Raw genomic sequence first — 122,610 nt, 5'->3', positions numbered from 1 at the left:
TGGGTAAATTTGGAAGTGCTTTTAACTTGTTAAACATTTTGGTTATGAAGATACGGTGCCAGAAAAGAGTCGAGATATCTAACACAACACCAGCGTTTCATAGGCAACGACACAGGCCCAGCTGGTGGGAGTAACTAGAGTAGGATCACCTAGGAACCCATCCAGGACCAGAACCCACATCTTTTGTTAACTCATTAGCTTGGCTAGAGTTGGTAAAGACCACATACCAGCCAAAGTCTGTATAAGGAAAAAATTAATGAGAATATTCATAAATGAGGGTTTCTTTTACACCGCTGTTGTAAAGGATGATTGTTGGCTAATTTAAAGACAGTATTGTGTTGGAGAATGGTAGCAGCACTAGGCCTGCGGCAGTATCGCCCTGATTCCCAACCCTGGCAGCACTTTAAAAATTACCTGGGGAGCTTTAAAGAGAAATACCCAGGCCAACCCCTAGATACTCTGATTCTTTGCATCAAGATCAAAAGTTTTCCAGCTTATTCTAGTATACAGGCAAGGTTAAAGACCATTGCAGGGCTTCCCTGGTGGCGCAGTGGTTGAGAATCTGCCTGCCAATGCAGGGGACATGGGTTCAAGCCCTGGTCTGGGAAGATCCCACATGCCACGGAGCAACTAGCCCCGTGAGCCACAAATACTGAGCCTGCGCGTCTGGAGCCTGTGCTCCGCAACGAGAGGCCGCGATAGTGAGAGGCCCGCGCACCGCGATGAGGAGTGGCCCCCACTTGCCGCAACTAGAGAAAGCCCTCACACAGAAACGAAGAGCCAACACAGCCATAAATAAATGAATAAATAAATAAATAAAAAAAAATTAAAAAAAAAAAAAACAACTCATCACTTGACTCTCATACTTGTTCTGAACCTCAATACAGATGTTTAAGTCTTTAAAAAAAAAAAAAAAAAAAAAAAAAAAAGACCATTGCAGTATAACCTGTACCTCCAAAACATGAAATGCAGGATTTGTTCAGATGTGTCACGTTATTAATATTCTTTTGTGTGATGTTAGTGATGGGCTATTGGTTCTTAGCTTGGTAAGTTTATCTTTAAAGATGTACAGTCAATTTCTGTTATTCCTTGCCTCCTTGCTCACTCTTAGATCTACGTTGTGAAGTCACTAAAATTTAATACTGAAATTTTAGGATTTTTCATATTTTAATACTTTTGAAATCTGGATGAGTCTTAAAATTGATGCCAGTGAAGTGAGGCAGCCATCAGGTAAGTAGTAAATTGTGACATGTAGGAATATATCCCTTTGTAGAAAACATCTACTTGCATTGCTAAAACTGTCAATTTTTGAATTAGAGCTTTAATTGCTGCTTACAACGTCTTCAAATAAAACTGTAATGCATCGTTGAAATAGTTCATGTTTTCCCAGGCAATTTATTGTGAGCATGGATTCATTATCCTTTCAAATAAGTGCCAGGCGGCATGCTAGTGATTGTAGCACTTTGAAAGTTAGGAAAGGTCACAGGACAGGTCATAGAATCTTCTAAGCTGAGAGAAATCAGTGTGATAAACTCATATGTCATGAAGCACTATCATTCAAGGGCCAATATAGAAACTTCCAATTGACTTTCAAAAGAACTTACGTAACTTCTAACTATTCATAACTCAGGAAAAACAAAACTATAAGTAGAATCAAATGGAATGCAGGCAAAATCCTGGTGTTATTTTGTATGTCTTAAAATTTTTGAAGGTTCTAAAGAGATTAGGAAAATAAATGTGATACTGTTATCGTCATTGGGTCAGAGTGATTCAGAATTCTTTAGACTCCTAATGAATAAAAGAGGGCTTAGGAAATTTAGAGGTTTTCATTTTATGTCAAGGCAGATGAAGTAATTTTTCTCCTCTGTTAGCTAGCAAAATCAGTATTAGTAAAATCAGTCAGCAATTTTAGAGTTTGTGCTAGAAAAGAAGTTCTGATGGTGATATTGAGAAATGTTTAGTTGGTTTAACTTACAGGTTTTGTAAATTTATAAATTAGGTAATTTTTTTTGTATGTCGTATGTGTAGAATTCACCTTCATAATCGATTATACCGAAATCTGTTAAAGGGTTACCACCTTAGCTTCCTTACCTGATTGAATTATGGTCACATTTGTGAGCCTAATCTCACTAATTTAAAATGTCTTTACAAGGATGAGAGGACTTTTAGAAAGTTGAGACAAGAAAGCTGAAACCCCTTTCTAGCTCTTAACGTGACACTGAAAGATTAAAAATCACAGGACATTGAATATGCTCTTATAATGCTCTTGGCACTTTTTTTCCAAGGTATTTAGGGAACTTCAGTTAGAGGAGTTTATTACTTGGTTCTGGCATCGTTTGCCACTAGATTGTTTGATATCTTAGGGAAAGTATTTTCTCTGCATTATCATATATGTGGGAGATCTGATGTTTTCTTTAAATGATTGTTTCCAGTGCTTTGGAAAACTTACAGTCCTTAAATCCAAAGGATATTGGGAAGATGAATGCAAAGGGTTTGGGGTTTTAAACAGAATAATACATGATCTGCCTCTGCTAAAAAGTAACAGTATAATTCATCTTATTTTTATTTTGTAAGAGTCTATGTCTTAAAATTTTTTCTATTTAGTATAAACTTTTTCAGTTTTCTAATACAGACAAAAAGGTAACATTTTCATATGTTTTAAAAGGGCTGATGCTTCCTAACCAACTACTGATCAAGGAACCCGGCTAAGGGTTTTGAGACATGAATATAAGCAGTCCATTAAATACTAATTTTGAGAGGCAAATGCTGGCCACATTTCCTGGATCAATTCTTCCTGCCTTGGGGAGGTACTCCACAAATCTGGTAATGGTACATATCGTGTTTGTTTTTATAAATTACTTAGGCCAATACTGGGTCCAAGTTGTCCTTATAAATGAAAATTGTAAATACTTTATGTACTTTCAGTTACATCACTGTTCCATTTAATACATGTTTGCAGACACTCGGCTTTATCTCTGAGACACTCTTTATTTGTAAAATTTTTATTAATATATAAATACTTTAATTCCAGCTTAGCACAGATTTTGCCTATATAGACAAATCTCTACAAACACATGTAACACATTTTATTTAGAAACAAACATTTATTTAAAAGTAGATATCAAATTTAAAAGGAATACTTGCTCAAAATCATAAAAAATAGTAAAGTTCCTTTTAAACAGGTAATATTTTCCCTACGATTTGCTTTCACTGAAATATATTATCTTTTTTAACATACTAGGTAGAAGCAATTTAACAACACAGAATAGTTAGCTACAATTTGTTCAAAATATTGAGAAATGCAGATTTATAGATGTGACCATCAATTTTATTTTGTTATGTTTTTTAAATACTTACTGGTCCAGCTGCAGCATACACTAACTGACTTGGTTTTACATTTTAGGGCTAAAACCCTGAGGAACCTGCAGAGTAACTGTTTAGCACTGAGCAGAGTTCAGTTTGCATGTGCTCCCAGAGTTAAAAACTCGACCAAACCAATCAAAAAACAAAAATCCCAGTATCTTTTAATTTTTGAGTATTTACTTGTAATCACAGGCTTTCCCAAATTATTAGAATGCCTTATACCTTGGCTATTTTACTAGAATAATGATTTAGGCTATTAAGTGTAGTCATTTTGTTCAGAATTTAGTATAAACAGATCTTTTTTGCTTTTCAGAAATTACTAAGCTCTGTTGGTGCCACAGCTGATCCCTCTTCAGTTCCAGAGGCTTCTTCTGGTGTCTGTAGCTCTTGACAGTGGTACTTCACCTTCAGTGGTTTGCCGGGGTACCAGACCAAGTGAATATGACAGGGAATCATTTCCTGGGAAATAAGAGTTCTAAAATATTATGATCTGCAAAAACTTCTGGTTTAAACAGTTCTATATACCGTTTTGTTTTACCTGTGTTGAGAATTCATGGAGTAGAACAGTATAATCAAAATCAATTGCATCTTCATTTGTTTTCTAGAAGAAGAAAGAAAGAGTTAGTGTGATAGATAGTGTGGGTTTATATTAGCTTAGAATTTGGAAGGCTCGTCTTGTATCACCTGCCTTGAATGGGTGGATGGGTGCCTTGAATCACCTGCCGCCTCTTTGATTCTAGCCTCATCTCCTTTGGTGGTATCCTGTATTAAGATGTGGAAGTTGTTGATTCTTACTGTTTTGCCACTGTCATGATAATCTAGTAAGGTCCTTCTGTCACTTTTTCTCTCTAATATTTGTGGGTTTTGATGGAGATTAAGGTTTATGAGAATAGGCAGAATCTTTTGACAACCTAAGGAATCTAGATACCGTATATGCACCTCAAGCTGATTTATAGCCCGGATATGCCAGGCAATAAGACAAGGGGCAGGGCAGGGCAATCAGGATTTCTAGAAGGACACCATGGGCCAGGTTCTCTGCTAGGCACTTTATACATGTTCTCATGGAATTCTCCTGTCTTGCAAGAGTATGTATTATGAGCCTTCTTTTACAGGGAAGGCAACTTGAGGTTACAGCTAATAGGTGACAAGTGGGGATTCAAACCCAGATCTACTGACTCCACCACCCACATCCTTCATGCTGTACCACACTGCTTCTAAAACCAACACATTTTATAGGTAAGCAGGCAGTCTCCCTCAGCTCTTTTATTCTCTTGATTTCTATAAATTTTAAGAGTGACTAAACTGATTTCCTGCTTTCTATTTGACAGTAGCTGTTTTGAGGGGAAAAGGTCGGGGCACAAAAGTGCTTATCCCTTTACTAGTAAAAATGGAAGAGAAGGAATAAAAAAATTAATTTGGATTATGATTTTAATCTACCAGGCTTTTCATTGAGACTAAGAATATGCAAAACCAAAAAGGACTTGATAATTAAGTTTTGTCTTCCCTTTGCTTACATTGATGAAGTACTTTTACAAGCCATGAAATTTCCATCAGGTGGAGGGGGTACTAGAGGGATATGATACAAGAGAGAGCCTGGATCAATCAGAAATTGACTGCTTTTCTGTGGTGCTTTGCATCATTGGGTAGGTTTCTCTTCTGCCTCGCAGTGAACCCATGAATGGTCAAAGCAAATATCCAAAACACAGGCTGCAAAGTCAGAATTCATGAGAGAAAATGTAGCATTTTTTATCTAAAGGAACAGTTTCTGGAGGCTCCAGTTATCAGTTGGGCATTGCTGGGTTTGGGGGTCGATTTAGCCTTGTCTGACTCTCATTTGGTGACGATGTTGACCTTGGACTATATTGACACAGCTGGCTGCTGTGCTGTGTAATTTTTGTCTCGGACTTTTGTGCTGCCTGCACTTTTTCTCAAGGTCTGTTTACCATGCATTTCTACAGTTAAAAAATTGGTCTTATAAAGTGTTTTTTCAGGACAGTGCCTCTTTCTGTTTCTGAAAATAGCATTTCTTAAGGATATCACGGCAATCTCCAGATTTTAGGCAAAAAGGAAGAAAGGCTTGAAACAAATGATGGCGTTCCAAGTCCATTTGACAAACTTCTGCTCAATACAAAGTGTTACCCATTTTTTAATAATCCAAACAAAAATTTGGATTATTATAATGCTTGGGCACCCTCTACATTTAATTAAGACCTTCCTCAGTAAGGCTACTGAGACACACCTCATGTTTCTGTTCATAGATTCTTCCTCCTTCAGGGGGAAGCGCCCTAAGACCAAACCAAACCAGGCCTTATTAAAGAGCTGCAGCCCAGACATGGAGCAGCCCAGACATGGCGCAGCCCAGCCTGGCAAAGTACCCAGGGGGCACTGCCCACACCAAGCAAGGCTCTGCCAGGAAGTCATCATTTTTAATAATCAGAAATAATCTCCTTGGTTTTGTTCAAATCATCACATATGTCAAATCCTTATAGTCCAAATTGATGATTTACTGTCACATTTTTCTGATAACTTAGCACTTTAATCTTCCTAGAGACAGAATGAAGTATTTGGTTCCCTTATACTTACTCGTGACCTACCCCACCCCTACTGCTCCCCTCCCCACTAAAAAAAAAGAAGGAATGATCCCTAGCAGAACCAGTGTGGTTTTAGTAGAGAATAAGTAAGCTTAGGTTATTAATATTAATATACGCTATAAAAAGTTGATTTTTTTTAAATTGAAGTTTAGTTGATTTACAGTGGTGTTAGTTTCTGGTATACAGCTAAGTGATTCAGTTATACATATTCTTTTCAATATTTTTTCCATTATGGTTTATTACAGGATATTGAATCTAGTTCCCTGTGATATACAGTAGGTCCTTGTTGGTTATTTTATTTATTTTTTAAATAAATTTATTTATTTTTGACTGTGTTGGGTCTTCGTTGTTGCGCTCAGGCTTTCTCCACTTGCGGCGAGCGGGGGCTACTCTCCGTTGCAGTGTGCGGGCTTCTCATTACAGTGGCTTCTCTTGTCGCAAAGCACGGGTTTTAGGCGCGCGGGCTTCCGTAGTTGTGGCACGCAGGCTCGATAGTTGTGGCGCACAGACTTAGTTGCTCCATGGCACGTGGGATCTTCCCGGACCAGGGCTCCAACCCATGTCCCCTGCATTGGCAGGCAGGTTCTTAACCACGGCACCACCAGGGAAGTCCATATCTATTTTATATATTGTATCTGTTAATCCCAAACTCCTAATTTATCCCTCCCCTACCCCCTTTCCCCTTTGGTAACCGTTAAGTGTGTTTTCTACATCTGTGAGTCTACTTCTGTTTCGTAAATAAGTTCATTTGTGCCATATTTTAGATTCCACATATAAGTAATAGCATATGGTATTTGTCTTTCTCTTTCTGACTTATTTCACTTAGTATGAGAATCTCTCGGTCCATCTATGAAGCTGCAAATGGCAAAATTTCATTCTCTTTTATGGTTGAGTAGTGTTCTGTTGTGTGCCTATACCACATCTTCTTTATCCATTCATCTGTCGATGGACACTTAGGTTGCGTCCAAGTCTTGGCTATTGTGAATAGTGCTGCTGTGAACGTTGGGGTGCATGTATCTTTTCGAGCTATAGTTTTCTCTGGATGTATGCCCAGGAGTGGGATTGCTGGATCATATGGTAACTATTTTTAGTTTTTTAAGGAACCTCCATACTGTTCTCCATAGTGGCTGTACCAATTTACATTCCCACCAGCAGTTGTAGGAGGGTTCCTTTTGCTCCACACCCTCTCCAGTATTTGTTATTTGTAGATGTTTTAATGATGCCCATTCTGACCAGTGTGAGGTAGTACCTCATGGTAGTTTTGATTTGCATTTCTCTAATAATTAGCAATGTTGACCATCTTTTCCTGTTGGCCATCTGTATGTCTTCCTTGGAGAAATGTCTGTTTAGATCTTCTGCCCATTTTTTGATTGGGTTGTTTTTTTGATATTGAATTGTAGGAGCTGTTTGTACATTTTGGAAATTAAGCCCTTGTTGGTCACATCGTTTGCAAATATTTTCTCCCATTCTGTAGGTTGTCTTTTCATTTTGTTTATGGTTTCCTTTGTTCTGCAAAAGCTTATAAGTTTGATTAGGTCCCAGTTGTTTATTTTTGCTTTTATTTCTACTGCCTTGGGAGACTGACCTAAGAAAACATTGCTACAATTTATGTCAATTTATGTCAGAGGATGTTTTGCCTATGTTCTTTTCAAGGAGTTTTATGGTGTCAAGTCAAAAGTAGATTTCTTAGCAGAATAAGGTAAATACGATGGTTTCTATAATGTACTATTGGCCGATGGAGGCCTCTAGTTAGGGGGAAGACTTGGGCTGGCTGCCAGTGATGTGCTGCCGGTTCGATAGTCTGGGATGCTGACAGTATCTGATACTGATAAGATTTGGAACAATGCTGGAAAAGTAACAGTTTTACTTTTCTCAGTTCACATTAAAGAAAGGCTAAAGCGTGTCAGGAAAGTCCTTATCCGTTTTTTTTTCCCCTAGCCATCAGATATCTCCCCTGCCCTCGGCTTAGTCCTCGTGGTTTGGGAAAGACATCTGTTCTTCAGTCCTAAGGCAATAACTGCCAGTTATAAGATGGGTCTTATATTTGTATTTCAGCTATTTCTTAGCCCACTCTTCTCTCAGGCTGTGTTCATTTGGGGCTGTGAAGTTTATAAGGCTGCACTGCCTTACACAACTGGATTAAAAGGTGAGTTTATCCCTGAGTGCAGAGATAGTAATTCCCACCCAGAAAGCTTTTGGAAAAAACTATAATCCCTATAGATTCCTGAGCTACCTTGGGCCACGGGCACCTCCAGCCACTCCCTGCTTCTCTGTCTTTGCTTTGTCAGCCCTACTGTCCTGCTTCTAGTCTCCAGGGACAGTCCCTAGACTTTCTGATCGTAATGACTTTTTTAGAAATTGTTGCTTGTTTTGCTTGTTGTTATGTTGCTTATTTTTCTGAAAGATCACAAGAATCTTTAGTAGCCACCAAATAGCAGAATTTGAAAATCTATGTGGGTATGTGCATGCTTTTATTTAAGGGAACTCTAATCTTGGAAGCTAAGCAGGGTTGGTCCTGGTTAGTAACTTGGATGGGAGGCCGCCTGGGAATACTGGGTGCTGTAGGCTTTTTTAAAAAAAAAACTCTAATCTGAAATGCATATCAACCTTAATCCAAATTTCCCAATTGCTTCAGTATTTTAGATTTATGTTAGTTTCGAGGGCTTCATTCAGTAAGCTTGTTGACCCTCATTTCATAGCCCTAAGAGAAGAAGTGATTTGCCTTAGGTGACCCAACCAAGTCAGCTGCATCTTCAATAACTATTTATCTAAAACACAGACACCACAGGGTAAAAAAAATCTAAAAGTCCTGTTCCCCCTGCATTTTTGTTTTCTTAGCTCTACAATTACATTTGTCCCCACTTTCCCAATTGCAGGGATATTAATGGACAGATGATGGACATCAAAGAAAGACTGGCTAGAATGAGCGAGAAACGGGGCTGCTGTTTTCAAACCATAGTACGTCCTGGTGTTTACTTAGGTGATGTGTCATTTATAAATGCAAAAGAATGGAAAACAATGCCATTAAAAGATCCTAATTTTTTCTCTTGTGTCCCTGTTGCTCTGTTCCTATTGAGTTTTTCTCTGACATTCATTAAAATTAGTTCTATTATCTTGATGCCATTTTCTACACTAAACAAAAAATTTCCCCTAACTTCTCAGTTAAAGGAAAAGCCTTCTGTTGAGGACGTGATTGTCTTGGTAGACGAGAGAAACTTTTTACCTGCAGCCAAAGAATCGGTGCTGTGCCCTAACTCCTGGTGTAACAGCAGTCAATTACACGGCCGTTTCTATCAAAGCCACTCCATAGGGGAAAGAAACGTTCATTTTGGTAAGGAATGAAACTACATTTCAAACAGTTGTCTGCTTTACAAGTGGCCTTTGAAAGGTACACCAAGCTATTACTGGCATGAATAATGCTGACTGGACGCCAGGCAAGTCCTTGTACTCGGAAGATACTCACTGCTGTCCATCCATGGTGAATGTACTGCTTCAGCCACCCGTGAAGAAAACGACTTTTAGAAATTTGTACTTATGGTTGGCTCAGCCTGCCTCTGAGTAGTTGATACTGTTTAGTCTGGAAATGCCCCTCCCTCTCCACATGACATGTGCCTGACAAAAACCCCCACTCAGCCACCTCCTTGTCTGCACCCAACCAGTTGAGTGACTGGCCCTTCTCTAAATTCGTGACCGCAGACCTTCAGAGGCCTGCAGTGCTGCGTGATGCTCGAACCCACGCACTCCCACCCCCTCTCACCTCCTGTTCCATCCTCACGCTCAGCTGGTGACTTTGCCTCATTTTTCACTGAGAAGACAGAAGCAGTCAGGATAGAACTTCCACAGGCTGCCACGTGATACCCACCCTCCTAACCAGCATCTGTGCCACACTTGAAAGCCTTCCTCCAGGTGCACTCTGTGCCCTTGTCCACAGTCATCTCCTGGATCGATCATATCCTCTCTTTATCTCCTCAAAGATATTAACTCCAACAAGTCTTCCTTCTCTTCCCTACAAGTCCTACTTTGCCCCTCTCTACTGGATTTTTCTCAACATATAAATATGCCGTTAAATCGCCCAATCTAAAAATACAACGGAAAACCCTCCTTCAACCCTGTGCTTACGCATCCTCCAGCTCTAGCCCCCTCCCTCCCTTTTACTCCCCTTTATAGCTAAATTCCTTGAAAGACATGGAGCGTGCACTTCCTCTCCCATTCTTTCCTGAACCTATTCTAATCAGGACTTTGCCCACACTGTGCCGGTGAGACAGCTTTTGATAAGCTCTCCATCTACTTCCAGCTTGCCTAAATCTAATGGTCAATTCTCGGTCCTCATCTTTCTTGACTTTCCAGCAGCTTTTGATAGTTAGTCAATTCTCATCCTTGAAACACTTTTTTTTCCTCATATCTCTAAACCCTCTAAAGTTGGAAGTGTTCCAGGACTCAATCCCTACATAACCTTTCTCTGTTTACACTCATTCTCTCATCCACTCTTGAGGCTTTAAAAACCATCTATGTGGTGATGACTCCAGCCTAGGCATCTCCCCTAAACTTCAGACTCTTATGTCCAGATGACGATACAAATTCTCTACTTGGTTATGGAATTTAGAATGCTCCAACTCAAGCTAATTTCCACCCAAATCTGTTCCTCTGTAGTCTTCCCCAATCAGGAAATGAAAACTCTATCCTTCCAGTTACTCGGGCCAAAATCATAAATCATCCTTGACTTTTCTTATTCTTGGATATATCCATATCTAACCCATCAACAAATACTGTTGGTCTACCTTCAAAATGCAAACACTTCTCACCACATCCACCGCTGCCACCCTGGCCTTGCCTAGGCTACACATTACTGCTCTCCTTGCTTCCACCCTTGTCTGGCTACGGTCTGTTCTCAACACAGCAGCCAGAATGATCCTGCTGTAAGTCAGATCGTGTCACTTCTCTGCTAAAAACCCTGTAATGAGTAAAAGACAGGGTCCTTCTAATGGCCTTCCATGAACTGACCCCCTCCATCCAATCTCATCTCCTGGCACGCTCCCCTTGCTCAATCTCTTGCAGCCATACCAGCCTCACTGCTGTTTCTCCAACCCATCAGCCACAATGCCTCCTCCGTCCCCTCTGTCTGAAATGCCTTCCCTTCTGGAGGCGTGGCTTGCTCTCACTTCCCTTACGCCTCTGCTCAAATGAGAGGGGCCTTGCTTTAGACTAAAGCTTAATTCTGTCAATACCCTGCATTCCCTTTTCCCTGCTTTATTTTTCTCCATAGCACCTACCACCATTTGATACATACTTACTTGTTTATCGGTTCACTGTCTCTTCTCTCGCTAGAATTAGTCTCAATAAGGGCAGCTACACTGAGTGTTTTCTTTAGCGCTATATCCTCAGTCCCCACAACCATGCCTGGCATTCACATATGTACTGAGTTAATGAAATGCAATTAAAACTCTTGCCACAAAGCTAGAAGTTCACATTAATTTAGTCTAAGAACATGGCATTGGTTGTATCTCCTGTGGAACAAGTTAATTGTCAGTTTTTCTTACCCACTGCTTCACACTGCTGAGCTGTGCCATGTAGTAGTGTAAAAACTGTGTTGTCTTTTCCCACATCACGTAAGAGCTGCCCAGAAAAGCTAAATCCCAGATGGGTCTCAGAGAGGGATCAATATGTCCATGACTATCTGGGGGCACAAAAAAAGTACACTCATATTAAGACATTTTCAGGACAAAATATTACAAGTTTCAGTAGTAAAGTGGGACTCGTATCTGTTTCTGCATTGTATGGAATCTTACATGCTTCAACTTGCCCTGCTAAGTAAAGCTACTATAAAACAGTTTAAGGGCTATTTGCTGTACAATATAAATGCAAACTAAGAGCTATAATGATACTCAAAGTTAATCTAAAACCTTTCATCTAAAATCTTTTAATTAGATGGAAACATCTATCAGTCATCTTCTCCACATTACCTTCTGGTTTGGATCCACAGTCGACGTGCTGGTCTTTGTCCTTCTCTGATCCTTGGCATTAAAGCTAATCTGTGTATTGGCAGCATCTGTCACTTTTTTGACTACATGAACAAATCAAGTGGGTTTTTCCTGTGGCATCGTTTTTGGAACTGCAATCTTTCTAATTCAGCAAACATTTATTAAAAATCTACTTAATATCAGATACTGCTATAGGTAGGGATACAATGACTAATAAATTACCTCTTGTGACTTTTAGGAACTCAAATTTTAGTAAGTAATTTATGAGCTATTCATGGACCATCATTTATGCAGTTTGAAGGAGATAGTGTATATTAAAGCCCAATAATAGTATAATATGTGAGGAGTACAAACAGCTTATTAGGAAATGAATCCTTCTTAGTAAAATAATCTTTCACATAAATTCTGCTCTGTATTGATAGAACTAGACTTGGCTGGTTTATAGTGGTAGTCGATTCAAAAGGCATTCATTGATTGCTTGGGTGCCGTGAGAGATGCAAAGAGAGGCCCTACCCTCCACTTGACAGCGTGGAAATGCAGCTGACACCTTCCTTAAGAAAAAGGGAGGATCAGAGAGCTGAGGGGACACAGGGAAGGGGGAGGTTTCTTTGGGCTGAAGAGGTTGGGGACAGCTTCACAGAGATGAGATTTGAGCTGAGCCTTGAATTCCTGTCGTGTGTATGGAAGCGAGAGAGTGACAGACTTCCTTCCTAGTGCCACCAGGAGTTTAACTTGTGAGATCAAAACGAATTACCATAGAAGAAAAATTAGTTATACAAAATACCGTGAATAATGAGGACAACTGAAATTTGTAAATGCCAGTAGCACTGCTACAGAGTCACTTAGGACGTTGGTTATTCCCAGGTCCCCAGTCTTGTCTTTTGTATGTCATATACTTGGGCTCATCTATAGGAAGTTTATGAATTCATTAGAAGAGGAGAAATTTTTACTCTTCATAAAAGCCAGACAACTACTATTTAAGGGGAAAAACAGTGCAGAGCAAGGATATCCTAAAATGGATTAGATCTTCTCACTTAGCAGTCGTAGAGAAAACTGCTCAACAGTCAAACACCCTGGACTGATTAAATACTGAATGGGATCTGCTGAGATCTGAACTGGCTGCTCCAACATAGATTTTGATTCAACTTATCTAAAACCAAACCTTTTCAGTTTTAAGTAGATAATTTTAGATATACAGGCTACAAGCACCATTAAACATCTCTGCTGAATTTAAAGTGACAAGAGAACTTGTAGATTTTGTTGATGAAAACGTGCCCTATATTAAGCAAAAACTTTTCCGAAGCTTCATAGCAGCCACATTAAGTTAGACTCTTATAGAATGATCCTTGTGGGCATATAGGACTTAACCGAACATGATCCAGTTAACCTGCATTATTAAAAATTGTCCAAAATCTAGAGATCCTGTGGCAAAAGGACTGAGACCCTTTCAAAGAAAGGGTCCAATACGATTTCTAAAATTTGTGTTTTAAGAAGAATATATAAAACCCTATTTCCCCAACTAATGCTAATGAGGGGACCAATCCCTAAATAACCATAGATTTTAAGTATTAGTCATTGGCCCATTTATTTCAGACAGTTAAATATAAACAAATGCTACTACAATGCAAGATTCTGAATCTTCTTCATAATTCTTTGGAACAGGATTTAATCCAAGTTGTCAAAGCACTGTAATGCAAATAAACTCTCAAATTCAAGCTTCAGAATTTGAGAAACGCAGGGAGCAGTATCCCACCTCTGGGTTTTTCAGAACACTTAAGTCTCAGTAATGGATGGGACATAGATGCAGCCAGAAATGGAGACCACAGGTCCTCCACGCTGACACGGGTCTGTCACAGTCTCCGGGCAAATGAGTGAACTGAGAGAGATACAGTGGGATAGGGAGTGCTGTGGTGGTCATGTCAAGCTTAATAGCCCAGTGCAAGTCCAGAGATGACTTCTGTGGTTTTGGAGATTGGATTTGCCAGTAAGCGCCGAGTGTCAGCTGCTGTCCACATACCCTGCTGAGTGCCAGCGCAAATGGGCTCTGCTTTATTTCAGCTGAGTCACTTCAGAGGCAGGGCTCATTTCTTATAAGAGACGGCACCACTGCCCATTAGCTCTGGACCTAAAATGAGATCAGCTTGACTCCACTGCAGCCTCCCAGCAAGGCCCCAAGACAGCTCGCCCGGCCCTGGTGCAGAAGGCCATGATGCACACGACAGAGGCCCTGGATGGGGTCCCGCCACCTAAAGTTTCCAAAGCCACCACCAGAAACCTCTAGAATTTTTCTCCTCAGCTTCTGGACTCAACCCTGAAAACTGCACACCTACGTGTGGGTCCTGTTGCAAAGACCTCCACCTCTTCTCCCTGGAGTCCGGCTCTTGCCCTGCCCTGCGTCTGTGATGAGAAGTGGGCAGATTAAAGGGGCACAGATAGTTTTCAATGGAGTCACTATATTGTGCTCGAGGGGGAAAATAGGAAAAGGATACTTCTGAATTTTGTTCAAATAATCAGGTGTACCACATTCTGTAGTTGAATTAAAGTGCCATTTGGGGGATAAAATTTTAGATGATTTTTTTTAAATAGATACTTTCTGCAGTATAACTGCTTCACGATACTGTGTTAGTTTCTGTTGTACAACAGAGTGAATCAGCCATATGCATACATATATCCCCATATCCCCTCCCTCCCACCCTCCCTATCCCACCTCTCTAGGTGGTCACAAAGCACTGAGCTGATCTCCCTGTGCTATGCGGCTGCTTCCCACTAGCTATCTACTTTACATTTGGTAGTGTATATATGCCCATGCCACTCTCTCACTTCGTCCCAGCTTACCCTTCCCCCTCCCCGTGTCCTCAGGTCCGTTCTCTAGTAGGTCTGCATCTTTATTCCTGTCCTGCCCTTAGGTTCTTCATACCATTTTTTTTTTAGATTCCATACATATGTGTTAGCATACAGTTTGTTTTTCTCTTTCTGACTTATTTTACTCTGTATGACAGACTCTAGGTCCATCCACCTCACTACAAATAACTCAATTTCATTTCGTTTTATGGCTGAGTAATATTCCATTGTATATATGTGCCACATCTTATCTATTCATCTGTCGATGGACATTTAGGTTGCTTCCACGATCATTCTTTTTAAGATGTAGTAATGACATGCATTCCTGAATATAGAAATTCCAGATATTGGTTCATACCAGGTATGCTGACTACATCCAAGAGGTTTTTAAGTTGCTTCATGTACTTGTAGAGCCGATAATCTTCTTCTTGTCTTGTATTCTTCTCAATGAGCCGAGTACACGTTATATTAATGGCCGGTCTGGGTTTCTCGTTCCTGAAAAACACTCGAGCAGAACATTTCCCCAGACGTTCCTTACCTTCCTGAAATAAAGATTTTGGAATTAGAATGGTTTCTTATCACTTCCCACCCACTCCAATGAAAAACACACACAAGACTGGGGAGTTCCTTGTACATGGCAGGTATGCACTGGCATCCATATGTAGTATTCTTTGCTTTGTAGAAAATGATTTTTGTGCTCACAGCCAAACACAACAATCTTCAGTCTTTGCTGTCATTTAAAAAACTCCTGCTTTCTGATGGTGCCCTTATGAAAGAATGCTGGGCCTCTTCCAAAGAAATACCACTGACACCTGTGGGTGCTACTCGGCTCAAACCTCTAGCTAGGATAGAGGTACTTTCCTTTCTACTGTGGACCAACCAACATAATGTTTACTTTGGCCCTCAAGCTGGCCAACTTGAACCAAAAGGAAGCTGATTCCCATCAACACAAATGACAGTGTCTTCATGCTGCCTGATGAATTCAGTCCTCTTACTCCAATTTTACAGTTTAAGACTGAAGTTTAAAGAGGAACCTACTCCATGTCTCACAGCTAGTAAGTGGTAAGCCAGGACCTGAGCTGTGTCTGTGTGATGCCAGGGCCCCAGCTCTGTGAGAACTCCATCTCTCTACCCCGAGGTCTAATCTGGAAGAAGTGGAGGGACAGCTCACCCACATGGGGCTGATCCAACTACCTGAGTGACCGAGGGAAGCCTGCTCGCACTCAGATTTAAAGGTAGACACGCTGAGTGTTCTGGGATCTCCCTCACTTACTTTCCAATCCAGAGACACGTGGAGCTGGGTAGCTGGATGCTTTAAGTAGACATCAAGGGTACAACTCATTTCTGGGACGGTGCTTCTCCACTCTTTTAGGTCACTGATTCCTTAACCCGACCATAAAAGCCAGGGAACCGCTTCCCAGAAAAATGCACATTCACTCATACCATCCTCTGGGCCTAGAATCTGAGGAAGTTCATGGCGGCACTCAAAACCCATCCATGGGCCGCTAGTTAAGAACTCCTGTTACAACACGGTTGGTTGAGCAATCGAGTTCTTTTCACGTTTACAGTCATTTAAACTGGGTGGAGTCCCAGTTAAAACAACCAAAAAGAAAAAGCCCACAATGAAACAAACCATACTTAAAATTGGATCTGCTAAATAAGCCCCCTCTTTGAACTAATGCAAAAAATGGAAATAGGCGTTCCAATGGGCAACGTCTTCTCCCGTGAGTGCTAGTTTACAGGAGAGGAAATTTAAGTGGTACATTAAAATCCTAATTATCGGTGCAATACAGAAAAACGGTGAAGGGAGCGATGGGGAAGAGGCTTATGAAAGGCAGAAGATAGGGCTGGTACGTGGGCTCTTTTGATGTCAAAACCGTTTCCAGGGAAGAGAAAAGGCAATAGGTATTGTCCCCTTTTGTTTTTCTTTCCCTTTCCCCCGAAACAGCTCCACAGAATCAAAACAGTTGCCAGAAGATGAAAGAACTCTCCCTACCTCCCGAAAGGAAGCATTTCAATTAGCTAGCCCTCCAGAGAAACACAGTTGGTCAAAGTAATCTAGTAATTGTTTTCCTTTTAGCTTTAATCTAACACTTCCGTTTGCAACACAGAAACCAAAAGCACCTTCCTTATGCTTTAAGAAAACGTTAATTCTTAGGTTAATTAGCAAAGTTGGCGTAGTGTTTTCTTGTCAGAACTTGTTTGTGAATACTGGTAAGCTTTCTTCCAGAAGCATCAGCCGGAGGGGTTATGCCTTCTCCGAAGCTCCGCCTTCCTGAGACACAGTAATGCCGATGCTGCCTGCTCATCCCCCCCGCTCTGACTCCGCGCCACACAAAGGCGTTTGGGCTGGCCGCTCCACCCCGGTTCCGGGTGCTGCCTCCCAGCCTGGCCCAGCCCCGGGAAGTCCATCTGGCTCTCATTTCTGTCTGAGTCCTCTGTTTCCTCTCTTCTTGGGAAGGGGGAGGTGGTGGGGAAAGGAAACTTGGCGACTGTGGCCCTCTGGGTCAGAAGGAGAGGCTGAAAATGCCTGCGGCGCACATGGGCTGCTCTGAGTTGCGGAATGCCTGTGTGCACGGAAGCTCCTGGGGGTGGCCTCGTGCTATGCCGGCCCGCTAACGAGAAATGCCACCAGCTGACAGGAGGAGAGCAGGTTGGCATTTGAGAGTGAGTCATTCTGGGGATTCGGAGGTGCTAGGGAGGGGCACCGGGTCCAAAGGGGGTGTGAAATGCCCTTCCAGCGGCAGAGGAAGGATGGGACGAGGGCTGTGTGGACGCGGTAAAAGGAACCCTGTCTGAGACCATGAAGTGGTCCTGCCTAGCGCTGTCTTCAATTCTTGAGAACAAATAGAAAACAAAGCAGGAAAGAAAAAAAAAAGGCAAACCTCCAGGTCACTATATATTAAAATTCTCACTTAAAAAAAAAATCATACAAGTTGTTAATAGGACACTTCACAAACCATGGCAGCTTACCTCTGGGTTGTAGAGCTCCGTGGTAAACACCAGGTCAACTTTATATTCCTTCTTTTGATTAATCTGAAACACAGAGGTAGAACTTTAGCCTCGTGGAAGCTCTGTTAACACCTTCATATCCAAGAACCGCTTGCTGTCTAGGAATAACATGACATGCAAATGGCGGCTCTAGCATTCGTACCTGAATAAAATCGGTGATTTTTTACAAAGAGAAAAGATCCCAAATTTTGGGCTGATCATGACACTCTGCTGGCTGATTTGACAGCTACTCACAAGGAGGGAGGCTGAGAGGAGGAAACAGTGGTCCTGAAGCTACAAGTTGGCTTTGTGGAAGCAGCTAGATGAGAAACAGCCATTAGCACACAGGGCTGAGAGGCGGGGTCCTTCCTGCCTTCCCCAGCCGTGGAGTGCCCCTCCACGCCCTGTGCGGGGCGCTGGGCCCCATCAGCGCCCACCCTCCTGCCACTCACAGCTGAACACAGGATCCAGCGACAAAGGTGTACCCAGTAATAAATAATGGGTTTTCAGATGGTGATGAGTGAAGAGAGAGTGGTGGGGCAGAGTGGCTACTTTTCTTAAGGTGGTCAAGGAAGGCATCTGGGAGGAGGAGACCTCAGATGAGGCCGAAGGGACAGTATGGAAGCAGCCACACCCAGACCCGGGGCAGGCGGGGGGCACCCACACGTGAGGCCAGAGGTGGGCTCTGTGAAGGGCCCGAATCTGGGGCGGTGTGAGTTAGCCACACAGAGGAAGTCCTCAAATGTTATGGTCTCCCCTTTCTTTGCAGCTTTCACAGGCTGGCATACTTCTAAACTTGGGGAGTGCATGTTTAACCTTTTTAAACCTTTGAACTGACTCCAATGCATAGTTTTAGAGTATATATACCCATATCATTGAAGCATATTAGACTGTTTAGAAGAACTTTATGTTATTGGCCAACAATTTTTTTTTTTTTTAAACACCACAGTGACCATTCAGTAAAAGGAGTGTTTTCTAGAGAAGAAAGGAAACTTCTGCTGCCTGGAGCTGAAGTTATCTCACATAGTGTTGATTAAGTTAGACTCTGGAAACAACAATTTCCCTTGAATCAGGAATACAACAACCAAACAGGGTTAATTTATTTTAAGTAGACCAGATATCATCTATTCCCATCACAGATTTTTTTTAAAATTCTGGGAAACCAGAGAATGGAGGGCGAGGATTCTGTGGCAATTATTTATGTAAAGAATATTTAAACGTGGATATATGGATATTGCTGGGAGACGGGGCGGGGTGCACCCAGAGCACATGTACGAGGGCAGTTTGCTTAGGGATCATTTTCAATCTCAAAACAAGCCCTGGTGTAAGCTGAAACATTGATTTCAATTACAAATTCATACAAATTACAGGATTCATACAAACAAGTCTGTCTTCTCATTCACTTTTTGCCACCTATTATGCCAGGCACCAGAGATATACAAGGAAACAGAACATCCAGTCCAGCTTGACCAGAAACCTACTTCCTGTGTAGAAACAGATATATCAACGGCTACACAGTGCAGCTCATCTATGTGGCCAAAACTGCACGTGTGCCGGGCACTCAGTTTAGGGGGGCTTATCTAGAGCAAGGGGCCCAGGCGAAGATGTGGGAATGGGGTGCAGGGGCTGGCGTTCCAGGGAAGGCAGTGAAGCTAGAAAAAAGGCTGTCTGGGGAGGCTGGCGCAAGGTCACGAAAGCCTCTTTTTCTATAAAAAAGTTTGGGATCAACTTGGAACTTGATCCCAAAGTCTGTGGGAGCCCCAGTTAACACAATGCAGTACTTAGGCTGTTGTGGAGACTAAGACATGGCACAAATAGAGCTTCGACTGTGCCTGGATCGGGGAAAAAGTCCAATGTATGCTCACTCTTTTTATCATTATTAAAACCTATTCAAGCCCACAGCTAACATCATTCTCAATGGTGAAAAGCTGAAAGCATTTCCTCTAAGATCAGGAACAAGACAAGGATGTCCACTCTCACCACTTTTATTCAACATAGTTTTAGAAGTCCTAGCCATGCAATCAAAGAAGAAAAAGAAATAAAAGGAATCCAAATTGGAAAAGAAGTAAAACTGTCACTGTGTGCAGATGACATGACACTATACATAGAGAATCCTAAAGATGTCACCAGAAAATTACTAGACCTCATCAACGAATTCAGTAAAGTTGCAGGATACGTGGGAATTCTGGCGGTCCGGTGGTTAGCACTCGGCACTTTCACTGAAGAGGGCCTGGGTTCAATCCCTGGCCGGGGAACTAAGATCCCACAAGCTGCACAGCAGCAGCCAAAACATAAAACTATAATGAGTTATCACCTTACACTGGTCAGAATGGCCATCATCAGAAAGTCTACAAACAATAACTGCTAGAGAAGGTGTGGAGAAAAGGGAACCCTCCTACACTGTTGGTGGGAATGTAAATTGGTACAACCACTATGGAGAACAGTATGGAGGTTCCTTAAAAAACTAAAAATAGAACTACCATATGACCCAGCAATCCCACTCCTGGGCGTACGTCCAGAGAAAACTGTAATTCAAAAAGATGCATGCACCCCAATGTTCATTGCATCACTGTTTACAATAGCCAAGACATGGAAGCAACCTAAATGTCCATCAACAGAGGAATGGATAAAGAAGATGTGGTACCTAAAAACAATGGAATATTACTAAGCCATAAAAAAGAATGAAATAATGCCATCTACAGCAACATGGCTGGACCTAGAGATTATCATACTAATGAAGACAGAGAAAGACAAGTATTATACATCACTTATATGTGGACTCTAAAAAGATGAAACAAATGAACTTATTTACAAAACAGAAACAGACTCTCAGACTTCAGAAACAAACTTATGGTTACCAAAGGGGAAAGGTGGGGAGGAGGGATAAGTTAGGAGTTTGGGAGTAACATATACACACTACTATATATAAAATAGACATCAACAAGGACCTACTGCATAGCACAGGGAACTCTACTCAATATTCTGTAATGACCTATACAGGAAAAGAATCTGAGAAAGAATGGATATGTGTATGTGTATAACTAACACTTTGCTGTACACCTGCAACTAACACAACATTGTAAATCAACTATACCCCAATATGAAATAAAAATTAAATTAAAAAAATAAAATGCAAAAACAAAGAAAACAAAACGTATTCACATCAGGGAGGGAAAGAACTGTGCTGGAAAGCAGGTTCTGGCCCAAGGATGAGGCTAGGGAAGGCTGAGATACAGACTCCATCTAGCTTGTTTTTACATTGGTTTTCTCCTGCCTAGAGCTCGCAGTGAATCATTAAAGGGTGTAAATAGAGCCTGCACAAAAGTGGCTGCACAAGGCGCCCCATACATCTGTCTCCAAGTCTCCTAAAGTTCAGTGTCCTCGTCGCCCCACCCGAGTTAGAGGGACACATGGAACACTCACCCGAGCCACGCGGGCACCAACAGCTGAGACTCAAAGGAGGCAACACTTCCGCCCGCCGGCAGGTCTAAAGCTTAAACTGCTTGCTGCGCCAGTCCTAGGGCCCTCTGGCCTGCTGCATGCACGACCTAGGAGTCTGCCCTTCCCGTCCACTTAGGGGCCTAAGCGCAGCCTCCTACACAGGAGTCAGGAGGCCCCTCAGGCTGCTAGCTGGGGGTGAGTGGGGTGGGTGGTGAGGCCATTCATGAGAAGAGGAGGGGCGGCAGGGTTGGTGCTACGTTCTTTGTGCTCAGGGACGTGGAATACGGCCAGGGGGCAGCTGCATGTCATAAACATACACTCAGTAGAGGTGGTGGTTGAAGCCACGGAATTGGCTGCAAGCCCCCCAGGGAAGGTGTGTTCACTGAGAAGAATCTTGAGGACCACCAGTCTTCCCATCGGTAATAAACTGGGCACGCTTATTTGCTACCCACAAGGATTCACAAAAATCTGCCTTATTCTTGATATAACTGTGCATATTTTAAACAAAGTACTTAAAATATTATTTGACTCAACATTTTTTTGAAAACACCTGGAGGCAAAGTGATGTACCGGTACCTATTCTTTGCAGGGAAAGAAACAAGTGGATTAACCAAACCAAGGCTGTGAGCTGAATGGAGCTGTCTGTTCTTTTTGGCCGCACTGTACAGCAGCTTGTGGGATCTTAGTTCCCCTGACCAGGGATCGAACCCACGCCCCCTGCGGTGGAAGCATGGAGTCCTCACCACTGGACCGCCAGGGAATTTCCCCGAGCTGTCCTTTTGAAGAGTAATTTTTCCTTCCCGATTTGATCCCCTTCTTTTGTTTTAATTAGGCACTCTTAAAGGCATCTACATTCTGTCCAAAATAAGATTTTTATATTTTTGGTTGTACTTTATCCTTTATCAAGACACAGCCCTCTTTTCTCCCACAAAGGCCTCTCCCAGCTCCCTTCCTCTGAGTCACAAGTTCCCCTGAGGCAGCTTTGCTGGTTCTCCTGAGATAAGGTGGCAGCCTCAGGCCCTGGGCAAAGCAGCAGCAGCCAGGGCCTCCTTGTCTGGGACAAAGTGTCTCACGCTCCTCAGGACATTTTAGGGCTGTGAGTTCCCTTCGGCTGCCTTTGATTAAACTATCCTGTGATAAAGAGGTCTCTGTAGTTCAGCACCTACCCCAGGAGTTTTGAACCTGAGCACAGGGCTAGGTGAGGACAGGGAACAGACTGTCACAGCCGCCCTCAGGGCAGTCAGGTGACAGGAGGAGAACTTCAAATAGATGGCTGTAGAGTTGATTATTTGATCATGGATGACTTAAGAGCTATGAAAGGATAACTGGAGAAGTGATCTAGTCTGGGGATCAGCAACGTCACATTTGACCTGAACTCTGAACATTAAGAAGGAATTGACTTTGGGGTGTCAGGGTGAAGGTGGGGGGCTGGCACACATTCCACATGGAAGGAAGATGGGGCTGAAGGCGCTGGGGAGCAGCTGGGGGGCAGAGGGCAGAAAGACGGGAGCCAGGATCCGGAAGAGCCCTGGCCGGGTGGTCGGGGGCCGTCCCCTGCCGGCTGCAGTAAGAGTTTCTTCCTAAGAGAAACGGGAAGCCGCGAACAGGAAGGAGAGGTTTTTGAAGATCCCTGTAGCGCACATATGGAGAACTGGTGGTGCTGGAGTGAGGAGGGGTCCAGAGAGAATGCAGAGACTGCAGGGGGCTCGTTGACGGGGTGGATGAACCAGGGTGGGGATAGCGGAAATGGAGGGGAGTTTATGGTGGACACATGTGGATGTGAGTCCTAACTAGCGGGTCAACATGACCAGTCACATCACTCAAGATCAGAAATAATCACTAGAATGCATGTTTTGTACTAGGACAACATTATTACGTCCACCATCATTTAAAGGATGCTTGTATTTATAGAACAACAACAGACACCCTCTAGGGCCTGTGCTGGGTGTGGTTGTAAGCACATCACATGTTTTACCTGGGCTAACAGAGCTCTGAAGGCCTGCGCACAAGTGAATAATCGGGAGATGCCAGCTAAAGAAGCAGTGAGGGACCACCGTATAACTGTTAGATTGGCAATAAACGAGAAAATGCATAGGGCCAACCCATTGGCCGGGTTTGGGGGGTTCATGGCTGATAGGGGAACCAATGACTGAAACCACCCACTCTGGCCAGGCACCACAGAAACCATTTGCATGAGTTATCTTGCGACAGGAGGTCCTGGTAAGGAATGCAGAGCTAACAAGTCACCACCAACAGGAAGAATTCGAGAAAGGTCAAAAGGAGCGAGGAGATGCCAGTCCACATGTCCTACCAACCTCCCAGAATCCTTCTTGCTGGAATCCATCTCGGCTGAGCAATGCGCGTGCCACCAGGAAGGACCCTGAGTCAGAACGATTGGCCAGACACAACCCGGAAACTAACCCCATCACCATAAAACCTGAGACTGCGAGCCACGTGGCAGAGCAGTTCTCCTGGGCTCCCTCACCCTGCTGCTCTCTTCCCGGGTTCCCCTTCCCAATAAAGTCTCTTGCTTCGTCAGCACGGGTGTCTCCTCGGACAGTTCGTTTCCGAGTGTTGAACAAGAGCCGACTGCCCTGGAAGGGGTCCCCTTCCTGCCACATGGCTGGGGGGAGGTAGCCTGGTGCAGCCTAGCTGGAAAGCAGTCTGGCTGACTTGGTCAAATCAAGGCTGCACACACCTTATGATCCAACAACCTACTGCTGGGTACGTATCCCAGAGAAACTGTGATGCTGTTACAGGGACTTGTGGGAGAATGTTTCTTGAAGCATCATCTGTGTGGTGGGAAGTGGGAGGCAATCTGGTGTGCATCCCTTGGGGGTGGGCAGGTAAAATGGGCTTGCTGTGCAGCAGGGAGAGGTAGCCAACTAGCCATACATACAGCAACAAAGAGAGATCCTCGGGCTTCCCTGGTGGCGCAGTGGTTGCGAGTCCGTCTGCCGATGCAGGGGATGCGGGTTCGTGCCCCGGTTCGGGAGGATCCCACGTGCCTCACAGCGGCTGGGCCCGTGAGCCATGGCCGCTGAGCCTGTGTGTCTGGAGCCTGTGCTCCGCAGCGGGAGAGGCCACAAATGGGGAGAGGTCACAACGGTGAGAGGCCCGCGTACCGCAAAAAAAAAAAAAAAAAAAAAAAACACCTTTTCTGATATGGTCATGAGGCGAGATGACATGTAAAAATCCTTGCAAAAAATAAACAATCAAGAAACATTGTTTAAAAAAAAAAAAAAGAGAGAGATCCTCAAGGCTGGGAGTGCAAACAGAAGCAACAAAACGCATGGCAAAATACTACTTACAAAAATGTTTTAAATAAAAATTTGCACACACACCAACAATATATTTTATAAGAGCACTGTTTTTTGTTTTGTTTTGTTTTTGTTTTTTTTGCTGTACACGGGCCTCTCACTGTTGCGGCCTCTCCCGTTGTGGAGCACAGGCTCCGGATGTGCAGGCTCAGCAGCCATGTCTCACGGGCCCAGCCGCTCCGCGGCATGTGGGATCTTCCCAGACAGGGGCACGAACCCGTGTCCCCTGCATCGACAGGCGGACTCTCAACCACTGCGCCACCAGGGAAGCCCCTATAAGAGCACTTACAGACAGAAGAATATACATCAGCCCTTTTCAAAGTGGCTGCCCATGGGAGGGCAATGGAATGAAGGTGTGGACAAAGAATGTCACCTGCCATTTCAGTAAACACCGGATACTGCAGCCATAAAGCCCCTACAGTGCAACCCTGAGGGGAATTCAGGATGAGAAAAACAGGATACTGGCCCTAGATAGTTAAGATGCTTATCAAAGGAATAATTTCAGTGAGCCCAGACTCCTGCATCTTCCCCTACATAGAAAAGCACGAAACTCATTAACTTGAATACAGACTGAAAGTGAGGGGTTTGAAAAAAGAATATTCCAGGCAAATGGAAATCAAAAGAAAGCTGGATGGATAAAGAAGATGTGGCACATATATACAGTGGAATATTACCTAGCCATAAAAAGAAACGAAATTGAGTTATTTGTAGTGAGGTGGATAGACCTAGAGTCTGTCATACAGAGTGAAGTAAGTCAGAAACAGAAAGACAAATACCGTATGCTAACACGTATATATGAAATCTAAGAGAAAAAAAATGTCATGAAGAACCTAGGGGTAAGACGGGAATAAAGACACAGACCTACTAGAAAATGGACTTGAGGATATGGGGAGTGGGAAGGGTAAGCTGGGACAAAGTGAGAGAGTGGCATGGACATATATACACTACCAAATGTAAAATAGCTAGCTAGTGGGAAGCAGCCGCATAGCACAGGGAGATCAGCTCAGTGCTTTATGACCACCTAGAGGGGTGGGGTAGGGAGGGTGGGAGGGAGGGAGATTCAAGAGGGAAGAGATATGGGAACATATGTGTATGTATAACTGATTCACTTTGTTATAAAGCAGAAACTAACACACCACTGTAAAGCAATTATACTCCAGTAAAAATGTTAAAAATAAATAAATAAATAAATAAAAGCTGGAGTAACAACACTCATCAGATAAAATAGACTTTAAAATAAGGACTATTACAAGAGATAAGGGAGGACATAATGATCAAGGGATCAATCCAAGAAGATACAGCAATTGTAAACATTTATGCACCCAATGTAAGAGAACCTCAATACATAAGGCAAATGTTAACAGCCATAAAAAGGGAAATTGATAGTAACACAGAAATAGTGGGAGACTTTAACACTCCACTTACACCAATGGACAAATCATCCAGACAGAAAATCAATAAGGAAACACAAGCCTTAAATGACACATTAGACCAGACTTAATTGACTTAATTGATATTTATAGCACATACCATCCAAAAACAACAGAATACACTTTCTTCTCAAGTGCACACGGAACATTCTCCAGGACAGATCACATGTTGGGGCACAAATCAAGCCTTGGTAAATTTAACAAAACTGAAATCATATCAAGCATCTTTTCTGAACACAACGCTATGAGATTAGAAGTCAATTACAGGGAAAAAAACTGTAAAAAACACAAACACATGAAGGCTAAACAGTATGATACTAAATAACCAAAGGATCACTGAAGAAATCAAAGAGGAAATCAAAAAATACCTAGAAACAAATGACAACGAAAACCTATGACCCAAAACCTATGGGCTGCAGTAAAAGCAGTTCTAAGAGGGAAGTTTATAGCAATAAAATAGCACCTGAAGAAACAAGAAAAATCTCAAATAAACAACCTAACCTTACACCTAAAGCAACTAGAGAAAGAACAAACAAAACCCAAAATTAGTAGAAGGAAAGACATCATAAAGGTCACAGCAGAAATAAGTGAAATAGAAACGAAGAAAACAACAGCACAGATCAATGAAACTAAAAGCTGGTTCTTTGAGAAGATAAACAATATTGATAAACCTTTAGCCAGACTCAAAGAAAAAAAGGGAGAGGACTCAAATCAATAAAATTAGAAATGAAGAAGGAGAAGTTATAACTGACACCGCAGAAACACAAAGGATCATAAGAGACTACAAGCAACTATATGCCAAAAAATGGACAACCTGGAAGAAATGGACAAATTCTTAGAACAGTACAACCTTCCAAGACTGAACCAGGAAGAAACAGAAACTATGAACAGACCAATCACAAGTAATGAAATTGAAAGTGTGATTAAAAATCTTCCAACAAACAAAAGTCCAGGACCAGATGGCTTCACAGGCGAATTCTATCAAACATTTAGAGAAGAGCTAACACCTATCCTTCTCAAACTCTTCAAAAAACTGTAGAGGGAGGAACACTCCCAAGCTCTTTCTACAAGGCCACCATCACCCTGATACCAAAACCAGACAAAGATATCACAAAAAAAGAAAATTACAGACCAATATCACTGATGAACATAGATGCAAAAATCCTCAACAAAATACTAGCAAACAGAATCCAACAGCACATTAAAAGGATCATACACCATGATCAAGTGGGGTTTATTCCAGGGATGCAAGGATTCTTCAATATACACAAATCAGTGTGGTACACCATATTAACAAACTGAAGAATAAAAACCATATGATCATCTCAATAAATGCAGAAAAAAGCTTTTGACAAAATTCAACACCCATTTATGATAAAAACTCTCCAAAAAGTGGGCATAGAGGGAAACTACCTCAACATAATAAAGGTCATATATGACAAACCCACAGCAAACATCATTCTCAATGGTGAAAAACTGAAAGCATTTCCTCTAAGATCAGGAAAAAGACAAGGATGTCCACTCTCACCACTTTTATTTAACATAGTTTTGGAAGTCCTAGCCATGGCAATCAGAGAAGAAAAAGAAATAAAAGGAATACAAATTGGAAAAGAAGAATTAAAACTGTCACTGTTTGCAGATGACATGATACTATACATAGAAAATCCTAAAGATGCCATCAGAAAACTACTAGAGCTAATCAATGAATTTGGTAAAGTTACAGGATACAAAACTAATACACAGAAATCTCTTGCGATCAGAAAGAAATAAAGGAAACAATCCCATTTACCATTATAACAAAAAGAATAAAATACCTAGGAACAAACCTACCTAAGGAGGCAAAACACCTGTATGCAGAAAACTAAGATACTGATGAAAGAAATCAAAGATGACACAAACAGATGGAGAGATATACCATGTTCTTGGATTGGAAGAGTCAATATTGTGAAAATGACTATGCTACCCAAAGTAATCTACAGATTCGATGCAATCCCTATCAAATTACCAAGGCCATTTTTCACAGAATTAGAACAAAAAGTTTTACAATTTGTATGGAAACACAAAGGACCCCAAATAGCCAAAGCAATCTTGAGAAAGAAAAATGGAACTGGAGGAATCAGGCTCCCTGACTTCAGACTATACTACAAACTCCAGTAATCAAGACAGTATGGTACTGGCACAAAAAGAGAAATATAGATCAATGGAACAGAATAGAAAACCCAGAGATACACCCACACACCTATGGTCACCTAATCTATGACAAAGGAGGCAAAAATACACAATGGAGAAAAGACAGCCTCTTCAATAAGTGGTGCTTGAAAAACTGGACAGCTACATGTAAAAAAATGAAATTAGAACACTCCCTAACACCATACAGAAAAATAAACTCAAAATGTATTAAAGACCTAAATGTAAAGCCAGACACTCTAAAACTCTTAGAGGAAAACATAGGCAGAACAATCTTTGACATAAATTACAGCAAGATCTTTTTGGACCCACCTCCTAGGGTAATGAAAATAAAAACAAAAATAAAAAAATGGGACCTAATTAATCCGAAAAGCTTTTGCACACCAAAGGAAACCATAAACAAAATGAAAAGACAACCCTCAGTATGGGAGAAAATATTTGCAAATGTAGCCACTGACAAGGGATTAATCTCCAAAATATACAAACAGCTCATGCAGCTCAATATCAAAAAAAAACCCAATCAAAAAATGGGGGGAAGACCTAAATACACATTTCTCCAAAGAAGACATACAGATGGCCAACTAACACATGAAAAGAGCTCAACATCAGTAATTATTAGAGAAATTCAAACCAAAACTACAATGAAGTATCACCTTACACTGGTCAGCATGGCATCATCAAAAAATCTACAAACAACAAATGCTGGAGAGGGTGTGGAGAAAAGGGAACCCTCTTGCACTGTTGGTGGGAATGTAAATTGATACAGCCACTATGGAGCACAGTATGGAGGTTCCTTAGAAAACTAAAAATAGAACTACCATATGACCGGAAAGTACACATATGGTACACATCTGGCAGTCAGTGGAATAAGCTGGGATTCTGAGAAGTCATTTTGTCTGGCTGTACCAACTCTCAGGGGCTTGTCATCTTAACCTGTGCAACAAAGGTCTTTACCTGCTTTGACTATTTTGGGGAGTAAAGTTTTCTTGTTTTTTTGGCTGCACTTCACAGCTTGCGGCATCTTAGTTCCCTGACCAGGAATTGAACCCGGGCCGCTGCAGTGAAAGAGCCAAGTCCCAACCACTGGACTGCCAGGGGATTCCCATGAGTAAACTCTCTATATCTTTCTATATCTATATCTTGTGTAGGCTTTGCACTCTCTTGTGGGGATGCCTCTTTCATCTTCCTAGTTTGAGTCACTATTAAGATATATCTTGTTGGGCCTCCCTGGTGGCGCAGTGGTTAAGAGTCCGCCTGCCGATGCAGGGGATACGGGTTCGTGCCCCGGTCTGGGAGGATCCCATATGCCGCGGAGCGGCTGGGCCCGTGAGCCATGGCCGCTGAGCCTGTGCGTCCGGAGCCTGTGCTCCGCAACGGGAGAGGCCACAACAGTGAGAGGCCCGCGTACAGCAAAAAAAAAAAAAAAAAAAAAAAAAGATATATCTTGTTAATGGCCAGATGATGGATCATTTAAATTGGAGAAACTTCAAAATTGGTAAATTTTTAGAGAGCTCTTATTATATAGTTGTTTACTGGCATCTATAAAAAAAACAAATCAGAAGGTGGAGATATATAGGTATATGTATACATAAAATGGCTAATCAAAAGAACCCCTTTAGTTTAATTTTATTTAATTTTTTTTAAATTTTTGGCTGCATTGGGTCTTCATTGCTGCACGTGGGCTTTCTCTAGTTGTGGTGAGCGGGGGCTCCTCTTCATTGAGGTGTGCAGGCTACTTATTGCAGTGCCTTCTGTTGTTGCAGAGCACGGGCTGTAGGTATGCGGGCTTCAGTAGTTGCAGCATGCAGGCTTCAGTAGTTGTGGCACGTGGGCTCAGCAGTTGTGGCTTGCAGGCTCAGTAGTTGTGGTGCGCAGGTTCTAGAGCACAGGCTCAGTAGTTGTGGCACACGGGCTTAGTTGTTCCGTGGCATGTGGGATCTTCCTGGACCAGGGATCGAACCCTGTCTCCTGCATTGGCAGGCAGATTCTTAACCACTGTGCCACCAGGGAAGTCCCACTCCCTTAGTTTAAAACAAACAAAAAACCAGCTTGGGAAGTCTTATTTTTGGCCTTTGCTTCCCCTCAGTGGCTGGTTGTCTCTGGGTGGAAAAATAAGGGACAAACAAAAATGGATATAGAAAGTGTGAAAGGCTTGTAGAAAGACAGCTCTGAAAAGTTGTTCCATGCATGGTCAGGCTGGGTTTGGATTGAATTTAATTAGGTAAGTGAATTTTGTTGTTCAGGGTGGGCTGGTGCAGGACTGGAGTTTGGTTTTCTCTCTCTGTTAAGAGAACAGAGTTTTCTTGGAATGTTGAACTAAATACTTTTGGTAACAGATTGTGAGTTTCTTTGCCTTCTAAATGATCTGTTATTTGCCTTAAAAATCTTTTACTGTCACTTTGGTTGAGTGAATAACTACTGCTTCACAGTGACCTATGATCCTATTTGACCAAGTGTTTTAAAAACTTGACTTTTTTTTTTTAATAACAAACTTCCCAAATATCAAATTCTAATTAAGATTCTTTTGACTTTCCAGCTAACTTTGGGATGCTTCAAAGGACCCCTGAAACATCCCAATGAGAGATATTAAACTAATTAGGTTTATCTGGCATGTTAAATTATATGGGAAACATTGTCAAATAAGTGTGATAAAACCTTCTTATTTTATGGGTAAATGTCATTAATATAGATATTCCAAAACTTATATGGAATTCCTAAAAATCTGATATGTCCTGATATAATGTTATCAGTTATAATCCTAGTTGTTATCTTAAAATGTCATATGATACAGAAATAACCAAGTTTCTTGTCAGTTACACTGTAAACAGATCTTTAACCATGCCATTTTAAGTCTTTTGCCATTTATAGACAATCACTATTTTACTCTGATGCTTTTATAAAATGAAGATTCTCAAGAGGATTCGTAAAAAAGACTTGACAAATTTGTTTCTGGTAAATTTTAGATCATACCACTAAACTCAGTAAGAAGTTACAAAACCCTACCTGATGACTTCATCCAGATCAACTGGAATTAATTACATGAGACTGAATGAATTGATAAATATGATTTATAATTTTATGACTTTTTTCTGAAATATACTGGCTTTTAATCATTTTTTCCAGAAAATCTTTCCCTTTACGCTAATTTTGATCTACAACAAGCTGATAAAGTGTACCTTTGTAAACAAAGATGAAACATTTACCTTTTTCTCTCTACATGATCCTTCCAGAATTTGGCTTATCCAGCTGGCTCCCCTGTGGGTTTGATGGCTTACTGAGACCAGATTACAACTAGTTATACTAATCATTGTTTTAATTTGTTCTCTTGTTGTTTTCAAATTATTTATGGCTTGTGGCTTTCTCTGCTGTACTTTATTAACATTACAGGTGTATTACTCACATCCCGTCTATTTTATGAGATTATTGTCTCTTGCATTACTCAATGTGTAACCAGGCCTCCAACAAAACTAATGATGGCTAAATGTCTTGAGGCAATCAATCACATATATAACTCTATGTAGAATAACTGTAAGAGTGCAACTGTAGCTATGGGAAGAAGAAACAAGAGAAAACATTTCCTGGATCCCAACAGACTAGTAGAACAGGCAATCCAGAGAATTTTAGATTATCAGCAGGGCCTAATCCAAAAAACTTAGCACATTGAGTGGCCTATCAACAGAATCCTCACCTGATCTAGGAATGAGCTTTCCTAGAGCCATGGGACAAAATTGGTCATGAAATGCCTCCCAAATGTTGGTCAAATTTATGACCAAGAAGAGGCACTGTGGACAAAGAATGTTGCCCTGCCATTTCAGTAAACAAAGGATGTTGCAGGCTTAAAACCCCGAAAGTGCGCCCTGAGGGGAATTCAGGATGGAGAAACACAGGATACTGGCCCTATATATTTAAGATGCTTATCAAAGGAATGATTTACATAAGCCCAGACTCTTGCATCTTCCCATAAATAGAAAAGCACTAAAATCACTAACTTGAGATATTTTTGTGATTAGCAGTAATCTTTTGATGTTGAACTACATGTTGTTTTGTTTTGTTTTTGTTTGTTTTCCAACAAAAACTCCTACATATCCTGGCACCTCCCTTACCTCTTTGGAGTAGTTCCTCAGAGCTATCTGAGAGGCTGTATCCTGGGCTATAGTCCTTAGTAAGTTCATCGAATAAAACATAATTCTCAACTTTTAGGTTGTGCATTTTTTTTTTCAGTTGACAATGGGAAAGGGGATAAAAGAGAATAAACAGCCATCAGAGAGGGGTCTCCACGAAGCAAAGGTAATGAGGATGTTATTCCCTCAGCTTTGTACCTGGAACCAAGTGCATGAATGGGCTTTTAACAAGATAGAAAGTCATTTAAAAAATGTTAAGTCCGAAGTAACTCAGTATGGATATCCCCACCCCATATCTTAAACTTGTGTTTTTGCCCCTCATGCCGTTAGTGTGATCAGATTTGCAGAGTGAGGTAAACTGCTCACTATAGTGGTGTTGAATCTAGAAGCTCCGTACCTGGGACAGCGCCAAAGCCAAACTCTCAAGGTCAGGTGGTCCTCCTCTGTGCTTACAACACGTGTTGTGAGGGCTAGATGGTGCAAAGCCAATCCATTCACTTAAAGACATTTTTTGAAAAGCTAAACAGACATTTTTTAAAGAGCCAAGGCTGCCGCAGGGAAGGTGACAGGCAGGTCTGGCTTTCCTGACGTGAGGAGTGTTCCCAGGAGCGGATCGTGGGGCTCTGCTGCTCCCATCCTCACGCTGCCAAAACAGCCCACATGCCAAACAGATTAGGAAGTTCACATCCCTCTCCAAGCGCAGCCAGGGGCACAGCACCTTGCTCTAATCTTTTCCAGAATAAAGCTTTTTATGTAAAGAAAAAGTTGGCAAACAAAGCAAATTACTATATGGCTGTATAACCTGAAGGAATGAATTAGTAGCTCTTTGCTACAGATTTCTTTTTAATTACGTGTAAAAGAGGACTTATGTACTGTAGCCTAGAACTAAATGCTTTACAGTCACGGAACACCAATGATGTGGTTTATGTTCTAGCCTGTTTTTTTGTGTGTTTGGTGTAGGTTCCTTGGTTTTTGTCCCCAAAGGCCATGAGGAATTTGTCCCCAAAGGCCATGAGGAAGGGTAGCCCCAGGCAGCCACCCTACCTCAGGACAGGCTCTTTAGGAGAGTGACCAGCACTTTGATTTGGGGCTTCCCTGCAATCAGTTGGGAGGGAAACAGGCCACTTTTAAAGTCCTGTTTAAGAAAGTGTACCACAGAATGCCTTCATAGGACAAACTCATCTCACTAGATTTTTTTAGGGGGGGGTAAAAAAAATGTTCCTCAAATCCCTATCTAATCAATGTCAAGCATTTATTCAGCACTTGTATATAAAGCATTCTGCTAGCCACTGGGTAGAATCATGATAAAAACTATAATATATGTTATATATATATATATTGAGCTCTCACTACATGCTTCATGTGGTTTAACACAGTGCCCAGGAACTACTTATCACAGCACAAGAGTCCTCTGAGGTAAATACTGATCTTATCCCCATTTTAAAGATGAAGAAACTGAGGCACTTGCCCAAAGTTAAGGAATTGTCCAAAGTCACAGAGGCAGTAAGTAGTGAAGCCTGGCTCCAGACCCCTGCTCTCCCCTTATACAGCACAGAGGTCATACAAAGAGACCCAGTCAATCCCTTTAAGAGAGGGCGGAAAGAAAGCTGCCTGGTGTGTGTGTGGGAAGTGTGAGTGTGTGTGCGGGCGTGAAGTGTGAGAGAGGGAGGGGGAGAGAGAGAGGAATTGAGAGAGTTGGACTGTGCTTAAAACCACAGTTCCTGTAGACAAGACCACGCAGACCTTCTGGAAGGGAGACAGCCAGGCAGGGAGTGGAGTGTGTATCCATTTCCTAGGGTGGCCATAACAAAGTACCGTAAACTGGGTACCTTAACACAACAGAAATCGATTCTTTCACAGTTCTGAAGGCCAAAATTAAGGTGTTGTCATGGCTGGCCTCCCTCTGAGGCTCTGGATAGAATCCCTCCTTTCCTCTTCCGAGCTTCTGGTGGCAGCCGTCAATCCTTGCCTTCCTTGGCTTGGAGCTGTATCACTCCAGTCTCTGCCTCTGTCTTTAAATGGCATTCATCTCTCTGTATCTTCACATGACCTTCTTATAAGGACATCAGTCATTGGATTTAGGGTGCATGCTAACCCAGTATAGCCTTATCTTAACTTGATTACATTTGCAAAGGCTCTATTTCCAAGTAAGGTCATAATCACAGGTACAGGGGGTTAAAACTTCAATGTATCTTTTTTTTTTCTTTCTTTTTTTTTGCGGTATGCGGGCCTCTCACTGTTGTGGCTTCTCTCGTTGCGGAGCACAGGGTCCAGACACGCAGGCTCAGCGGCCATGGCTCACGGGCCCAGCCGCTCCGTGGCATGTGGGATCCCCCCGGACCGGGGCACGAACCCGTGTCCCCTGCCTCGGCAGGCGGACTCTCAACCACTGCGCCACCAGGGAAGCCCAATGTATCTTTTTTGAGGACACAACAATCCACAACAGTATGGAAGTGACGATCATCTGAGACTCTGAAAGGAGTCCCTGGATGCACTCCTTCAGGCAGGGTTTAAGTGGGAGCTTGAGCCAGTGCAGCGCAGGAGGGGGAATCTCCAGGAGAACTAGGCTGGAGACAACTGGGGAGAGAGAGGGCAAGGACACTCAGGAAGACAGGTGAGCAGCCAGGCTGGGGAGATTAGCAAGTTAATAGTGGGCATACTTGGAGTGGAGGTTACCATGGTGGATGGGGCCAGATTAAAGAAGGTCTCTTAAGGGACTTTATTCCAGAGCCATGGGTCTCAAACTTGAGCTGGAACAGAATCTCCTGGAGGGCTTGCTAAATAAGACACAGTGTGATGGCTCCACCCCAAGTTTTGATTCAGTAAACCTGGGCTGGGGCCTGAGACCCTGCATTTTCACAAGTTCTAGGGGATGCTGATGCTGCTACTGCTCGTCCTGGGACCACACTTTGAGAACTTCTCTCTAGACACTGAGTGGAACCACTGAAGTTCGGGGGGGGGACAGGAAGTAACAAGTAGCTCCAGTGACTGTCACTAGAAGACAGATGAGGAGATTAAGGACATGACAATTAATTCTCTCCAAAGGTTTGAGGGTATCATGAAACTAAATGAAACGGAGGAATGTTATCTCAAAGTTTGGTCCACCTGGAGTCTTTGGCAAATCAGGTCACGATGATTTAGGAAGTTCATGGGACAGATCGACCTTCTGCTTCAGGGGGTGCAGCTGATAAAACCCCGTGGCAACATGGCACGTGCTGTTTTTCAAGCAGGAACATGTGGAGAAGGCAGTCTGGCTTTAAATCATTTTTGAAGAAAATTCACTCCTTCCTTCCTGCTACATGGATAACGACTTGGCCATGTAATGCCATTTATATCCAGGAAGTTAAAAATTACATGTTCTAATAGCAACTCTACTAAGCCATGTCTCATTTTCAGTAAAAAGCTATTTTCTGTAAAACACAAAGCTTTTGTTTTCACGTCAGTAGATCAGAGATGTCTCCTCTAGCACGTGTCCGACTATCTTCATATTAGATACTATACAACACTTGCTTGTTTAAAGTCAAGTCATTGAAATACTGGGTGTGAGTACTGGACATAAAACTGAGGAACTTGATAAGGGATGGAGAATAGGTATTTATTATTCTAAGAGCACATTTTAAAAACCTAACACCCCCTTTAAACTCACTCAAAAAACACAACAAAAACCTAGGGCAAATGTAAGAGCAGGGACGGTACCCAGAGAAATCTTGCTGTCGGATGCCCCAGGGGTCACGAAAACACCGCGACTCTGGGAATTTCCAAAGATAAGACTCTGCCCAAAGCTCATCTACAGAAAGAAAACCTTTGGGAATTCCCTGGCAGTCCAGTGGACTCTGTGCTTCCACTGCAAGGGGTGTGGGTTTGACCCCTGGTTGGGGAACTAAGATCCCACATGCCCTGCAGTGCAAAAAAAAAAAAGAAAAAGAAAAAGAAAGTCCTATGCTTTGGGGGGAGCCTGTCTCTTGCTTTTTCTCTCTGCCACTGGTTCCTAGGCATGGTTCCTTCATGTGACCTTAGAGCCGGTGGTGACAGCCTTAAACTTCATGTTTCCACATTGAGGGGGTGGGCAGTGGGGACAGACCAGCTGTCAAGAGCTCGAATGGTGATGCTAATCTCCCCTCGGGCACACAGTGGGCCTCACTGGCCTAACAGACTCAGCTTGTAAATGTCCCCTCCAGCCTTCACATTTGGTAAGAAAACATAAATGTCATGCCATTCCAGGAAAAGCAAACTTCTTCATTTTATAAGGTTAGCTTTATGAGTCAGGCTTAGCTGGAGACAAGTAAACAACTCATCTGTGGACAAAAATTGCTATGCTGCTCTTATGTTCTGGACAGAGAGAACATCAGCATATTACATTAGACCCTGGAATTATCTCATTGCATTTTCCTTCTCTCGGGCAATGCCAGATAAGGCGATTGCAGTTTACGGAACAAAAGTCAATGACCTCCAGATCAGGCCCCATCCTGTGGGGTCCAAGGAGATCTTTGCACTGGACACTTCATTAGGCTAAGGAGTAGTGGAGAGAAAGAGACAGAATACTGCGTGTTAATCTGTTTGGCCAACTCTGAGTACGAGTTCTTGACCCTTCTTCCAAAGGAGCCAGGGTAGAAGTGGCCAGAGGCAGTGTTCCCCTCCGCTTCCCTTCTAGCTCAAGGTGAGGCTCAGAAAATTAGAAAAGGCTGGTTGTAAGAGATTTGAGGTATTCGATCTCCCTCCTTCTGTAGGAGGGCTGGGAATGGGTCGGGGCCTGGCCCAGCCTCCTGTTCCTGATGCCCAGTGGTCCCAGCACCCTTCCAGCTACCTTTGTTTTCATCTAATATTTAATATTTGTCTTTAGCAGGTCCCTATGCTAGGACAGTGGAGATAAAGAGAAGGGAGGCCTTCCATCCTGTGGAAGCAGACACACAGGCAGGGCAAGAGAACAAAGCAGCCTACAGTCAAGTACCAACACGGGGTGTGGAGGGTGAGCGTGTCTGGGGGTAAGGAGGTTACCAAGGCTGCAGAGATCAGCCAGGGCTGCCATCTCTTGGGTAGAGTCACATGTTCGGCAGTGTGGTAAATACTTGCATGAGCTCACAGCCCCCCGGAAGCTGAGTGTGGTAGGCTGAGTAATAGCCCCCAGAGATGTCCACATCCTAATCTCTGGAATCTGTGAACATGTTTACAAGGCAAAGGGGATTTGGCCAATATGATCGGGTTAAGGATCTTGAGTTGCACAGAGTATCCTGGATTATCCAGGTGGGCCCAGTGTACTTACATGGGTCCTTATAAGGGAGAGTAACGTTATATTCAGGAGATGCTACCTGCTGGCTGTGAAGATGGAAGAAGAGCACAAGCCAAGGAGTGCGGACGGCCTTTAGAAGCTGGAAAAGGCAAGGAAATGGATTCTCCCCTAGAATCTTCTGAAAGAATGCAGCCCTTTCAACACCTTAATCTTAGCCCAGTGAGACCTATTTCAGACTCCTGGCCTCCGGAATTGTAAGAGAATAAATTTGTGGGAGTTCTTTTTTTTTTTTTTCTACAAAGTCTGTGGTCATTTGTTACAGCAGTGACACTAATACAGATACAAAATGACCTGTGATCCTCCACATAGTGTCCTGTGTTGGCGCCTCCTCTTGGGGCCATTGTGGATTCATACACATCTCGTACACAGCTATGGTACGAGACTCTTTCATAACTCGACTTTACTGGCTAGAGGCATCTTGGGCGATCCTAAGAAGTAACCCAGAGTGGGGAACTGCTTTGGCTACTGTGGGACCAGCTCTGTGCAAACCTCTTCAACTGAGGAGCCGTCACAAAGGCAAATAAATACCACGGCTACGAAAGTGTGAATAAGTCTCTAGGGTGATTCATGCTGATGAATTGAGATCAAGGGTCAGGTTGGATCTGGGAGACTGTGTGTGTGCATGTGTGTGTGTACCTGTGTGTGGATTTAACATTCCTTGTCTCATTAAGATTAGTCATTTTAGGGCTATTGACATTCCGTTTGCAGCAGAACCACTGAGGCCGTTCAAGGAGGAGTGTGCAGCCAAGCCACACTCCTGATGGTTAAATTCACAACCCACCAACGGTGGCCTTTATTTGGGATCACTACTAAGGTTCCATGATCACACGCACCCTTGGCTATGACTCCCCGTGTGGCAAGACAAGTGGAAATCCTGTGGGCTGGTAAAAAAAAAAAAAAAAAAAAAAAAGTTTGCGGTTCAAAAACAACTTCTTACAAGCTGGTTAAAAGCGTTAGCTCATCCACGTGCAGCTGGCTTGAGCGACTGCGGGACACGCGCCAGGAAGGCCAAGGCCTAAGTTTACCCTCAGGGCCAGTAGCCTTTCCCACCCTATGCTGGACCCAGACTCTGCAATCAGAGCCTGCAGACCAGGTGGGCGCCGCGGTGGGAGGTGGGCGGAGCCATTGGGGGCACCTGTGCCATTTCGGGCACCTGTGCCATTTCAGCAGTGGCAGGGCGGGCGTGGGCCTCGATTCTGTGCTTTCAGGATTGTTACGTTTCATCCTGACGGCAGAGGGCGCTGAGGAGCGCCACCTGCATCCTGCCGATAGCCACCCCCAACTGTTCTTTCATGAGGGCTGTAAAAGCACTTAGGAGCCTTGCTAGCGTGAAAGCAGAGATTCTTTCACTTAAGGGTTTTATTATTTATCTTTCCCCTCCATATTCATTGCGGCCTTCTTCGGTCTCCAGTTTTCATTTCTATGGTCTGCTTGATGTATTGCTTTCCTATTGTGAACCATCACCTCTAAATTACTGACATTAATGGAGAGAAGTCTTCAAGGAGAGCAGTAATTAGATGAATTGTGCTGCATTAAAGTGCTTCATAGATTGAAAAGGGATAAAAGAAGAAGCTTTTTCTTAGTTGACTAGGCGCTCTCCCAGCTGCCTTGTGGCTCAGCAGACCGGCTCTGTTCAGCCTTCAGACACACCTGAGAGCGCGGTGGTGGGGAACAGCAGCCCAGCCCACCGGCGCTGGGACGGCCGGATGCTCACCAGAAGTCAGCTGTTTTGCTCCCAAACTTACCCATGCCAGGTGTACTCGTTAACTAGCTGCATAATTAAATGTTCTGGTGAAGAGGAGGCACAAAAAAAGATGTCATGTCCACAAAATCCAAGTTAAATGCACTAGAAAGGATTGATGAAATCAAGTCTCTAAAACTCTTGCTGGTAAATTGGTTATGGGTGAGTCATAGTTAGGCAAGAAAAGTCAGAAAAAGTAAAAGGAGAGGATCGTGAACCGTTTTCTTTGCAAATGCTCCCTCCACCGTAAGTAAACAAAAATGGAAATCACAGATGCCCATTATGGGTGTGTCTTCTTGCTAGAAAGACTGCAAGGAGTGCCAAATAACGGCCTTCGCCCTACACAGAAAGACAGATGATAGTTTTATATTTACTGATTTTAATTTAAATTGAAGCAGTTAAGGTTTGGGCATAACTCCCTCCTGCCCCACCTTTGGTCAATTGTTTCAATTATTGATGTTTCCAACTACTGCTCCTGTCCTGGTCCTTGTGAGCAATCCCCAAGCAACGGCTGATTTCAAATGGGTTGCCTTTCTCCTGAAGTCTGTGCACACAAAGATCTCGCCAGTCTCTCTAAATACCAGGGAAGGGCTGGCCTCTCACCGGCTGCTCGGGGCAGGGGCCAGTTGTCGTAGGACTTACGATTGATCAGAGGATACTTGCCTCAGTGTAAGAGACAGTCCCAGATCGTCGGGAGCAGGGCTGATCTAGGATACCCTGGGTAGCATAGGAGCTCTCAACACCACCCCTCCACGCTCTGGGTCCTAAGGCATCAGAAAAATAGGAGCCTCCTGGTCGTGGAAGGGTAGTGTATGGTCAGGAAAGAGATGTCATCAGACAAGGGCAATGAGGGAACACAAGTCATGGTCTGTGATCTCTCCTTACAATTAGTAAACAAAACAAAACAAAACAATGCTCGCAAGCTCACTAGCTAGCTCTGATTTCTTCTCAATATTTCCTTTCATTTACTACCACAGCTATTACTGCGTTTTACCACTAGATGGCAACAGTGTTCCTAAAATGAGGGTTTGTTGAAGAACCGAAAATCACTTAGAATCAAGGAATTTCAGAGCTGGAAGAGGTCTTAAGAATCATTTGGTTCACTGGCTTTCAAAATGTTTTCAGCTGAAAGACATAGCAAGAACTGCATGCTTCATAATGACCCAGTTCATACATATATGTTTGCAACATTTTGAGGCACTACTTACCCTGTTCTTCTGCAATGCACTCTAAACAGTTTGTATTCCAAACTATTTAAAACAAAACAAACAAACAAAAAACTGCAACCACTAAATAGATTTCATAACCCAATAGTGTGCCATTAGTTTGAAAAACCCTGACTCGGTCCCGGCCTCTCATCTGTAATACAAAGGGATGCACTGACCCCGAGGATGGAGAAGGATGCTGTCAGCTACACTTCTCTTGCCCACCCAGCCACCTGCTAACTCCGGGTCAGTCCTAGAGGAATGACAGATATTGTCCAGCAACTCAGTGCTCACTCTAATAATGCACTGATTGGATAAAGAGTTTTGAGGGTCTATCATTTTCCACCTCTTGTCAATGCTACCACTGCTCTTGTAATTGAAGCAGAAATTCCTTGCATTGAAGGCTCCTTGCAGGTGGTGTCTGTTCTCCTCATTCAAGCAGTTTCAATCAATCAAGCAATTTCACTGAATTCCAAGAAGAAACTGAAACCACTTTAGTCTCTAGAGTCTTGGCCCTGAAAATCACTAAGTTCTCTTCCTTGCCTCCTTGATGTTAAAATATTTATAATCACTTTGGGAGGAAATGTAAAGGTAAACCAGATGATCGAGGAAGGTACCTTTTCTTAGGGTCAATGTCCTGAATTCTTCTACTTCTTAACTCCTCATCCCTCTCAGGCATACCTGCCTCTAATTTATTGATTATCCCCCCCAGCTTTTTTGGGCCAAAAAAGATCCCTTTAAAATTCAGGATTATATTATTACAGACAAAAATAGTAACTGAGCTCTCTGTGGATAGGACAGGAAGTTTTTCTTAACTCACTTGGATTTAGTTTATTTTATGAAAGATGCCAAGTATTTTATTTTTTCAATAAGGGGTTAACTAAATGCATGAAAATGCAAATTATTTTATCATTTAATTCTTTTTATGGTCTTAGAAGGAAGAAAAAAAAATTCCTGGGACCTGAAAAATTCCTGGTGCACTTTAGAAATCTGAGCTTGGAATCCTTCCCACTGATAACCAGGGAGGAAATATGCAGGGGGGCCCCTCTTTGGGCTCTGGGAGGTGGCGACTCCCTTACTTTGATAGAAAGTTCTCAAGCTCTTTTCCCTCACTTCTCTGTTGGGGTGGTAAACTGAACTTTTTCCTCCCTGACACAGCAAGATCTGTTAGAACAGGTGACAAGCACAGGTTGCCTTTTTTTAGGAAAAATTTTTTTTTTTTTTTGGTGTATGTGGGCCTCTCACTGTTGTGGCCTCTCCCGTTGCGGAGCACAGGCTCCGGACGCGCAGGCTCAGCGGCCATGGCTCACGGGCCCAGCCGCTCCGCGGCATGTGGGATCTTCCCGGACTGGGGCACGAACCCGTGTCCCCTGCATCGGCAGGCGGACTCTCAACCACTGCGCCACCAGGGAAGCCCTAGGAAAAATTTTATTTCACCATTCAATACATCTAGACAAGCTGGGTGTAGGGTTAAGTCTTTGAAGAACCAAGGCCGAACTTCCAAATGGCTTTCTCACACCCTTAACACCACGTCTAGAACAGTCTTAAAGAAAAATCCTACAGCCACTCTTTAAAATTCTATTTACACTCTTTACTAAACTCTAGATTCCTTAAGGCTGAATCTACAGGCTTCGTGGAATATTGGAGGATTACTGGAAAAAACATCATCACTTTTGGGACAGACTAAGTGTAGTTCTGTAACTTTCTTAATCTTCTACTTGATGAAGAAAGCAACGTAGCTTCACAGACACAAAATGGTACCTACAGCCTGTGCCTTGAAATCAGCAACCAAACGAGCTCCCACGTTCTTATTCACTCCGTTCACAAAGAAAACAGCCCTGGTTCACTCACTCCCATTAGATTAAAGCAGACGCCAGGATTACGAAGGTTCTTGCCCAGGCCAACGCGTAAATTGCAATATTATCCCGAAGCCCTTGCAAGATGCCCTGCAATTAACCAGGGAACGTCAGCGGTTCGGCCTGGGAACTGGCTTAGATTTTGGAAATCCCGCCCAGAACTAATGCTCGGTGACCACCCCATAGCAACCAACTCTGGGTAGTCGCAGAAAAGATCAAGCCTTGCCTTTTGGGCCTGTTCCTCAGTTTCCCCATGTACCTCTTTCCCAAGTATGGGAGCTGCCCTGTAAAAAATCTTTATGGCCTCATAAATGCCAGAAAGAACGAGCCAGCTTTCTGCGGACTCCGCGCACTGACGGGCCTTTCCACGCCTAAACAGTTCCCGGCGCCGAGGAGCGAGCCGGGATCCCCGCAGGCGCCTGGCGCATCAGTCTCCCTAGCGGATCCGCCGCCGGGCGCACAGGCGCGCGTACCCAGGCGTCACCACCCACGCGGCTCGCGGCCGGTCCCCGCGCGCACCCACTGTGTCGCTCTGGTACTCACCCACGCGCGGCCCTCCTGAACCTCAGCCAGCACTCGAAGGACGCTGGGCGAGCCCGCGCGGAAGTTGAAGAAGTGCAGCGCCGCGCGCGCCGCCTGCGACAGGAGCCCGCGTGGGAGCTCCGCGTCCTGACGCCACCCGGAGTGCTCGGGCTCCCCGGACCCCGCGGGCGCCGCCGCCGCCCCCTGGAGGGCGAGCAGCAGGAGCAGCGCGAGCAGCGGGGCGGCGGGGTACCGGTCCCCCGGTCGGGGCGCGGGAAGCGGTTGCCGGCGGAGCTGCATGGGCGTGGGCTGGCGCGACGCTCGACGGGTTGGGGCTTCGAGCGGGCTGCGCCGGCGCTCGAGTCAATAAAGCCGCGCGGGCCCCTCCCCTCCGCCCCCGGGGCGGCCGGCTGGAAGGAGTCCGGGCCCCGCTCGGCCGCACCCTCTCGGCGCTTCCCGCAGCCCATGGGCCCCTCCGCCCCGCCCCACTCCGCTTGGGCTCCCGCTGCCCCGGCTCCGCACGCGGCGGCGCCTCCGCGGCGCGGGGCCCTGCTATCTGGCTGGGGCCGCGCGGGCAGGGGGACGAGGGGAGCAGTGGAGACTCCTCCCCCAAGGGAGAGTGGCCGGGTTGGCGCCACCCCGCGCCCCCAACCCAGCTTGGGGACCTGGTTTCTCTCCCCGGAGGCTGCTGTGATTTCGAAGCCCTTAGGGTTTCAGAGCAAACCTGCTTCAGTTCTCCAAGGCTTGGAGCTCATTTCCCAGAAGATGAAATTGGAAACAGGTGGAGAAGGGGGCGGGACGCAGCCGGCATTGTTGGGGGTCCTTATAGCACAATGACCTTGGAAGTGGGACAGGTCGCCAGAGAACTGGGGCTGGAGAGGAGGCTGCCGTGGTCAGCAGGGCAGAGCCAGATAAGGCCCCAGAGGCCCCAGTGGACTTAGAAACATTGATAACCCTGGTGCGGCACAGATGGGCGTGGAAGCCAGATTCCAGGGAAGTGAGGCATGGATTGGGCGGTAGGGCAGTGGAAGCAGTGAGGGTTGACGACTCTTTTTAGACACGTGGCAGTGAAGGGGTGAGATGGCCATTGTTTTTAGGCCACAGAGAGAAAACCCAGGAGAACCAAGAAGTAGATGCACTCCCCTCATCCTTTTTCCCACCTCTCTTTATTTTGTTCAGGGGTCCACCTCTCCCCAACACCCGCTGACCCCAGCCCCACTGTGGAGCTAAAGGAAGTCCCTTCTCCTTGCCAGTGACTGGTTGAGGCCCCGCATGTGCGATTCTGGATGAGATATGCCGGGGGAAACCTGGGTAGGGGGGTGATGCGATGGGGTCACCATCTCTGAAAACATCCTCCCTCCCCCACTTCTTCCTCTGGATATTGTCCATCTCTTGTCTGTCTTTTCTTCTACAGAAATTTATGGAACACATACTCTGCTAGGCCCTGGGGGAGGTGAAGAGAGGGTAATCAGATAAGCATCTCCGTACTCCTGGAGCACACCTTCTGGGCAAGGGGAGCCCAGACAATCAGAGAGGCAAAGGAATGAACCCTCTGTTGGTTGCAGTTACATGCTGGAGAAAACTTAAGCCTGAAAGGGGATGGGGAGTTGGTTGTAATTTTACATAGTGTGAACAAGGCAGGCCTCACTGGGAAGGTGATACTTAGGACCTGAAGGAGATGAGGGAGCCAGATGGACATGTATGGGAAGAGCACTGTAGGTGGAGGGAACAGCAAGTGCAGAGGCCCTGAGGCAGGAGTCCACCGGCATGTTTGAAGAAGAGCAAGCAAGTGCAGCTGGAGGGAGAGGACAAGGAGGAAAGTATCAGGATGCGAAGTCTGAGGGATAATGGAGAGGGAGACGAGCACGCAGGACTTGGTAGGCCCTTGTTGTGTCTGGGTGTGCCGTGTGGAAGTATACCCCCTTTTTTTTTTTTTTTTTTTGCGGTACGTGGGCCTCTCACTGCTGTGGCCTCTCCCATTGCGGAGCACAGGCTCCAGACGCGCAGGCTCAGCGGCCATGGCTCACGGGCCCAGCCGCTCCGCGGCATGTGGGATCCTCCTGGACCGGGGCACGAACCCGTGTCCCCTGCATCGGCAGGTGGACTCCGTATGCTCCTATCTTGCTAACAGCCTGGGGATGAAGCCCATCTGAAGAATGGCTGAGCAGAGAGAGGGGAGGAGACCGGGTTCCTGATGACATTGTTGAGCACCCAAATCAGCTGATCCTGGAGCTTATTTATTATGTTCCTTGAAGCTGGAGGTTCTGTTTCTTGCCTTCAGAGGCAGTCTAATGCAGATAATTATCTTCCCAGACCTCAGTCATCTTCCCCTCCAAGGGGTAATAGTAGTAGGTTTCTTGAGAATTATCACCTCTAGGTCTTATAAAGACTAAGTATTCCTTACTTTATTTCAGTGTTTCAGCCCCAGTGGGTGTTGGGCTGCTTTCAGCTGCAAACAACAGGAAAACTGATTAACGTTGTGGACTCTGCAGTGGTGTGGAGTGGGAGGTCTCGGGGATGGTTTGAAGGGTTCAGGCTCTCTCCGTCCTTCTACACAGCTCTCCTCAGCTGTTTGGCTTTTTGTCCATAGACTGACCAGTAGTTCCATAATTATAGAATGGCTGTCACAGCTCCAGACACCACATCGTCACATGCTGCAACCAAAGGCAGGTAGCACAGAGTAGGCTGCCAGGGTAGCAAGAGAGCTCTACATCGTGCACCTGTTTTGGTTTTTGTTTTGTTTTTTCATCAGAGAAGAAAAATTTTTTTTCTGGAACCTCTTCCCCCCACCTTTCTCCTCACCCGACCTTCCGATACATCTCGTTGGCCAGAACTGGGTCACACTAGCAAACCCTAGCTGCAAGGGAGGCTGGAAAAGCAAGCATCTGCCTTTTTTCAGCCTGTATCATAGTGGTCTGGTCTATAAGTTAGGATTTAGGCTTGGCCACATAGGACGAAGAAAACAAATGACATTGGCTTAAACAGGAGAGAAACTTCTCTCTCACATAAAAGAAGTTGTAGGCAATCTGTGGTTAGTTTTGGCAGGTCCATGACATTGTTAGGGGCCCAGGGTTTTTCCAGATCTTTGCTCCCACATCTGAGGGTGTGCCCCCATCCTCAGAGTACAGGACAAGCTCTAGCCATCAGCAAGAGTGCCCTTTTACAGGCTTCTGAGAAGTCCTATAGGGCACTTCTGCTTATATCTCATTGGCAAGAACTCAGTCATAGCCTTAGTTGAAAAGGAGGCTGGGAAATGTAGCCTTGTTTTGGAGAAGTTGCATGCCAGAATAAAAAAAAAAGAAAAATCAGGATTTTGTTAACTAAGGAAGAAGACTTTGTTTTACATTGCCTTTAGAGCCTGCTCCTGGGGCACCCAAGGATTATGTGAGAGTGGTTTATGAAGGAAACACTCCCAGGAGAAAGCAGTAAGGACCTAGAAAAAGGGTAGCAAGCAAGGATCTCAGACAAAGTTACAAGAAGGGTAACTTCACCTGGTCAGCAGAGGAGCTCCGGAATATGAATTCCTCCCCCCGCAGGGGATCTGGGCTTCCATATCTATGCCTGTGGGTTATTGGCTAAGGGCCACTCTGGTTAACATAATCCAGGCACTCAGGTCCTCTATGTGGGTACAAAGGGGCAGCTGTACAGGACAGCCCTCCTGAGAAGTGTCGCGGGTACCTCAGATTGGAAGCAAAACCACACTCAGTGGTAGGGGAAGAATCAGGGAAAGGGATGCCGGGGATCTGGGCAGAGCCCCAGCCGGGTCCCTGCAGGGAGAGTGGATAGAAGCAGGCAAGTAGGAATCTGTCACCGAGGCCGGGAGGGGAGCGTGGGAATGGCTGATGGCAGTGTCAGTGCTTATGAGATGGTGAGTCACGGAGAGTCACATGGAAGACACAAGAAGAAAGACACAGAAAGGGCCAGGGGAACAAGTGTGGCTGCCTGAGTGCAGAGGACCCTTACGAGGCCAGCTGTTTTTAATAGTGGTAATGACTACACTTGGGGCAGATTGATGTTGATCAGAAACACACATTTTAAAAGCTTTTAATTAACAGCATTCATTTTATTAACAGATTTTCTGGAACACAGGAGAACACTTCCTTCCTTGAGAACTGTGTTTGTCCTTTGTCCATTTATCTGTGGGGTTGTTGGATTTCTAACTGATTTGTAGAAGTTCTTTAAATACTAAGGAAATCAGGCCTAGGTCATAGGTATCACTAATCTTTTTTTTCTCAGTTCCTACACAGTGTGTGTGTGTGTGTGTGTGTGTGTGTGTGTATTGTTCCTCCTTGTCAGATAGCGTGTGCACGGGCGATGCTGTTAACTGCACACCATGTTCTCCAAAGGGCCTGTCCTCTTGGGTCACATGTACCACCTCCCACCCCCCTCTTTCCTTCTTGGCATTGCAGGAGGACTGCCCTACAGGCAGGGCGGAAAGTCTTAGTCAGCAGGGTCTTGCCGCCCCCGCCAAGAGTGTCCCATATGCCATTTCCTAGTTCCTTAGCCATTGCTCAAGTGATTGTGAGCATTTTTTTTTTTTTGCGGTACGCGGGCCTCTCACTGCTGTGGCCTCTCCCGTTGCGGAGCACAGGCTCCGGACGCGCAGGCTCAGCGGCCATGGCTCACGGGCCCAGCCACTCCGCGGCATGTGGGATCCCCCCGGACCGGGGCACGACCCTGTGTCCCCTGCATCGGCAGGCGGACTCTCAACCACTGCGCCACCAGGGAAGCCCGATTGTGAGCATTTTTATATGGAGAATTTAAGAAATATAAAAAAATATAGTGACTTTTAATCACATGAAAAGATTCAGAACAGAGAGTGAGAGGAAATTGATACAACATTTTCTCAGGCTATTTGCAATATCTATCAAAATTAGCAATGCATATACCTTTTGACTCAGCAATTCTACCTCTATAGTTTATAGAAATGATACATTCACACATGTACACAGATGCATGAGAATGTTCCTCTCTGTATGTGGATTGTAAATTCCTCAAATATCTCATTTTCTGCTCTCCATCCCTAGAACAGTGCCTGGCACATCTTGGGCATCAATACAAACTTTAGGAAAGAATGAAGAGTAAGAGGCTGGAAAAAAATCTAAGTCCCACGGCTGAATAATTACGGTACTTCCTCTAGCGGGATACTGTACAGCTATTAAGGAGTGAGATCCAGGCGTGCAGATACTGAACTATCTCTAAGGTATAATGTTAACAGACAGCAAGGTGTAGAGTAGGGCAAATTGTGCACTACTGTTTAAAAAGAAACAAATGACATACACATGTGAGTACATAGATAAATGTGGAAACATGCAAAGATGTCTGAAAAGGTTCATAAGAAATTAGCAATTATAAGACGGGGGACAGGGGTGTGAGAAACTTTACTATATATCCTTTTGCAGTATTTCTTTTTCTAACGTGCATTACCCATTCTAAATAACTACATAAATGAAAGGCTGTGTATGAATGCACTTCGTATCAGTTTCTTCGTCACCATTTCTACAGGGACGTTACAATTCTATCACTCAGCATAGTCAGAGCAAGCCTGGCCTCACCTTATACACACAGTTCAGGCTTGTCTTCCTGCCTCTGCACCTCACCCTTCCAACACCCTTCTTTTGCCTCAGGCCCAGTCATGTTTCCCCACATTAGAACGTGCAAGAGAGGAGCTGAAGAGCTATTTCATACTGTGGTAAACGGCTGCCATGGCTCACTGCCTTGCTTCTCTTAGGAGTATTGCCATTTTAATAGGGTCAAAGTCTTGAGCCCAAGAGACCTGAGCTCTGATTGAACAGACTGCAGGCACTGGCAGCTATTCAGTGTGCGAAGCAGAGGCATTCAGCAGCCCTGAGCATCCGCACCTGCCCCTTCCTGAGTAATAACAGGCCAGAGAGCTGAATGGGAGGGTTTCGAGAGGCACTGACTGTTGGTTCCCCTCCTCCAGGAAGGAGGGGCTGGGATGCGTCTTCCCTGGAGGTGGCTAAACACAGGCTTGCGGAAGTACCCTCACCAGCGGCCTGACGGGACTCGGTCATGATGTGCAGAGAAAGAGGCATGGTGACACGGCTGTCATGGCTATTCCCAGCCCTGCTGGCTTTTAGAGAGGATGGATGAGGACTCAGGGGCCAGTTCCATGACCTGTAGGCCCCATGTTCCTTATCCAAGCCCTGAGAATACACCTGAGAACAGGTGGAGTCAAGTGGGCATTCGGCTCATCTGAGGTTACAGAAGTTGGAAGAGCTGAAAAGTTTATTTCTGCACAGATCCAGCCCAGAGCACTGTCCAGGTTCTCCACCCTGGGACCCCTTTGGACAACTCGGGGGGGTCTTGTAAATTAATTTTTGATGAAAGTTTCAGTTTAAGGTTTTTGACCAGCAGTCTCTTGCGGACATATTTGTAAATACTATCATGTTTCTGTGAAAATGCGTTATCAAATAAAATGGGAGGAAAACACCTTTTCTAGCAAAGAAAAGCAAAAGAGCAAAAAAAAAAAAAAAAAAAAAAAAAGCTGGGGCCTCCCAGCAGTGTCCCTCCTTTCTCTGGGTGATGCTGCTCTGATTTTCATCACTGCCTGCCCCTCTCCAATGCTGCTGAATACACCTCACTTCAGGGGCCCTGACTGGGCTCCCCCTCCACCCTTACACCCCTGGTCGTTGTAGGGGGCTCAGGCATAGGCTCGGGACCTATTTGGGCAAGTGTTGGGCTGCACCCAACAGGCCAGCAAGCCTTGGAGTTCCCCAGTCATGAGACGGAAGAAAGAACCCAGATACAGCAACAGAGACATCAACAGTTTCATCAGATAGGGGAAACTTACAAGTCTGAAGCAAAAGGTCCTGGAGTGACACCCCACTGTGTACAGTAGGCAAGACACCGCTGCAATCTTCACTGCTCTGGGGAGAAGGAGGCTACCATTTACAAGGGGAATTAACATCAAGTTGGCTCATCAGTAACCAGGGAAACCAGTGTCTGGGACAGGAGGCAAGCATGTAGGCAGTTCCTGATTAAGCCCTATAATTAAGAGGACTGGTTGGTGATGTGAGTGAAGCAGGGAAGTACAAGCTGGTCGAGCAGGGGAAGTACAGAGAGCACGAGAACAGCCATCTTGAATGGCCTGACGGTACAGCAAGTGAGTCACGAGGAGCTGTTGGTGGTGTCTTGGAGAGAAGCTCTCACGCTCTTCTGAGACAGCATGTTCTTCCCTCCCTTGCTGGGACTCTGAGAGGAAGCCGTGGCCCCAGAAGTTGCTGGTGCCATCTTGCCATCCTCGGGAGAGTGAGCCTCAGGATGAAGGCAGAGATGAGGCACAGAAAGAAGCCAGGTCCTTGAGGATACTACTGACCTGCTGGCTCACGACCTACCTGAAGCCTGCCCTATCCAGACCTTTCCATTATAGGAACCAATATGCCAACTTTATTGTTTAAGCCAACTGAAGCATGCTTTTGCTGCCCCAGTTGAAAAATTCCTAACGGATTGCTGAGGCAGGTACTACTGCAGGAACCAAAGAGCTATAAGGCTGCCCATGGGGGTCTGCTCATGCCAGGGACAGGGAACACCTCCGCTGCCTCTAACCTGAGAAGACCATATTGGCAGCTTCCACCAGCGTCAGGCTGAACCAGGTGGTGAAGGGACACCCTTCCCCCAATGACTCCCAGCCTGGCTGTGGACCTTCTCCAGCCACAGGGGCCAAGCCAGGCCGTGAGCCCAGATGAGAAGTGACCTGCCCAGGCTGGACAGCTGTCAGCTGCACTCGCTCAGGCTCTACTCTAAGAAGAGCAGATTCAGGAGGAGTGTGAGGGAGAAAAGACCCTGCTAGAGGAGAAGGAATCCCTAAGATAGAGACTGGAACCCGGGCCATGGCTCAGAGGAGGATCCAGGGTAGGTAGCACCACTGGGGTGGATGGGATCTCGCAAAGGCCCGAGTACCCTTATTGGCAACATTTTCTCTCCCCGTGGAGGCTTGGAGAGCAAAGTCTATGTCAGTAACTAGAAAAAAATGAAGACGTCCCCTATTTGTACGTGAGTTTATGTGCCATTACACGTGATGTAATACCACAACTTCTCCTTTCTGGATACTGACGTTGGCACAGAACATCTCTAAGGACAGTCAGGAGCTGCTAACAGTGGAAGGGAGCTGGGGGCAGGAGGGGCTAACTCAAACTGTAACTCTTTTGGTTCCTTTCTGTTTTCCTTTGCAGATGGCACAGCGGCTCAGAGCTCAGACCTGGAGCCAGGCTGCCTTGTTTGAAGCGCAGCTGCACCAGTGTGAGCTGAGGCCAGCTGCTTCACCCCCGCCCCATGCCTTGGGGGTATATCCTCCCTCACAGAGTCGTTGGTGAGGCTCACGTGCCCTAATATCTACACATAAGTAAAGCACTTCACAGTAATGGCTATGATTGCGATTATTGTTATTAACTTTAAAAATTTAGGTGTAATTTTTTTTTAATGCATTTATTTGGCTGTGCCAGGTCTTAGTTGCGGTGTGCCGGATTTCAGTTGCAGCATGTGGGCTCTTGGTGGCTGCATGCGGACCTAGTTCCCTGACCAGGGATCGAACCTGGGCCCCCTGAATTGGGAGCACAGGGTCTTAACCACTGGACTGCCAGGGAAGTCCCTGGATGTTATCTTGAAAAGAATTCAATCAGCTGTGGATTTCTTTTCACAAATGATGAGAAGAGATAGTAGGGACTAAAAACTGCTGGGTCGTTATATAAAATCTTAGCTATTACTTTTAGCCTTCTTTTTTTTTTTTTCCTTTTTTTTGCGGTACACGGGCCTCTCACTGTTGTGGCCTCACCCGTTGTGGAGCACAGGCTCCGGACGCGCAGGCTTAGCGGCCATGGCTCACGGGCCCAGCTGCTCCGCGGCATGTGGGATCCTCCCAGACCGGGGCACGAACCCGTATCCCCTGCATCGGCAGGCGGACTCTCAACCACTGCGCCACCAGGGAAGCCCCACTTTTAGCCTTCTTAATCTCATCTTTTATTGGAGCTATTGGCAAGTCAGAAAATGTGACTCTATTGCTTTTTTATTCTTCACCGACCTAGGTGAAGGTTGGTGGAATTGGGAGACTATGGATAATCAATCCTTGACTATTGAAAGCTGCTTAACCGTAGCTCAGGTGTGACGGAGGTGATCCTTATCTCCAAGCCGTGGAACTAGAAATGCTTGTGGAGAAAAGCGTTGTGCAGCTCACCTGGTTCTTTGGGTTTGCACCTAGCATGCTCGAAGTGACCTCTTGCCTTTCGTTTTGGTTCACCCTGCAAACCTGCACATTTTCCATGCTGTATCCATGGCCCACAACGTCTCTCCTGAAACCCCTGGAGGGAGACATTTGACTGGTGATGGAAGAACAGAAGCCCTGCTCACTCCGTCTGCTGTCCTGACACTTGGCTTCTTTACCTCTCCTTTGAGGGTGCGTGGGACTCATGGGGGAATTCCCCGTGTCCTCAACGCAGGGCCCATAAGCTCCCTGAGGCTCACACTGGCTGCAGCAAGTCCCCAAAGATGGCCTTTTGCTTTGGGAACAAGACCAGTGGAGCTTTCAGTGTCATGCCCACACCCCGCCAGACCCTCAAGGGCAAGGCAGAGGCTTCAGTGCCAAGGGCACTAGATGTAGGTCTAGGTTGCAGTGGGACAGCTGACAATTGTTTTCTGAATCTGTGAGGGCAAGGAGAGAGCATTTCTAGCTGAACCTAGTGAGACTTACACAACTAGAGACAAGGTTCTTTCTAAAAGAGATGTGAGGGACTTCCCTGGCAGTCCAGTGGTTAAGACCTCACTTCCAATGCAGGGGGTGCGGGTTTGATTCCTGGTCAGGGAGTTAAGATGCCACATGCCTCACAGCCAAAAAACCAAAACATAAAACAGAAGCAGGGGACTTCCTTGGTGGCGCAGTGGTTAAGGATCCGCCTGCCAATGCAGGGGACACAGGTTCGAGACCTGGTCCGGGAAGATCCCACATGCCGCGGAGCAACTAAGCCCGTGCGCCACAACTACTGCGCCCACGCACCTAGAGCCCGTGCTCCGCAACAAAGAGAAGCCACCGCAATGAGAAGCCTGTGCAGCTCAACGAAGAGTAGCCCCCGCTCGCCGCAACTAGAGAAAGCCCGCACGCAACAGACCCAACGCAGCCAAAAAAAAAAAAATTAAAAAAACACAAAAAACAGAAGCAGTATTGTAACAAATTCAATAAAGACTTCAAACATTGTCCACATCAAAAAAAATTTTTTAAAAAAGAGATGTGATAGGAAACAAAGTGGTTGCATTTATTCCTTTTAACCGAGGGAAGATTTCACATGACACAGTTTAGGTAGAGAATGACATGGATGTGTTTGGAAGCCTTGAAATCCAAGTGAATACGGTAACCAGCACAATCCAATAGAACTTTCTGACGAAAATGTTCTACATCCACACAGTCCAATATGGTAGCCACTAGCTACAAGTGACTACTTAATGCTTGAAATCTGGTTAGTGCAAAGAACTGAATCTTAAATCATATTTAATCTTAATTGATTTAAATATACATAGCCACTTGTGGCTGGTGATGATCACAGTAGACACATAGTTATAGACAACTGACTTTCACTACAATAATGATCTGGGGAAAGAAAGAGAAAGTAGTATTTTTGGGAGCTGTGTTTCAGACACAATGCTGGATACTTTCTGTAACAGAATTATCTCATTTAATCCCCACAATTTAGAGGGGTAAACTGGGGGCCAAAGAGAGGTAAGTGACTTGCCGAAGGTTGCATCCCTAGAGGGGTCACGGAAGGGGTTCACACTTAGGTCTGGCCCATTCTTTCTCCAAGCACCATTTTGTATGTGCCACAACCAGAGAGACTCAGGATGGATTGGAGGGGTTTAGGTTACAGCAACGAAGCTAATTAAGGCCGGAAAATATGACCTTGTTGTTAGGGAAGTTGGGATTATCTTATTTCAAGATAAGAATACTGAAGGAAGCACTCAATCTTTAGTACTAAATTGAAAGATTTAATTCTTGGAAGAGAGTGGCCGGCTGCCTCTGGCACCACTAGTGAAAGTGGCACTTAGTTCTGGTTAACGTGGGGGCCATGGGAGGATGTAACAAAGTCTTAGTTGTATTGTGGGGGGCACTCTCTCCACATCTCAATAAGCCTGAGTGGACTTAGGTCCCCGTGGGCCAACTCTGGTGCAGGAGGAACTCGACAGCCTTAGGACACTGTGTGAGTAGCATTTAGGCTAACCAGAAACTGGTGGCTTCTAAAGCAGAAGCCTGTACTCAAATTACATGTAGATCTCAACACTGGTGTTAGCAAAAGCACACAGTGTGGACAGCCTCTCTGCTGGACCACTCTTGAGGCGGAGTTATTGCCAAGCTTGAGCAGATGAAGAGAACTGTTATGCAGTTCTCTGCTCCACTTACCTGTGGGCATGAAACAATTCTTTAAAAATCCACCATGTTTCACGTTTGAAACTAAAAGTAATTTAGATTGTGTAGCTTTGAGGAAAAAAACCCACAAAACTCCTTCTCTTGCAAAGACTTGACAAGCCCATTTTGACGCACAATTGCCAACAGATAGTTTTATAAAATGTAATGAAGTGAACACAGTCAGTATTGCATGTATAGGATTTTGCAGTTTTCCAAAGTAAGCCCTCATTTTTGGCATGTCACGCTAGTTAAGAACACAACATCACTGTAGACCAGTTATACATATTCTGGTGAACTTGGCATGGGCTTTTGTTTTTCCATCACTCCCTTAAGACAGGATGTTTGCCATTCTGAGAATGAATTAACATTCTATTCGATGATCTGTAAACTGTGATGTGAAATAAATTACAAATTGGGACTGTTTTAATTTCCCAAGCAAAAAATATTTAAACTTGAAATTATAAAGTTTACTCCTTCCTATTTGAGAATATGCATTACAGAGTGAAATAAAGGAATTTAAAGTGTTTTTTTCCTGGCAATAATCTTAGAATTTTACAGTCTTCCAAGAAAAATCTCCAGTAGTTGTTAGTATTTGTACACCATAAACTTCCTGGAGCAACTGACTTATGAAACTGTTTATGACACTACTGTTCACCAATCAAACTTGCATAGAGTATGTTATCAGGGAAACCAAAACCAACTTCACACGCCACAGAGGAAGGCATCTGCCCACGTATGGCAGCCTAGATAACACAACAATATGTTAGAACACCCACATTCCATTCTGCTTTTCTTTCCCTCCTTACCATTCTTTCCACAGGTACATCACAGGGCATGCATCTAATAGTGAGAACAAAATGCTGATAAGTAAATCATCTGAGTAATACATAGATAACACAGTTGCCTAGACAATTTATATACATACAGAGGTCAGTTGTGTTTCTTAGAATGTAATGATGCAGTGGGTGGATCTTCAAGGCAGGAAACTATTCAAGACAGGCTGGATTTGTGGTGGGTTTAGAAGAGACAGCAAGTTGGGAGAACATCAAGGGACAGGCCGTTCCAGGCAGAAGGGGTTTCTGAGCAAGCAAACCTGGGGCTGCAGTGAGGCTGGCTGGAGTGGCCAGGGGCTACCTGGGGTAAAGGCAAAAGGTGGAAGACCTGGTAGCCCAGAAATGGGATTTGTTCTTAGAGGTTCCTCAGAAGTTCTGCACACCTAGGCTGGAAAAAGCATACAAGTTGGATCATAGGAATATTCATTTTTGGAAACAAATGTTCGTGAAAAATAGTTTTCATTGGTAATAGAATTATGACCAGGTTTTAGGATAAGGAGCTACTACTGCTGGCTAGAGTGAGATTCTTGTCTTTTGATTCTTTTTTTTTTTCTTTCTTTTTGCTGTATGCGGGCCTCTCACTGCCGTGGCCTCTCCCGTTGCGGAGCACAGGCTCCGGATGCGCAGGCCCAGCGGCCATGGCTCACGGGCCCAGCCGCTCCGCGGCACATGGGATCCTCCCAGACCGGGGCACGAACCCGTATCCCCCGCATCGGCAGGCGGACTCTCAACCACTGCGCCACCAGGGAGGCCCTTGTCTTTTGATTCTTAAAGGACAAACAAGTACAGTCTAGCGCAAAGGGCTCTTGTCTGAGAGGCAGGAGGAATGAGGTCTAGTCGCAGCTCAACCACCCAAACTGGCTTCAGTCTCTTCTGTGTAAAATGCCAGGCGTGAGATGAACGCAATGATAATCAGAGGGAACTGCCAGTTTGGAACACGGTGGTTGTACCCTCCTTTAGCTGTGCCTACCCAGTGCAGGGAGACTTGCTAAATTGTCTTTTCTTGGGACTAACCTCAGTGACATCTTCCCACCTTCTATAAGAAGCCCTGTGCCCTCTTACTAGCATGCAAGTATCACATATTTTAGGTTTAAAAAATCCATTCCCCCCCCACATCAATGGTTTAATGGATGGGCCTATCATCTGAATTCAACAAAACAATTGAATGTTTGAAATTTGGTAAATGAGATGACTCAGATTTGAAATGGTGAGTAAACTGATGTAGCAGTCAGGAGAGTCTGGGTTCCCTGCAATAATGAATATGCCAAAATCTCAGGGCTTAAAATAGCAAAAGTTTACTTGCCGTTCTCACTATGAGTCCATTACTGGGTTGGCTGGGGGCCAACCAGGGGCAAGCTGATGGAACAGCTTCCTCAGGAGCCTGTTCCTTGCTGTGGCTGAGAGCAGAGACAACTGTCCTCAGGCTCGTGAAGTTCCTGCCAGAAGTGACATGTCACTTCTGCTCACCTTTTATGGGCCAAAGCCCATCACATGGCCAGGCCTAACTTCTTCAGAGGGTGGGAAGGTACAGTATCATTACGTTCCCCAGGAGGTAGGGAGCTGAAAGTATTGGGAACAGCACAAATGCCTACCACCACGTAAGTGCCAGGAGAGGCCCAACTTCATCATGAGTCTTTTGTATAACGTTATTCTTCTGCTAGGCCTGCCCTAACAAAATGCCACAGACTGGGTAGATTAAATAGCAAAAATTTTTCTCACAATTCTGAAGGCTAGAAGTCTGAGATCAAGGCTTGGCAGTACTGGTTTCTTCTGAAGCCTCTCTTGTTGGTTTGTGGATGGCCGTTTTCTCCGTGTCCTCACATGGTCTTCCCTCTGTGCCTGTCTGTGTCCTAAGGACACCAGTCATATTGGACTAGGGCCCACCTTAATGACTTCATTGTACCTTGTCACCTCTTTAAAGTCTGGGGGTTAGGACTGGATTTGGGGTGAGGGGTGGGTGGAGCACAATTTATCCCATAACGGATATCATGTTAAAATTGGGGCCTGTCTCATTAATTGGGGCTATGACAATGCTAGGAGTATACAGAACTTTTGGATACATCTTATCCCTATACTTGGTGCCAAAACTCTAATGAAATAAACTTCTGCAAACCAATTATTTCTTGCTATGACCTTTAAGACAGATGCTGTGATTAGAATTTAAAAAAAATTTTTTTTAAGAAATTTAAATTCAATGGCAGGCCTATGGAGAAAGTTTCCCTAATTCATCGAACACCCTAAACTCTTTCTGAACTTATTAGATAGTACTGATTTAACTTTTTACTGGCTTAGTAATTCTCTTGTGATAGGTATATGGTAGAAAACCACAGACCAGTTAACTCTTCTTGAATACTTCCCTGCTGTTCGACACTGACCTAGGCTAGGGATTCTCGAACTTGCCTATATGTCAGAATCCCAGCAGGTCTGGGATGGGCCTGAGGTTTTGCATTTCTACCAAAGCCCCCAGGTGCTGCTGGTACTGCTGCTTCGGGTCCAGGGACCAGGCTTCAAGCAGGGCTGGATTAGGAAGCTGTGGCTGGGGTGAGGCAAAACCAGCTTCACGTGCCTTCTCATCTGGGTGCCTGTGTTGGGGGGTGCTGGGAGCTACCAGGTTAATGTAGGTACGCACACTGGCACCTTCCAGGCACTGGCAGACAACAAGCCAGCGAGAATCATCTAACCAGGACCAGCTCTTCTGTGTTTCTTCATCACTGCACAAACCATGTAACTGACCTCCCTCACTCTGCACGAGGCCTGCCTCCTCTTGGCTCACTTTTCAGTCATTCTGGTTTTGTTTTTAGAACAGAGTGTCCTGGTAGAACATTCTTTTTAACAGTTATGCCAACTCCACCAGTCTTGAGAAAGAAAAAGACTTACCCAAATCCTTTTTCCATTTCCAACAGTTCTGTTGTCACAAACAAAAATTCCTTGGGCCCAGGGTTAACTTCGACCAGTTCTGCTTTGGGCATCACGGAGCTCCCTGCCGAGACACAGCATGGCAGCCTGTACTCGCTCTCTTCTTGACATCCCTGCCCTCCTACTGGGGCTGCAGGCTCTGGCCCTGCCATTAGGACTGGTGGTTTTTAGTTCCCCAAGGAGCAGGGACAGCCAGGGAGGTGACAAGTGTATATGCCCAGAGGTGGCTGAGGCAGACACTGTTCTCTGCCTACCCAATATCCGTTCTTCTTTTCTTCCTTACTAAGCAGATCCCAGTGTTGTGTTCAGGGTGGCAATGTGTCCCGTAGATGCTGTGGCAATGCCCTTGCAGCCAGCAGTAGCTGTGTGACCCAGTACTGACCAATGACATCCAAGGAGTTTCTGCATGGGGCTGCCAGGAATGGCTTTTAAAAGGGGCTTGGCTCAGCTGGGGTGCTCTTATGCCCTTCCCTTTCCCTTTTTTTCCTTCCTGGAATTCAGGTGCAAGGCTTGGAGTTGCAGCAGCCACTTTGCTACAAGAGCTGCACACTGAGGAACTTAGAGCAGGAAGAAAGAAGGAGGCTGCCTCTTTCATTGCGGAGCACAGGCTCCAGACGCACAGGCTCAGCGGCCATGGCTCAAGGGCCCAGCCGCTCCGTGGCATGTGGGATCTTCCCGGACCGGGGCACGAGCCCGTGTCCCCTGCATCGGCAGGCGGACTCTCAACCACTGCGCCACCCGGGAAGCCCGAGCCTGCCTCTTGAATGACTTCCCTGCAGCTGCTGATCTCCAGACTTCCTCTTCTGTGAGAAAACAAACCCCTTACTCAGCGGGGCCTCTGTCAGGTCTCTGGTTACTCAGTTACCCGCGAGGGCTCTGCCGCAGGCAGCGTGGTGTCTGGGAAGGAAAAGAAGTGATTGGGAAAGGACATGCGCATGCTCCCTGCCACTGATGATGATGATGATGATAAGTGGTAACCACCATTTCCTAAGCACTTACTGTAGCTCAAGCATGATGCCAAGCCCAGGACACACAGAACCCTGGAGTTGAAAGGAATCTCAAGCAACATCCAGCCTCACCCTTTCCCCTGTGGCTGGCAAACTTGGAAGTGGCGAGGGGGGTGGAGGACTTGCATGGGAGCTGGGAGCTGAGCATTCTGTATAGAAAGGATAAATCATGTCTCCCAGTTTCCAAATGTATCAAGACACTGTTGTGATTAATGTAATAGAATAATATATATAATAATATATATTAATATGTAGAATGATATATAATATATATTAATATAATAAAAGCATCGCTGAATGCAGAGGTTGTGACCATGATGAATTTTCTGGTGCGTGTGTGTTTAAAGGGTTTTCATACCCCAGGAGTCATGACCACCTCCTCATGCAGACCTGCCCTGTGCTGTTCCTTCTCCTGAGAAAGTTCCCTGGGAATCTCAGGGCCTTTCTTAGCTTGAGTTCAGCTCTGCCTCTGGCTAAGTTCTACCACTGATCTGGTCCACATGAGGGCAGTTGAGAATAAGCCCCTCCAAATATATGGAAATCAGCAGTCGTATGTCCTGGTACCTCTTACCCCATTGTCTCCTCGACCTAGGGTGACAGCTTGTCCTGGTTTGCCTAGGATTATCCCAGCTTTAAAACTGAAAGCTCTGGGACTTCCCTGGTGGGCCAGTGGTTAAGACTTCAGCTTCCAGTGCAGGAGGTGTGGGTTCGAACCCTGGTCGGGGAGCCAAGATCCTACGTGCCTTGTGGTCAAAAACCAAAACATAAAACAGAAGCAATACTGTAACAAATTCAATGAAGACTTTAAAAGTGGTCCACATCAAAAAAAATCTTTTAAACAAAACAAAACAAAACCCTGAAAGCTCTGTGTCTGGAAACCTTCTCAGTCCTGGGCAAATCAGGATGGTTAAGGGCCTAACCCGTACCTGTCTACCCTTTTTCAGGCTAAGCAATGTGTTTCCTAAAATGTTGGTAGTAGAATGAGGTGTCTCCTCCCATCCTGTTCCTCCTCTCTGGCACACTCCAGCTTGTCAATGTCACTCATAAAATGCAGCACCTGGAACCAGAGACAATAGTGTTGAGTTCAGCAGACCTGTCAATGCAGTCAATCTGTAACCAACTGTACAACCATTGGCTCGTAACTGTACACGTGGTCAATTAAAACCATAGGGCTGGGCTTCCCTGGTGGCGCAGTGGTTGAGAGTCCGCCTGCCGATGCAGGGAACACGGGTTCGTGCCCTGGTCCGGGAAGATCCCACATGCCGTGGAGGGGCTGGGCCCGTGAGCCATGGCCGCTGAGCCTGCGCGTCCGGAGCCTGTGCTCCACAACCGGAGAGGCCACAACAGTGAGAGGCCCGTGTACAGCGAAAACAAACAAACAAAAAAACAAACCATAGGGCTTATTTCCCTCAAGTCTGGTTTCCCTGCTCATACCCTGGATTTGGCAATTGGCTTTTTCGAACTAATGGCAGTTTGTTTTTTAATTTATTCTAGTTTAACATTTTGGCTTGGGCCCAGGCATCATTCTTGTTCAGGTGATGTGAACTGTGAGCATGTAGCGTCTCTTATTGGTGGTCTCACCCCTGCGTGCCACTTCTGAATATTTGATAAACACTTCTATGCTCTCATCCAATTGTTGATTATGTTTGACAAAGAGCCCTGGGGCACAGCACCGAGACATACTTTTAGAGTAACAACAAGCTGTCAGTCAATAATCTGTAGTTTTCTTGTTCAGCCACCTAGGAATCCATCTCACTGTGTTTTGGCCCTTGGGGGTAAACCACAATGACTTCGAGCATATGCTCCTGAAAAATAAAGATACTTTAGGGGCTGAAGCCTTTCCCAAAAATGCGAGGGTGTCACCAGGTCAACCCCACCTGAATGAGCACAGATAGTTGAGGCACTGACCCTATAATTACGTGGGCGGTTTACTCCCTGCAAAGCCCTAATGGTCAATTGACTCCCTTTGGTCACTGACAGGTCTTTGAGTCTCCTCCTCTCACCAGAAATTATTTAGTAACCCCCTGGGGAGTTCAGATCGATTTGCTTAGTATTCCAAGATTTTATTCTGTCACATAAAGAAATTGGTACCGTGGGATATATTATACTTTCAAATGTATCCTCTTAGAACTTGTGTTTTAACTTTTCTATTCCTCTACCTGTTCCTATAACCTCGATTACAACTGAGCTATGGCCTACAGAGAAATGCCCGGGTCTTAAATATGCAGTTCCAAGAGTTTTGACAAATGTATGGATCCACATAACGAGCACCCCAATCAAGATACAGAGCATGTCCATCACCCTAGGAAGGTCCCCTCCTTTACCCTTCACACAGTCTAAGGCTCTAACATGGCAACAGATCTTAGGAACCATGCAAATATAATTAGGGTGGAGTAAATAAGCTATAAAAATAAAATTAAGAGATATACATGATTTGAATGTCCCTCCTACATTCAACTGTCCCTCCAGTTTAGAATGTCCCCCTCTCTCCATGGGGCAAGGTAACCAAGTGTTTACTACATTGTTTCCCCACAATTCCCATTGCATAATTTTTTTCAAATAGCTCAATATGTCATAACAATTAAAGCGTTTATTCTGTGTTGTAACTTGTAGTATTTAACAAATATGTATATAAAATTGAATCTGTCTGGACATGAGTGTCATTAGGTATGTAAGGACCAATGTCATGATAATTGATTGGCAGAATTGACCCATGAAGCCTGCAGCCAGCCGAGGTGCAGGAGTGGGTGCTGGCTGGCCTCCACCACTGGTTTGTGTTGGCTGCTGTTTAAGGAGACCTGCATTTGCAAATGCATCGCTGACTGCTGTGGCTGACACACCTGCAGGTGTCTGGTGAATGTGATTGGTGGGGCCTGGCTTTGCAAATAGTGAAGACTTCTTTTGTTGCCAGAGAGGAACTGGACTGGCCCATTCATCATAAGTGGACAGAAGATAACTCTCTGTAATGCTACCTCGTAAAGAGTGTGGAAATCGTAAATCGTGAAACATTTATTATGATGGTGACGTTAGGAAAACTCTGGGAAGTTCTTTAAGTCGGATAGCAAATTACGCTTTAGGAATCCTGTCTCAGGTTCAGCTTTGGTGTTTTTGCCCAGCTATGGTTAGATACTACTCACATCACTGGGTAGAAATGAAGAAATATTAGCAGTAACATCAGTAATAACCACCACCATTATGACAGCAATAGCAACCGTTACTGTCTGCTCATGGGCTGCATGCTGTGTTGCGGAGCTTATGTAAATCATATTAACTAATTCCCACGGCTGCACCATTTATAGATGAAGTAATTGGAGTCAGACAGGTTAAGTAACTTGCCTAACAGGGCTACACCACATTAACAGCAGCATTTGTACTAGTCAGTGTCCCAGGGGAGAACAGATGGCCAACTTAAATTGGGCGATCAGAAGTGAGTATACATAAGGTGTGGGCAGGGTTTAAGGAAACCATAAGGGCTACTAACAGTGGGGCCCTTGGACCCCTAAGCCAGTGGAGCAGAGAAGAAAGCTGGGGACAGTGAGGCTGTGTGGAGGGCTCTTTCAGGAGCTGTGGTCTTTGGTTGAGAGTCACAGTCAGTCATGGGGACATCCACGGATACGGGAAGGATAGATGCTCTGACCTCAGAGCACTTGCCTGCCTCCACTCCACTGGGCTCTCTGTTGATAAACCCAGTGGAAGCAGGTGGTGGAGCCCCGCTGACATAGTCGAGTATTGGTATTGAAAACTTCTTTCAGTCTATGCATTGCTTTTTTCACTTCATGTATGCTGAATTTTGTTCTACATATGTTTTACACTTTAATGTAATCAGAGTTAGATTTTCTTTCGTGGTTTGTGCTTTTATCTCATTGAAGAAATTCCTTTCCTACTCAGACGTCATAAAAATAGGCTCTTATTTTCTTCTATATGTGTTAAGATGTTGTTTTCCGCCTTGGGTCTCTAGTATCCATAATTTTGTATGTGTGGGTGAAAAAGTGATTTTTCCCCCCCAATCAATAGCTAGTTGTCCCAGCATCATTCACTGGTCTAAACTGTAATGCCACCCTTGCCATGAATGGGGTTTTCACACATGTGGGGACCTGCATGTAAATGTGTTCCTTGGTTGATTTGTCTATCTGGGCTTGTTATTTTACAGACACCTGGCACTCGTTATTTTAGTGTCTCCTTCTTAGTAAGTTATATTATCCAGAAGTGTGAGTCACCATCTCCTTCTCTTCTTCGTCCTTCTTCAATTTTTTTCTTAGCTGTACTTTTCCTTTTGTTACTTGCTATTAATCTGAGAATGAACTTGACAAGTTCCATGAAAAAAATTTGTTGGGGTTTTGTCTGGAATTGCATGGCATTTATTGATTAATTTGGAGAGAACTGACTTATTTAAAATATTAAGTTTTGGGGAATTCCCTGGTGGTCCAGTGGTTAAGACTTGGTGCTTTCACTGCTGTGGGCCTGGGTTCCATCCCTGGTCGGGGAACTAAGATCCCACAAGCCGCAGGGCCCGGCCAAAAATAACCCAACAGAACGAACAAACAAAAATATTAAGTTTTGCCATTTGTGACTGTGGTAGATATGTCTACTTGTTTAGGTGTACTTCATTTTCATGTCCTTCATTATAATTTGATAATTTTCCCTGGATCATGTACTATTTTTGTTAGAATTTTTTTCCTAGTTTAATACCTGGTGGTTTGGTTTTGTTTTGTACTAAGATTGGAAACTTCTTTTTTATTACATTTTTTATTAGTGACTCTTGTCTAAATACTTTTGTTTTTTTATCTGTTGATCTTCTATATTTAGCAATCTGTTAAAATGTCATATTAGGTATAATAGTTTTAAAGAATCTCTTAGATTTTCTATGCTGTGGTAGGCAAAAGTCTAAGAAAGTCCCCAAGATTTTCACCTTCTGATATACACCCCCATGTAATCTCCTCCACTGAGTGTGGCAAGATCTGTGAATATGGTGGAATAGTCACTCCCTTGAATAGGTTATTTTATACGGCAAAGATGATGGGATAGTCACTCCCATTACTGTTATATCATACAAGACTCAGTCTTAGCCCATGGAAAGGAAAGACTCTCCTGGAGGCTTTGAGTAAGTACACTGTCATAGTGTGGGGCATGTGGTAAGGGACTGCGGGCAGTTTCTGGGAGCTGAGAGCAGTTCCCAGACGATCAAGGAGATGGAAACCTCAGTCCTACAAGCACAGGAATTTAATTCTGCCAACAACTGCATGAGCTTGGACGAGGACCCTGAGCTCCAACTGAGAATAGAAACAGGGCGCCACCTTGATTTCTGCTTTCTGAGACCTTGAGCAGAGAACAAAATTCTACTGAACTATGAGGTAATAAGTGTGTACTGTTTGAAGCTGCTCTACTTGTGATAATTTATTACCCTGCAACAGAAAACAAATACATACATAAACAATTATATTGTCTGCAATTAATGGTAAGACTTTTTTCTTCCTTTCCAACCATTAAACATTTTATATTCACCTCTGGTCTTACTGTGGGTGCTGAAACCTTGGGTTAAATAGAAGAGCTGATATTGAAAATCCCTGAATTTTTCTTGATTGTGAGGAAACATTTCCAATGTTTCATCATTTAGTATAATGTTTGCTGTAATTTCTTGGAGGACATCTTTTATGAGGTCATAAGCTTTCCCTTCTATTCCTACTTTGCTAAGAGTTTATTTTCTAATTATAAATGGGTTTTAAGTTGTTAAATGAGTTTTCCAGATCTATGGAAATAATTATGTATTTTTCCTTTTTTAACATGCTAACTGGCCCCTACATTGATAGACTTTCTGAAGCTAAACCACTGTTTCATTCTGGAAATGAACCTCACTTTATTTTTTATTTTTTAGGTTTTAATACATTGCTGGATTTAGTTTGCTAACACCTTATTTAAGATTTTTGTTATCTTTCTTCAAATATTTGGAAAACTATCAAGGGTTGTTGCTTTTTTTTCTTTTTAAATAGAATTTTTCTTTAAGAGCAGTTTTAGGTTCACAGCAAAGTTGAACAGAAAGTACAGAGTGTTCTCATAAACTCCATCTCTCCCCACCCTCCCAGACTCCCTCGTTATCAACATCCTTCACAGAGTGGTACATTTGTTAACAAATGATGAATCTACGTTGACACATTGTTATCACCAAAAGTCCATAGTTCACATTAGGTTTCACTCTTGGTGTTGTACATTCTATGGGTTTTAACAAATGCATAAGGACATGTATCCACCATTATAGTATGATACAGAGTACTTTTACTGCTCTAAAAGTCCTCTGCAATCTGCTGATTCATCCCTCCCTACCTCCAACCCCTGGCAACCACTGATCTTTTTACTGTCTGCATAGTTTTGCCTCTTTTACAATGTCATATAGTTGGAATCATACAGTATGCAGCTTTTCAAATTGGCTTCTTTCACTTCATAATATGCATTTAAGTTTCTTCCATGTCTTTTCATGACTTGATAGCTCATTTCTTTTTAGCACTCAGTAATATTCCATTGTCTGCATGTACCACAGTTTATCTGTTCACCTACTGAAGGACATTTTTTTTTTTTTTTTTTGCGATACGTGGGCCTCTCACTGTTGTGGCTTCTCCCGCTGTGGAGCACAAGCTCCAGACGCGCAGGCTCAGCGGCCATGGCTCACGGGCCCAGCCGTTCCGCGGAATGTGGGATCTTCCCGGACCGGGGCATGAACCCGTGTCCCCTGCATCAGCAGGCGGATTCCCAAACACTGCGCCACCAGGGAAGCCCTGAAGGACATCTTGGTTGCTTCCCGGTTTTCGTAATTATGAATAAAGCTGCTATAAACATCCATGTGCAGGTTTTTGTGTGGACATAAGTTTTCAAGTCCTTTGGGTAAATACTAAGGAGTGTGATTGCTGGATCATAGGTAAGAGTATGTTTAGTTTTGCAAGAAACTGCCAAACTGTCTTCCCAAGTTGCTGAACCATTTTGAAAGATCACTGCCATTTTTTAGCTGTTGAATTTTTTTTATTACTGATTTGACTTATTTTTTAAAGTTTATAGATCTTTTCAGTCTTTTAAGATTCTTGTTGATTTTTTAATAATTTTCTAGAAAATTGTCTACTGCATCTAATTATTTATTGCTCTATTGTTCGCAGCTTTGATGAAATGAAAAAAATTTCCCATATCAATATTTATATTTAATTTTCATATTTAGTATTATTTATTTGTGCCTTTTCTTGTTTATTACTGACTAATTTTGGAGAGTTTTATCCATTTTACAGGTCTGTAAAGAGTCAGCTTTTGATTTTTATTAAACCTAGTTAGTTAGCTTTGTTTTTACTCCATTCACTTCTGTTCTTACATTTATTAGTTCCTTCTTTCTACTTTTATTATTATTTTTATAACTTATTCAACTGAATGTTTTAGACCATTAGCTTTTAATTTTTCTTCTTTTCTACTATATCTGATTTTTTCTCTAAGCATTGTTGCATTCCACATATAGAATGGCACCCGTTTCTAAATATTTTATAATTTTTATAATGGTTTATTCTTTAACACATGAAGTATTTAGAAAACGATTTCTTATGTTCAAATACATTGATTCATTTTAAAAATCTGTTTTTGATTGTATTTTCTTGGTGGTACCGAGTTTTTGTATTTACTGAGATTCCTTTTGTTGTTGTTCAGTGGTCAATTTTTGTAAATATTCAACTTTTATAAATGTTTTAAGTGTGAAAGGAAAAAAAATATGTTCCTAACATTGGGCACATGGTCAGATTATTCCAAATTTTTGAAATACTAATTCTTCAAACTACCCTTACAGGGTAGTTTGCCTTTTCTTAGATCGAAGGGCTTTTGGAGTCCCAGACTAGCTCTCAGTTTAATTTTTTGGTTTTTTTGTTTGTGTTTTTTTTTTTTGAACATCTTTATTTTATTTTTTTATACAGCAGGTTCTTATTAGTTATCTATTTTATATATATTAGTGTATATATGTCAATCCCAATCTCCCAATTCATCCCCCCCACCCTAATTTCCCCCCTTGGTGTCCATACATTTGTTCTCTACATCTGTGTCTCTATTTCTGCCTTGCACTCAGTTTAATTTTTTGGATCAGGATTCCTGTGCTCTGGGAATAATGTAAACGTGATTCCTATTTCTGTAAGTGAGTAAGCCTGGGGATTTGATTTCATGTGAAAGACTTACTCTTCTTTATCCATAGCAGCAGACAGATGACAAACTCTCTGGACACACACAGTCCTGGGGGAATCACTTATATTTATGTGTATAGTTTTTCTAGCCCCCTTTTCATGGAAGGGTTCACAGAGAGTTACAAAACTTGTGCTACATTTATCAGAAATTTGAGAGGTGACTCTCTCAATGAACACTTGGTCAAATGATACAGAAGTGCCAATTACAAGGGGAAAAATATATATAACAGTATAAGCTTAGGTTTTCATTGTAGTGTTTATTCTAGCACCTATTTCCAACACTACTTTTGAGCTTGATAGAAAGACTTCAGTCGTATATAATATTTTAAAATTATCTTTTTAAAACTTCTACTGAGTTGGCTGAAGCTACTAATTAGGTTGCTCAGCTACCTTAGGCAACTTATTATGTACTTGAGAAATTAGGAACTAAAAGGAATTATTTATTATCTATTTGTGCCACTGTCTACAGAAAATGAGATCAGCTTTGACTAAGATTTGCTGTGTACCAGTGGTTTGAGGATTTTCCTTCTGCTTTTACACAAAATAAATTTTATAATATGTGGGACAGGGACTTTCCAAATTTCTCACCTACTTATTACTACGTCCTACTGAGCTGATTACAGTATTTTTGATCCAGCAGCCCTACAGATGGAAGGCCACTGAAGACTTTAGTAGACTCCCATTTGGGACTATAATCACTCTGAATGAAGAAACCTAAGTTTTCTTTTTAGACTGTAGTATTCACATTTTATTTTATTAAAAAAAATTTTTTAACATCTTTATTGGAGTATAATTGCTTTACAGTGGTGTGTTAGTTTCTGCTTTATAACAAAGTGACTCAGTTATACATATACATATATCCCCATATCTCTTCCCTCTTGCATCTCCCTCCCTCCCACTCTCCCTATCCCACCCCTCTAGGTGGTCACAAAGCACCAAACTGATCTCCCTGTGCTATGCGGCTGCTTCCCACTAGCTATCTATTTTACGTTTGGTAGTATTTATATGTCCATGCCACTCTCTCACTTTGTCCCAGCTTACCCTTCCCCCTCCCCGTATCCTCAAGTCCATTCTCTACTAGGTCTGCATCTTTATTCCTGTCTTGCCCTTAGGTTCTTCATGACTTTTTTTTTTTTAGATTTCATATATATGTATTAGCATACGGTATTTGTTTTTCTCTTTCTGACTTACTTCACTCTGTATGACAGACTCTAGGTCTATCCATCTCACTACAAATAATTCAATTTCGAAGAAACCTAAGTATTAATAACTAAAGTGTGACGTATTTGGAGGAAGTAGGATTGGGGTGAGATAAAGTCTTTTTTAGGTCTAAAAACAAGATTGCCCTTTGACCTCTTGATGAAGGCAAGACATCTTAAATGCTTAAACCATCTGACTTAATATTTAATAAAGATGTACCTTTAGTCTATGTTAATCCACCACAGTTCTGAGCTCAGTTACTTTTCACTCATTTATTTTTCTCAGGCTGTGAAAGAGGACAGGTGGAAGGGTGCTACTGAAGTATGCCAAGTGTCTCCCATTCCTCTGAGCTGGCTCACCCCCACCTGCTGCCAGCCCATCTTCTTCCTCTGACTCAAAACAGCACCTTGTGACTTTTATAAACATTTTTATCAGCAACATTAATTCTTGAAATCATTATTTTAATTATGTGACAGGCAGGATTATTTTGTTTATACTAACCCCCAGACTGAATCATAATACTGTACATATTGTAGGTGTTCCATAAACTGGTTGGTTCAGAAAGAAGTAACTCTACTAATGGTCGATAATATTTTTTGAGCACTTGCTCTATGCCAGGTGCTGGGATAAGAGCTTTAAATGGGCTGATTTTTGATCATCAGGCCAATTGTATAAGGAGGAAGCAAGTCGTTTATTGTGAAATTTAGAGCTCAGCAAGATTTGAATCCTCATTAACTGTTGTTCTGTTGGCTTGCACTGTCCAGGTTATTTCTTTTGTTGTTCCCTTATACTCTACTTTTTATCCCGACCTTGACCTTGAAACATAAGGTAATTTTATTGCCTTGAGAGAATAGTTCTTAAAGGTATAAAAATAATTTTGAAAAGAACTCTTTCTCATTTTGATGCAATCACAGGAACCGTTTTTTCTCTTCCTCATTGGTAGTGTGTCCACAATGGCAAGACATACTTAGATCACCTTATAACCCTTGACAGAGGATGGAGAAAGAAGACAAGTCCTAAACTATATGGAAGGACTGACTGATGGAATAAATGAACAAAGGACCAGGACCATAGTTTCTGTTTCACAAAGTGCTGTGTAACAGAGAGAATATGAGCTTTGGGATTCAACCAGGTTTGAAATACTGTCTGCTGCTTACTGATGATGTCACCTGGGACCCATTACATAAGCTCTCTCAGCCACAGTTGCCTTGAGGAAAGAAAGAGTAGAAAAGAAAATAACATGGTGGTGAATGAAATCTCACACTATAAGTAGGTTACAAACCATAATTCAAAAAGACACATGCACCCCAATGTTCATTGCAGCATTGTTTACAATAGCCAGGTCATGGAAGCAATCTAAATGCCCACTGACAGACAAATGGATAAAGAAGATGTGGCACATACATGCAATGGAATATTACACAGCCATAAAGAGGAATGAAACTGGGTCATTTGTAGAAACATGGATGGACCTAGAGACTGTCATACAGACTGAAGTAAGTCAGAAAGAGAAAAACAAATATCATATATTAACGCATATATGTGGAATCTAGAAAAATGGTACAGATGAACAGGTTTGCAAGGCAGAAATAGAGACACATAGAGAACAAAAGTATGGACACCAAGTGGGGAAAGGGAGGGTGGGATGAACTGGGAGATTGGGATTGACATATATACACTAATATGTATAAAACAGATAACTAATGAGAACCTGTTGTATAGCACAGGGAACTCTATTCAGTGCTCTGTGGTGACCTAAATGTGAAGGAAATCCAAAGAAGAGGGGATATATGTACACATATAACTGATTCACTTTGCTGTACAGTAAAAACTAACAAAACATTGTAAAACAACTGTACTCCAATTAAAAAATAATAATAAATGGTAACAATTACAAGACAGAAAAAGAAAAAAGTGGGTTACAACAATATCTGTTAAATCAGAGCACCTTATTGTAATGCAAGTCCTTAGAGACACTTCCTGCCAGCACTGCTAATGACGGAGAAAAGCAGTGGAGGCACTTTTCCCCACACTCACTCTCTTGTGCACCCCCTCTGCCCAGAATTGGTCTCTACAAGGAAACAGGACTCCCAGAGGGTAGCTGAGTCCATGTCCAGGGCAGAGAAAACCTCAGTATATATGTGGGGCAAAGCAGGAATGATTTCCAGGACTTCCGGAGTTGTGCTGAAAGGACACAGGAGTTGACCTGGGGAGGTTCCCACTTGCCTTTGACCATCACAAAGAAAATGGTAATTATAGTTGGAATTGTTGAATTTGTACAAAGTTAATAACATTTAAAAGAAAAGTTAATATAAGATGAATGAAGAGGAGGTCATAGTAGAAGAATGAATGCGATGACACGTGTTTAATTTGGGGTTGATTTTAACAAGTAGGAGAACAGTAACACACACCCGCTTATTTCTTCCCTTGGGCCATGATTACAGCTGGCTCTCCAAAAACAGTGGGTTCAACCAACCTTGGACCAAAATTTCCATAATACTAGAAAGGTATTGTAGTAAGTAGTACTAGATTTTGTATAACTTAGAGAAGGCTTAGGAAGTATAGAAAAAATTAGGAAATGAATTGGGTTGATAATTTAGAGTAGTTTGAAGGGTTCATTGTGTTTGTGTGTGAAGTGTTCAAAAATGAGTCATGCTAAAATTTTAATTGTAGCTTAGGTAATTCATGGTAATATAAGTATATGATCATTGCTTGAATGTATAAGAAAATTTGACTTTCAAAGTTTTGTTTATTAAAATTGAAGGTTTAGTAAATTGAACATTAAACAAGATACAAATTACAACGACTGTTCTTTCCAAGGGGAGTTTTTTAAATATAAAAAAAATGTAATCACCTTTTTTGTGTGTGTATGTTGGAGATATTTGTGAGTATTAAATGGATTATAGTCTGAAGAGCAGAATATAAACTTTCTCTTTAAATGAATATTCAACTTTCATTGTCTTTGTCTTTGTGGATGGTAAAGAGCTTGGTCCATTCTGGGTGTGAGGTCAAATTTCTCTAGGGCTGAGAGGTAATACCTCTCTTCTCTCCTTGAAGTAAAGATGACACTTATCAGGTGTGATGAAGAATGGGCACCACTTGCCGTTGAGGACTGATTGTCAGTTGATGACAACTGGGGCTCATCACTGAAAGGGCAATTGAGGGCCTTCCCAATAGGCTAACCACAGATATTGTAAGGGAAGAGAAGAGAGCAGGGCTTTCACTCAGAGGATAAAAGGGATAGCGACCAGAAAACAAGTGAGGCCAGGAAGGCCAGGAGAAGCTAGGCACTCTCAGGCTGAGACTGTGATCCTTAAGTGGGTTCCTTGGCCTAGAGGTATCCTCAAGTGGGTCAAGTGGGGAACCCCATGAGGAACCATGAGGGATCACAGCCCTGGCCAGCACTGTCGGGGATTTCCAGTGCTTTAGTTACTCTGGTGCCCAAAGGACATGGCTACTGAAGCAGAAATCCTGGCGCTAGTCTCATCAGTTATCATAGCCTTATAATGTACTTAATATTTGGCAGAGCTGGTTTATCCTTACAATTCTTTTCAAAGTTGCCTTTTCCATGGCACCTACACAGAAGTTAAGAAGAAAAACCACTTTAAATAAAGGAATTAAGCTAGAAATGGGGGGTGGTTTATTTCAGAGAACAGAGGGCATAGCATCCATCAACTACTCAGAGAGCTCCTGAAGAGTGAGGAAGATGCTGCAACTACATCTGGTTGATCTTCACTTCCCAGACCATCAGTCAGAGGGAGAGTACATGAAAAGCAAAGAGAAATTTTCCTTGTCTATTAGGGTGCATAAAGATTTAAGTGGCATTTGACTAGACTTCCAGGGCAGGGAGATAATCTCTAACAGTAGAAAGATTTAGGAAGCTCAGTTAACTTGACTAGACTGCTTAACATTTGCCTAATATTTAAACTATCCAGTCAAAATAACTATGTCCCCTTTACCATTATGAGTCTGTGATTTTCTTTGTCTTTAAAGGATGGAGATACACAAATTGAAGTAATCAAAATACAATTAAACCCTAGAGGATAAGATACGAGGAAACCTTCACTGTATTTGTGATCTAAATTTGCATGCTGATTATACCCTGTGCTGGAGTGGTGGGGAGTGAACCCCAATCTTACATTTATAAAGGATGGGACAGCACTCTACCATTTATTCATGCATGAAGCATTTATTGAGAGCCTATGAGGTACCTGTGCCAGGCATTAGGAAATAACATGGTGAGCGAAACAGACATGGGCCTTGCCCTTGTGGAGATCACAGCCTAAGTGGAGGAGGAAGACGTAAAATAATCATGCACATGCCTGCATAATTGCATATTGTGATAAATCCTTTTTTTAAAATAAATAAATTTATTTATTTTTGGCTGCATTGGGTCTTCATTGCTGCACGCGGGCTTTCTCAGTTGCAGTGAGCAGGGGCTACTCTTCGTTATGGTGCGTGGGCCTCTCACTGCAGTGGTTCTCTTGTCGCGGAGCACAGGCTCTAGGCGCGCAGGCTTCAGTAGTTGTGGCTCACGGGCTCAGTAGTTGTGGCTCGTGGTCTCTAGAGAACAGGCTCAGTAGCTGTGGCACACGGGCTTAGTTGCTCCATGGCATGTGGGATCTTGCCAGAGCAGGGCTCAAACCAATGTCCCCTGCATTGGCAGGCAGATTCTTAACCACTGCACCACCAGGGGAGTCCTATTGTGATAAATTATTGAGGGAAAGACACTTGGTGCTGGGAGAGGCAAACTAGCCTGGGGCAGGAAGTTTATGGAGGAACTGACTTTTAGGCTGAGATCTGAAGCACAAGTGTGAGACAAGGCAGAGGAAAGGGGAGGGGAGAGAGTTCCCGGCAGAGGGAACGGCCTGTACACAGCTCCAGGGCAGCAAAATGCCCTCATGGAATGCTTGAGGAGCTTACAGAAGGCTGGTGCGTGGGAGCAGGAAGTAGACGATGAAGGTGGAGACGTGGGCCTGAAGACCCTATGAGGATGTGGTCCTTGTTCTAAGAGTGACATGAGGCCTGGATGTTTCAGCAGAGGCCTGACACGATCAGAAGTGTCTGGAAAGGGTCACTCTGGCTGCCCTGCTGTGAACATACAGGAACAGGCACAGGAGGATGCTGGCAGCGCAGTGAGGAGGGTGTTACTGTAACACCCACTCAGTGTCGGTGTCTCCTTCCCCCAAGTCTGTCCACCAGGACCTCAGGTTACACAATATTTGTAGTGGTGACCTTTCTCAGCAACTCGGTGCCCTGGGCCTACAGTGGGGCTTTGAGGAGCTTCTAAGGTTTCAAAAGAACCCCAGGAGGGCTAAATATTTTTGTTGCTGACTCAGCAGGCCTGAGGCTTCCTAAATCATAACTGCCGCATCCTGCTAGACCCCAGGGTGCTTTTTGGTGGTGTCCTGCTTGTGTTCTCTCCTACCCCAACCCCACTTTGCCTGAGGACACGATCCTGCAGAGCTTGAGAGGGCATGGCTTCAGGCCGTACTTTGAGCAATCGTAATTCTTAATGAAATTCATTTCTATTTTCCTCCTTACTGACCTGCAAAACTTTCACTTACATCATTTGAGGATTAATTATGAATTTTGAGGCAATGTCTGTGTAAACTAATATGCTGTCTTTCAAATCTTAAAAAAGTGAAGTGAGTTTTCTCTGGCAGAACTATTTAGTGGAACTATTACTTTTTTGTAGTGTTAATTTTTCGCCACAAAATAATAAATGGTACAAACAAAATAATATGGTATCAACCTTCTGGAAATTAAAGGTGGTTTTAGGGAATCTGAGTAAGATTTAGGACTACATGTATCACTGCATCTTGGATTCAGCAATCAAAATAGTTTATTTTGTGACAAATTATATTTAAAAAGTACTTTGGGGCTTCCCTGGTGGCACAGTGGTTGGGAGTCCGCCTGCCGATGCAGGGGACACGGGTTCGTGACCCGGTCTGGGAAGATCCCACATGCCGCGGAGCGGCTAGGCCTGTGAGCCATGGCCACTGAGCCTGTGTGTCCGGAGCCTGTGCTCCGCAACGGGAGAGGCCACAACAGTGAGAGGCCCGCGTACCGCAAAAAAAAAAAAAAAAAAAAAGTACTTTGTTCTTCTCTGATTAGAAGAGAGGGATTCTTACCCTATCAAAAGAGATCAAATCCACTCTGTTCACCATCGTGGAGCCTGTTGAAGCCTGCCAGCAACGGGACTTCTACAGCAGGAACCGCTGGGGAGGCTGGGGCCTAGGGCCACTTTTGCTGGCTCTAAGTGAGGTCTCTGCAACCAGAAGGCGCACACAGCTCTTCTTAAAGCTGAAAGTGTTTATGCCCCCAGATGAAACCGAACTCTATTTGGGCAAGAGGCGTGTGCATAAAGCGCAACAGAGTGACTTCTGGTGGCAAACCAAACAAAACCAGAGGAATCTGGAGAAAGGTAACTTGTGCCCATGGAAACAGTGGCAGTTCCTGCCGAACTGCTAAGAATGGTCTTCCTGCTAGGGCCATGGCACATACAATCTGTGCAATGCTGTACCCCCTCAAGGATTTAAACTTATTGAAAAGTAACTAAATAAAATTGTGGATTGGTTCTCTTGAAAAACAAAAGATATCCAATTCTGACATGTTGCAAGGGCCAAGCAATGGAATGTCGAATTTTGAAATGGGGGCAACACCTAGGGTCCTTCCTCCCGACCTGCCCTTGAGGCGTGCAGGCAGCCACCCACTCCTCGAGTCACTGATGGGCTGCTCTCCCCTCCCCAAGGGGCCTTTCGTGGGGCCTCAGGGGTGTCCTCTCTAAGGTGATCACCCTAGCAAAGGTCAGAGCCATTCTTGGAGAGAAAACTAATTAGACAAAAATGTTAAGCAGCTTAAGGTCAGGACAGTGAGAGTAGATCATGAATTTTATGAAGATTCGTTAAAAGAGCTGCCATCAGAAACTAACACAACATTGTAAAGCAATTATACTCCAATAGAGATGTTAAAAAAAAAAAAAAAAAAAAAAAGATCTGCCATCTACAAGCTGGAGACCCAGGAGAGCTGGTAGTGTGGTTCCAGTCCAAGTAGTCAAGAAGATGGATGTTCTAGCTGAAGACAGGCAGAGGGAGAAAATTCTCTCTTACCTCACACTTTGTTCTACACAGGCCTCCAATAGACTGGATGAGGCCCACCCACACTGGGGAGGGCAATCTGCTTGACTCAGTCTACAGATTCGAATGCTAATCTCATCCAGAAACACCTCCACAGGGACACCCAGAAATAATGTCTAACCAAATATCTGGGCACCCCACGGCCCAGTCAAGTTGGCACATAAAATTAACCCATCACACTGTGATATCTTTAAAAGGTTAAAAAAAAAAAAGTAAGTGTATCTTACTGTATCTTACTTATACAGAAAGTGTATAAGGTAAGCTCTCATTTGTGTAAAATATATACATAGGTTCATATAGACACACCCCACAGGTGACCGCACTAGCTCTTGTTAGCTGAGAGCCCACGACATGGGGGGAGATCACAACGTAGAAGTGAACTGCGTGTATTCACACATACATGTATATATTTTTAAAATACAAAATTTATGAGATTTCTTGTGTCTTCCTTATCAGTTTGCAGGTGGTATAAAATAGGGTGTGTGAGGAAGTGAACAGAAAATTTCCACGAGGATACACAGGTCAGCTGTGTTTCTCTCCTGATGGTAGAACGCTGGGGATTGAGAAGCAGTGCAAAGAGATCTACTTTTCACTTTATATACTTCTATACTGTTTGAACGTTTTAACCATGGTCACATTCCTCTTTTAAATGACAACTTCTTTAAAATGTGTGTGTGTGTGGTTTTGCTGGCCACTAGTGTAATAGGTCCCTTTAGAGTGATGGGCTGCAGCAAACCCTACTGACAGCTTAAGCTCAGGTAACCTTGGACTGGTCAGCTTTGTGGTCAGTTTTTTTTTTTTTTCTTTTTTCTTTTTGCGGTACGTGGGCCTCTCACTGTTGTGGCCTCTCCCACTGCGGAGCACAGGCTCCGGATGCACAGGTTCAGCGGCCATGGCTCACGGGCCCAGCCGCTCCGCGGCATGTGGGATCCTCCCGGACCGGTGCACGAACCCGTGTCCCCTGCATGAGCAGGCAGACTCTCAACCACTGCACCACCAGGGAAGCCCTGTGGTCAGTTTTGGATGGACATATTTAACTAGAGTATTCCAAAAAAGTGCCAAGAGAAACACCTCACACCCATTAGGATGGCTACTATCAAAAAGATAGGAAATAACAAGTGTTGGCGAGGATGTGGAGAAATTGGAACACTTGTGCACTGTTGGTGGGAATGTAAAATGGTGCAGCCACTATGGAAAACAGTATGGAGGTTCCTCAAAAAATTAAAAATAAAATTACTATATGACCCAGCAATTCCACTTCTGGGTACATACCCAAAAGAATTGAAAGCAGGGTCTTGAAGAGATATTTGTACACCCGTGTTCATAGCAACATTATTTACAATAGCTAAAAAGTGGAAGTAACCTCAGTGTCCATCAGTGGGTGAATGGATAAGCAAAATGTGGTCTATACATACAGTGGGATATTATTCAGTCTTAAAAAGTAAAGAAATTCTGCAATATGCTACAACATAGATGAACCTTGAAGATATCACACTATGTGAAATAAGACAGTCACAAAAAGACAAATACTGTATGTTTCCACTTATATGGAGTAGTCATAATCATAAAGATGGAAAGTATAATGATGGTTGCCAGGTGCTGGGGGAGGAGAGAATGGGAAGTTATTGTTGACTGGTATAGCTGCAGTTTTACAAGATGAAAAGAGTTATGGGGATAGATGGTGGTGATGGCTACACAACAAGATGAATATATTTAATACCACTGAACTGTATACTTAAAAATGGTTAAGATGGTACATTTTTATGTTATGTGTATTTTTTTTTTTTTTTTTGCAGTACGCGGACCTCTCACTGTTGTGGCCTCTCCCATTGCGGAGCACAGGCCCCGGACGCGCAGGCTCAGCGGCCATGGCTCACGGGCCCAGCCGCTCCGTGGCATGTGGGATCTTCCCAGACCGGGGCACGAACCAGTGTCCCCTGCATCAGCAGGCAGACTCTCAACCACTGCACCACCAGGGAAGCCCTATGTTATGTGTATTTTAACACACACACAAAAAAGGAAAAAAAGACGCAGTCAAACATGGCTGTGTCTTAAAAAATAAAAAGCGACAAATACATCCATTTTAATAACAATAGCAAAAAACAGTACCAGTAGAATGGTTAAAGAAAAGTAACCCATTTCATCCTTTCTAGCACCAGAGACAGTGCCTGGCAATTCTAGGAAGGACGATACAAGCTGCTGACACAGAGGTCCTTCCCTGGGACTCCCATGGCTCAGCTTCACTCCTAGCCTCTAGGAGAGGGGCCCCTGCTCAGCTGGCAGGAAGTTCTTCTCCACTACTAGGCCTCCTGACCATAAAAGTCATACCATCGGTCAGGTTCTACTGCCTGGTCTCAAATCTCAAAGTCCATAGCAAAAGGGAGAGCCAAGGAGACTCTCTCCTGGAGCACAAGCCAGGCTGTGTCCAGCTGTGCCTGGTCTGAGCCAGCATATCTTTCTTTTTTTTTTTAACATCTTTATTGGAGTATAATTGCTTTATATTGTTGTGCTAGCTCCTGATGTATAAGAAAGTGAATCAGCTATACGTATACATATATCCCTATATCCTCTCCCTCTTGTGTCTCCCTCCCACCCCTCTAGGTGGTCACAAAGCACCGAGCTGATCTCCCTGTGCTATGCGGCTGCTTCCCACTAGCTATCTGTTTTACATTTGGTAGTGTATATATGTCCATGCCACTCTCTCACTTCGTCCCAGCTTACCACTCCCCCTCGCCATGTCCTCAAGTCCATTCTCTATGTCTGCATCTTTATTCCCGTCCTGCCCCTAGGTTCTTCAGAACCATTTTTTGTTTTTTAGATTCCATATATATGTGCTAGCATATGGTATTTGTTTTTCTCTTTCTGACTTACTTCACTCTGTATGACAGTCTCTAGTTCCATCCACCTCACTACAAATAACTCAATTTCGTTTCTTTTTATGGCTGAGTATTATTCCATTGACTATATGTGCCACATCTTCTTTAACATCTGTCGATGGACACTTAGGTTGCTTCCATGTCCTGGCTATTGTGAATAGGAGCATATCTTTCTTGAATGACAAGTGGCTTGGGATTGACATGCATTCTCTTGCTGACCCTCCCCTATTCATTTAAGCTGTACCATGTGACATGGTGGAGTTTGCGGCAGCTCTTCACTTGACGATAGTATAAATTCTGGGGCAGCATTGACCAGCATTGACCATTGTGACGATGGAAATGTTCTATATTCTCTGTGCTGCCTAATATACCATGAGGTCATTGAGCACCTGAAAGGTGGCAAGTGTGACTGAGGAGCTGAATTTTAAATTTTATTCAATTGTAATTAATTTAAATTGCAATAAGTACATGCGTGGCTGCTCTATTGGACAGTCCACTCTAGAACCCTGACCAGAATGGGTGTTAGCTTGGTCTTGGTTAAATTCTAACCTTGGAATGTTAAAAGTGACCTAGAGGGGTGGGATAAGGAGGGTGGGAGGGAGATGCAAGAGGGAGGGGATATGGGGATATATGTATACATATAGCTGATTCACTTGGTTATACAGCAGAAACTAACACAACACTGTAAAGCAATTATACTCCAATAAAGATGTTAAAAAATACCATTTACACTAGCACAACATATACTTTTTAGAAATAAAATTTATAAAACATGTAAAAAACAAAGTGACCTTCTTGAAATGAATCTTCAGTGGCAGAGCTATTAATAACTAGCTGTTTCACTTTTAAACCAACTAACTAATCCAGCAACTAACTAGTCAACTCCCCTCCACTGACCCCACAGCTTCCTCCAGGTACCATCTTTGTCTTCTCCTTCCCTTCACAGACAGGGTTTTGGAAATCATTTTCTATGACCGTTGACATGTCCTCATTCCTGCTCACTCCTCACTCCCTGCCACCTAGCTTCCCCTCATGCTGCTTTCAAAGCCGCCTCTCTTGTCAAAGTCACCACTACTGCTGAGTTAGTCTTCGAGGGCTGCCACCACAAAGTGCCACAGACTGGGTGGCTTACACAACAGAAATTCATTTTCTCACAGTTCTGGAGGTTGGAAGTCTGAGATCAAGGTGTCAGATGGATGGTTTCTTCTGAGGCCTCTCTCCTTGGCTTGTAGATGGCTGCCTTCTCCCTGTGTCTTCACATGATCTTCTCTCTGTGTGGTCTTTGTCCTAATACCTTCTTTTTATAAGGACACCAGTCATGTTGGATTAGGGTCCACCCATATGTCCTCACTTTAACTTAATTACTTTTATTTTTTCCTTTGGCTGCGTGGCATGTGGGATTTTAGTTCCCAGACCAGGGATCGAACCCGCGCCCCCTGCAGTGGAAGTGCAGTCTTAACCACTGGACCGCCAGGGAAGTCCCTTAATTATTTCTTTAAAGATTCTATTTCCAAATATAGTCACATTCTGAAGTACTGGGGGTTAAGACTTCCACATATGAATTTGGAATGGGGGACACAATTCAACTCAAAACATCTGCTTTGCTGCTAAATCCAACATACACGTTTCCACCCTTGTTTTGCTTAATCCTTCAGCATCACAGGACAAAGATATCCACCTCCCCCTACAACTCTCTCCTCTCTTGCTTCCCTGACTCCATACTCCTGGTTTTTCTCCCATCTCTCTGGCTGCTTCCCCTCAGTCTCCACCACAGACTCCTCTTCATTTGTCTTGCCTTTAAATGTTGGGGCTCCTCAAGGTTTTGTCCTTGTTTTCTCTTCTTCTCTGACACACTCTCATCCACTTCCACGGCTTTCCTTACCATCTTTGTGCTGATGCTATCTAAGTCCCTCTTTTCAGCCCAGCCTCTCTGCTGAGCTCTAGACCCAAATACACAGTGTCCATCTAATGGACATTTATCTATGCTTGGATTTCCTACACATAACTCAAATTCAACAGGTTAAAATTGAATCAGTTGTCTTCCCACCTTCTCCAAACCTGCTTTTCCTCTGTGAGCTCTAGCTCAGGGAATGGCACCTCATTCACCCACTTGCTTATCTTAGAAACCTGAAGCTTCATCTTGACTTCTCCTCCTCTGTCATCCCCCATATCCTTTTCCCTCCTATATATAAATTCTGTCTCCTAAAAGACTCTTAAAATTCTGCTGCTTCTCTTCATCTCTATTGTCACTCTGCTTGTTCAAATCACCATCTGATATTTCTAAAATACAAATGTGATTATGCCCCCCTCGCCCTGCACTTAAGATACTTCAGTGACTTCCCATTTCTCTCAGGATAAAGCCCAGACCTCCTAATATGATGCCTCTGTGATCCTCCCCCTGCTTCCCTCACCCTCCCTCATCTGCAGCTTCTTGCACTCTGTGCATTCTCTGTTCCAGGTTTAGCCCAAATACATCACAGCATCTCTCACCTATGGGCTGTTCCCCTGCTGGGAACTCTCCTTGCCCACCTGCTCTACCCTGGTTTCAGCTCTTAGAGATCACTCCCTGGGTATCTGGGCCATGTGTCTCTTTACGTAGCCCTATAAGACTCTACAACTTCCACCTCCTCCACGAGACTTCAAGTTCGCTGAAAGCAGAAACGTGTCTGTCTTGTTTACCACTGACACATAGTAGGTGCTCAGCACCCACAAGAGAATCATTAAATGGAGCATGGTCAGGACACAGCTTATGGGGACCTTCTTCCTATGACTTCTAAGGGGAGACCTGCTTTCTGTCCACACAGATTTTCCTACACCATAAACCACTCTAGAGAGCCTGTGTGATTCATGGAAAATGGCAGATTGAGCCCCAGCCTCCAGGAGCTGGACTCACAAAGGAGATTATTTAAAAAGAGCCAGGAGAGAGGCCTTTTCCTCTACATTTGAGCCATAGAACCACTAGATTAATCAGCATACATGGGCTTCCAGGCCAGTCTCAAAGAAAATAGGTAGAGTCTATGTAAGCTCACAGGATGGACAAGTGGATTTGAAAAGAACACAAAATAGAATGCTCTGACACTCTCTTGTGTGGTAGAAAAAGCTTACGGCTATCAGATGCAAGGTTTTTATTTTTCATTCACCTAAAAATCTTTATGAAGGGACTTCTCTAAGCAAGGCTCTGTTCTGGACACACATGGTTAGAACTGAGCACTCCAACACACACGTACAAGGAACCAGATCCCCAGAAGTGACCAACCTATAGAGTTCAAGAGCCTTTTAAGATTGTACGCCTGTTGTAGTTATCTTATTTCCCAAAGTCAGGATGTTTAAATGTGAAGGGCATGCCTTTTGCTAAAAAGGAATATTTACAAAACTGAGAGTATTGCTCCTCCAGATATTTTTACAAGAGTAAATAAAAGCAAAGTAACTGGAGCTAAAGAAATAAAGACACTATATACTTGGAAGTCTGAACAAGTGGAATGTGAGACCAAGAATTCTCCTCCACTGGGACATTCCTCCTAGAATGTGGAAGGGGCTGTTCTGATGTGAACTGGTATGTCTGGCATCGTACCCAGTAAATTCCTGAGGACACAGAAGTGGAGACACAGAATTGCAGAATTAGAAAACACCAAAAGTAGGGGCCTAGACCAGTGAAAGTTCTCTTAGCTACTCCTGGATAATGGTTTAATGCTTGTTCCGGTGGGAAGAAATACACAAATGGAGGAAATCAATTGATATCTGGAGTCAAGGAGTGAGCAGAGCAGGCAGCTGCCTAGCACTCCTCTCACTGCCCTCCTGGCAGGAAGGAAAGACTGGTGAGATTTCATCACCAGAGAAACTTATTTCTCTGACTTAGAGTGAAGGCCTTAAGGTAAACATGAGAATGCTTGCGGGAAGCCAACCAAATTTGCACTTTGTTGACTTTTGTCTTCCCTTCTTTCCATCCTCAGTGTGAACAAAATACTTGGGAAAGAATAGAGGGACTCTGCAGCCAGTGTCGGGAAAGTCAGTGCTCCCTGCGCCACGCCCTCACTCAGCTTATGGGTTCAAGTCCCAGAGTAACTTCTTCCTTTGCACCCACCGCTCAACTGCCCACGGCCATAAGCTTAAATTTTCCTTTGTTCACATTTTGCCCCCCACAAACAGATAGTAATATATTTGAAGGCAGGAGTGTCCCTTGCACATTAGAGATGCACACTTCATATATATCAAAACACACAATTGGCCAGTAAATCTCTGAGCGAGTCAGAAAGAAGTGCTAGAGGCAAACAGTGTTGGTCCTAAAATTTGTTAAGCGTTCACGATGTATGAAAAATAGTGGGGTTTTCTTTCGCTTTCATTCATTCATTCAATCAAACCTGTGCCTGTACGTTGGGTGAACACACTCATGGGTCTCCATGTTGACAAGAGGCTCAGGGAATAGAGCCTCTGCACAGACACTCCCACCTATCCGTGTGGCTCTGGCGCCTTCCCTATTTGTTATGACACTTTTGGCTTAGAAAAAAAAAGGATGAAACAAAGTTCAAATGAAGTTCATTGTGTGTGTTTGTATGTTTCCTTAGCGCTTCCACTTGGCAATCCTCAAGGGAGGACTTTGGCTGAACCCAGTGAACTAGGGGGAAAGAATTACAAAAGTCTGGGACTAGTTGACCAGAAAATTCCCTGTGGTCTGACAGATTACCATTTCCCACATGCTCCTCTTCAACAGAGAAATGAAAGTCTCACTTTCAACTGGCTCCGCTGCTTCTTCTGGATCTTTCTTCCATGTGTCTAAATCATATGCTTCTGTATTGATTTTTCAGATTTAGATATAACCTCTTGACTTCCTGCTGTGAAAGATGAGGATTTGGCACTCTTGTTCTGCCCATTCTTCCAATGTAACTGTCTCATAAATTTTTTATTAAATCAATAGTCAAGGTTAACACTGTGGTGATTACTGTAAATATTTTTCCCAGCTAAGGCGAACTGATAATGTTTCCTTTGTAGTGCAACATTTATTTTTCTCCCTGGAGTTCAAAATTATCTTGTGATTTATAACTCTTCCGGATGTTCTTTCAACTTTTTGCCAGAATTGTTAATCTCCTCTTAATAGTCAAAGGTGTCAGGTAATCTGTTGATGTTTTACTTTTAACACAGCCCCTCTGGAGCCCACTGGCCTCCTGCTCTGATGTGTCATCCAACTCTCCTGTGTTGAATCCCTGTTTCTTGAATCCTATGTCTTCTCTTTCCCTGGTTTACTCCCTCGTTTGGGTGGAACACATACTCCAGTAGCTTCCCAATAAAGCCTGCCTGGATTCTATTGATTTTTTTCCTGTCTTTATATTTTTTAAAATTGAGAACTCATTTTTATTCTATAAGTAGTATTTTTTCATTGGTGCAATTATCTTCCATTACCTCTCCGAAGATATTAATTATGATTTTCCTGAAAGTTTATGCTGTTCTTTGGGCTGTCTTAATTTCCTCTGAATTTCTGTGTTTGATTAGGATTCCCAATAATCATGGTCTATAAGTCTTTTCTTTGAGCTCAGTTACCCTAAAGAAGAACTTTCCAACCTATTGCCTCAGATGTCCAAGCTGGGCCACCAGAATTCTCAGATGCAATGGAAAAAAAGTTGCTGGTGGGGGTTTCCCTGGTGGTGCAGTGGTTGAGAGTCCACCTGCCGATGCAGGGGACATGGGTTCGTCCCCCGGTCCGGGAGGATCCCACATGCCACGGAGCGGCTAGGCCCGTGAGCCACCGCCGCTGAGCCTGCGTGTCCGGAGCCTGTGCTCCGCAGCAGGAGAGGCCACAACAGTGAGAGGCCAGCGTGCCGCAAAAAAAAAAAAAAAAAAAAGTTGCTGGTGGTTCTCACCATTCATTCAGCATGCCAACTTGCCTTTAAGAACCTTCTCCAGTATGTTTTCTGTTGGATGAAGTAGATGCCTCACTGGTGGGGTGGAGAAGTGATCCAGGGGTGCCTCTGCATTTAGTACAGCCTCTTAACCCACACCCCACCTCCTGAGAGGTTCCTGGTGCCTCCAATCTTGTGCCTTTCAGGGGCTCTATGGGGCCAATCTGTTAGCTTCCCGCCCCCTATCTGCAACTCATGCCTGGTCTCTAAGCCACTTCTTACTTGCTATCTGCTTTTCAGTTTCCAACATTTTGTTCACATCTCTCTCTCCATTCTTTTTTTTTTTTTTTTTTTTTTTTCGGTATGTGGGCCTCTCACTGTTGTGGCCTCTCCCGTTGCGGAGCACAGGCTCCGGACACACAGGCTCAGTGGCCATGGCTCACGGGCCTAGGTGCTCCGCGGCATGTGGGATCTTCCCGGACCGGGGCACGAATCCATGTCCCCTGCATCGGCAGGCGGACTCTCAACCACTGCGCCACCAGGGAAGCCCTCTCTCTCCATTCTTATTGCCTTTTCTTTTAGCTTTGTCCTTGAGGATTTTGTTGCCTTTAACAAAATCTTTGTATTGTAATGAGGTTTTGAGACAGAATGGAGGCAAAAGAGGGTGTTTAATCCACCATGTTTACTTGGAAGGTTACCCAATCTTTCAATGGAAAAAAAAGTACTTAAAATAGATTCTGTGACAATTCCACCTACTTTGAGAAAGTTGTTAAATCATTACATCTATGGGTCTGGTTCACGACCCTCACTCAGCTGTCTGCCATGTAAAAGGTGAGCAGTTACTGCTGGTTGACTATTTGAATGAATAAATGAATCAGGTGTTTACTGGTAGTGCTCTTGGCCCCTTTGGAAGCTAAAGGACTCTGGAAACTCAGAAGGGGGGAGAGCACAGTAGGTTCAGTGAGCTCAGGAACAGTGGCTCCACATCTGGTTGGATCACTTGGGAAGCTTCTAGAATTACAGATCCCCGAAGGTTATTCCAGAACTAATTGAATCTGGTTCTCAGGAACTGGGTCCTGAAATGCAGTTGCATTTCAGTGAAGCAACTGCCCACCTCTAGCCTTCTTGTTACATTAGAAAAAGAAACCTCTGGTGCCTAAGGCACTGCAAATCATATACTTTTTTAATTGTTTGCAACTGAAAGCATTCCTAACAGATACATGGGGCTTGTGAGAGTCCTGAAACGTGGAAGTGGGGAGGGTGTCCAATCAGAGGAGTGTGGAAAGGGCTTAGCAAACATCTCCAGGGGTATGCAGCCACCAAAAGCCTCCCAGGAGGAAGGGTGCTGATGGGGAGCCCTTTCAGGTGCTCTCCAGGTTCCCGATGCTGACCTGTTCCTCTCCATGTGCTCTTACCTGCTCCTCCCCTTGCCCAGCCCAGCAGACCTACTCTGGCCTCCCTGGGAGGCACTGGGGTGTAGTTAGTTGTCTGGCAATTCCTCTAGTCTCTCTCCTTGTTCTATGTTTCTCTACATGCTTCATGCCCTAAGCCTCACTTTTTGCTTTTCTAAAGCTGTTTCAGAGTCACAAATCTCAACATTAACTATTTCTGGCTCTTTTCAATCACTTTCTATCAACTTTACTCTTCCATGAGGTCACTTGGTCACTGTATAAGGAAGCAGGGCAAGAAAAATCCACAGACTAATATCTCAAGGTAACATCTCGCCAGGTTTGTTAATAATAACCTACTCATTGTCAAATTCACCCCTACAGCCGTACCCTCAGCCAGAGAGGCTGGGTTTACTTCCTGAACTGCTGGAGGTGGATTATGTGGGATCCTGCAGAGATGGCAGAAATACAGGGAGTTCTGGGGAGAAGGCAGTGGCTGGAATCCCAGGGAGTTCTCCCAGCACTAAAGAAGAGTAAGGGGGTCTTTTCTCCTGGAGGAAGAGGAAGTGGGTGAACTCTAGGGCCAAAGCCCTATGTCAGGGAGAGGGGACACCTCAGAGGAATGGTGCACGTTCTTTGATGGTTAAATGTAGTAGAGTAATATCCTGTTCCTAGAGACAGGGACTCTAATGCAGAGATTGCGACCTCTGACTTGAGATTGTGCCCTGAGTCGGCAGTGTGTGTTACGGTGGCAGGCACCAGGTGACTCTGCAGACTCGATGGAGAGAGTTAAATGATCCTCATGTAACAATAGCTCTTGGGGCAGAAATTAGTGATGACACAGGGAACCAAACGATGAGCTCCTTGCTGGGAAGGAAACCAGCATTTTAAAATCCTCTACATATTTACCATCCTTTGGACCATATTCCTGGAGCGCTTCACTGTTCTAAGTGTCAGAGGAGGGCTCCTGAGGGACCAGGTACCTGGTCCTTTGACAACAAGACTAGAAGCTAGAGGATCCCAAGGCAGGACAGGGCCCTGGTGATCTGCTGACATTGATTAGAATTCATTTAGAAAAATGCAGATGGAATGAAACTGCCTCACTTAATGATGTAATAAACACATAGTGTTTTACTTGAAGTGCTTGGAGATGTTTCCTAGGTCTCACTAAGCAAGAGATCTAGTGGGATGGATGCAGCTCACTGTCCAGCTGCTGCCCCTTCCTGACTGTCCCTGAGGCAACTTCAAGGCTAATGTTGCTCAAGAAAGTCAGGTGGTTTGCAATAATGAGTTCAGAGTTAGAAGTGAGTCACTCTTCAGATCAGTTTTGAACTTGATCAGTGACTTCCCTCAGTGGATTTCAGATCTGTCAATTTTTTACTTTTTGTACTTTAAAGTTAAAGCTAAGTTATTGTGTGTGTAAGCATTTGAGATTGTGTTATTTTTCTGGTGGATTGACCCTCTGGTCATTATAAAGTGTCCCGCTTCCTGCTGGGTGATGCTTCTTGCCTCACAATTTACTGTCTGATGTTAGGAGAGCTACCCCAGCTCCTTGTGGTAAACATTTGCATGATAACTCATCCTCTCAATTTCACTCTTTCTGTGTTCCTATATTTCAAATGTGTCTATTTTTTTATACAGTATTACAGTTTTAGCTTTTTACTTGGATTAGTTAATTTATATTAGTTCTTGATATAGTTGGGTTTATAGTGACTACATTACTATTTGTTTTCTAATTAACCCGCCTGCTTTATGTTCCATTAAAAATTTTTCCCTTCCTTCTCTTGAATGACTGAAACATTTTTTTATCATTGCATATTGCCCCTTCATTAACATGTCATAGATTTCTTTACTTAGTGTTTTCATGTCTTCAGTGCTGATCTCTGGCTACATACTAAGGCATTACTTTCAGTTCCAGGTTTCATAGGTTGAAGAGAAAAAGTAGCAAACTTTCTGAGTGCTAAGAGGTGGGCAATAGATGGTTTAAGCTTAGAAATTAATGGTTGGATGGATAAATAAAAACGGAAGGCTGAACTAGGTACTTTTTTGAAGGAATCCATGAGATACATGGTTTTACATGGAAGGGACTACATTTGCAACAAAGGAAAACACCATCAGTGGCGTTTACAACAGTTAACTCCTTTTAATTTGCCTTCTGGTTTTGATCCAATAACCAGCTGCTATTGGAAGTTTATACTGGATTACCCATGAGTATCTCAAATTCAGTGTATCCTCCCTCTCTGCCCTGGCTCGCTTCTCTCTGTACTCTATCTCAGCAATAGCACTGCCATCCACCAGGTTGCCAAGCCTAAAACCTGGGCAGCATCTTTGACTTCCCCCTCTTTCTCATCTCTTTTTATCATCAAATCTGACCACCTCTATATTTTAAAGGTCCCTCACATCCATCCACATCCTCCATACTCTTTCTTACTGCCTCTACCCAGTCTTTTCTACTGCTAAACCACAGAACAGTGCTTAATGACTCAATTTGCTAAATGAATGCTCACAGAAACAAACACTTTAAGACAAACAAGACTCCCTCTTGCCATATCAATTAGCCTCTTTTCAGATACTAAAGGCAAGGGGTTGGGGGTAGGGGAGACCTGATACAACAGGAAGGACTAGTAACAAAGAGCATTACAAAGGATACAATGATTTAACTCTCAGTGGGTCCTACACTAGCCTCTGCTTCTCTCCTCATATTAGGAAACATAAAATGCTCTCCTTGGAGGTCATAATAACCTAAGTGAGTAAAACTCTGAAAGCCAATTTTCAGTTCCCAAGTGTACTGGCGCTCTAGAATTTTCAGTGGACCTGATGGATCAAAGTAATGCAAGGGCCTCCCTGGTGGCGCAGTGGTTGGGAGTCCGCCTGCCGATGCAGGGGATACGGGTTCGTGCCCCGGTCTGGGAGGATCCCATATGCCGCGGAGCGGCTGGGCCCGTGAGCCATGGCCGCTGGGCCTGCGCGTCCGGAGCCTGTGCTCCGCAACGGGAGAGGCCACAACAGTGAGAGGCCCGCATACCGCAAAAAGAAAAAAAAAAAAAAAAAGTAATGCAAAAAAGCGGGACCTCCAGCCCCAGGGTTTTATAGCATCTATAAAACATGTTTTACAGTTTCTGCTCAATTTTATGCTTTAAGCTAAACATTTGATATCATATGGCACTTTAAGCACATTGATTTATGGTAAGTCAGCAATTGCATCTGTAATAAAAAGCCCAAAGTATGGGTTTTTAAAGTAATCTACTGTATTTATTATTGACATAAACGGTTACCTGCAGTCCTTTTGATCATCATCTTAGATTTAACTCATGTATTAAAGATATTATGTTTCCCACTCAGCAAGGTCATCACCAAGGTGAAAACTATATATGGTTGGAAATAAAAAAGATTAAATGTGTAATGATATTTTTCAAATAAATGATATATAGGATTTCACCTTTCTACATTTCTGATTAATAATCATATTCTGTTTATTTTTTATACCCGCCTCCTTCACCCAGTCCCCAACTCCGGCAGCCACTAATCTTTTCTTCATTTCTATAATTTTTTTATTTCAAGAATGCTGTATAAATGAAATCAGTTTGTAAACTTTTGAGATTGGCTTTTTTTTTTCCATTCAAATATAATTCCCTTGAGTTCTGTTTAGTTTTATGTGGATTGTCTCATGCTTATTTTGCCAGCATGGATACAACTACGCTGGCATAATTAAATTAATTTAAGAACTACTTCAATACAAACCAAAGTAAAGAGAGTCTAAATTCAAAGTAATTTCATAACAGGGAAACATTATTTATAATTGAGTCCATTTTAATGAGAGAAAAATGTTTATTTTTAGACAGTGTTAAAACAAGTTTGGACAAAAATGCATTTAGTTCATCTAAGAGGTGGTTGGCAGCATAATTTTAAAAACACCCAATATCCCTAATGCTAATTTAAGAGATGTTTTAAACATTTGAAAGAAATTATGAAAAATTTGGAGAAGATTCCATTTTCATTTGCAGAATGAATATTTTTAGTATGTAAGCATTTATTGAGTTCAGCCTATGTGTATACAGTAAGGCCAAAAGTAAGGGAAAAAGAAAATTTGCATGGGCCAAAGGCACAGATTTGTATTGCTTTCCTTTGACTAGCTTGTGTGTTCCTTGCTATTGTTCTTAAGATATTGTATGTGGGCTTATTTTTGCTTTCATAAATAAATTGAAAGTTTGACAAAGGCTCTTTCTTTTCAAATACTTAAACAAAGCGAGGTATACAATTTCATTTCAGGGAGTGTTAGCAGGCCATGTCATGAGGTCCCAGGTTTAATGATTTTCTAGGAGGACTCACAGGACACAAGATAAGTTGTAGTCGTGATTTATTATAGAGAAAAGACACAAAGCAAAATCAGCAAAGGAAAAGGTGGATGAGGTGAGGTCTGGCATAAGCTTCTAAGAGTCCTCTCCCAGAGGAGTCACAGAGGACACTGAATTCCTCCAGCAGCAAGCTGTGATAATACATATGGAATGTTGCCAACCAGGAAAGTCCATTAGAGATGCAGTGCCTAGAGGTTTCCTTGGAGACTGATCACACAGCACTCTATCTAGCACATATCCCAATTCCAGGCTCCCAGAAGGAAAGCACATGTTTACCATAAACTACACTGTTTGTACAAACGGTTTGGCACAGTGAGCCTCACTTATCAGTTAATGGGTGGGAACCCTCCTGAAATCGAAGTTCCCAGATGCCAGCCAATGGCCAACCTTGCAAGCGTTTTCAAGTTAAGCAGCGTAGGCTTGCTATGTTAACTCTTCTCTGTACATAAGGCCATTTAGTGTAACACCTATCAATTTGATCTCCATCTCTCTGACTACTGTGTCTTGGAACACACATGGGTAACAGATAAGGGTTATTTGTTGACTCTCAGCTAAATAACAAGGCAGGGACAAATGAAGAAGAAAGTGACTAGCACACATGCCTCTTTCTCCTAGCAGGAGAAAAAAAGAAAACAGAACTGCAACAAACTTAACAATAAAAATCAACACACAAAACTTTAAGATTAAAAATACTATAAAAAATGGATTCACATTCACTATGCTTATTGACAAAGTCTATATTGTGGCTTGAGATAGTGATAATGATATATAGAGCATCCCAGTTAACAAAATATCTAAAATATTATTTCATTTTAAAATCTCATCTTTTAAAATTTGTTTGTGTGTGTGTGTGTTCATTACTATAAGGTACTAGTACTGTGATACATGCATACATTTTGAAACTAAATAAATATGCATATGTGAGGGTTGTGCACTCAAACTGTTTTACTAACAGGTGGTTAGCAACAGCCGTCCCTCAGTATCCATAGGGGATTGGTTCCAGGACCGGCCATGAATACCAAAATCCATGGATGCTCAAGACCTGCAGTTGGCCCTTCATACCTGTGGATGTGGAGCCCACAGATATGGAGGGCTGACTGTACTGTCTTTGGGTCATAAAATTTTAAAACTGGAAAAAATCACATAGACTCAGCTAAATTTCCTCATTTTATATTGCAGCAGCACAGTAGGAAGATATGGAAACAACACAAGTGTTGACAGATGAATGGACAACAAAATGTGAGGTATATAAAATGCAATATCATTCAGCCATAAAAAGAAGGAAATCCGGGCCTCCCTGGTGGCGCAGTGGTTGAGAGTCCGCCTGCCGATGCAGGGGATACGGGTTCGTGCCCCGGTCTGGGAGGATCCCATATGCCGCGGAGCGGCTGGGCCCGTGAGCCATGGCCGCTGGGCCTGCGCATCCGGAGCCTGTGCTCCGCAACGGGAGAGGCCACAACAGTGAGAGGCCCGCATACCGCAAAAAGAAAAAAAAAAAAAAAAAAAAAAAAAGAAGGAAATCCTGCCATTTTCAACAACGTGGATAAGGCTGGAGGATGTTATGTTAAGTGAACTAGCCAGACACAGAAAGACAAATGTCACATGATCTCACTTATATGTGGAATTTTTTAAAAAGTGGAACTTATAGTAGCAGAGACTAGAAAGGTGGTTGGGTACCAGAGGCAGGGGTGGGAGTGGAAGAAAATGGGAGATATTGACCAAAGGGGATAAACTTTCAGTTACAAGATGAATAATTTCTGAAGACCTAATGTACAGCATAGTGACTACAGTTAATAACAAAGTACTAATAGAAATTTGCTAAAAAGGTAGATCTCAAGTGTTTTAACAACACACACAAAAAATGATAACTATGTGAGTTGATGGATATAATAATTAGCTTGATTGTAGTAATAATTTCACAGTGGATACATATATCAAAACATCACATTGTATACCTTAAATAAATACAATTTTAATTTGTCAATCATATCACTATTAAGCTGGGGGGGGGCGGGAAAAAATAAGAAAATTGAAGCCCAGGGAGGTGAAGTGGACTTGTCCAAGGTGATAGAGAAGTTAGTGGTAGGGCTAGGCTAGAACCTGGATCATCCTTGAGCCAAGCAGGAATGTTTGACAAGATCCAGGATCTTTTGGAGGAAGGAATGAACGAGCTACCTTTCTCCTTGTCCCTGTTTCCCCTGTGTCATCTTGCCTTGGCATCTTCTTTTCCATATTATTCTTTCTCAGGGGGACTGGGCTGCCATAGCTTGCCTCATCTGGAGAGAGGGGAGGGGGATTTATGCCCAGTTCCTTCTCTGATAGGTGACTTCACCTTAGAGTATACATGAGACATTGCTGGTTAGACGTTGGCCAGGATTACAGTTGCTCAGAACTGTGGCATTAGTACATTATTAGATTCCAGCTAGTTGGCTGGAATTGGTGAGAACTTAAGTTAGCCTGGAGCACCAGTAGTAATAATCCCTTATGTTTTCACAAGGCTTCCCCAGCTATAAAGTATTTTCCCCCATGTAGTATCAATTGGTTATTGCTTAAACCACTAAATTTTGGGTAGTCTATATAACCAGAAAAGAATTGATAGAACTATTCATTCTGTCCAATAATAAAAAGACAATCCAATTAAAAATGGGCAAAGGATCTGAATAGGTATTTCTCTAGAGAAGATCTATGAAGTCTAATCAGCACATGAGAAGATTCCCAATATCATTAGCTATCAGGAAATGCAAAGCAAAGAAATATGACTTCACACCCACTAGGGTGGCTATAATAAAAAAGACAATAACAAGTATTGACAAGGATGTGCAGAAGCTGAAACCCTTACACATTACTAGTGAGAATTGAAACACATATCCACAAAAACTTGTATAAGAATGTTCATAGCAGCTTCATTCAATATAGCCAAAAAGTGGAAACAATTCAAATGTCTGTCAAGTGATGAACAGATAAAGAAAATGTTGTATATTCACACAATGGACTAATATTTGGCAATTACAAGGAATGAAGTATTGATATATGCTACAACACAGATGAAACTTGAAAACATTTTATAAGATGAAAGGAGCTAATCATAATATACCACACGTATGACTCCATTTGTATGAAATGTTCCAAATAGGCAAATCTATAGAGACAGAAAACAGATTAGTGGTTCCTGAGGCCTGGGTGGGTAGGGGACAGTAAGGAGAAATGGAGAGTGAATGCTAATGGGTAAAGGGTTTCCTTCTGGAGTGTGGAAATGTTATAAAATTAGATTGTGGTGATGGCTGTACAACTCTGTAGGGATACTAGAATTGATTGAATTACACACATTAAATGGTTGAATTGTATGGTATGTTAGTGGTATCTCAATAAAGTTATTTTAAAAGGCCTCATTAAGAAAATAAAAATGAAAACCACAGACTGGGAAACATTATTTACAAAATATAATCTGATTAGAGAACTTACATCCCAAATATATAAAAAAACTTTTACAACTAAATATTGGGAACACAAACAACTCAATTTTTTAAAAATGGGGGAGAGATCTGAATAGACAATTAACCAAAGAAGATATATAAATGCTAAATAAACACATGAAAAGTTGTTCAATCAACATCATTAGTCATCAGGGAAATATAAAGTAAAACTACCAAGAGCTATTACTACATATCGTTTAGAATGGCTAAAATCAAAGAAAAAACCTTACAGTACATAGTGTGCATGAGCATGTGGTGTTACTGATCTCTCGTGCATTTCCATTGGGGATGCTAAAAGGCACACCCAGTTTGCATAGTAGTTTGGCAGTTTCTTGAAAACTTAAGTATACGCTTACCATTCAACTGACCAATCCTACTCACAGGTATTCACTCAAGAGAAATAAAAACCTATGTTTTTACAAAGACTTATGCATGATTGTCCTTAACAACTTTATTCATAATAGCTTAAACTGGAAGGAACTCAAGATTTCATCAAAGGTGGTTGGATAGACAAACCATTCTATATCCCTTCAAAAGAACAAAAGGAATAAACTACTGGTAAACACAACAATATGGATGAATCGCAAATGGCTTATGTTAAGTGAAAGAAGAGAGACAACGACGACTACATACCCTATGATTCTGCTTATATAAAAATCTAGAAAAGGCAAACTGTAATGAAGGGAACCAGATCAGTGGATGTATAGGGACAGGAGTAGAGGAAAGGATCAACTGTAATGGGCCGTGAAGGACTTTTGGGGGGTGATGTTTTGATGTGGGTGGTGGTTACATAATGGAATACATTTGTCATGAGTCATTGACTTGTACAGTGACAAGGTATACTTTTTACTGAATGTAAATTATACCTTAATAAAAGTGATTAAAATTTTTAGACAAAAATCAAAGAAATGTGGGGTTTATGGAGGTAGTGAATTACTACAGACTGAAGGTTTGTTTTCCCCCTAAAATTCAATGTTAAACCCTAATCCCCAACGTGATGGTATTAGAAGGCGGTGCCTTTGGGAGGTGGGATTAGTGCCCTTATAACAAAGAAGCCAGAGAGCTTCCTTGCCCCTTCTGCCATGTAAGCATGCAGTGAAAAGAACCAGGAAGCAGACTCTCACCAGATACTAGCCCTGCCAGCACCCTGATCCTGGACTTGCCAGCCTCCAGAACTGTGAGAAATAAATTTCTGTCATTCATAAGCTACTCAGTCTATGGCATTCTGTTTTATTCAATAGTAGCCTGAATGGACTAAAACAGGAATTAACAAGGGATTATTGGTGGTAACAAACTGCAGTTCACTGATGTGAGCCAGTCCTTATGTGAGGTACATAAAGATGAGAAGTTAAGACCCCTGACTCCCAGAGCAGGGGTCTGGCCACTATACCACATGTTCATTTCTTTTTGGTTTGTATAGTATCACTTTATACAAATCCAAAGCATTGTGAAAACGAGTGAAACATGAAGGAGTTTTTTTTGCGGTATGGGGCCTCTCACTGCTGTGGCCTCTCCCATTGCGGAGCACAGGCTCTGGACGCACAGGCTCAGCGGCCATGGCTCACGGGCCCAGCCGCTCCACGGCATGTGGGATCTTCCCGGACCGGGGCACGAACCCGCGTCCCCTGCATCGGCAGGCGGACTCTCAACCACTGCGCCACCAGGGAAGCCCATGAAGGAGTTTTAAAAGCAAATATGTTGAGTTATGACACAGTTACTGGACAGTACCCTCAGAGGCGGGGCATGCTCCAGGATTAGCCTGGGTTAAGGGAACCCTGAGACAGGGACCTGAGAGGTAGAGAAAAGCATTAACATGCAGGCCTGAGACTGCTATCCTGAGGCCCTTGGTGGTCATCTGAGAACTTGGATTTGGGGAAGGATCCAAAAACCCTTATAAGAATGGTTCACCGTGCCTAAACTGTGCAAATAATGTGGTTTGTGCTAAACACACGCTTTCCTTTTGGGAGCCTTGGATTTGGGCACAGGCCAGGCAGAGGGTGTCTATGTGACCACCTCTCACGAAAGACATTGGACAGTGAGCTTCTCAAGAGCTTCCCTGGCAGACAGCATTTCACACACAGCATGTCACAACTTGTTGCTGGGGGAATGAAGCACATCCTGTGTGATTTACTGGGAGAGAGGTCTTGGAAGCTTGTTCCTGGTCCTCTGGACTTCACCCCATGCACCTTTTCCCTTTGCTGAGTTTGCTGTGTGTCCTCTAGCTGTAATCTATCAAAACCACGAGTACGAATATATTCTGAGTTGTATGGGTCCTTCTACAGAATCACTGAACCTAGGGGTGACCTTGGAGACCTCAACACAGGAGGTGATCCCAGGAGACACTAAGAAGGGAAGGGATGATGGCCTTAAAGGGATATATTGTCAAATAAGTTACCAGAGTGGGCGAATGGGACAAAATTCTTCTGGGGAATTTGGAACAATTGTAGAACATGCACTTATGTGGCAAGGGGGGATGTAATACTTATCCACCAATTCCTGAGTTAGTATTAATTATCTGGAACTTCCAGCATACCCTGTGCATGGGCCCAGTGGGCTCTGGTGGCCACAGCCAGCCCTGAAGCCAAGAGCTGCGGCTGGAAGCTGGGCTTGCAGCTGTAGAACTGCTATGTGCCTGTGGAGGATATGGTAGGGCACTTCTGCTACAGCCCCTAAAAGGCATGAAATCAAACATGAAGTAGGACCATTGCCCAGTCTTTCCCAAGGTGCTGATCACCTGCCTTAGCAACACAGGGAAGATGGATTACTTGTGCTTCATTCCCATCAGAGAGCCACTTCCTCCCAGGAGAGGACGCTGTAAGCTGCAGCCTCGCCCGGGGCACCATGAGCACAAGGGAGAGGTTGCCTTATCTATTCAAGACGGAGATGTGGTCCTTCTTCTTCCCTCTCTACCCTCAAGTCCTGGGCACAGGAAGCCCTGCTTTGGTTTACTGTTTCTTGTTTCACCTATTTACTAGCTCAGTCTAACGAGTAGGTCAATGGAAGGCTTCCTCTCCCACAGAAGGGGCACCTAGGCGGGCAGAGCCTCCTCCATCAGGCTACACACTGAAGGATAGTCTCCCTGTCTGGGTGTTGTGTGGGTCCACTGGGGCTGATCCACCTTGTCTGCTCTTGGTAGAGTTCCCACACTCCCCAGAACTCTCTGGCTTACTTACAGTTTCCTCATTCTGCCTTTTCCTACTTACATAGCTAGAAATTCATCATCCATCACATGGGGATATTAAGAGTACCTACCTCAGAGAGTTGCCATGAGGATTATGTCAGATAATACAAGTCAAGTGCCTAAAACAGTGCTTGGTACACAGTAAGCACTCAATAGAGTTAACTATTATTATTAGGTATTTATAACTAGTTGGCAGATGTGTATTTATTAGAAGAAATACAATGCCCAGATTGCTTCAACTTGCTCCTTGCAATGCATCAGCAGACTAGCATGGCAATGGATTCTTCAAGAACTCTCAGCCAATTTCCAATTTCAGCTTTTTCAAAATTGTCAGAAGTTCTAGGTAAAATACTATTCCTCTCAAATAGCTGTGTGTGATTTACATGTTCAACTCCTAAAATCAAGGTTGCTAGGCAGACTTAGTGAAATTCTTGCTCGAGGAATGGAAGGTAATAAGTGGTGACTCTCCTAAGTTCACTGTCACCCTCTACTATCCATACAGTTTAATCTTCTCTTTTTTTAAAAACAGTCCAATATTTACCGAACAGATTTGAAAACTCCTCCCCCTCCAAAACCACCTGTGGGGAGAACAGAGAGGCCACGGCCAAAAAATTCAGAGCGCTCACATGAGAAACACACAGAAGCCACAGGGCCTCACGGGCACAGTGAGACAGCCAGTCTTGTGGTCACACGTGGTGAACAACGAACGCTTAGCAAGCACAGCCGAAGGAAAAAGGTGCTCCTGAGAACTCCCTTGTGAAGACTGCACTTCAGGTGATCTTGGAACAAGAGCACAAGCAAGAACCTCAGGCGGCCTGGCAACTGGAACAAAGGCCCAAACAGGACTGAGCCAGCAGGTGACAACGTGTGGCAGGACTTCCCCAGTGTGGAGGGAGAGATTCAGAATGGAGATGACCTCTCGGCCACACCTGCCTGAGCGCTGTCATCCAGAGGGATTTACCTGTTAATATCAGAACTCAGTGTGTATCACTGCTGTCAGTTTTACTAATCATCGTTATGTTTACTGAATATTGAGCTTATACCAGAATGGGGAGTTGGGCTATCCCAACTAATGTTTTGTGGCCTTTAAGATTCTTAGAACCTTTTTTGATGTATCCTAATTTGAATATGCTATCATTTTTCTGCTGGGAGTCTCCTGATAAAATATCTATTTAAAAATAACAACTATAGGGGCTTCCCTGGTGGCGCAGTGGTTGAGAGTCCACCTGCCGATGCAGGGGACAAGGGTTTGTGCCCTGGTCCGGGAAGATCTCACATGCCGCGGAGCGGCTGGGCCCGTGAGCCATGGCCGCTGAGCCTGCGCGTCCGGAGCCTGTGCTCCACAACGGGAGAGGCCACAACAGTGAGAGGCCCGCATACCACCAAAACAAAAAAACAAAAACAAAAACAAAACAAAACAAAAAAATAACAACTATATTTAATTAATTTTGATAACAAATATGCCGGATTGATGACAAATAACACAGCTCTAATCCCTGAATTTAACCTTTTCTTTCTCTCGGATTTGAAAATTACCTGCCTTTTGAAGTAAACAATAATGAATCCTAAAGAGCAACAATAATGAATATTTAAATGCCCTAGATTGGCTAAGATTTCTCTTTCCCTTTAATGCACAAAGTAACTAATTCAAGGATTCCCCAGTCCTTAAGATCGACCTTGCCAATTTAAAAAAAAATGTATAAATGCTTCAGGAATTTATTTAAAGATCAATTTTACGAAGGTAGTGTTAGGAGAGGGACTGCAAGAGCTAAGCTAAAAGATTTGCATTTCGTGTTTGTATACTGTCCTAAGTGAAAAAGCCATTGCCCTCGGCTGGAGAGGGGTCTGTAGAAGTGCAGGTAAACCCTCTCCATCTAGTTCTCTGAACCTGTATAGGACATTTCATCAAGGACAAAATGCCAAGCTCTTAATATTTACATACATCAAAGAGCCACATGATCATGGTTTAGTTCTCACTGCTTATGAAGTTTGTTCTTAATTTAGCTGATTTTAGGTATCAGCTCAAACCTACTACACAGCTTAAATCAGAATCTGCTGAATTCAGCCCTTCAAAAAGCTCCCTCCTGTTAAGCATAATAGTCTTGGGCTTTTCAAAAAAAAAAAAAAAAAAAGAAATTCTTGCCTAGCTTATCTAATGAACACATGGGGTGGATTTTTTTTTTTTTTTTTTTTTTTGCGGTATGCGGGCCTCTCACTGTTGTGGCCTCTCCCGTTGCGGAGCACAGGCTCCGGATGCGCAGGCCCAGCGGCCATGGCTCACAGGCCCAGCCGCTCCGCGGCATATGGGATCCTCCCAGACCGGGGCACGAACCCGTATCCCCTGCATCGGCAGGCGGACTCTCAACCACTGCGCCACCAGGGAGGCCCAGGGGTGGATTTTTAAAGAGAGTCATTGTCCTAAAACATACGAACTGAGAGGATTGTACTAGAATCTATCCCTTAAAGTAGCACAAGAGTGACATCCACTGGCCAAACAGCTTTCATGACTATGGGGGAGAGAGCTTACCTCTGAGGAGTGACAAAGAGAACATTCGAAGACAGATGCTCTACATAGCTGAATACATCTATCCAAAAGCAAGTGATTTCTACCTTTAAAAATTTATATCCACTATTGCATACACTTCTTCACATTATTTTTACAAATCTATGCGGCATATGCCAATCCATATTGGCAAAAATTCAAAGGCTTGACAATATACTCTCTTGGTCAGGCTGTGGGAAAACAGGTATTTTCACAACACAAAATGTTACAACCCCTCTAAGGGGAAATTTTGCAATATCCAACAAAACCACATACGCATTTATTCTTTGACTCAGCAATCGCACTTTAGCCTGAGAAAATTCCGACAATATAAAAATACATATGCACAAAATTATTTATTACAACTTGATTTATAATTGCAAAATACTGAAAACTTAATAAATGCCTCAATATAGGAAAGTGGATGAATAAACTATGGTACATACATACAATACAGTACTATGCAGGTAAGAGAAAGAAAAGAAAGAGTAAGATCTATATGAACTGATATGGAGGGATTTTCAGGATAGATCATTAGGCAGAGAGAAACCACTTTTAATGACTGACATTGGTAACAATACTTTTTTTTTTTTTTTTTTTTACCTAATCCATGAGATAATTTAAATTTTTAGTGCTAGAAATTTGTGGTGAGTCAGGCATGGTAAAGATGGATGAGAAAAGCATTTCAAGCCAGGTATGATACCTGTGATACCTGTCTTTGTCTTTCATGGGCCAGCCCTCTTGATACACTCACTAATGCAATTTATCAGGGGTAGTCATTCTATAGATAGATAGATAGATAGATACATACATACATACATACATAGGTAGATAGATACATACATACCTACATACATACATAGGTAGATAGATACATACATACCTACATACGTAGACATATCTGCTTCAGATAGATATCTGAAGATATCTGAAGCAGATAACAAAAATGTCTGGGTTTAGGTATATGAATTGAATCACACATTGACTCTGCCATTTGCAGTACTTACAGACAAATCACACTTGAACAGATGACAGCAGGTGGACCAGAGTCTAGTAAGATTGTTTACTTCAAGATTTTATACTGATCTGTTTGACATGGGTGTCTGTTGACTCAAATTTCAAGCTTAGAGTAGGGAAGACATTACTGCTTCCCAGACTGTAAAATCTACCATGCTTCTGTAGAGGTATGCTCATATTTCCCTTTCTATCATTGTTCTTCCAGCAGGCTGGTCATTTAAATTAAATTATATTTAATTTAATCTAACTTAATGTAATTTTTTCTCATCCTTTTTTCTCACTTAGAATTTCAGAGGTATCTTTATTGTATAGTTTTGTAACAGTACTAATTTTATAGTACTATATTTCTTTCTTCTATTAAGCTGTGGTTTTCTTAATATTTTTCCTTAAAAAAACAAAAAACAAAAAACACCTGTGCTGCAGGAACTGGGTGCTGGTGAGCCTGTGCACTCAGAAGCCCGAGAACGAGCACAGGAGAGCTGGGGGCGAAACCCTTTCCGTCTGAGTTGTCTCTCCTGCGCCATCTACTGACAAAGCTCAACTGGTGCCAGTTGGCGAAGGAAGCATATTTAAATTATCACAGAATAGGTGAAAAGGATGAACTGGAGCTCAGACAGTAAAACCATAACCTTCATAAGGAGTGTCCATATATACTTCCTATGGCTGTTCCTCTAACAGCTTAATTCTTTATTAAAATATTTGCTCATCCTTTGTCTTTCTCTTCCTTAATATGTAATTCATAAGCACGTGCACATTTTTTATTGTTTATATTCATATATACACATATATATTTATACGTGTATATATTTTTTTATTTTACCAAGAGGGAGAGTTCCTTTAGATCTTTCCAATTAGAAAGTGTAATATTACCTATTCCTTCCTGACTCCCTTCACCTGTTATGAAGGAGGAAAAATATGATGAGTTTATTTTTGCAATTAGACTGTAAAACAGACTTCCACAACTTTAGTAGACAAATAGGCAGATAAATGTATAGGCATATGAATGAATGCATAGCTGGACACATACAGAAAGAGAAAAACAGAAATAGTTTGAAAGAAGAATGCATACATAGATAACGCTCACAGTAAGAGAGATATAACTATTAAAAATTGAAGACTATAGGACATAAATTTAATCATTGGTGTTAGAAATCTAGGCAATTTTAGATGGCATTTTATCCTAGGCATTGTACCTATTTTTGTGTCCCATAAGCCAGACTTTTCTCCTCTTCATCCTGACATATTCACCAACTTAGTATTTTTGGGAGCAGGTCCCTTAGTTTTTGTTTGTTTGTTTGTTTATTTTTTTGTGGTACGCGGGCCTCTCACTGTTGTGGCCGCTCCCCTTGCGGAGCACAGGCTCCGGAAGCACAGGCTCAGTGGCCATGGCTCACCGGCCCAGCCGCTCCGCGGCATGTGGGATCTTCCCGGACCGGGGCACGAACCTGCGTCCCCTGCATCGGCAGGCGGACTCTCAACCACTGCGCCACCAGGGAAGCCCCCTTAGTTTTTAATTAGTTTTCAAAACAAATAATAATATGCCCATCTGTATAAATGGAAATACACATATGTATTTACTCTTAGACTTCACACGCATGTACTTACAGGTCTAACAGTCATGCTGGCATCTGAGGGTCAGAGGCTCTGAGCTCTGAGGTGTAACAGTTTTCCCCTTACCAATTTTTATTCTTCCCAGTGGGAAACCTCATATGCTGCTGTACCAGCACACTCCTATTTACTTTCTAAGGCTGCTTTTACAAGGCACTGGTTTTGGTGTTAATTTTTTCTTATCTTTTCTTCTTCATTTTGAAATTCTGTATCACATATCTCTTTATTATTGTTTGATCATATTGCTTCACATATTTCCAATACTTCCATAGATTTTTACATTTTCAATGAATTTTTTCATTCAGTGGAATAGTCATATATATATAAATAAATAATGTAATATCTTTTGCAATCCTTTTCCTTCTTTTAACCAGTGGTTTGAAGTAAGTTATACAGTACTTTACTTTTAATCTTCGTTCACTCACTAATTTGTAGTGCAACAAATTCTGCTCCTTCAGGACTCAAGTTTGCCATAAACAAATGAGGAAAACAGAATTATTCCATGGGAAGTGTATAAAATAGATCTAAATGATTCTTATGTATTTTGCTATATAATAAAAAGCATTATTTACTGAGCATGCAAACATTCTTTCAGACCTTTAAAAAAAAAGTTTGGCTGCAGAGGGTGTGATCCGTAAAGACAACTCTTTGGCTTTAATTATTTTAGATTCAAGACTTTGTACCCAAAAGACATTAAGATTAGTATTTATTGTTCATATTTTTCCATATAAGGACATGGACATGCTTAAAAATCCCACTATCACTTTGGCATCCCAGTGAGTTATGCAGGTCACAAATATGATTCTTACTGATAGGAAAATTAAAATCTGAAAGGAGCCCAAATCATATAGTGAATATATTTTTTTATTGAAAAAAGCACTTCTATTTCAAGCAACTTTTATAATTATGATTTATGAGGACATCATTTCAATTTTATGTTATGCTACTGTTCCTTAAAAAGACTGAATTTTCTATTCTGGACAAAGGAAGTAGATATTCAGAGTGGACTTCCTTGCAAATGTATTGCTGAGAGAAGTGTTAATGAATGAGCAGGAACATTACCTGAGTCCCAGAGCTGAGAGGTGAAGGAAGAGCTTTCTCCATACCAGGGACAGTCAAAGGCAAGGTAACAGGCAAAATGTGTGCAAGTCACAAGTTCTCAGGTCACGGATGTTAATGCCAAAAAAGAAAAAAGAAAACGAAGACAGTTAAAGAATGATTAGTAGGTGAATTAGCTAAGGCTCCCCAGACCACCTAGTGGATGCCTTTTCATGATCTGGTCCACGAGTTTTGCCAATTAAACTCTAAAATATAAAGGCAATCTTATACTACTAAACCACATATTTTTCTTTTAAAAATTGATAACTCATTCAAATAAGAATCTACAAAATTTTCATTCTGATTGTATAAACTTGACCAGAGACCTATAAAATATTTGTTATGAGTTGATAAATGGAAAAACCAGACTTAAATTCTAGTTTCAGGACTTAAATCAACCTAAAAATTATTTATATTATATCCAAAGCTTTCTTTGGCACATATTCCACATAGAATTGGATGAAGCTGATATGTCGGTTGATGTGCTTTTGAATCTCTTTCTAAGCATTTGCATATGATGTCGCTTTTGCCTGAAATACCTTCAATCTCCTCCTCCTCCTCCCTCAGTCTTCTCTGTTCTTTGAGATGAAGATCACTTATTACTACTTGTCCTGCATTAGAAACTCACACTGCTGGTGGGGAGAGGTGGGTTTGGGGCAGACCCAGGAGGGAAAGAGGACTACATGGTTTCCAGCTTGACTTCCAAATAGGATGGGTTTAGGGGAATGTTTTGACCCACACAGCCCTCAGGATGAGTGGTAGGAAGCAAAAGCAGGTGAAGGCTGAATCTAGAACTCAGATTTTTGAGAGGACCCTACCCTCTTCTCTGCCTGTGGGGCTAACTTTGCTCCAGATGCTACAGCCATCCCCACACCAATGAAACCAGCTGGTCAATCTAATGGCCTTGTGTCCTGGCCAGATGATAAAATCTACACCTATACCCTCATTCCTATTTTTCCATCACTTGGTAATTTTAAGTGTGACTTGTTTGACTCATAAAAGGTTGATGCAGGTAAAATAAGCATGCTTTTTGTATAGGCAGGAATGGGCTTTTCCATGGCAGTATGCTTTCCTTATTACACCATGAGCTGGTGCAACTCTCCCCGGATTTAAGGGCCTCATCCATCCACTTCAGCATTTTTTCAAGCTGGGTCCTGTGCAAGGTGTTTGAAATACAAAGATGCACAAGGCTCTCATGAGGTTAAAGTCTGGTGGACATAATTTCAGACCTACATAAAAGTTGTAAGACTAGTACAAAGAATTCCCATATATCTTGTACCCATATCCCTTAAATGTTAACATTTTACCATATTTGATTTCTTTCCCTCCCTCTGCATACATATAAACATATACATACATGTATGCATACACACACATTTTTTAGAACTGTTTGAAAGTAAGCTTCAGGTAAGTTGGTACTAAATATCTCAGTGTGTGTTTTCTAAAAGGAAGTATTCTCTTTTTCATAACCACAGTGTGATAGTCAAAATAAGGAAATGACATTGATAGAGTATAAATTATCTAATCATAGGCCTTATTCGGATTTTGTCAACTGACCCAATAATGCTTCTTACAACTAAAGAAATTCTGGATCACATGTTGTAGTCAGTGGTCATGCCCCTTTTGTCTGCTTTAATCAGGAACAGTTCCTTTGTCTTTTATGCCATTGACTTTTTTAAGGAGTACAGGGCAGTTATTTTGTAGAATGTCCCTTGATCCGGGTTTGTCTGATGTTTCCTCATGATTAGATTTAGGCCTGAGCTTTTGGTAGGTCTACTACAGAGGGCTGTGTCCATTTCAGTGCATAATATCAGGAGGCACATGATGTCAGTTTATCTCAGTACTGGTCATATTAACTTTGATCACCTGGTTCAGGTGGTGTGTGCCAGGTTTTTCCATTATTTTTTTCTTTTTATAATTAATAAGTGTCTTGTGAAGAGATACTTTGAGACTATATATGTATCTTACCCCTCCTCAAAATTTCACCCACTAGTTTCAGCAAACATTGATGATTCTTGCCTGAATCAGTACTATGATGGTTGCTAAATAGTGATGGTTTACCTCCATTGTTCCTTCTACATTTGTTAGTTGCGTCTCCACCGTAAGGAAGAGCTTTCCCTTCTCCCCCTTTTTTGTTTGTTTAGTATTTACCCAGGTCCAAGGTAAGAATGTGCACTATTTCCACTGCTATCTAACACTGAACTGGAGGTATTAGCCAGTGCAGTTAGACAGATGACGCCCAACCCTTTGCCTCCTAAATGTACCTGACTCTGAACTCCGTACTTCCTGTAAGTCCTATACAGGATCCACAGCCTGCTCTGCTTGGTGAGAATGTGCATACCCACACAGCTCTCCCTTACAAGAGTACGCAGTAACTCCAGTTTTGTCTTTTTTAATTCACATATTGGATGGTTGTCTCATTATCCTTTGACAAACCAAACCCCCAAACTAACCGAAAAGCTCATTCTGATTTGCTGTGTGAGCAACATATCATAGAAATGCAACAGTGGAAGTAGGACACCCAATTAAGGCTGCTGAAAATCTTGTGTGGGAAGCAAATCCCTGGAGTTCTGAAAAAAAAAAACCATTTACACTAAACAACTATATGGAGGGCTTCCCTGGTGGCCCGGTGGTTGAGAGTCCACCTGCCGATGCAGGGGACGTGGGTTCGTGCCCCGGTCCGGGAGGATCCCACATGCCATGGAGCGGCTGAGCCCGTGAGCCATGGCCGCTGAGCCTGCGCGTCCAGAGCCTGTGCTCTGCAACGGGAGAGGCCACAACAGTGAGAGGCCTGCGTACCGCAAAAAAAAAAAAAACTATATGGAAAAATATACCATAAACATAGTCAAAAGAAATTACCTCACATCACTGACAAAGCCAATTTCATCAGTAAGAGAAAGCAAACGACTCATCTGAAAACATAAGCAAAGGATATGAAGAGAATTCCTAGAAAATAAAAGTGGCTATTAATCATATAAAGAGGTTCAACCTGCACTCTAACAGAAATGCAAATTGAGACAACACTACGATAGTCATTTTTCACTTATTAGATTTGCAAAGACCAAAAATCTGATAACAAGCTCGATTAGGGATGGTGTGGGAAATAGGCTCTTCCCAGCATTGCTGGGAATGCTGGTATGACTTTTAATGAGAACAATTTGACACTATGTAACAACATTTTACAAGTATACCTATTTGACCTGGCAATTCTACTTTTAAGAATTTATCCTACAGGTAAATGTGAAACGAGTATTGTCCAGGCAATTCACTGCAGGACTGTGTACAGTAGTTTGGAAACAACTTTAATGTCCATCAATAGGGGACTTGCTATGTAAAGTACAACGCATCCATACAACAGAATCCTTTGAGTCTGTTACAAACAATGAAGTCAATCTCTGTTATATTGTTGGGTTGAGAAAAAAAAAAACTGTGTGGGATATCTCTGGAAAGATACAAAGGAATCTAATAAAGGTGACTGCTTCCCAAGAGAACTGGCAGAAAAGACTTGCCTGAGCTCTCCTCTCTTTGGTACTGTTTGAAAGTCATACTAGGTGTATGCATTTCTCCTTAAATATAAGCAAAATAAAAAAATTTAAATGTCTGTTGCAGTTGTGCAGGTGATATCAGTCTTTTAAGAAAAGTAGTGGTGGAGGTCATGCACAGGTTCAGGATATGTTTTGGAGGAAAGCTAACAACTCCAGTAGCTGTGGGTGATGAGGTAAGTAAGCCGTCAAGGATGACCACTAGGCTCATGGCTGGCAACTGGTGGAGAGACGTGCCATTTACTTTGCTGGGGAGCAACTAGGGAGCAACAGGTATAACATGTGAGAGAGCTCAAGGATTCTGTTTTGGACGTGGAAGCCCTGAGATGCCTATTAGTCATCCATGTATTGCTGTTAAATAGGCAGTTGGAATAGGAGTGTTACCGCTTAAGAAAGGAGTCTGGAATGGAGGTTATTTAGGAGGCATCAGCATATAAATCTACACCAATAAATAGAAATATAATGTAAGCTACACAAGTAATTTAAAGCTTTCTAGCAGCCACATTAAAAAGTAAAAGCAGGGCTTCCCTGGTGGTGCAGTGGTTGAGAGTCCGCCTGCCGATGCAGAGGACGTGGGTTCGTGCCCCGGTCCGGGAGGAAGGATCCCACACGCCGCGGAACGGCTGGGCCCGTGAGCCATGGCCGCTGAGCCTGCGTGTCCGGAGCCTGTGCTCCGCAACGGGAGAGGCCGCAACAGTGAGAGGCCCGCGTACCGCAAACAAATAAATAAATAAAATAAATAAAAAGTAAAAGCAGGTGAAGTTAATTTTAATGTATTCTATTTGACCCAATATGTGTAAATATTATCATTTTAACGCTTAATCAATATAAAAATTAATGTTTTTTTTTTTTTTGGGCCGCGCCGAGCAGCATGCGAGATCTTAGTTCCCCAACCAGGGATCGAACCCGTGTCCCCTGCAGTGGAAGCTCGGAGTCCTAACGGTTGGACCGCCAGGGAATTCCCAATGAGATATTCTATACACTTTTTCATACGAAGTTTCTGAAATCTGGTGTGTATTTTACACTTACAGCACACTTCAAATAGGACTAGCCACATTTCAAGTGTCAACTTGTCACATGTGGTGACGGCTACCTATTGGACAGTACAGAACAGTGATGATATTTAAAGCTATGGGGCTGGATGAGTGGAAGAGAGCCCAGGACTGGATTCTGGAGCCCTTGAACATTCAGAGTTCAGGTAGAAGAGGAGGAGCTGACAAATGAGACAGCAGATGAGAGCCCAGTAAACTAGGAATAAAACAAGACAAGTGTAGTGTCAAGGAGGCCATGAGAAGGGGGCTGTCAACTGCATCAACTGATGCTGAGAAGTGGAGTAAGATGAGAACAGAGAAGTGACCACTGTGATTGGGAAGATGGAGTTGTTAGTCATCTAACAAAACTCAGCTTTATTAGACCGGGGGCTCCTCCTTTGGAGCTGAAAAGACCATGGGAGGTGGAAAGTGGAGTCCTCTTGTGCAGACATCTCAAAGGCAACACATTCCAAACTGATCTATCTTCTCTGGCATCCTCCCCCACTCTCTTCTCTTCCTATATTCTGATCTCCATTGGGGAGCCCACGCTAGAAATCTGGAAGACGTTCTCAAATCCTGCCTTTCTCTCAGACCTCATAACTATTACTCACAACGTCATCCATTTCACCTGCAAAATGCTTAATCTGTTTCCACTCCTCACCCCCTCCGCCGCCAAGTTACCCCCAAAGCTAGATAAACTGTACACTTACTCTCTCTTTCCGAAACGCCTTTCCCAGGCATTCCTATGGAATTCAGTGCTCATTCCAGCCGCTGTTCTCACTACATTCATCCACTCACCAAACTGGTCTTTAAAGTATCAGTTTCTGTCGATCTCTCCAACTAAACCGTGAACTCTTTGAGGTCCAAGAGCTTGTCACACTCCATTTTGTATTCCCACTACTTGGCACGTAACTTGATACATCATAAGGTGCTCAATCAACTGTGTGTTATTAAGAATAGCCAAACAGGCTGCGGAGAGCAATGCTGCGAGACGGGCGGCGGGCGTTTTCGCTTCCTTCGCGCAGGTGGGATCACGCCTGGAGTCGGGCCGGAGGGGAGGCCCGCACTTTCTCCGAAGGAGCGGCGCGGGGGCGGCAAGAAACGAGAGGACAGCGCGGTCGACGGTGGAAGGCCGGGGTTCCGCGCCTAGACCGCTCCTGAAGAAAATGAACCTCGCCGCTTCCCCTTTTTCCCTGCCGGCCCTGCCCACCACGTGCTCACGCCCACTCACGTGAGCGGAACCCTGCTTGACCTGCCGCGGCGTCACGTGAGCAACTGCAGTCACGTGAGCACTGTTTTCGCTGGGCTCTGGCAGCGGCTTCCTCACGGAGTTGCAGTCACTGTCCTTTCTCGGTCTCCCGTCGGCCCGATGGAGGAGGAGGAAGAAGAAACGAGGGCGCTGCTGCCCGGCGGCCCCAACGAGGCCGGCAGAGGCGCCCCCGTTACACCCCCTGCCCCCGGGGCGCTGCCGGCCATCTGCGACCCCAGTCGCCTGGCGCACCGGCTTTTGGTGCTGTTGCTGATGTGCTTCCTTGGTTTCGGTGAGCCGGCTGGACTGGTGGGGTGGGGTTGATAATAAGGAATTCCCGACTTTCTCTCGGAGCTGCACTGAGCTCCTAGGTGCCACGCGGCCTCAGGGAAGCTTCTTGCTTCAGCTTCTGGGCTTCCCTTCTTTTCCTTTCGCGACCCCATCCAAGCCTGTGGACGTTGCTAGCTATTCAGCGTCCCGAAGGTGGGGGTCAGGGGACTGAGCTGGGCGAGTTTCGTCCCACTCCTTTGCTTCCAAGAAGTCTCAAAGGCTAGCAGCTTGGGCCCTGGGGCCACAGATACGAAGAAATTCCTAGATCGTCAAGTTTCCTCTCATGACACTTTCTTTTTATCCTTTTTTTAAAAAATTTTTTATTGGAGTGTAGTTGCTTTACAATGTTGTATTCGTTTCTGCCGTACAGAGAAGTGAATCAGTTATACGTATGCATATAGCCACTCTTTTTAAGATTTCCTTCCCATTTAGGTCACGACAGATCATTGAGTAGAGTTCCCTGTGCTATACAGTAGGTTCTCATTAGTTATCTCTTTTATTCATAGTACTGTATATGTGTCAATCCCAATCTCCCAGCTCGTCCCACTCCCCCCTTCCCCCCTTGGTAACCCTCTCATGACACTTTGTTCAGAAGGAATTCAGAAAGCTTTAACTGGCCCCCTCCCCCCAAAGAAACCCCACACATACTTTAAAATTTTCGATTGAATAATTCGTTGGCAGTTATTTATATGTTTCTCGCCCTCTTTGGTAAAACGTATGAGTGTGTCTTGATAGCTTCAGTGAGTAGATGTGTTCTTGTACTCCCGCTCTGCCAATGTGAAGCAGTCATAACTGGATTGGACTTGTGGTGTTTGGTTTCAGTCATGAAATTTGATGACTCCGAAAGCAGTTTCTGGAGATAATTTTTAAAATACCTCCCTATTATATTCCAGCAACTAATTTATTCAGCAGCATTCTAATGTCAATATCAGTTTGGTATGAAAGTAGTAATGTGTTTTTCGTGGGCTGGCTGGAATTGGTGGAATCAACAGATTTAGGAACATGATGGTGGATTACTTTATGCTACTGCTGGAATATATAAGTAGGCATGCAGGATGCTTTGGGCTTTACTTTCTTTGCATCTCTTTTTGTTCCCCCTCTTCTCACTTTGTGGAAAGATGGTGCCCATTCATTAGCTTTAAAGCCTGAGATTGGTATCCCTGACAGTGATTAAAGCAGGAATCATAAATTGCTGAGTTGAGGAACAAAAAACAAGAACACACGAAACACTTAAAATACCACGTACTTAAGCAATTTATTTTTAGTAAATTATGGTTACCTGGGTGGGTTTCAGAAGCCAGAGTCATACCTTTCTAATGACAGTTTTCTTTCTTTTGAACTGGTGGCTTCTAATGTATACTTCTAGACAGAGTTTGTGGAGAAATGGAGGCAGCATTATCCTGTGCCTATAAGAAAATCTGTCGATTTTATTACTGTAAAAATAACCCTGAGTGCATGAATGTCCAACCTCTCTCCACTTCTCTTTCTTACCCTCCAAAAGACGTTATTATTATGTTTTAATTTAACCCTTTAGAATTCTTGTTTTATTTTTCTTCATTCCTGGCACTGTATTTGCTAAATTATTTGATCTTGGGTATGCTGTTTGTAGAATTAAGAGTTCTTGTTCTAAAAACAGGTTTAGTCAGAATAGTTAAACTCCATTCCTCTGCTCTCAAGATAAGTGGTGGCTTTAGGTAACACTACTAGGAAACTGCTGAGGATGTTTTTGAAATTTTTAGTGTATGTGCATTTTGGTAGCTTTAAGGAAAATACAGCTGTTTCATGAAGGTGCTAATAAAACAATAGACATACAAAACATGATGAAAGTAAGGTGGAAGAACAGTTAGTTGTTGATTAACTTCTTAATCCAGGTTCCCAGTATTGGCTGTGTATGCAGGCTCATAATTTGTAAATAACTTGGCATGTTTTCTGTGGATTATTTGGCTGCAATTTAGAGAATATTGGTGGACAAGGAAGTGGTCCAAAAAAGGTTCCAGTGTCAGTCTTCGAGTCCCTAGTATAGACATTTAAAATCAGCATTTGAGTAGTAATTGCAGCTTGAAACTTTTATATGGAAAGTATTATTACTTAAAAGAAAATTGCCTTTTCTTTTTCTAGGCAGCTATTTTTGCTATGATAATCCTGCTGCCCTTCAGACTCAGGTTAAACGGGTAAGTTGACTTTTCACCTTTGTTTCTTTTGTTGGCTCTGGAACAGGTATACTGTTGAGGCATCATCAGCTCTCAGGTTGCCCGGTCTGAAACATTGTCTAATGAATCCATTTTAACATCCATTGTCACCAAATTTGTGTGGGCAAGGAGTATTCTTGAGTTGGAATGAATGGCCACAAAAAATTCATTCATAGCACTTGTGACTTGATATCGTTTCACATCTTAGATAAGTAATTGCTGTTTCTACAGTATTGCCAGAAAGTATTTTGGCAGATTTTTGTTTGTATTTCTCTCATTGTGTAATCATTGGAATGACAAATGATTTGGTAGGATAGCATTTTGCTTTCTTAAATATGTTTCTGTTGTTATTTCATTTTTAAAATGCGGCTACTGATTCCAGAGGATTGTCCATGTCAGTATTTTTAGTCTGGCTTTATAAAAATATATTTGATATTTACAGTTTCTTGTGTTTTTAGATAGTTTTTTTTTCCTTTGTAAGTTTTTTCACCTTTGGATAGGAAGAAATACATAGATTGGCCCTTCACATTCTAGAATGAAAGGGAAGGAAGATAAGAATTAGTGGAGGGGAGGGAAGGGATAAGCTAAGATGGCCCTTTTTCATGTGGGTATAGAACTCCACAGCAGGTTGTACATGGGGAATAAAATGTAGAAGATACAGGCAGATGCAGACAGAAGGGGTCCCAGTAGTGGAAGAGCTGATTGATCCTGAACTCCATGAAGCCTCTGAAATGACTGCACACTCAGGAAGTTCCTCGGTGTGACCATTTTTCTGGGGTAGCGGCCATAGCTGTCATGCACTTAGCAACTGCAAATGATTAAGAAACGCCTGCCCTTCCAGAAAGAATGTTTTGATTTGTTAGTTGCTAAACTTAACTGGAAAAAAATAGTTTTGTTTTCTTTCCGTATAGGATATGCAGGTGAATACCACGAAATTCATGCTGCTGTATGCCTGGTATTCTTGGCCCAATGTAGTTTTGTGTTTCTTTGGTGGCTTTTTGGTAGACCGCGTATTTGGAATACGGTAAGCTTGGGAAAAATCTCACTTATGGGTAAATGCGATTATTAAGAAAACACAGAACTAGATTAAGTATTTCTAGAAAGAACTGAATAAACTTGTGTATTGACTGCGATAATCTGCATTAGTTTTTGTGTGTGTGTGATTTTTATATCTCCAGAATTTTTTAAAAAATAAATTTATTTATTTTTGGCTGCGTTGGGTCTTTGTTGCTGCGTGGGCGTTCTAGTTGTGGAGAGCGGGGGCTACTCTTCGTTGTGGTGTGTGGGCTTCTCATTGTGGTGGCTTCTCTTGTTGCTGAGCATGGTCTCTAGGCACGTGGGCTTCAGTAGTTGTGGCGCACGGGCTTAGTTGCTCCGCAGCATGTGGGATCTTCCCCGATCATGGGTGAAACCCACGTTCCCTGCATTCGCAGGCAGATTCTTAACCACTGCACCACCAGGGAAGCCCCTGGAATTGGTTCGAAACTTGGTTGGTATTTCAGTTAAGGTAAATGCTGCTCAGGGAATATGGTAGCTCAGTTATCTAAAGGTAAATTATGCCCTCACTTGGAATCAGCAAACCAAGGTCTGAATCCTTTTGCTGCCACTTGCTCAACTTCCTAGCTCTCTTGAGCTGTTCCTAACTTCCTGATCTTCAGTCTCCTCACTGGTAAGATATAGATAGTAATTCCTGCCTTGCAAGGTGGTTATAAGGATTGAGAGAGATGGAAGGACAGTATTTGGCAGTTAGTGTTTACCTCTCCCAACCCTAATGAGATTTTCTCTTTTGCCTTTCTTTAGGCATCAAACGTTTTGTGACCACTCCTCTTAGCTGACTGAGGAAGGCATACATTATAAGCTCTGTCAATTTTCATCCTAATGATTGATTGTGTGTGTGCTCTTAGTGGAGCCTTTAGGAGGGTTGTAGTCTGGGAATATTTTCGGAAGGCAGAGGGCAAAATGACAAGGGGTTTTCCAACCATGTTTGGTGAAAAAGAATTGAAGAAACTGTAAGTGTTTAAATTTGGGGACTAACTTTTAAACATTTTGAAGAGTGTATAAAGGAGGACTTAAACTTAATTTGCTTGGTCTAAAGGGGTAGAGTAAGTTTGAAATTCAGGGAGCCAGATTCCACTTAGTATGATGGAAACTTTGCTTGATCAGGGTGACAGGTGGGGCTGTGAGTTGCCTTGGGACCACAGTGAGTTTTCCAGTGCTAGAGAACATTTAGGAGACTCTGGTATGACCATTTCACAAGGATCTTTGGAGGGGTTTGAGTTTCAGAAGAATGGTTTACTCATAGGATCTTTAAGAACTCTCCTGATACTGGTATTTTACTACTCTGGGGAAACATTAATGAGCTATTCAGAGTGTGGGATACTAGGGTCGGCAGATTTATAAGTGTGTTAGCATGGTTGCTATTTTTCCTTTTAAAGATAGTTTTTAGTTATCAAGAATTATAACCACTTAAAATTACTTAATCTAGAATTCCCTGGAGTCAATCCTAAACTCAATAAAAATTTTATAAGAATGTCCATTTTTAAATGGGAACCCTGGGAACTTCTTGAAGATTATTTAATAAGCTGTTAAGATATGATAATGGCTTAAACAAGCGTATGCCATCACTAAAGCCTCTGGAATCTCCTTGGAAGTCAAGACTTCTGTAGGTCACCATGCAGCCTAGGAAGGCTGCTGACTTCAGAGGCTGACCCCTTTCTCTGGAGGGAATGCAGAGGGGTCAGAGGAACCCAAGAAGGACTCGGTGATATACTCTTCCTTCATTCTCTCTCTTTCTCTAACAGATGGGGCACCATTATTTTTAGTTGCTTTGTTTGCGTTGGACAGGTAAGAAAAGACAAAACGTTCATTGATTCATTGTGACAGTGACTCTTGAATTCTTGTCTCATTCCACCAGCAAAGATGTGTTTAGTGAATGCCTGACTTAATTAAGCAGGGCTCACAAATGCCCGTGTAACATAATGCATAGTAATGCATTTTAAGCCTTGAGACAGATGAACCTTGATACTTAAATTTCACAGATTTACTAAGAAGGAATATTAAAATCATTGTAGAGGTTGTGTTTCATCATAAGTCACTTATTTCTCTTAGATTCCTTGAATTTACTTTTTCTTTGATCTTACATTATATTCTACATTAACAGGTTATTTTTGCTATGGGTGGAATATTTCGTGCTTTTTGGCTGATGGAATTTGGAAGGTTTGTGTTTGGGTAAGTTATGCATGATTTCACTTATCCCAACATATTACTGTTTTAGTGTTCATCTGTCAATTTATTAAAGATTTACAAAAAAATATATTATTGTATCTTCTGGAGAATTACTTCAAATCCTTGAAATCTAGCTATATTTGTAAGATTGTTCAATGGTTGTCTTAATTTTCCCATAAAGTAAGCAACAATTTTGAGGGGTCATAGTTAACTCTGTGTAGGGTTTGAATATTAAATAGTTCTCCAGAAATGATATTTTTCTTAAGTGTTTTGCTTTTCTGTAGTATTGAAGACTGTGATTTAAACCTCATTTAGAAAAGCATAGACCATCATTTTCTAGGTTGGTGATTAATGGACATCTTGCTGCTTCTTAGCGGGTATGTGTAGGTCCTTTTGAACCGTGTTGAAGAGGCTTGAAGGAGTAAATTACCAGAAGACTAACTCCTCTTAATGAATTTCAGTGTCTATTCAGTAAGCCCATTCTGAGTTCAGCCTTGGGCTTCCTGCCCAGAGGGATGCAGATGACATAACTTACTCATGCTTTTTACAGGTACCAGGGACATGTAGACATAGGTGACACACCCCCAAAAGTGCTCTAAGTGAGAAAGAAGGGAAAAAAAAGTATATAAACATATGAAAGGGATTCAGTGTGGTCAGAAATGGCCTTGTGGATGAAGTGGGCCTTGACATCAGTATAGGATTTGGATTAGTAGAAGAGGGGAAATATTTTTAGATGAGGACAGTGATAAGGAGGACTCAGTGTTAGGATGCAGGGGAGAGGAAGCTCCTACATAAAGGTCAATGTGTAGAACTTACAGAAGGAAAATTAAAATCCGGGAAGTAGGAGAATGTCAAATATGGAAGATACTGGCCTGAAAAGTGTGAATTTTTGTGTTTTCACAAGTACGGACCGCTCTCCCCACATGAACATTTTATATAGCATAGATGGTGATGTGGTAGCTCAAACTCCTTTTATTGCTGGTCGTGGTTGTCATTGCAGTATATTAAATTACCCACACTTAGCAGTATAAAACAACCCTTACACTGTGGGATTTGCGGGTCAGGAATTTGGACAGGGTACAGTGTGCACAGTGTGTCTGTGCACCTGATGTCTGGAGCCTGAGCTGGGATGACTTGGAGGCTGGCACTGCTGGCTGGAGCACCTAAACAGGACCTCTCTTAGCTTTCTCATAGTGTGGTGAACTCAGGGTAGTTGGACTTCTTACAAGGTGGCTCAGGGTTCTAAGTGTGAATGTTTGAATGGAAAGGCAGAGCTCATAACCCAGCAGGCTTATAACCCAGCCTTGGGATCACACAACCCTGCCTCCACCACATTCTACTGGTTGAAGCAGTCACAAGCCCACTTAGATTCAGGGGAGGGGACACAGACCCCACCTCTTGATGGGAGGGGTGTCAAAATTTTACACCTGCTGCTTTGCCAACTGGGGTATTCTTTAAAAACTGTGACTTTTCTTTCCTTATTTTAGGATTGGTGGGGAGTCCTTAGCAGTTGCCCAGAATACATACGCTGTGAGTTGGTTTAAAGGCAAAGAATTAAACTTGGTGTTTGGACTCCAGCTTAGCATGGCTAGAATTGTAAGTATGACACAGATAATGAAGCCAAATGGGAAGCAAAAGATTGAATGTTGTAGTTATCTCTTAAAGATTACAGGATGAAATGTGTTTGTGTATAAGTTAGGTATTGATTTTTTATATATTTTTCTAGACCACAGTATACCATTTACCTGACTTTTAAAAAAAATATTTATTTATTTATTTTTGCTGTGTTGGGTCTTCGTTTCTGTGCAAGGGCTTTCTCTAGTTGTGGCAAGCGGGGGCCACTCTTCATCGCGGTGCGTGGGCCTCTCACTCTCAACGGCCTCTGTTGTTGTGGAGCACAGGCTCCAGACGCGCAGGCTCAGTAGTTGTGGCTCACGGGCCTAGTTGCTCCGCGGCATGTGGGATCTTCCCAGACCAGGGCTCGAACCCGTGTCCCTTGCATTGGCAGGCAGATTCTCAACCACTGCGCCACCAGGGAAGCCCCCATTTACCTGACTTTAATTAAGGCATTTCTAACCTTATTTCACTTAGGAAACAGTCTAAAATGGCTAATTGAGCATTTGTTACTTCAGAGAACCTGAGCATTGGGATGGATCATACAGATTTTGTTGTCTAATTTCTTTACCCATTTTCGGCGTTCCTGCAATGAAAGTCTTTACACATGGTCATCCAGGTTCTGCTCGCACATTTCTAGTGATTAGAAGCTCGCTGTGTGATGGGACAGCTCATCTACTACAATTAACTCTGTGAAGCTCAATCTCCCATAGAGATGAGATCTGCTTGTACAAGTAGCTTTTAGTGATTATTCCGACTTTTGCCCTCTAGTGAGTGTTTATTTTCTCTGCTGTGCAGCAGCACTTTGCTTATGAAGACAACTCTGAAGGTCTTGGTCAGACATGCTCATTTCCTGTGCTTGTCTAAGCCACGTGACATGGGTTTCAGCTCCCTGACTGTGGTGCTCCCGCCTCTCTGGACTTCATCACAGGTGGTCAGTACTCCTCAGCAGCATTTGGAACCTGGAAGTGATCGGGTGTTTCATGATAGGGGATCTGGCAGAGGGTACCCAGGGGAACAACATTATGCTATTATAAATGCAACCTGGGAGGTGTTTTGGCCATCCCAAACCCCATTAGGTTTTTTCCTTCATGAACTCCCGTGAATAGAGGTTTTTAAAAAGATCCTTGCCATTAAAAATCAAGGTTTTAAAGACTGTAAATGGCATGAAAATGCTTGGAACATAGTCTTGAGGGAAGAAATCCAATACAAAAATATCCAGTACAAATGAACTATTTTTAATGTAATATTTCATCTTATGAAATATATAACACATACATATGTCATACATATATAACATTTATATATTTTTGTACATGCAGGCTCTTTCTAATTTTCCAGTATTATAAATAGAGCTGTCGTGCAACCCTCCAAAACTTGTCTGCATCTCTGATTATTTCCTGAGGCTAGGTTGCTAGGAATGGAATTATCACTGAGTCAGAGGGTTTGTTAGGGTTTCTTAGGACTGTTGAGACATATTTCCGCTTTTTCCTCTCAGAGATGTTTACATCTCCATCTGTGAGATATGAGAGGATCCTTTTTATTGTAGCTTTGATAATACTTTAAAAAAGTCATTTTATCAATTTGATAGGAAACACCTAAACATTATTTTAATTTGTAATTCTTTGATAACTAGTGTGGTTTTCCACATTTTCTAAGTTTTATCCACAAGGACATTCCTGGTACTTCCTTATGTATCTTGTGCAAGTCAAGACACGCCTGTGGCAGCTGGTGGATCTCATCGTCTAATAACTTCTGAAAGAAGGAAATAGGGGCAGTTGAGCAAGACTCATTCTCAATGACGCCATTGTGGTTACTAGTGATCTTCACATTCTTTTCTGTGTGGTCACAAACTAGTTATAATCCATTCAGCTGAGTCCCGAGGAGCCCTAAGTTTCTAGAAAGGAATCTCAGGGGCTTCTAGGATGCGGGGTGGAGGTTATGGGAATGGTGGGGGGACCTGAGGAGGAGGTGGAGGGAGCCAGATCTCAGGCAGCCACCTCTCCATCAGCCAGGGTGGCTCGGCTCTGATCTGGTTGGTGTATTGAGGGTCCTTGTGAGATGCACGCAGGAGATCAAAGGACTCCATTACAGAGTTCTTGGGGTAGATGGAGGTTCAGTCTTTTTTGTGCTTCTCTTGGCCCTGCACATACTCAGAATGATCATAGAGGTTTCGGCTTTACCTCGCCGTGATTTTTTTGTTGGCTGAGCTGTGAGTTTGTCTGATTTTAGACCCTTGGAGTGTTATCATTCAGGCAGTGGACTTTTCACTTTTCTTATTATTCCTGTCTTAGCTGGAGGTTGGAAGTCCAGCACTCTTTTGATTTTCCTCTGTAATTTGTTACTTTTAAAAACTCCTTATTTCAACAAATATTTATTGAGTACTTGCTAAGCCAGGTCATGTTAGACATTTTAGAATTAAAGGGTTATTAAGACAATATGTGTTTGAGGGCTTGTATTTTTGCTGATTTTGAGGAACGTTTCCAGTAGGTCTCCATTTATACCTTATTCAGATGAGCATCTGAATAATGCCACTGGCTAACATTTTGTGAGAAATAGCCATGAGCGATTTACTGCTGTATTTGCTGTGGGAATATGGTTGAGGACATGTTCATTTCTCACTCTTCTTATCAGTAGCGTTTAGCACAGTTGACACTCCCCTTTCTTTGATTTCTTCTCTTGGGTTCTAGGACTCCACAGTCTCATAATTTTCCTCTTGCCCTTCTATCTGCTCCTTCTACCTCTTTTGCTGGTTCCACCTCAGTCTTCTCAACCTGTAAATGTGGGTTTGGTCATTGGACACCCTCTCATTTCTTTTGACACTCACTTCCTTGGTAATCTTACCTAGTTTTGAAGTTTTAAATAGTGTGTCTTTGCTCCTGAAGTTATATTGTCCAGGCCTTTTCCCTGAATTCCACACCCGTACGTGCAGCTTCCTCCTTGACGTTTCCACTTGGATGTCTAGTAGGCGTATCAAACTCAACACAGCCAAAGCCCAGCTCTTAATGTTTCACCTACTGTCCTCCAAACCAGCTCATGCTGAAGTTTTCTCATCTTCAGTTATGAGCAACTCTGTTCTTCCAGGTGCTCAGGCAAAAACTTTGATGTCACCCTGAACCACTCCTTATCCCCATCCCTAACCCCACACTCTCCACGTATTTTCCATTGGCAAATCCTGTTAGCTCTACCACCAGAGTATGTCCGTATTCTGACCACTTCCCACTGTGCCCACTGCCAGTCTCCCCAGTCCAAGACCGATCGTTTCTGTTCTGCATTATTGCAGCCGCCCCCAGCCGATGTCCTTGCTTCTGCACCGTCCTCACTTACAGTCTGCTTTGGATATAGCAGCCAGAGTGAGTCTCTTAAAACGTAAGGGATTGCGCCACTGCTCTGCTCAGAACCCCAATGGCTTCCCATCTCACGCAGAGTAAAAGCCAGAAGTTCTTATTACCAATAGCTCGCGTTCCCACCAGTTCCTCTCTGGGGACCTCGTCTCATCCTCTCCCTTCTTCATTGACACTGTTCTAGTCTCTACACTCCTTGCCTTGGGCACGCTGGGCAGCCTCCCTCTCGGGGCCTGTGCACTGGCTATTCCTTCTGCCTGGAGTGCTGTGCTGTTCTTCCGGGTAGCCTCCCAGCTTCCTTCAAGTTCTTAACCCAGAGTCACATTCTCAGCAAGGTCTCTACCCCTTTTTATTCTCCTTCTATGCTTTTTTTTTTTAATTTTATTTTTTGTGATACGCAGGACTCTCACTGCTGTGGCCTCTCCTGTTGCGGAGCCCAGGCTCCGGACGCGCAGGCTCAGTGGCCATGGCTCACGGGCCCAGCCGCTCCGCGGCATGTGGGATCTTCCCGAACCGGGGCACGAACCCGTGTCCCCTGCATCAGCAGGTGGACTCTCAACCACTGCGCCACCAGGGAAGCTCCTATGCTTTATTTTTTTTCCTTATTTTTTAGAAGCACTCATTGCTGTTTCATATACTGTATATTTTACCTTTTCTACCCCACTAAAATAGGGTTGCTCTCTATGAGAGCTGGAAATTTTTCTGTTTTGTTCTTTATTTTATTCCCAGTAACTAGAACAGTGACAGGCATGTAATCAGGGTTCAGTAACTGCTAAATGAAAGAATAAATGAATGGAAGTAGTACTATTACTGTCTTCTAAAGGACGATCAGAGGATGAATTTCTTTTTTTCAGATGTCAGGGTCAGGAAAAGCTGTGCTTTTTATGAGCCAAAGTTTATTTTTGTCTTGGGTACCCTGTGAATTTTATGACTTGTGTTTCATTTTTGTTCAGGCCGCGAGGAAGATCTAGATGTGCTGTGCTGTTTTGAATGCTAGCATTTTCTATAAATCGGCATTTTCGTGTGGTAATCTTATCTGTGGCTTTATCCTAGGTTGTTAGCTCTTTCCTTGTAGTGTTTTTTAAAAAAATTATCTGTTGTTTAATCTGAACCCTGTTATACCTATTTCTCTAAGCTAACTGACATCCTTTTTTTCTGAGCAGATAGAAATGAAAATGATGTTGATTTTTTTTTCCTTCTCTTTCAGGGAAGTACAGTAAACATGAACCTCATGGGATGGCTCTATTCTAAGGTTGAAGCTTCGTTGGGTTCTGCTGGTCACACAACCCTTGGGGTCACACTTATGATCGGTTAGTGAATCCTGAAGTCCCACCTTTTATCTGTCCTGAAAGCTTGTCATAGGAAATGGTGTGACAGAGAGGAAAGAACACGGGAATTGGGCTTAGACCACTTGGTTATAGTTTTGCCTGTACAGTTCACTAGTTCTTGGACCTAATTAGACACAGTGAACATAGTGGCAATCATTCACCCCATTTGTGTTTTTATTTCCACATTCTTAAAATAACGATCTTGTACCGCCATGTGTGCTTCAGGTTTTTTTTTTTTTTTTTAAATAAGGATAGATTTTTAAAAATATTTATTTATTTTATTTTTGGCCGCATCGGGTCTTAGTTGTGGTACGTGGGCTTCTCTCTAGTTGTGGTGGGCTCCAGAGCGTGCAAGCTCAGTAGTTGCAGCGCATGGGCTCTCTAGTCATGGCACGTGTGTTCCAGAGTGCATGGGCTCTGTAGTTGTGGCGCATGGGCTCCAGAGCGTGTGGGCTCTTTAGTTGTGATGCACGGGCTCAGTAGTTGCTGCACATGGGCTTAGTTGCCCTGCCAGGGATTGAACCTGTGTCCCTTGCATTGGAAAGTGGATTCTTAACCACTGGACCACCAGGGAGGTCGCTGTGCTTCGGTTTTGTTGTGATGAGCAAATGAGAGTGTATGTGAGAGCTCTGACAACAGTCAGGGAGGTTGTACCTCTAAGATGTTCATTAATAGTCTGTAGCAGAACGGAGAATTGTTTCCTTTTGATCAAATTCATTTCATGTGCTTATGGAGCTTAGATTTTATACAAGTCAGAGGTGATAGGATGTGATGGGAAACCCACCAAGTTGGGAGCCGGGAGTCTAGGTTCTGGTCCTGGCTCATTTTGGACAGGAAGTTAATCTCTGTGTCTCAGTTTTCTTCTCTGTAAAATTGTGGGTGTTGGACTAAAACTGTATAGGCTCCTTCTGACCCTAAGTTCTGTTGGCTAAAGCTGGGTTCTGCTGGTTGCTGGGTGGGTCACTGAGAAGCAGATGATGCTCTCTGGATTTACCACCTGTGCTTCTTCTCTGAGCAGTGAATTTGTCTAACTGAGCCCCACAGGATGTGGAGAGCTGCTTGCGGAGCCCTAGGGAGACCCGTGGGTGCTGGGTTGAAGGTTCTGTGCCGTCTTTTATTCCTTGTATTCCTTGGTACAGGCTGGTAAAGGGAGGACAGTGAGAGGTAGTCCTAGATGGGCAACTTGTGTCTAGAGACCCCTTCTTTCTCCCCCTCCCTATTAAATCCTTTGCCACTTATAACCTCTTTCTTACTTTCAGATTCTCTTCAGTATTCCTTCCAGTTCTCTCCACAGTGGGGAATTTGAGAATTTTAGAGAATTTCAGAGCCAGAAAAGATCTGTGCCATCAGATCAAAGCCTCTGATTTTACATTGGGAAAATTGAAGCCCAGAGAGGTTAAATTCCTTGCCCAAGATCAATCAGCTTGTTACTGCCAGAAGCAGAACCCACGTCTACCGACTCTTTGCAGTTTTTCATATTATGTCATATTATGTCAGCCAATTAAAGATTTCATTTACTTTACTAAGCTTCTTTTTATTAAAAATTTTGAGAAGTGTACACTTTATTCACTGTTTATCCTGATTCACTTTAATGATACGAGGTCAGCATTAGTGAGCAATGCTGGATACCTGAAGGAGAGTGAGTGGGCTGTGCTGTGGGAGGATTGGGGCCCTTGGGGCTGCCACAGGGTAGGAGCAAGAGTTAGACTTGGGAAGGAATCAGAGGGAACATGAGATGATCACAGAATCAGACTTTGCTTTTACGGTTTGTTCCCCCTGGCATCCATCAATAATTGGTGCTTAGACTGAATTAAGAAATTA

The 122,610-nt window shown here is 43.2% G+C and overlaps 2 protein-coding genes and 2 long non-coding RNA genes across 5 annotated transcripts in view; 2 read left to right on the top strand and 2 right to left on the bottom strand.

The window, feature by feature from the left end:
• Positions 1-2,967: 2,967 nt before the first annotated feature.
• On the bottom strand, positions 2,968-43,233 carry RARRES1 (retinoic acid receptor responder 1). The gene is made up of 6 exons (XM_082626064.1): positions 42,896-43,233; positions 17,747-17,809; positions 15,132-15,315; positions 11,492-11,628; positions 3,902-3,964; positions 2,968-3,822 (listed from the first exon to the last, which is right to left on the bottom strand). Exons 1-6 carry the CDS (start codon positions 43,172-43,174, stop codon positions 3,673-3,675), a joined length of 876 nt encoding a protein of 291 aa, XP_082482190.1. The 5' UTR covers positions 43,175-43,233; the 3' UTR covers positions 2,968-3,672.
• Positions 3,973-8,997, top strand: LOC309806959. Its single transcript, XR_014294466.1, has 3 exons — positions 3,973-4,599; positions 8,010-8,100; positions 8,831-8,997. It is a non-coding gene; the product is annotated as an uncharacterized lncRNA (long non-coding RNA).
• Positions 43,234-53,118: 9,885 nt separating the features above from the next.
• On the bottom strand, positions 53,119-103,262 carry LOC309806097. Its single transcript, XR_014294343.1, has 3 exons — positions 102,902-103,262; positions 57,992-60,094; positions 53,119-55,502 (listed from the first exon to the last, which is right to left on the bottom strand). It is a non-coding gene; the product is annotated as an uncharacterized lncRNA (long non-coding RNA).
• A 5,522-nt stretch (positions 103,263-108,784) lies between these two features.
• The window catches only part of MFSD1 (major facilitator superfamily domain containing 1), a gene marked incomplete at its 3' end in the record, with an annotated part of 23,870 nt that continues 10,044 nt past the window's right edge, over positions 108,785-122,610 (top strand). For both annotated transcript variants that reach the window (XM_082625996.1, XM_082625997.1), the window contains exons 1-7: positions 108,785-109,051; positions 111,208-111,260; positions 112,190-112,302; positions 114,080-114,122; positions 114,439-114,506; positions 115,991-116,099; positions 120,669-120,771. In XM_082625996.1, coding sequence (XP_082482122.1) covers positions 108,880-109,051; positions 111,208-111,260; positions 112,190-112,302; positions 114,080-114,122; positions 114,439-114,506; positions 115,991-116,099; positions 120,669-120,771 — 661 coding nt within the window. In that variant the 5' untranslated portion in view covers positions 108,785-108,879. The remainder of the gene's footprint in view (positions 109,052-111,207; positions 111,261-112,189; positions 112,303-114,079; positions 114,123-114,438; positions 114,507-115,990; positions 116,100-120,668; positions 120,772-122,610) is intronic.

Source organism: Mesoplodon mirus, assembly GCF_964341445.2.
Source record: "Mesoplodon mirus genome assembly, chromosome: 6".
Taxonomy (NCBI): domain Eukaryota; kingdom Metazoa; phylum Chordata; class Mammalia; order Artiodactyla; family Ziphiidae; genus Mesoplodon; species Mesoplodon mirus.
Note: the sequence above shows the minus strand (reverse complement) of the source record. Positions and strands in the feature narration are given on the sequence as shown.

Coding starts and splice junctions, on each gene's coding strand:
- RARRES1 (XM_082626064.1), bottom strand. CDS start 43,174: ATGCAGCTCCGCCGGCAACCGCTTCCCGCGCCCCGACCGGGGGACCGG. Junction 17,810..42,895: donor TTCAGGAGGGCCGCGCGTGG/GTGAGTACCAGA, acceptor TCTGTGTTTCAG/ATTAATCAAAAGAAGGAATA. Junction 3,823..3,901: donor TCCATGAATTCTCAACACAG/GTAAAACAAAAC, acceptor CTTATTTCCCAG/GAAATGATTCCCTGTCATAT.